At 53.7% G+C, this 105,112-nt stretch overlaps 6 protein-coding genes and 1 long non-coding RNA gene across 13 annotated transcripts; 4 read left to right on the top strand and 3 right to left on the bottom strand.

The window, feature by feature from the left end:
• Positions 1 to 364: 364 nt before the first annotated feature.
• On the top strand, positions 365 to 59,938 carry ARID1A (AT-rich interaction domain 1A). Of its 2 annotated transcripts, none has more exons than XM_062014695.1 (20): positions 365 to 1,883; positions 23,816 to 24,028; positions 24,708 to 25,169; positions 26,165 to 26,278; positions 40,572 to 40,812; positions 41,171 to 41,260; positions 41,952 to 42,119; positions 42,758 to 43,073; positions 44,740 to 44,873; positions 44,960 to 45,069; positions 47,179 to 47,385; positions 47,831 to 48,038; positions 51,711 to 51,843; positions 52,193 to 52,365; positions 52,542 to 52,692; positions 52,841 to 52,972; positions 53,076 to 53,172; positions 54,886 to 55,756; positions 56,028 to 56,158; positions 56,912 to 59,938. In XM_062014695.1, the coding sequence occupies exons 1-20, from the start codon at positions 735 to 737 to the stop codon at positions 58,637 to 58,639; spliced, it is 6,828 nt and encodes a 2,275-aa protein (XP_061870679.1). In that variant the 5' UTR covers positions 365 to 734; the 3' UTR covers positions 58,640 to 59,938. The 2 variants fall into 2 exon arrangements, with proteins under 2 accessions (XP_061870679.1, XP_061870678.1); XM_062014694.1 differs by having other exon boundaries at positions 47,176 to 47,385; positions 56,912 to 59,937.
• Positions 59,939 to 59,955: 17 nt separating this feature from the next.
• On the bottom strand, positions 59,956 to 62,475 carry LOC133627738 (uncharacterized). Its single transcript, XR_009820364.1, has 2 exons — positions 62,166 to 62,475; positions 59,956 to 61,044 (listed from the first exon to the last, which is right to left on the bottom strand). It is a non-coding gene; the product is annotated as an uncharacterized LOC133627738 (long non-coding RNA).
• Positions 62,476 to 62,568: 93 nt separating this feature from the next.
• PIGV (phosphatidylinositol glycan anchor biosynthesis class V) lies at positions 62,569 to 69,280 on the top strand. Of its 3 annotated transcripts, none has more exons than XM_062014698.1 (4): positions 62,569 to 62,610; positions 64,731 to 64,873; positions 66,645 to 67,802; positions 68,424 to 69,280. In XM_062014698.1, exons 2-4 carry the CDS (start codon positions 64,787 to 64,789, stop codon positions 68,733 to 68,735), a joined length of 1,557 nt encoding a protein of 518 aa, XP_061870682.1. In that variant the 5' UTR covers positions 62,569 to 62,610; positions 64,731 to 64,786; the 3' UTR covers positions 68,736 to 69,280. The 3 variants fall into 3 exon arrangements, with proteins under 3 accessions (XP_061870682.1, XP_061870680.1, XP_061870681.1); XM_062014696.1 differs by lacking the exon at positions 62,569 to 62,610 and adding an exon at positions 63,176 to 63,255; XM_062014697.1 differs by lacking the exon at positions 62,569 to 62,610 and adding an exon at positions 63,677 to 63,763.
• Positions 69,281 to 69,436: 156 nt separating this feature from the next.
• Positions 69,437 to 81,483, top strand: ZDHHC18 (zinc finger DHHC-type palmitoyltransferase 18). 3 transcript variants are annotated; one of them, XM_062014639.1, is made up of 11 exons: positions 69,437 to 69,744; positions 71,915 to 72,075; positions 73,836 to 73,985; positions 75,229 to 75,366; positions 75,780 to 75,828; positions 76,249 to 76,351; positions 77,742 to 77,851; positions 78,309 to 78,408; positions 80,036 to 80,128; positions 80,920 to 81,142; positions 81,247 to 81,483. In XM_062014639.1, exons 1-9 carry the CDS (start codon positions 69,491 to 69,493, stop codon positions 80,075 to 80,077), a joined length of 1,107 nt encoding a protein of 368 aa, XP_061870623.1. In that variant the 5' UTR covers positions 69,437 to 69,490; the 3' UTR covers positions 80,078 to 80,128; positions 80,920 to 81,142; positions 81,247 to 81,483. The 3 variants fall into 3 exon arrangements, with proteins under 3 accessions (XP_061870623.1, XP_061870622.1, XP_061870624.1); XM_062014638.1 differs by having other exon boundaries at positions 80,920 to 81,483; XM_062014640.1 differs by lacking the exons at positions 80,036 to 80,128; positions 80,920 to 81,142; positions 81,247 to 81,483 and having other exon boundaries at positions 78,309 to 79,809.
• Positions 81,484 to 85,337: 3,854 nt separating this feature from the next.
• Positions 85,338 to 86,500, top strand: SFN (stratifin). The gene has a single exon (XM_062014472.1). It carries the CDS (start codon positions 85,442 to 85,444, stop codon positions 86,180 to 86,182), a length of 741 nt encoding a protein of 246 aa, XP_061870456.1. The 5' UTR covers positions 85,338 to 85,441; the 3' UTR covers positions 86,183 to 86,500.
• A 4,585-nt stretch (positions 86,501 to 91,085) lies between these two features.
• On the bottom strand, positions 91,086 to 96,550 carry GPN2 (GPN-loop GTPase 2). Of its 2 annotated transcripts, none has more exons than XM_062014404.1 (6): positions 96,416 to 96,550; positions 95,007 to 95,442; positions 93,659 to 93,815; positions 93,240 to 93,400; positions 92,607 to 92,737; positions 91,086 to 91,585 (listed from the first exon to the last, which is right to left on the bottom strand). In XM_062014404.1, exons 2-6 carry the CDS (start codon positions 95,421 to 95,423, stop codon positions 91,513 to 91,515), a joined length of 939 nt encoding a protein of 312 aa, XP_061870388.1. In that variant the 5' UTR covers positions 95,424 to 95,442; positions 96,416 to 96,550; the 3' UTR covers positions 91,086 to 91,512. The 2 variants fall into 2 exon arrangements, with proteins under 2 accessions (XP_061870388.1, XP_061870389.1); XM_062014405.1 differs by lacking the exon at positions 96,416 to 96,550 and adding an exon at positions 95,888 to 96,067.
• Positions 96,551 to 96,682: 132 nt separating this feature from the next.
• GPATCH3 (G-patch domain containing 3) lies at positions 96,683 to 103,744 on the bottom strand. The gene is made up of 7 exons (XM_062014485.1): positions 103,400 to 103,744; positions 102,219 to 102,640; positions 99,426 to 99,600; positions 99,043 to 99,102; positions 98,438 to 98,556; positions 98,199 to 98,326; positions 96,683 to 97,846 (listed from the first exon to the last, which is right to left on the bottom strand). The coding sequence occupies exons 1-7, from the start codon at positions 103,737 to 103,739 to the stop codon at positions 97,639 to 97,641; spliced, it is 1,452 nt and encodes a 483-aa protein (XP_061870469.1). The 5' UTR covers positions 103,740 to 103,744; the 3' UTR covers positions 96,683 to 97,638.
• Between the last annotated feature and the right edge of the window lie 1,368 nt (positions 103,745 to 105,112).

Below are 105,112 nucleotides of genomic sequence, written 5' to 3'. Positions count from 1 at the left end.
TCGGGTTCCCGGCCCCGGGCCGCCGCCGCCCGTCCCGTCCCGTCCCAGCCCAGCCGCCCGCCTGGCGCAGCGCGGGGCTCGGCGGCCGGGCTCGGCTCCGCGGATCCGCCGCGGGTTTTGCGTGCGGCAGCCTCCGCCGCGCCGAGCCGCCAGCGGCCGGGGCCGGCCCGCTCCTCCTTTGTGACGGGGGGGAGGCTCCCGTCCGGGCCGCGCTCCGCTCCGCTCCGGGTTTGGCAGGCGGCCGCGGCGCTGGGTAAAATGGCAGTGCTGAGCCTCGTGTCGGAGTGAGCCCCACTCGGCGGACCAGAGTCGGGAGCTGCCGCGCGGCTCGCCCAGCCCGGCCCCGCCGCCGCTCGGCCCGGCTCCGGGGACGGCGCCCGCCCGCTCCGCCGTGTCCCCCCTCCCTCCCTCCCGCCTCTCCCGCACCGGGAGCCCCGTCCCGGGTCCCCCCCTCCTCCTCCTTCCCCCCCAATCCCTCCTCCTCCCCTTTCTCCGCCGGCTGCAACCGAGGAGGTACAGCGGGGCCAGGCCCCGGGAAGCCCAGCCCAGCGGAGCCCTCCCCGCCTCGCCAACCAGGCCGGGGGGGAATGAGCCCCCGCTGCCCTGAAGAGCCCGCCGCCGCCTGAGCGGGGAGCAGCAGAGCAGCGAGGCCTCACGCCGGCCGGCCAGGCAGGGAGCAGCTCGGGGGGGACCGGTCCGGGGGGGGGGTGGCTGGGTGGGGAGGGGGGGGGATCATGGCTGCTCAGGTCGCCCCCGCCGCCGCCAGCAGCCTGGGCGCCCCGGCTCCATCCGAGCTGAAGAAAGCGGAGGCGCAGCAGCGGGATTGTCCCCCGGAGGAGGCGGGGGGTGAGGCGGCGGCGGAGCGCGGCGGCGGCGAGAAGCAGGCGGAGAGCGAGGGCCCCACGGGGAAGGAGCTGCAGGACGGGGCCGAGAGCAACGGAGGGGGCGCAGGGGCCGAGTCCGACCTGAAGAGCTCGAACGGGAACCCGGGCCCCAGGCCCGCCGCTGCCGCCGCCACCCTGAACAATAACCTCCCGGAGCCGCCCGGTGGCGGCGGCAGCAGCGACGGGGTGGGGGCGCCGCAGCAGCAGCAGCCGCCGCAGCAGCCTCCCCCTTCCCACCCGGCCGCCTTGCCCCCGCCAGCCTACGGCTTCGGGCAGCCCTACGGCCGGGGCGCCCAGGCTGCTGCCGCCGCCGCCGCCGCTGCGGCCGCCGCCGCTGCCTTCCACCAACATGGCGGACAACAAAGCCCTGGCATGGCAGCGCTGCAGAGCGGGGGCCTGGAGCAGTCCTACCCGGGGCCGGCGGGAGCCCCCGCGGGGCCGCCCCCTCCACAGAACTCTCACGGCGGCGCCGAGCACGGCTTCCCCAACCACCAGTACAACTCCTACTATGCGGCCGGGGCCGGGCGCAGCGCCGGTTCCTACCCGCCTCCCCCCCAGGCCTACGCCCTGAGCTCCCCCCGGGGCAGCGCGCAGAGCTCCGCTCCGACGGCCGCCGGCGCCAAGTCCCCCGCCGCCGCCGCCTTCCAGCAGCAGCGCTTCGGGGTCATGGGGCCCTCGGCCGCCGGCGGCGCAGGAGGAGGGGGCGCCACCCCGCAGCCCACGGCCACCCCCACCCTCAACCAGCTCCTCACCTCCCCCAGCTCCGCCCGCGGCTACCAGGGGTACCCCGGGGGCGACTATAGCGGCGGGCCGCAGGACGGGGGAGCCGCCGCCAAGGGCTCGGCCGCAGCGGAGATGGTCTCGCAGTACGGCGGGGGCAACAGCCAGGGCTGGGCCGCGGCGTCCGGCGGGGCCCCGCCGAGGAGCCACCACGCGCCCATGAGCCCCGGGAGCAGCAGCGGCGCCGGCGGAGGACAGACCCTCGGCAGGAGCCAGCAGGTAACGAGCGCGGGACCGCGTGGGGCGGGCGGGCGGTGCGCCGGGGCTGGGGGGGGGGGGACCGGACGGGACCGGGACGGGACGGGGGCGGCGGGGGGCGAGGGGCCCGGGGCGGGGGGGGTGGACGGCGGCTCTCCCGTGGGTTCCCCCCGCCGGGCCGGCGCTGCCGGGGAGCTGCCATTGTCTCTGCCTGCTCGCTCTAAAATGGCTGCCTCGCCGCCTTCCCTTCCTCCCTCCCCAGCCTTTGTGCGAGGCTCCCGGCGAGCGGCCGCCGTCCTCCCCGCGGCCCGGGCCCGCTGCGGGGGGCTCCGGCCGGGGAGCAGGTCGGCTGGCCCCGGCGGAGGGCGGCCAGGGGCAGGCGAGGCCGGGCACGGGGGGCCAGGGCTGCGGGCAGGCCCGCCCGGGCCAACGCGTGGCCCCGGCAGCGCCCCCGCCATCCGCGCCGCCGCCCCGGCTCCGCCGCCCGGGCTCCCCTCGGCGGCCCCACCGCCCCCTCCGTCCCGGGGGGCCCGCACCCCTCGGCGGGGACCGGCCGGGTCCGCCCGGGTGGCCGCGGCTCGGCCGGGCCGGTCGGGGCCATCTTCCCCATCGGGCGGCCCGTGGGGCCGTGGGCCTGGGCCTGTGGCTGGTAGCGCTGGTAAACAGCTCGGCGATGGGAGCAGCGAGTGCAGATCGCTTTGGTTTGGGATTTGAATTATGGAGGTAAAATCCTTCTGTCAAAGCCAGGAGACAGTTGGTCTTAGGTTGACATCCTATCTGTGATCTGATTGGCTCCCCATCTCCTGCTCTTGGCCATTTATAATTGCCTCTGATGTAATGGTACAACAATCCTGATGAGCTCATAAACTTTTACACTCGCCTTTTCTGCCAGCCCCGGACCCGCGGCAGCCCAGCCGCTTCCCTCGCTGCCTCCTCGTTCACCCCTCGCCGGAACCGGCCGTGACCTTGAGGCGGTTGGGTGGCAGCCCCGCATCGGCGGGAGCGGAGCCCCAGACAGCCTGCCCTTGTTGCATTGTGCCTGAAACAAAAGAGGAGGCGATGGCATTTTGTTTGTACCTTGGGTTTATTTTGCTTGCGATGTTTTATGCGGCTTGGAATAGGGTCTGTGTTGTCGGAACAGTGGCAGGGCTGCTCTGCACAATGGGCTTGCTGTTTATTTTGGTTATGTGACTTTCCCTTCGGTATAAATGATTTCTTTGATGCATCTGAGGATGTGTTTGTTCCTGGCTGATTTTGGCCCTTTTCAAAATGGGGGGCTACTTGGATCCTTTATTAGATGGAGACTGTGGGGATCTGTGGGCTACAGTAAGGCCTCAAAGAAAAAAATACCCCAAAGAGCAAAACAGTCAAACCCAAACTTGTGGCAGCAAAAACGGTCAATTACCAGTTTACCTTCAATAGGGCTTTAATATAGGACAGGGCTGAGCCTCTAACTGTGTGTCTTAGGGCACATTCTGACTTATTTTGAGTAAGCACTGATACCTCTCCTTCCCACCCGTCAGTTATTGCAGGCATTCGGATGCTGATTGTGGTCAGACTCAACAGAGTCACAACTCTTTGCTTCTTGGAGGAGTGGAAATGGGAAAAACAGATCTGAGAATCATGTTTATTGTAGTATGTGTAGGATTATCTGTTTGCTGGAAATATGGATGGCTAGAAAAGACACAGAGGAGAAAGCAGTACTGTGTAGGCATCAGACATTTTAGATACACGGAAAAGAGGTGCTGGTGGCTAACAGCTGTAAACCTTGATTCAAACCATCTTTCTTTCTGTGTTTAGACATGTGTCTCCAAGGCCTCGTCCAGGACTGACAGACTTCCCTTTTCATTCTGGGTACTTTGCTCTAACTTCAGGCCCTGGGTCAGAGCCGTTTGATGCCGTGTGTGTGACATGCAGCCTGCAGATCTTCCCTTCCTGCTCTCCTTGCGCTTCTCTTGCATCCATCTGAAAACTGCTTAATTTTGGTTCCGTGATTACCGAAGGCAATGTCTCCAGCATCTTGAATTACTTAATTGTCTTTTCTGTCAGATTGAAATAGTACTCTCTAGGAGAGTGGATCTTTATCCACGCTGTGGTCATCAAACTGTCCAGCGGTAACTGGCAATGAGTATTTGGTTATCCTCGGGGAAGATTTCGGCTCCACAGGCACGTGTTCATGTTATACCCATGATAGATGCAGACACATGCCATGGATGGGAGAGTGTTTATTCAGAGGTACTTCTTGTATTCTGAAAAATTTCACTTTAGTTAAAGTATGCTAAATAAGGTGTCGGATTGGACTGTTGAAGCAGGTATTTTGCTACAGCACCTATCTGACCAAAGTGTGCTTCTGTCACTATTCTGATAGCAATTTGTCTTGGAAAATGAGTTTAACTTGATTCCATGAGCTGCTGGTATATAGTGTATTATTGATACCTGAGTAACTAGTCTCATCAACTGAAATTGTTAATGAATAGTTGTTCTGAGAAGCAGTTGAGCTTTAGGTACTGTAAACAGTGTATATAACAAGTAAAGCAACAACTCCCCTGTCCCAAAACCCAAACAGCCCTCCCTAAATACTTTTAGTGCCAAGGATTATTGGACTCAAATTGACAATTCCTATTTTTTTTACTTCTGCAAAAAGTAAAGAACAGGCTTGTCTAGCACGATGAAAAAAGCTTCCACATGTCATCTGTGCTGCCCACAAGAAATGGCTGATTAATAATAATACTCCAGTCCTAAATTACAGCCTCTTTTCACTCTGCATTCTGTTAAATTCCCTACATTGGGAGAATCTGAAGCTTTGTGTCTTGTCTTTGTGTTGTACAGTGATGAACAGAGAGAGTACTTGCCACTTAACTTCTGCAAAACTCTTAAGAGAGTGAAAGGAAAATGTAATTCATCTGACCAGACACTAGAAAGAGAAGAATCTTTTGGTGCAGGCTTGGAGAAGAAGATGTGGGAAGTGTTGGGGTTCCTCCGCTCAGGAATCTTTGGGACAGCAAACCTGGAGTTTTGGGAGCAGTAAGCAGGATGATGCAGAGAGAAATGCTGTTAGCTCTCAACACCTTTTAGGATTGATGAAAGATGCCGATAGGAGAGTTTCACTGCATTGCTCCTCAAGGAAGCCAGGATAGTTTCTGGTGTGACAGTTGTTTGGGTGGAATATCTGCTGTTGTAAAATGAGGTGCAGTCTCTTGCAGAGAGGCAGCCTCCAGTCAGTAGCCCCAATGGGCACCGGTGGTGTGGCCGTGGTGCTGAGCAGAGCCCTGTGAGGACTCCCTGCAGGGACCCGCTGCCACACAAGCCTGGGCGGATTTGCTCTGGTGGACCTTTATAGCTGGGAAAAGTGGAGTGGGATCAGGAGATCAGAATGGCTGTTTCACAGTGTGTGGGATGGGAAATCTGTGGTTTTCTGTGGGAATGACTTGTAAGAGACCAGGCCAAGGATCTTGGTTTTCATTTTTTCCAGCTCTACCGTGTATTTCTTTCCATCCCCTTTCACCTCCGAGCGTGTCGCAGTTCTCAATAATACACTGGACTTCCCAGTGTCTTGAGACTTAAAGGAAACTGCTTCAGAGAAAGGACTTTCCTCCCTTTAGTAGATGGGCATTCCTCATGGTACAGGCTTTCACTATGACAGTGTCTCTTGTAATGGGAGATGTCTTTGGATTGCATTAAACATTGACATCTTGGATAACCTCCCCGTAGGTGCCCTGACCCATCTTTAGGCCTCTGTTAGAGGTTCAGCAAAGGCAGTTTAAAAATCCTGTTAATTCCAAAAAAAAAGCAGCTTTTGGGCCTGTTGCCATCTAGTAGATATTTTTTGTTGACTTAGATCCCAACTTTAGAAGCGAGGCTTAAAAAAAACATTGTTGGAAATATGTTTTTTAAACTAAATTGGCACCAAGTGGCTTCGTGCTGCCAATGAGCTGCGATATCTTGGAATCGGAAATTGAGACCTGGCTCCTGTTGGCTTGTGTCGCAGGGTTTTTCCTTGCTTAGCATTGTAATGTTAGGAGCCCTGGAATTGCTCACATGTTAGATCTTTCCAACAGAGAGTGGGGCATATTCTCTTTTTCTGGGGTAGGATTCGGCTCCCAGTGAGGGATTTTTTTAGGCCTTGTCTGTTTTGGGAAAAGTAGAAGTGTACCAGTTTAGTTTTGTAGTTAAGATCTAGTGAATTCTGGTGTGGATACTGAGGGTTTTGCTTGCTTACCTTTTCGAATAGTCTGCACTGCTCAGCTGGAGTTTGTCTGATTCTCATAAAATCTCATTTCCTGTGTGTCTCCTTGGTGCTTGGCTTTGAGCTGACCGGTGTTTCCAGGCAGGCTATGTGTAGGATGTGGGACAGTAAACCTTAAATCTTACTCTCAGCTGAAGCTTTTTCCCCCTGTCCTTACCACCACCACTTTACTGGGAAACCTGGGACAAACCAGATGATTGTTCTGGGATATTTTTCTTTCCTTGGTGAAGCGGGTTTTGCAAAGCTTGCCTACCCGACTTTTACAAACTCTAAACAAAATGCTCTGTCAGTCCTTATTTATTACCCAGGCTTGGGGAGGCTTTCTGCACACGATGTCTCTCGTAATTGTTTTGTTGGTTGCAAGACAGAAATGTGATTTCTGGAAGGTTGTATGTTTGGCTTTTGGGCCTTTTCTTTTTTGCTGGAATGCTTAATAGTTTCTTAAAACTGTCTGTCCAGTTTAATTCCTTTTACCTACTGCAGCTTCTGTTTCCTGAAGCAACTACTCAAGAAACAGGCCAAACCTCTTCACTCTTCTTAAGTAGTACTAGAAACTGGAGTTGGGGAAGGATGAGAATCAGATATTCTATGGTATGCTGTGGCTCACTGTTCTTCTAAGCTTGCTGTGTTCTTAATACTTTTTCTGTAGTCATGTTTGAGAATACTGGTCAGTGAACATCATGTTATGGGAAATACTGTACAAACCCCTGTTTTAGTGGTGTTGCATGGAGACAGTATTGAAAATCCCAGCAGCTTTCCTTCAGAGAGAAACTAATGCCTAAAAGTAAGTTAAATAGTGCAGCTCTTCATTTTATCTGTTGCCTCATATGTGTCTTCTCTACCATTTGTCTGCCTACTCATTTCAAAGGAACACCACCAACTTGGAAATCCAGTTTTTACCCTATGAATCCGAATCTGTGATCTCAGTCATTAAAATATTAGAGGAGAAAGATGCCCTTTCCCATTTTTACTCTGTAGTTGAAATTCTTTGTCTAGTCAGTGTGATTTCTTCTTTTTTTTTTTGAATTGCTACTCCTGTGTGATGGATTGCTCTGGGGAAAAGCTCATCAGCATGCCATTGCCCAATTCCTGCCAAGAATGTTTGAAACTCTCAAAAGAGCAGCAGTAGCAAAGCAGAAACTGAAGGCAGGCGAGCGTGGTTGCAGGGTGGGGAGAGGAATGAAAAAGATAAGCACTGCTGGTACAGATGCTTGTGTTTTCTTCTGAAAGGGTCCTTAAACCATGACCAAGGATGCAAAAGTCTCTCCTCATTTGTTCTGGGGGAAAAATGTAAAGGAAACTTCTTTTTTTTCCTGGGGAAAAAGTGGTTTTGGGGAGAAATCCTGCAAAAGTTTTCCTGTCGTGTGCTGATTTCAAGAAGTTCAACCTTGAATTTATCTCGAGGTTATGCATGTGCAGCAGTAAAACTATACTGGATGTCCGTTAGCCAAAGCCATAAATCTCCAGCTAGAAGGGAATGACAGGTGGGATTGGAGGAAAAAAAAGCAGTTTTCTTTGGCACGCTGGACCAAAACTGACATGCATTCTGTCTGGGTCCCTGCTGCCCGCCTGCTGCTGGAGAGGAGTTAATGCCTTTTCATTTTAGTGCCTGGAAAAGCAGAGAAGTTGGTCACCTGAAGAGAGGCTGTGTGTACTTTTTGTGACCACGTTGTGTTTATAAATCTTTTCCAGTTAAATTACAATCATAAAATTGAATGTCATCCCTACCCTATATATGCTTAATCTTAAGGTTGAAATTCTGTAGAACTCAGGTTTCAGGCAGTCTTTTGTTTTGTCATGGTACGGACGGGAGGAATGTGAGGTCTTAAGTTCTTACAGTGACTGTTTTCCAGCAGAAGCAGCTGAGATGCTGATGTGGGAACTTGCCAAGGCGAGGCACTAGGGCTGGGACAGGGTGGAGTGTGGAATATAGGTCTTCTGAGTCTCATGCAGTGCTGTAAGTGTGAGACCATCTTTACTCTAAGGTGAATATATTGCTAAGACGCTTTTAATGGAGCTCTACGCTTAAAGCAGCAGCACCCAAGCCTGCCCTTGGAGGCTCGTAGATCGAAGGAAGCAGGGCTGGAACAGGAGGAGCCACTTCTTTCAGGACTGATCTCATGTACATATTTTACCAGTTCGTGTAGTGTGTTAATCAGATGATAATATGCATTAACATATGGATGAGGGAGGGGTTCCCATTTCTTACTCTCCTGTGCACCTGCACTCCCAGGGTTGTAACTCAGCAGCTCAGTTGTGCCATTTGAGCATTTTGGTGGTTTTTTTTTCGACTACATCGAAGAGCATTTCCAGGTTTGCCACAGTATTCTCTCTGGAGTATTTCTGAGTTTAAGTGACAGCTCAGTAAGTATTTACACAATGTGGGCACAAGCTTTTGGTACTGAAATATAAAGGATTCTACATAATGATAGGTAATAAAAGCCACTTTGAAATTCCACAGCAAATAATTTTTGCTTTCTGTGTTCAGAGTAAAATGATAACTAGAACTAGAATCTCATTTCTAATCCAGCTCAGGGTTTTTTCTTTTTTGGGGGGTAGAAAAGGGGCAGAAGTTGATAGGAGCAAATAAAGAAAGGGATTAGTTCATTCTGTAAATACTCCCAGTAAAGAAATTTCTTTGTGGAAGAGTGTGAGAGTGGAGGTGGAGAGTGGATGTGTTAATTCTGATGAAATTCCTGTGGAACAACAGTTTGTGGAAAGAACTGAAAAAGCTGCTGCTCATTACAGTCACTGATGTTTTGTGTGATAACCAGTATGTTGGTTTCCTTAAGTTAGCCATAGTTATTGAAAGTTTTTCAAGGACAAGGAACAGGGCTGCCCAGATGGGCTGTGGAGTCGTCTCTGAAGACATTCAAACCCAGCTGGATGAGTTCCTGTGTGACCTGCTCTAGGTGGTGCTGCTCTGGCAGAGGGGTTGCACTGGATGAGCTTTCGAGTCTCTTCCAACCCTTGAGATTCTGTGACAAATTCAATTGCTACTAATTTTGGAGGGTTTTTTAAGAACTTGAGTAACTTCCTCTTTCTCCTGGATAATTTGAGTTATGCCCAAACTGTCCCAAGAAGCTACAGGTTAGACATGGGGAGTAGCTTTTGGAGAAGCTGTGGAGGACCCTGATTGAGCCAACATCCCCTCTATGTGGAGTAGACCCCTGCTGTTCGTCCTGCTATGGCTTGCCCTGTGTCATTTGGGGTGCATTTGACCGTGGGGTGACCCAGAAGGAACTGAAGAACACTTTTATGTCTTTGGTGAGGTGTGATAGTGACATCCTGGCTGTGACTGGGAGTGTTTCGGTGGTCACCGATGTCAGACTGTGGCCTAAGGTAGCCACAGCTTTCCATCCTGAGAGATTCTATGTCTCTTCTCATAGAGAAATTCTTGAAGTTCAGAGGACTCTGGTATTTCCCCCCAGGGAGAATTACTGGGTTAAACAAGTACCTTCCCCCTGCTGCTCTCACTTGTGAAATTTCATTCAGCTTTGACTAAGAGAAATCCTGAAAATTACCATTTCCCTTCTGATGTCAGCACTGTCCTGGCACCCTGCCTGTGAATAACTGCACAGGAATGTTTGAAAACCTGCACTCAGGCCGCAGCTGCACCTCCAGACGCTGTGCTGGGAGATCTGCTCTGCCCCAGCCAGGGCTGACATTCAGGATACGCTCAGACTGATGCATGACACACACAGCAGGTCTTTACTCTCTTAACACTGTTAGTGTCCAGAGCAGTAGTTTCAGCACGTGAATATGTTCTGAGAAGCACGAGGCACAGAAGAGGAAGGATGCCTGCTCTGAAAACGGCCCATCTGGATTGGGTTTGTGACACTGAATTTGATCTTTTGGGTGAGGAGAAGGTGGAATGTCGTCTATGCTGCCTGCAGAACCTTGCTGTTGGTTCATTGCCTGCGTTGTCTTTGTAGGTGACTGTATTTTTCTTGTTGAACAGAGGTCTGGATCTGAATTTCAAAGGTCATCTAGCTGGCTGCCCTGCTTCAGGGCAGGATCAGCTATACTTGAGTACAGGGCAGAAAGCAACAAATGCAATGGAGCTGCCTCTGTTTCAGTGATTCGTTAGCACTGGACATCAGGAAAAATATTCCAACTCAAATCGTGTTAATTGAGTAACTCCTGTTGTCTGTCTAGGTATGGAGAGCAGAGGTAAAAGTGTACAATAGCCTGCTCTTAAATGTGTGGCTTTCTGCCTGTCCCTGATTTCCTTGAGATAAACTTGCTAGTTAAATTGCAATGTGTCTCCCTTTACTTCCAGATTACTGCCCTTGCTGGGGATTGTGTTGAAGGGATTGGACTGTCGAGCTTTGCCACCTGAACTTCTTCCAGGGTCCCTAAGCTTACAGGACTCACCCTCTGCCTCTCTGTGTGGGATCCTTTCTGTAGGCTTGTTTGGAGTTTTGTACTTAATAGCAATCTGATGATGGATTTAAAGTCCAAATGACTGTAGGACTATGCACCCTGTACAAGTTTAGGAGGAGAATCTGGTATTCATTAACTGTATGTAAATAATTAAACCAGTGCTAGGCTAGAGGTGGTCTTCCCTCCAACATACTCCTTGTGAAACAGTTTGAAGAAAAGTTCTTACCCCTGTGCAGAAGAGACATTAAAACAGTGGAAGTGCTAGAATTAGTGAAAACTTGAGTCTTTTTTTCCTTTCAATGCCATGTCTCTGCTGTTGGAACTGGCATGGCTGATCAAGGAAAAGACTTCCCATTCAAGGCCAGTTTACTGAGCGTGATCACGTGTTCCCAGAAGCTGCCTTTTTGCTGTGCTGTGGCTGGATGTGTCAGTGGTCTCGGGAGTGCCGAGTCCTGCCCCTGGGCTGGGACAGCTCTGTGCCTGTGGGATTTAGCTTGTATTAAAGAAACCCCCAAACCCATCTGCTTACTGTTGCATGGGAGAGCTTGTGGTGTTTGTAGTGCTTTGGATCCCCTGGAAAGGACTCGGGGCAGCTGTTGCTTGTTACCCATCGGAACATTGACACTGTGTGTGGATAATGGGACAGGATTGTGGTGGGGAGCATTTAAGCATCAAAGTACCTCCTGGTTTTTCAGTTTGTTGTGATATACCGTTGAGGCTAGTATGAGAAGTTCTCCACATCTCAGAAGCCTTTCCTTGCCTCCAGACCCTGCAGCAGGGCACATGGGGAATCTTCAGAGGTGCTTGAAGCCATAGCTCAAAATAAAGGTTAATGCTCTGAGATCATACATTTTCCCTGGAAATAGGGTTACTCCTGGAATGTTTTTATTTGGCTTTACAAAAAATGGTCTCGCTGGAGATGTTTCTGGCTGCCTGTGGGCTCAGAACATGGCTTCCCTGAAAGGGGACATTGGTGGGGAAGGGACTTCCAGGAGATGAATGTGCATAGAAAGCACTCTTACTCAGCTCATGCTCTGGAGGAAAACATCATACCTGGCTGTGTACTGTCTGCTCTTGGATGTGCACAAGAGACTGGCAGACCTATGCCAAACTATCCTGCTTGCCTCTACTTTTCTAAAAGCTCCTTCTGTGGCCTTCCTGTTCGGTTCACAGGGCATGACAGCATTGCAAAAGCTTGTTTCCACGTTAATTGTGATTGATTACCTTGCGATCTAGGACAAGATTTCCTTTGAAAAGCTATATGCTGATTTGTTCTCAGGAATTAAAATCAGGTGAAGTGGTTAGTGTTCTATGAAATATCCCAGAGCCACAGAGCGCTCCTCAGCTTTCAACTGTTCTGGCCCTTAACCTGCCTCTCCTCCCTCTCTAGAGCAAGGTGTTACATCTGTTGTCTGTGCGCTCAGGCGGGTGACTCGTTAGGCATATTGTATCAGAAGATCAGGGTATAATTTGCTGCTGAGCTTCAGAGTGTAGATTTACTGTCTTTAATGATGAAGGCAGTGTGGTGAAAGTGCACTGTGTCAAGGCAACAGTGCTGCTTGCACTGAGTGGCGAACATGTATTAAGGTTAGCTTTAAATCCGATCACTCTGTAAATGGCAATAAACTGTTCAGAGTTGTCACTGCTGTCAAGGTACAGTCATGTCTCATCTTCCTTTGCTCGTATGAGTTGTCTTACAGTTTCTTGTTATACCTGTTCCTGAAACCAGTGAAGGCTGTGCAGCGTTGGCTGTTCCTCCTCCCCCCATGGCATTGGCACGGTCATGAATTTTTCTATCTTCTCACCAGCTGCCAGCACACACTCCTTTTAACTTGCTGAGCAACTCCCCACGTTGTTCATTTTGCTTTAAAAGAAGAATGCATTTCTCTTTTTTTTTCTGGATGTAGAGGAAATAAAAGCCCAAGGACAGAAGTGAGCGTGAGGCAACGGACCCAGGCTTCAAAAATCACTGTAGCCAAGGGCTGGTGGGCTCTTTTGAATTGCTATTCTTGTAGAACCTCAGAATGCTTTGGGTTGGAAGGGACCATAAAGGTAATTTTGAACTAACAATGGCTTTGTGCCCCTGTGGGGCTGTTCAGGTTGGGCTCATCAAGTGTTGGAATCACAACAGTGTTGGCTTGATGAAGGCTTTAGTCGTGTGTCTTCGCTGCTGTCTGGGAGCTGGCTTGGCTGCAGCGCTTGAGTTTCTTGCCTACGTAGTCTTTTCATCTCCCCCAGCCTCCTCTCCTCTTCCCAAGCCAGGAATGACAGCAGCTCTGCTTTCTGGCTGCAAATAGATCGTTTGGGTCTAAGTACTGGAGCTTGCTTGTTGCTGGCTATGAAGGTACCGAGTGCATCCGTGGTAAATGCAGATGGTAACTCATCGTTACTGCAGTTCCACATATTTTTGGTTCCACGGAACCAAAGTGGAATCTTGAAGGCTGAGTTTTAAGGCTAAAATAAGAGAAGGCTCAATAAAATCCACAAAAATAGCATCTGAATTTGTCAGCTGCTGTAATGAGAAGGGAAGAAACTTTTCCTATTAGCAAAATGAAGCTTTGTTACCTTGTTTCATGTTGGATCCTTCCTAAAAATACTGTGGATGGACAGGATTTAAGGTGTACTACCGTCCATCCTAATGAGGTGACACCGGGGCCAATGCCAGTGCCATACAGGGAGCTGCCAGCCTGCAACTGAGGTATGTTTGAGATAGCCTTGAAGTAATTAGCAGATGATTACCCCAGGCTCCTGGCTGTGATAAGGGTGTGTCTTTGGGCAGTTAGAGCTGGCTGAGGTGTCTTACCCTATCACACAGGAGAGGTGATGTCCACCACTGAACGCTGAGTTTGAATAGAGGGTCTGAGACTGCTTACCTCTTCCCACAGATTCATTCAAAAACTCAGATTTCTTTGATTATTTTGATCTTTCTTTATCACAGAATCTTGGGACCTTGAAGGGCCATCCAGTCCAACCCCCCCTGCCAGAGCAGGACCACCTAGAATAGGTCACACAGGAACTCACCCACGTTGTGTTTGTTATACCTGCTTTTAAATAAATGATTCTGCAGAAGCGAAGGAGAGCCTGTGTGATTCTGAAACATGGCTTGTAGGAACTACAGGCCCCAACATGTAGCTCTTATTAAAGCAGGCAGCTGCTCCAGGTAAGATGGAGCCCCGCATGCTGAGATGAGGTAGTGCCGACAGCTGTACCTCTCTTGGGATGAGCGTGGCTGTGTCCTCCTCCATGTTTGTGGTGGGACCTCTGGAGACCTGTCATGTTGTAGATCCAGAGATGTCTCTTGGGTGTGCCCTGACCAGCCTGGCATAAGAGGTCGTGGGAGTTTGCCTGTCCAGTTGAGTCTGTTCAGCCACCATTTGTTCTGCTGTGAAATGAGGCAAATTTGCAAAGTGATGAGATATTCAAATATATATGGAGCTTTCAGACAGACACAAGTGGGTAGAAACCTGCAACACTGCATTTCATGGATGAAGAGCTAGCAAGAAATTGTTTTTAGAAAGCTAGAAGGCCGTGCTGGAGGTGCCTTTTCAGCTCTTGAGTGTGCACCAGGGCCCATTGAATTTCTGTGCAGAAAAGGCTTTTAATGAATTGATAAAACTAACTTTGTTCTGAAAAGTCACCTTCAGTGAGCCTCTCAAACTGGGTCTTTGCTTAGGCAAACCTTTTCTTAGGTTTTAGAAAGCATCCTGTGTTCATCTGCCCAGGAGATGGGTGTTGCTTGCTTGAAAGGAAATGAGGGTTATGGAGAGTTATCTGGATGACTGAAGGTTGCCACAGGTTGCAGTTTTCTGAATGTATTTATGGGGCTTTCAAGTTTTCAATGGTGCTTAGTGCACATATTTTGCATCTCGTGGGGGGATCTGGATCAGCTGCTCTCTTACTGATCAAGATTAGATCACTTCAGTAGTGGTGACACTTAACATAATTTTGCTCTTCCATCCTAACTCTTCGTTCTCATGCTTTTTTTAATGACTTGCTCTTGGCCTAGTCCCATTTCTGTGGTACAGCATGAGCTTGCTTGCTCCTTCCAGTGTTTGAGTAGGCCTGGAATGAAAATGCTGTAATGAGACACTTAACCGTCTTTTTGTTGACTTGCCTCCAGTTCATTAGAGCAGACGTAGGAGGTTGGCTAAACTTAAAGCCTGATTTAATATTCAGGAAGGAAGTTTCTTTCCATCTTAAAAGGAACACCACCTCATTACAACTATCACATGTTCCTGGGGATCATTTCCCAGGGAGCTGAGACACAGTTTTGTGTACGTCTTTGGTGTTACTGAGATTTTGGGAGGAGTTGTCAGTGTCAATTTGGAGACCTGGGGGCAAGTTGGCTGAATAATGTGCTTCTAAAGTGAGTTGATGCCTGAGAGTGAAGGGGGTAGCTAATCACCTACTTCTTTGCAGAGAAGGAAATTATATTTTTGTCCTTAAATCTAAGTTGAAATGATTAGAGGTGTCAAAGAGATGACACTGATGGTTTCTAATAGCAAACTGCTAGTCTGGCTCCAACCACCTGGGTAATGTCTGAAAATGTCACTATTGCAAATAACTGTTGATCTTTTGTTAATCTGGACAGCATTTAATTTGGTAAATAGTGTTTGTCAGAATCTCCTTCCATGTTGCATGTAAGTAGTCATCAGCTCTTGCTTCCACGTTGGTGTCTGTTTGATAAGGAAGCGGTTTGCCCAGCCAAGTCTGCTGGGCTGGGCTGTCAGATAGGGACAACGTGTATCGGCCAGCCGTGCCACGGGCAGGCTCAGCCTGGGCTTGGGCTGCTCCTCCCTGTCATTCAGAGCATTATATGCTGGTGTGTGTTCAGTCACATCATTGGTGTTGTGCTGGTAAAAGAGAGATGGAAGGAAAGGGAAATGAATCCTCTGGTTCTTGCCTGACTTTCAGGTGGTAGGAAGTCCCTTGTGCTCCTTCCAGGAGGATGTGCACTGAGCCTGCAGACAGGAGATTTGTGAGGAGCTTGCTGTCATGTTGCATGTGAGGATGAGGGTGCTGTGTGAGCCTGGCCATTGGCAAGGTTTGGCCAGGTGCTGACTTTGCATAAAACCAGAGGCAGTTTCCCCCTCTCACAGGTCAGCCCACCTCATTGCTTACAGAGTAAATCTTGCTTCAGGTTCTTTTGTACTGCAGCTTTTCACAGCTCCAGAAAAATGTCTCGTTAGTGTGAGCATGCATCTGCCTTTGAGGAGATCCTGAAGACAGAAAAAAACAGTTGCATGTCATCTTTGATATGACAGTAGTTGAAATATAGTGGCAGGGGTCCGGAGAGATACCTAAATGATGTGCTGTGATAAGCAGCATGGCCACGTGTCAGAGAGCAACTGACTGGGGAAAGGAACTGAAATCCTGAGCCTTGATAAACTGAATTTGTTGAATTTGTTAAGAAGGGCTTAAAGTTGGGCTGGGAAGGAAAGATGAGATCAGCAAATGCACTTTGTTTAAAAAAACACAGAGTTTTTAACATGGACACTTTCCTGCCCTCCACCTTCTAAAAAAACAGAGCAGGGCCATAACCTTGCATGCACTTGGGGACAAACACTGTACCTCTGTCAGGTTATTTCCAGTGAAGGTTAGAGGTGGGGCTGTCATTTCACTTCCCAACCAGATCATTTTCTTCTGATTGACTTCTTTCAGGAATAAAATGTTCTGTAACAATACATCCTGTAAGCAAAACTCGGGTCAATTTTAATCAATTTGGAGAATATTAGTAAGAGTGGTGCTTAGGAAGGGCCTCTGAGATGTGTGGACTGGCCTCTTGCTGAGAAATGTTAATAGGGTAATTACTGAATTGTGTTTAGCCAGAGTGTTGTAGTTCACAGTATAGCTGCTTGGAGGAAACTTAATCGTCTTTTTTCCATTGGTAAAACTTAGTATCCTGGATTTACTGAACATCTCCACAAAGGAACTAGTGTAATAAGTGTACGAGCAAGGAAAAGGGCAATATACTAACTGGGCTGATTTTAAGCTTACAGAGCCCCAAATAGTTAGAAGCAGGTGACGGAGGTAATTTAGAAATCATCCTGGTTTTCTTTTGTGTGTAGTGTTGATATATTAGTGTCTTCTGAGGTCTGTGTGTTAGCAAAGATTAGAGGAATAGAAAGTGTCTTCAGTCAAACTCTGACTTACTGGAAAAAGTCAGAAGAAAAACCAGGCTCCCTCTAGTTGCAGAACTGAAACTACTGAGGAGAGGTCAGTTATTGGAGCATGTTGGCAACCAATAATTTAATCTGTGTTGGCCATTGATAATGAGATGATAAAGATTCAAATTTAAGTTGGATTCTACGATTTGTGGGGGCAAAGAACAGAGTTGTATTTTTCCATTGCTTGCATACAAATAGATTTGTGTTGAAGCTTTTCAAAGAGTGAGCATTTGTAACCCTGGAACCAATCCTGTAATGTGTTCCAGAAGTCACAGTTGGTGCCCCAAGCTTATGGGTGTGAGGCAGAGAAACTCAGGCCACCTCATTTTGGGAGTCATTCTTTCCCAGAGTGATGAGTAGTGTCTTAGAGAGTGGGCAAGGAAAGTGACTGATGGGTGTTGCACGGGCTCGGCATGTTGTCCTTACGCTGAGGGGCTGAAGGAAGTTGGTGGATTTCTAAAGTTCAGTAAAGGGAGGGGAAAAGAAAAAAGGAAGTGTACGTTTGTGTGATGATGTTCTCAGTAGGACACACTAGTCATTGCGACTGTCCTGATGAGATGCTTGATACACTTCAGCATAGTGTTTACTGCATGTTTTTCTGGGTATTTTGTCTTTTAGGGGCATTTTAATCTACAGGAGGATTTTTCCTTTTATCTTAGCTTTAACTCCCACCCCCCCAGCCTCTTCCATCTCTCTTTAAAAGCCCAACTACCATAGGAAGAGAGGCAATGAAGCGTGACCCAGTGCACTCGCCCTTCAGAAGGCTATAAAAGGCAGCGAGTTCAGGCTGGGATATTGACCTTAGCACAGCCAGTTGCACCTTAAATAGATCAGATGAAAGTGTGCCTCACTGCAAGATGAACCATGTTTGCTCATAAATGAGGACGGTTGTTAGTTTGTGCTCGTTTCTCAGCTTAAACTCTCCAGACTGGTTACAGAGTCACTTTTGTGTGGAGTTTCAGGAGATGCAGACAGGCCTGAAAGTGTCTCAAGCGCAAACTTGAAGCATGAGAGTGTTGGACTAAAAGTAGGGTTTGCTGAAGCACTTTGTGGATGCTGTTGGAGCCTGTTTGCATCTTTCAGTTGGTGTGAATCGTCGCAGCGTGGCTGGTTTTGGTGGGTCTTTGAGAGGCTCCATGCCAGCTTGGGGCAATGCCTCCCAGGTGCACCATGCTTGTTTGTAACTATCTGTGCTCAATGTGTAGGCACCACCATCACATCCAGCGTAGCTTAATAGTGAGTATGCAGAAAACTCTGTGTTTTGATGAAGGCACTGGTACCTTGATACTGCAGGAAGCGCAACTCTTAATAGTGCTCTTTGAACTTCAAAATACAGCAGAAGTTTAGTCAAGGGGAGGGTTTAGAGGTGGGAGGTGAAAGACCTTCATCCCTGAAGGCAACGTGAGTGCAGTGTATTAATGGTTTTGGATGTTAGAAACTCCAAGACCTGACCCAGCCTTAGTGTCTCTTGGCAGCCTGAGCTCTTAGTAGCTCCAGAAGATGTGGAAGAGACTGGAAATGGCAAAGGTCAGTGCAGCCTCTCCACTTTGATCAGTGTTGCTTTTTCAAAACACTGATGCTTGGTTGATAAGGCTCCTGGCAACCTTGCCGTCCAGAAAAGTGTTTTTCCTGAGTGATTCTCCATTTGCCATGACTTCCCCCATGGAGGTTTTCACGCCTGCCTTGGTGTGGTTGGTGTTTCTCAATGTGATGGAAAACCAGGCAGGGAAAGGGTGCTGATTTTGAACCCTGGTCTAATTCATGAGCCACTGGAGATGTTACCAGCCTGTTAAGGTGATGCTGCTGTCACTGATTTCTCTGCTTCATACAGCTTGTTGATTTTGATACAAATGACACAGAAAGGTTGGGAGAGTATGGGTGGTTTTGCTCTCTTGCCTGGTTTCAATGATTAAGTCCGATATGACCATGGTCCCAGCTGACAAGTTCTTAGGGACTGTAAAACTCCCCTTTCCCAGCATTATCCATCACTAATACAACTTTTCTAGCCAACGTGGCAATCTGCTTTGTAACTTCACTGGCTGCAGGGACTTATACATTGGGGTAACAAGGGCTTGGAGACACGAGGAAAGAGCACGCTCCCATCAAGACCTAGTCTCTCACTTTGGTAAGCTCCCATCCGGCTCCAGCCTCAGGGAGGTGAGCAGTTCGTCCTGTGAGCCTGTGTGATGGTGTTACCCAGCACTGGCATTGGTCAGCATTGTCTTGGCAGCTTCCAGGCCTCTGGGCTGCGATGGTCCCTGTCCCACGGCCGGCCTGGCGACGGGTGGGCAGCAGCTGCCGCCTCTCGCCGGGCCCGGTCAGGTTTGTCTTTGTACCGGCGCTCAGCAGCCAGACAATAGTTGGTGCTCGCAGGGCCATGTGGCGAGTCACGTGGCGGGGCTGTTTCTGCCGGGGTCCTTGCCCATCTGTTGGCTCTTTCTGGGTTATCAGGCTCAGGTCCAAGTCCTCACAGGCAGCCAGCTCCGTGGCCAGAGATTATGAGCACTAACCTTCCTGGCAGGAGTGGCGTGGCTTTGCTTTTATGCAGATTAGCCATGTGCTTCTCACTTCAAGGCGTTCCACAGGAAAAGACGTTTCCTGTGTTTGGTTCTTGGTGGGCGGCTCCAGCACGTTGCCCCAGCCAGGGCCGGGCCTGTGTGCAGCGAGCGGGCCTGGGAGAGGGATTACAGCGGGCGGCCCCCCCTTCCCCTTCCACCTCCACTGCTACGTCACCACAACACAACCACACGCGCGCTCATACTGTTGGTGTCATTCATTCAGTGCCAAGATTGCTTTAAAAAATTCCCTTGGCCCCAGTTCAAACAGGAGTACAGCTGGGATGTGTTAGATTTTAGGCAGTCTGCCCTCAATTTGAGATGAGTTATAAATAGCAGTGCCGACTTCCTTAACTACCACTCTCCGAGGTAAAATGCAGGTTAATTACTGTGGGAATCAATTAGGGCTTCTCTCAGTTAAACAGCCAGTAGTGCTTTTTATTATTTTTTTATCACAAAAAATGGACAACAGATCTGATCAGGAAAATATTTCAAATCCAAAGTGAGAGCTTAGGGCTTTCTTATTATTTTTTTGGCCATTCTATTTTTGGAGGGGGCAACTGAGGAGACCAGTTGTGGCCAATACCCACGGTTGCCAATAATTGAATGACGCCGATGTGAAACCAGAGAGTTCAGTAAATGACTCTCCTCCCTTTTCTTCCTCTGGTGTAATAAAATTCAAATATGTAATAAAGTGATCGGGGAAAGTCAGAATTACATTTTTCTGCACAGCTGCAGAGGGTTTGACTCCTGCTTCCCGAGTGGGATTTGTCTCTTCCCTTTACTCATTTTCCTGCTGGGACCATCAAGTCCCCTCCGGTTTGACTAAACTATTTGGGTTTTTTTTTTTTCAAGAGGCCAAATTTCTCTTCTCCCAGACAAAATCCAAAGAGAATTGGTTGTGGGATTTTAGGGGGTCTGACTGGAGAGCATTTTAAGCTCTCCTTAGGCTTGCTGTTACAAGCTCCAAGTCTAGAAAGATCTTAAAGTTTCTCTAGAGCACGGGCTCACTGTTGCTTTTGTTACAAACAACTTGGCTTTTGAAAGTTTGACCGGTGACAGGACTATGTTTTGCCAAGTTTTGGTACTTAACAGTGTTACAAAACAGCAGAGATACCGAGACTGAGAGGAGAATAGAAGCAATTTCTATGAATGCAAGGAGGTGTAAGCAGGGGGTCTGGACTTCAGTGATCAAGGAGCAGCACTTTCTCTCAATTATGTCTCTCTGTGACAAGGCCTTTGCTTTTGAAGTGTAATCACAGTAATCTACTCCTGCGGTTTCCTATTGAAAGGATTTCCCATGTACCAGTCCAGAGAAGAATCTCCAGCCTTTTGCAGTCAGAGTTTGGTATTTCCTTATTTATCCTCAAGTGTTCCTGCAAGTGAGCAGGCGTTGCTTCCTCTTGGCTTCCCCACCTCACGTAACACTAGCTGACAAAGGAGCTGTGCTCCTGCGGCACCTCTGCTCCCCCCAAAGTCTTTGCATGAGCTCTCAGATCGATCCACACTTCCCTGTGTTTCCACTTTGACTGCTCTTTTCTCAAGGCACGTGTAGTTAAATTCCATAAAAGGACTGAGATAGCAGATTCAAGTAGACTTCCTGATGGTAAGCTCTTTTAAACCAGAGCCACGCTGCTAAGACAGAGCAGGAATCAGCCCGTTGGTTTGCCACGAGCCAGGAGTGCATGTGGATGAAATAGTTCCTTCATTAGAGATTAATTGGCGTTTACATTTCTCATAGAATTTACAGATAAGGCTGTAACTGAGAGTGATGCTCTTCATGTTTGTTTTTAGCCTACTCTGGGCACTAGGGCCTTGTGGAAGAGAGGCAGTTCAGCTCGGAAACGCGTCGCGTACTCCTACGCGGAGTGATCAAGGTGACGACTTGGTCACATCCTGGAAATATGGTTGGGGTTTGTGTTTTGGATGGGCTTTTTTCCCCTTTTCTCTCTCTTTTTATTTTTAATGCTGTGTAAACAGTTCCAAATGTTTCTTGAACTTTTTTAACAATTGTCGTGCTTCCTGTAGGAGTCATGGAAAAGTGAATCTTCACCTTGTTTCTGTCTTTCCTGATGATATGATTAGCTTTGTGGGTGACCACAGACAAGAAAATCTGTGCAGAGGAGGCAGTGTGTGGTGTGTGCATATTTAACAAACCCATTTTGAAAGAATCCCCCCAAAGAGGAATGTATTTGAGAAGCTGCCCTTGCTAGCCAGATGCAAAGGTGACGTAGCAACCGGGAGGAAAGAAGCAACAAATGGAAAAGATGCTGAAACAGTTTAGTCAGTAACCCTAAAGTTGCACTTGGTCAGGTAGAAGAAGAAAGGAGGTTTGTGTTTGGGGGGTGGTGAAAGAGAGGTGTGACTTGGCAAAAGCCTGGAGCTGGGAAACATTCCTATTGGTACTCTTTTTACATACCAAAGAAGGTACTGTGAGGAGAGAAAAGATGTCAGTAATCTGAGGTGATACCCACAAGGCAAGACTCAGGAAGCATTAGGGACAATTGCTTGAAAGATGTAAACACAATTTGCATAGGGTGTATGGAAGCTCCACATGGGTGCTGCCATTCAGGAGGTAAGTCCTGTAGCTCTGAGGATTCAAACTGCAGCCATCAAAGACCTCTCAAAAATTGTTTTTTTCTTTTTTTTCTGCCCCCCTGGATGGAAGCTTCCTTTTCAGAGCATGTGGGTGCATGGCATGGTCTGTTGGCTATGGCCATAGAGGAGGACAGGGATCTCTGATTTCTCTGGGCTTCCTCCTTTGAGGTCCTGCAGCCTCTGTTTGTTCCTCCTCAGCAGTCACATCTGTAATAGCTTGAACACAAAACATGAAACAACTTTTTCAGAACTGTTTTACTACTGCTGTGGATGAAAATGTCCACCACAGCCAAGCACGGCAGGGCATCCAAAATCTGCCTCAACAGAGAGAATCATACTGGTGCTGTGCATGTGGTTGGGTTGAATGGCTTCTGTAGCACAGCAAACAACGTATTTGGGGATGACTGGAGTAGAAGAGGAGACTTGGTCCTGGTTCTTAACTGATTTGTTCCATACTGGTGCAAATTTATTTAAAGGAGGCCAATTTCAGTTGAGTGGGTAGCTCCCCATTTACCAAAATGAGGGGCTTTTCCTGCCATCTCCATTACATTCCCTCCCATTGCCCAGCCTCTGTTACCCCACAAGAGCACCATTAACTCCCCGTTGTGCCCCTGCCTACTCGTCTTTGGCGTGGGCTCAGTGCTGTGTGGCTTGCCTGGCAGGCAAGACGGAGCAGACAGCTGGTCAAACAAATGTTTTCAGGGTCTGTGTGTTGGGACTTCAAGCTGTGCTGGCTGTTGGGATAGGTTTTTCTGAAGTGAAACATACTGCTTGAACTTTTTTTCCCTCAGAGGGTGGATTCTGCAAACATAACTGAAATCCTGTTCTAGTCTCCAGGATTCTCTTGGGTTTCCAGCAGGAGCTGGAAATATCGCTTTGTATGATATTTACTTGTGCAGGCCTGTAGTGCCACTCCTCAAGCACCTGATCTCACCAAGAGAGGGTGGATCTGTACAAATACCACCCTAGGGCTAGTTGCAGGAAGGAATGGTGTAATAGAGAGTCCATTGTCATGGTGATCTGGTGGAAAACATCTAATTGGTATTAGTTAGGTCATCAGGAGATCAGTGAACAATTCTTATTCAGTCCGAGTGATAGAGTTTAAAGACTGTGCCTGGGATTCATTTAGAGGTCACTACACCAAAACAGTCCTTACTGTAGTATGGGAATAGTACTGCCCAGGTAGAAAGATGTCTTTTAAGGTTTATAATCTTTTCAGGAAATTTGATTGACTAGTCTTGTGTCTTGGCTCCAGGCAGGGGTTGCACAGATGAAGATACCCTAGGAAAGTTGCATTTATTCACTCATGGTATCTGCTCTAAAACTCAGGCACCTGACTTTAAAGGCTAACAGTTTGGAGTTTCTTCATGCATCCAAAGGAACTAAATTTAGAAACCTTTACTCTACAAAAAGCAGCAAACACAAAGCATATGTAAAAAGAAACAGACAGAAATGAAACTGCAGCCTTGAACACTGTGAATGTCAGTAGCACTGCCCTGTATTACTACATCAATGTGGATTAATTGAAATGCATAACTGTAAATTACAGCCTCTAGTGTTTTGGGATACCTTGTTATATGGGAGAGAAGCAGTGTTTCTTGTGAATATTTAAATTTTCAGCCTAAATTTACCTTGTTGTGGAATATCTGGGCATTAAACTACTGTCTACTATAGGGAAAAGCCATTTACGCTGATAATTCATCTTCCTTAATGATCCTTCCCCCCCTTCTTTCTTGTCCTGCGGCCACAGGAGGCATGAAACGACTTCTTCTCGTTGGGCTTGTTCTTTGTGAAACGTCTGTAGGTTTGAAAGGGCAGCAGGAATCCTGCTGTAATTCCAAATGTAATGGTGGGGGAGGGGTTCAGTGCCTGACAAGAGACAGACAAGCTTCTGCTTCTCTGTGCCAACCTGCTGAAGTTTTCTTCTGGGGTGTTTGGGAAGTTGTGGATGATTCCTGTATGTAGCTGCATATACATTGTGTGTTGCTATTTGCTTTGCAGCCTTCAAGCCCAATGGATCAGATGGGGAAGATGAGGCCTCAGCCGTATGGAGGAAACAACCCATACACGCAGCAGCAGGGACCCCAGGCAGGGCCACAGCAAGGACATGGCTATCCAGGACAGCCATATGGGCCACAGACTCCTCAGAGATACCCCATGGGAATGCAAAGCAGGACGCAAAGTACAATGGGCAGCATCTCATATGCACAGCAGGTAAAGCACCCAGGCTCCAATCTCTGTGTACAGCAGGGACAGGCAGAAGAGACACAAAGTACTGTCTTCTGAAGGGGCTGCCTTCAGCCTGGACTGAGGTGAAATGATAGGTTTTTAGGCTGTGTGTTCACCACACCTGGATCCAGATGTGTCTGATTTTCAAGGAGGACCTGTGGAATCCTCTTTCCAAGAGAGGCAGTGACAGAGCAGTGAATCAAACAGGAGAAAAGCAAATAGCAAGGGAAATAAGATACTCTTTCTTTCCTCTGTGTTCTGTTAAAGACACAGCTGTTCTGCACAGAAAAAATGACTTCAGGTCAGTTTTGGCTCATTACATGATCTGAGTGGCTCCTGCTGGACTGTTGACAGGACTCAAAAGCTGTCTTTTTTGGTTTTTGAGCAAGCAGTCTTTCCTTTCAGCACTACTGTCTTTGAATGGTGGTCAGATCCTGAAGTCTTAGTTATGGTGCCTATTACAGTTCTGTTACTGGCAAGAATGGTGTCACACACAAGTGACTTTTGCTGTTGTCTGGGAAGCATCCAGGCAGTGGCATTTCCAGTACGTTTCCAGTTAGCTGCTCTGAACTAGTCCTGAATTGTTTTTTCTTGAGCATAATCTTACTCGGTGTGTGTATGTAAAATACCTTCTAACTGGTATAACTCTTATCTTCTTCTCTAGATTCCTCCTTATGGACAGCAGGGCCCCAGTGCATATGGGCAGCAAAGCCAGACTCCGTATTACAACCAGCAAAGCCCTCATCCCCAACAGCAACAGCCTCCTTATTCTCAGCAGCCTCCATCCCAGACCCCACACTCTCAGCCTTCTTATCAGCAGCAGCAACAGCCTCAGTCTCAACCTCCACAACTTCAGCCATCACAGTCTGCGTATTCTCAGCAGCAGTCCCAGCCGCCCCATCAGCAGTCCCCAACTCCATATCCTCAACAGCAGTCCACAGCCCAGCAACACCAACAGACTCAGCCTCCCTACTCACAGCAGCAGTCACAGTCACCCTACCAGCAGCAGCAACAAACTCAGCAGACAGCTTCCTCAGCTCTTTCTCAGCAGTCATCGTCGTACCCTCAGTCGCAGCCGCAGCAGCAGCAGTCTGCATACTCCCAGCAACGCTTCCCCCCTCCTCAGGTAAGCCGTCTCCTGCTTTCTTTCCTTCTGTAAGTCACTTTTAAAGAAACTGGAGCAAATCCTTTTCTTTGTGCATTAAAGTCGACTGAAGTGCACATCAGCAAAGTGGCAGGAGTGAAGATGATGACAGACCTGCCCCTTGCTCTGCTTTGTCCACGTCTCGTACAGAGAGATGTTGGTAACGGGCTAAGCCAAGCTAATACTGCAGTGTTGAAGAGTAGTGTCAAGTAAATGCCATTGATTGACAACACCAGTCAAAAGGATTTCCTCATGGAATGGTCTTCACACTCTGGGCTGCAGAAGTTCTCCAGGTGGTCCCCAGAGCTACATGGTTTAGCACAATAGCAGAACTCAGTTTGCAGAGTGACCCATAGATGGTGATGGAAGAGTTGATTCTGAAGTGCAGAACTTGACTTTAGGGAGGAGAAAGAAAGCAGATAGTGCCTGGGATAGAAAATAAAATCCTGAAGAAATACATGTTAAAAAACCCAAACAAACCAAGGTGTGTTTCTTTTCTGCAAGGCTTAACAGTGTTTTAAGAGTTGTATGAAAAGTTAGCTGGGACCTCTGAGCAAACACTGCAGTGCATCGAGGGCAGCTCTTGAAAAGCTGAAGATTTTAATTGACTTGCCTTGTTTATGTAATGAATGTACTTAGAACTACACTAAGATGTCAGGAGATCAAGAGCAAAGTGGGCAGCCTCCCAGGCCAGTCCCTACTGTTGTTCAGGATCTGTAATGAGAGAAAGCTGCAGATGTAGTGTTGAGTTCAGACCCTGCTCCCAGTGCTGCCCACAGCCACGAGGGCCTTTGTCGTCCTGCAGAGCCATGGGTGTTGCTGCCTCAGCTCTGCTGCCTTATTTCCCTCTTTGGGCAAACGTCACCAAGGGTCCATAATTCTTCCACAATGTGAGAATATACCAGAGTGATTCCAGCAGAACCTTTATTTATTCCCATTTGTGGGGGGTTTGTTTTTGGTGCTTCTTGATGTTTCAGGAGTTATCCCAAGACTCATTTGGGTCCCAGGCATCATCAGCTCCCTCAATGGCTTCCAGTAAAGGGCAAGAAGATATGAACTTGAGTCTTCAGTCCAGACCTTCTAGCCTGCCGGTGAGTGGTGAGCTGATCTCGAAGTGGATGGGGTGAGGGCAATCAGAAGCACAGCAGGATAAATTAGCACTGGTAGTATTCCACATGGAAATGGGAATGATGGAGGCTGCCTGTGCTTTTTACTAAGTCATTAGCTTCTGGCTTCCCACTGGAGATTAAATGTAATTTACAAAAGTAATGGATTTGAAAGTAAAGTTTAACCCTGACTACTCTGGTCTGCATGTTCTAGCTAAGAGATTTGGAGGGGTGGGGGCTTTCTGTTTGCAGTGTCTGAAGTACCTGACTGGTGTTAGAGCAGACCCTGACCCTCAGGGGAATGGGTCTCATTTTGATTGTATTTTCTTGTTCCTTCAGCCCACTGTTGCACTGGTGCTCAGCAGACTGGCAGCACAGTTCTCTTTGTGTCACTGAATCCTTATAATGCTGATTTGAGCATTTTTGGTCCAATCTGACTGAACAGTTGGTGAAAAAGACAAATTTATTAGTACTTGGAGTGAGGAAAATCAGTCCCAGATAGCTCCTTCCTTGATAGATGGAGAATTAACACTTTCTTTTGCATTCTCAATCTGTTTGCTTTGTGTACAGTGAGCATTTGGCATGGGATTAGTGCCTAGTGTTCCAGCAGAACAATTTAACTTTGGGTTAAAACTTCATCAAGAAAATGGAGAGGGATTAAAAGTTTGGATTAATTTGCACAAGTTGACCTGTGCCTCTGGCTTGAAGAAGAAGTTTAGAGCCGCTGAGTTCTGATTTTGCAGGTTACTTTCATTGTTAGGGTTAGGAAGTGAGAGAGCTTTCATTTTATTACATAGCCCCTGGCTAAGTCAGTCTTGTACCTTGCAGCTGGGTTGGTCAGGGGAGGGTGGGCTGTGTATACAGCAAAGTTATTTTTGCTCTCAGCAATGAGAAGGGCTTTGTTGTGAGCCCCTTGAAATAATTCCTTTAGATTGTGGGTACAAATTGTCACCCAAAACACAAAGTTCTTACCACCTGATGGGAGTAGTTGTGGGTTGATTCTCCCTTTTTTTTCCCTTCCCCCCCCTTTTTTTTTCCCTTTTGGACCCTGATTACAAAGATTTAATTTGTTCTGAGGCCTGGGGAAAAATCCTTTTAAATAGCATGTTTCTTTCCACTCTGCCTCTCCACAAGTTCTTCCATGTGACCCATCTTCTGGCACAGAATGTAGGAAAAGTGAAGCCACTGAAGTAATTGAAGAAATTGCTGTAGCTGGGAACGGTGGGAAGTCCTGCTCAGTAGCATTGTTGATGGAGCCTTCATGAATCTTACCAATCAGCGCCCTCTGACTCAGATTATAGGAATTAGTTGCTCTGCTTAGCAGAAGTGGCTCCTTCTAAACACTAAGTGGGAGTTTGTTTTATACCTTGTGGCTAAATGTATTTGGCCTTTTTTTGAGTTTTCCCTTTTTCCAAGCAGTTTAAGGAAAAAAATACCTGTCTCATGCTGTAAGAGGGGAAAAAACCCAGAGACAAGGGAGTTTGGTGCCATGTCAGAGCTTTAAATTTCCACCCATTTTGGATCAGGTACTTCAGAGGTGTGCTGAAGAGAAATCCAGGGTGCAGAAAGTAGATCCATCATTTAGAATTGGCCAGCTATAAAGCTTGCTTCTGTTCTAAATACTCCCTTGACTTTATCACCAAATAATTTGCACTGAAGAAGTGAAGCAGTCCTTTAGCTTACCCAGCCCTGGGGTATTTTGAGGCCTCACTTCCTTGGTAGGCAAAAATTAACAAAAGGAAGACCCTCTGCAGAAACTCACCCTAATTTTTGTATGTGTTTCATAATTCCTTCTCTCCTTGTTAGGATCTTGTAGGACAAGACCAGCACCCTCTGTCTGTGAACTGAGACATGCTTCAGACAGTTGGTGCTGTGGAATGGTTTGAGGTGTGTGGAAGCCAAACCTCTGTTTTGTTGATTAATCTCTTGCACAAAGTTTGGTCTGGGAATGCTTAGAAACAGAAGAGCTATGTGGAAAGGTGCTATCAATTTCTTTTTATCTTTCTTGTATTGCTCAGTCTGTCTGTTTCAGAAAGTTTTATCCTGCTCAGGAGGGTTCATAGATCCCTGTTTTGCCATTACATATGACTTACAGAAGCATAGTTAGTTTGTGGACTTGTAATTTTTGATGGAGTTCTGAGCCCTTTCCCCAGCCTCAGTGGGCACTGGGGAATAGCTCACTGGGTGGCTTGGAATCGGGGCAAATCATGCCATGCATCATCTTTAATTAAACACAGATCATCTCCAGTGGGAAAAGGAAGTTGCTGCTTTTTAGATTCTCAGGAAGTGTTAAATTTCTGTACCTGGTGCCTTTACAAATCTTTGGCCTTCACACACCACTATTGTGTGGCAACATTAATGCTGGAATTCTGAGCAACAGAGGGAAATATTTCCTCAGCTGATGCTGTCACCATTTGAAGAGGTGGTGAACTCCTGTCGTGTTGTCCAGCTCCTGTGACCTCTTGCTCTTAGAATCTGCCTGAGAAATGTCATGTTGATGGTTCTGGGAGGGAGTCTTTAGGATACCTTCCTGATAAGGATTTTTGTGTCCCTAACTAAACTTTTTGTCTGTCAGTGTTCCTGTGTTCAGACTTTTAACAGCAGAAGAGACAATTGAATGATTTCTCTAATGTTTTGCCCATCTGTAAGTAGCAATAACATCTCCTCTTGCATTTCTGCTTGTGTTCAGGCTGTTGTAGCTTGTCTTTCCCTTTCTGGAGATTATACTTGCTGTATTTTGAGGGAGAATGCTGCCACTGCCTTGAGCTCCCTGATGCTCTCAGATCCATGTGAGTGCCCTGCCTGGGAGCCTTTTCCTATAGCAGGCTAGGTGAAGAATTTCTCTGAAGAATTTGCTGCTTCCCTAGGGAGTCTCTTGTCAGGATTGCAGCTAAACTGAACTTAGATTGCTATTGTGTATGGGAGAAGTGAAGTGTAGTCTTTTGTGCCTGGGTGTAATAGAGGAATAGTAATCCTTGGTATAAATCTGTTTCTCCCAGGAGATTCCCTAGTCTCTTCTCCTTAGCAAAGAATTCTTCTTGGCAAGTCGTATCCAGTTTATCCAGTGTCTTTACCTTTTGAGGCTTGGATTCTGAGTCTGGAGGAGTCACATATTTCCAGCTGTTAATTCCCTCTGTTTAGATGTGGAAGGTGCTGGTAACAAGGCCAGGGGAAGCAGGTGGGGTGCTGGGACATTGGGGTTTAGAGTGGAAATCAGTTCTGCCGCAAAGTTCTCAGAACTTTGAGGTTTATTGGGAGGATTTTTTTTCTCTCGTTATGGAACATGCAACAGATTGTCTTCTTGCCCTCGTTTCTGCCTTAGAAGCTGCCTTGAAGGAGTTGAGTGCAGGTTCATGGTGTCTTTGAGATGGATGAGTGGAGCATTGAGACAGTGGCTGCCACATCAGGCTGTTTGTACCTTCCCAAGCACCCAAGTTGGTATTTGTGGTGTTAGAACTTCCAGGTTGGCCCCAAAACCCACTTATAAAGCAAAACTGATTTGATACCAGAATGTAGTGGCTTTTCACTGGACTTTCTGGGATTTCTTCAGTGAAGCTTTCCTATCTGTGGTAAGCAGTATTTTTGTGAGAGGTGTTGTTTCTGGCAATGTTTTGATTGGGAAGATGCTGCATGGGGCAGGGCTTCTGGGCTAACCAGGAGGACAGGCAGGGTTTTGGAGGTCCTGAAATAGAAAAGTGACACTTGAGTCTTCGTGCCAAAGCCATCTGGGGCAGTGTGGACACAAGTTTCAGTGTTCTTACCCCAGAATGTCCTTAGTTTGTTTTGTCAGTGTACTGCCTGAGGGAGAAACCTCATCCCTGTTCTAGGCAGCTTATTTCCATCTTGGTGTGGATTAGGAATTGTTTTAACCTCAGTATTTTGCACTGTTGGAAAACTATTTTGCTTATTCTTCTGTGTTTCACTTTGGTTCATCTCTTGATTTTAGATCTGAAAGGTTATGAATGGCAGAAAGGAATATAAGCAACTGAAAACAAATTCCTGACCCATGTTTAACTCTGAACCTGCATTCTGGTTTTTCAGCCTGGATTTAGCAGAATTAAGTTTAGGGAGGAAGCCAGAGGAATGAGGCTTGTGAAGAAAGAACCCGTGTGAGAATAACCCCAGCAGTTGTGGGGCATTTTTTGTTCGATTACCTCTTCCTTTCCTAAGTAGCTTCTGGATTTGGACACTGGAGATTGTCAGGGAAGCACTGTTTGGATTTCCCATTCTTACCACTTCAGCTTGTACTCTGCAGGTACTTGAAGTGGAATAAAGTTGAGCTCTGTCAGCTGTGTCCCCTGACCTGGAAATAATCAATGCAACAGGCTGAAATGCAGCAAAAAACTGTCTCAAAGCTGCCTGAGAAAGGGGAGGGAGATACAGCCCAGGAAATGCACATCTCCTCACAATTCTTTCAGCTTGAAATTAGTCATTTTGACAATTTTGGGGGGGGGGGGACAAAAGAATAAAAGAACCTTTTATAGTTGAATCTGCTGGCCACTTCAAACTCTTTTATTTCTTTTTCTCTTTTTCCTCTGGGACTTCCTGCTTCTGTTTGGTTTGTATTTGGCCTTTTGAGCTTGTCTTATTGCTTGCCTTAAGAGAGGGATTAGTGCTGTATGCATTTCAAAGCAGGGCAGTTGCATGCTGTGGTGCCTGGGCATCACAGTGGAACTGCAGCTGAACACAGCAGCACCCTGAGGCTTGCCCCGAGGAGCACACAGGACCTGAAACACTGACAGAGAGATCAGTGCATGCTCATAGAAAGGTTTCTGTCCCGAGTTGTGGCGACACAAGGAGTTGAAAATGGTTTTTGGTTGTTTGGGCAGCTTTTTGTTGGTTTTTTTTTTCATGTGTGGCTTTGTTTTGTTTTGTTTTTCCTGTCTGAGGCTCCTCCAAGTAAGTTTTGATCAGGGTAGGATTGTGACCATCATGTCTGTGTGTTTCCTTCAGAAGCCTGTGCCTTTTCAATTCACATTTTCATTTTTGCTGATAGTGGAGAGCTGCTCACCAAGCTCCCCCCATCCCCAGCCACCCCAGGAACGCGTCTCATGCCTGTGACCCGCTTCTCGGGGTTGCTGTCTGTCCATGTGGCAACTTTCTCTCCTCCCACCCCTTCCTCCTGCTCTCAACTTGAGCTAATTCCACCCTCTGCATGGCAGGAAACTCCCCTCAGGGTGCTGCGTGTCCTGCCCTGGTCCGTGTCCCCGGGAGGCGATGCGGCGCGGAGCCTGCGCGGGCTGCGCCGTGCTCGCTGCCGGGCTCGTTTCCTGTTTCTATTCTGAGCGAGCGGCTCAGCTCAGCTTCCTGCCTGCACAGCCCGCTCTGATTCCCCAGCCCCCGGCCGCTCCTCTGCTAACAGCAGTTTCAGTTACCGGCCCAACAGAGAGCGGAGGGTGGGCTTCGTGGGGAGGGGGGCAGGGGGTCGGCTGGCGGCTCGCTCAGGGACGGCCGCTCGTCCTTCAGGCCCAACTGCAGTGACGAGGCAGGTCAGGGTTTAGTCAGGAAATTGCTGTAGGATGACCAGTGCTGGTGTTGGATCCTGAACAATAGGCTGTGCTGTGCCGCACGCATCCCCTGCGCCGAGCCTGAGCCGCTCCGTGCGCCGGCACTGCCGAGGCGCAGGTGACCCTCCGCTGTTAAACACTCTCAACAGGCTCGTTGCTGTAGGGCAGGGAAGTTGGCTTCTCGCTTCCTTTCTGCTGCTGACTTGGTGTCATTGGAGACCCTTGAAAATATGCGGAAGCCTCGTGTCGCTCTGCTGTTGGAGGTTCTGTCCTCAGCCTCTTCACCCTTCCCGTCAGAACTTCACCCTGCCACAGGTCCCACACCGTGCAGGGCAGGGACAGTCCATGCTGCTGTGAGCTTCACCTGCGGTGTGGGGTGGTTGCAGGGGTAAATGAAGGTGTTCATCTTCGGCTGACAGCACTGCGTGCGTTTACACGCTGCCACACCTGAGCTTTCACTTTACAGGAGCTGTTTTCCTGTTAATGTCCTTTCAGCATGCTGGATTGACTTGTCTTGGAGACATGCACCATCATAAACACCACGGAGAAAGCTGTTTCCACACAGCACTGTGATGTGGGGCATGGCAGCAGCCCAGGGCTCGGCCGGCTGCACTGCTCAGGTGGGCTGTGCCTGTGCCCTCAGACACGGGGCTTGCGCTGGGATTTCAGACAGTCCTGGCAATTAGAGGAGGAGTTGTGTAACTTTTTATCATACTTTGGAATCCAGTCTTACCCAGGATAAACCTTTGGCTTAAAAAAAAAAAAGAGTGGAATTTCCTGAAATGACAAGAAGTGACATCTCTAGGAATTGGCTGTTCTGACACCCTGACCCCAGGGTAGCAGCCGCGTGCGCAGCGTCTGGCCTGGGCCAGGTTTCCATGGTTATGTCACCTCCTCCTGCACACACTCACTGTGCTCAGCCAGGGCCAGAGGAGAATTTCCTTGATTCTTTCCAAATGTGCTTCTCAGTCCCAAGCAGACACTGGTGCCTGGGTGTGGGATCGCACGTAGGTTCTTGACGGGATGTGGTTTCTCTCCAGTGCCCCAGCTGGCAGTGCCAGGGGCTTAGCTGTAGCCCCTCGTGTTGCTCCATTGCTGCCTCCCTGCAGGTGTGATGGGCTTTGGGAAGGAGCTGCCAGCTTTCAGCTGTGTCTTCAGCAGCTTTTTTTCCAGCAAGAAGATTGCCAGATTGATCAGGCTTGCAAATACCTGGTACCTCAGAAATGTTCTCTCCTAAAATCTTCCTTGCTTCTGCTTTTTAAGAAATGGATTTTAGCACTCTACAGTGTCTCACAGAGGCTGAGCACAATACTAAAAGCTGAGTTGCCTTAAAAATCTAGCTTGTTGGCCTGAACAAGGACCTTTTCAATCTTTGAATCATTCCAGACTCCTGCCTTTGCTGCATCTCTTTGCCCACCCCAACTCATGTGGTTGGCATGGTGGCATAGTCACATGCTGAGATGACTAAATGCTTTGGAGTCTTAAACGGAACACAGCAGAGACTGGAAGGAGTCTTCCAGAGGAAGCACTGCTGGGGCATTGGAAGGTCCTTACAGCTGGCAGTGAGAGGGCAGCTCCCTGCCCCTGATGTGACCAAGCATTTTGTATCATCTGGGCTTTGTCTTCAGGCTGAGGTAGAACACTTAAAAACCTCTGGAAGAACAAAAGCTCTTTCAATAAACAGGTTGTGGTCTGTCATCTGGGACCTGTACTAGTTTATTCCTTGGACTCACCTTCCCAAGGCCTGGCATTGACCACTGCTGCTTGGAATGCTTTATGTTGTACCAAAGTTCAGGTAAACCTGGGAGTACTTTTTAGAAGCTGAGTGACGTTCAAAGGGTTAAATGGCAACTCCCTTAGAGAGTGCTGCTGCATTTCCCAGGGTCCAGCAGAGCTCAGCACCCAGTGCTCCCCAGTGGGCATGGTGCCCTTCCACACAATGGGCTTCTCTTCAGCCATATCTTGTTCTGGGAATGAATCATGTTTCTCCTTCTCTACTTTGTGCTGCAACTACAGCTTGTGAATCTCTCCTCTCCAAAGACTGTGCAGATGAAATTCATTAGTCTGCTCAGTGTTTGGAGGGGGAGCAAAGCCCCCTTGTCCTCCTCCAGCTTTTTTCTTTTCTTAATTTTATTTGGAGGGGAAGAGAAGGAGGGGTGGCACAGGGCAGGAGCAGGAGATGTGATTAAAGCTCCTGCCTGGTAGATCTGTGGGAGTGGAGTATCGACCTCTGAAAAATCAATGGCTGCTGCAGTAGCAGGGCTGGCTGTTTTGCAAGGTCTCCCGTTGCAGGAATGTAGTAAAGCAGCAGCAGCACTTCCCTCTGTCATCCTCCCTCTTTATTTTGTACCTGCTTTCTGCCAAACAACCAGGCTCACCTACATTTACTGAGGTGGATTAGAACAGCGGCTTATTTTTGCCATCAGAGTAAAATTTCTTGTGTGACACCGAGCCCCTCCTCCTGACAGCCTCCTTTCCAAACGCTCTTTTTCCTGCAGTGCAGCTAGAGCCAGCAGCTTCTACCAGTTTGTGTAAAACCAGCCTGGAAGAATGAGCTTTTCAGCTTCTTTTTTTGAGCAAGGAAACTGCACGAATCTTTCTTGCACGTTCCAGTCCCCATCTTAGGTTTGTAATTGTCAGCGCTGATGCCTGAGAAGAGCTTAAACTCCTCATAAGGGAAGGGAATATGGACTCCATCTAGCAGAGGCTGCAGCTTTGATAGTGTTACCTTCCTGATATTTGTTTTAGTGGGCAGGTGTTTTTCCCTTGAAGTAGTAAAAGTCCATCAGAGATTTCCTTTACCTGAGCACTGCTTGGATGAGTTGAGTGGCAGTAACAGCACTCGAAGGTTTTTATGCATGCTTAGTTTTGTAACCAGGATCTTGGCTTTTTCTCTAGAAGAGCTCCCTGCAGAACCTGAGAACTGTCTCGTTTCTAGTTGCTCACACGTGGTTCTTGCTCAGATCAGAGGTTGAGCTTCCAGGGACATATCCAAGAGGCCCAAGCCAGTGATTTCCTTGGATGATTAAGATCCTTTTGTTCTTTCTAATTGCTGATCGTGTGCTGTCTTGAAGGGGGACAGAAGCAAAGAGGCAAGGCCATGAATTAAAAAGCTTTGATAAAACCCTGAAGTGTACTGTGCAGCTCGTGCTAGTGGGCCAGTAATCTTCCTTCTGGGCACTCCCTGCTTCGTACCCCCTTCTTGGAGGAAATAATCTTTCCCTGTTAAACTAAACCCAAACATTTCAGCACCTCAGAGGTGATGGGGTAAGAGCCATGTGGCAGGGAAGAGTGTTTGTCGGATGGTCAAGGGAGCACCAGCTCCCATTGCTCAGCTTTGGTTACATTTGATTAGTCTCTAGTCATCTTGGGTCATCTCAGTGGATTTGGTGTTTGTGATGGTATGTGCTGATGGACTTGTGTCAGAATTTGAAAGCATGGAGGCTGAGATGAAGCTGGTGATGCTGCAGGGCTTGGAGGAGAGTGGACCCTTCCCACAGCCTGTCTCTGGTAAGCTGGACCAGCTCAGAAACTTGACAGACTCTGCTCTGACTCTTCAGTTTGTCAGCAAGAGAAAACTTTGGAGATGGTAGACGTTAACCTCAACTGCATTTCTACTGTAGCTTACCTTGTGTTCCCCAGCTCCAGCTTCTGGTGTCTACTGGGGAAGCAAGTCTGTAAGAAGTGTCCAGTAAGTAGGAAGGTGGTGTCAGGCTGCAGAGCCCTTTCCAGGACCTTCCTTCCATCCCATCTGTGGAAATCTCAACTCAGCTTTGCAAAGTGTCTTCTTGTATGTGATGTGAATCTCAAAGTCTGGTGGAAATGGAGCACGGTGAGGTCTCCAGGCCACGTTGTGCTATGAGATAAAAGTGCTTTGTGAAGCGTAAGATGCAAGATTCAGTTGTCTGTACTGTAGAGGATGAATGAGTCTATCCCTGTCCCCAAAATAGCAGGGAGATCCTAGCTTGCCAGTCAGCTGTGTAATTTTTGTGATAGGATTGAGGTATTTTTGGGTGTGGAAGTAAAGGGGAAGGAAAGGACCAGCTTGTGATTTTGAAACGTTGATAGTTGTCGAATGAGTGGAAAAGAAAGTGCAGAGAAAATGGAATTGTAATAGAAAGTGAGTGTTTCAGTTAGAAGGAAGGAAGAGGCTTTTTCTCTTTCAAAAAGAATCAGGGAATAAATTTAGCTATTGTTCTCTCATCTTGCTTGTAAGCATCTTGATGGAAACTACTGGCCTTACAGAGTTTCTAAGCTCCACCACATGCTCGTCTCCAGATCATAATTTCCTTGAGTGCTATCTAGTGATCTGACAGTGCCTCCAGTCATTACAGTCTGACTGCATGCTGTCCCTCTTCCCCCACACTTTTCACAGGCACTTAGGCTGGGGATGGGCAAGGGAGTAGCAGAGGAAGGCTGCAGTCCCCAGTGAGGAGGTCAATTTGCTTTCTGGTCAGTCTTCCTGCTCTGCCAGATCAGTGGGATGGGCCGGAGCGGAGCGTTGAATCTCTTCTCTGGGGTTTTGTTACCTTGATCTTAAGCATTTCTTCTTGTTTCATCTTTGTGTTTGTTTAACAAATGAGCTTGTATCAGATAGTGAGATGGTGATTCCTCTTTTCATATAAAAGCAGCCTTACTGCTTCCAGCATAAACTAACCAGCTCCCTTGTGCTGGTCATGCCAGGACTTGCAGCCCTTTCCCCGAGACAGATGAACTCCCCTGCCCCCTCCTTTGGGTACCAGATTGCGTGATTTCAGGCATGGTTTTGTTGTGGTGTGAAAAGAAGGTGTTAGCTGCTGAGTCCTTGTTTGTCAGCAGTGCTGACAAACCCATGCTGGCATGAGCCAGGGCTGGGCAGCCAATCGCAGCTGGAACAGTTATCGTTTCAGGGTCCCCGTGGGCTTCCGCTATCAGGTCACATCCCAAAATAACACTGGGCAGTATTTCAAGTGAAGAAACTCAGGCTTTGGGGCTGCAGCCAGCCTGGAGTGTGAGATTCTGTGTGAAATAGTTGGATTCCCTCCAGTGTTTTTGATCTGCATGGCAGATGAGCAATAAAATGCATAAAAAACACATTGGAAACACGTGAGGAAATTCTCCAGACCCTGACGTTTCCTTCAAGTTGGCAGAGTTACTGCTGTGGAGCCTCACCTCCTGTCTCAGCTCCATTGGCTGTGCTGGCGGGAGGAGGGGAGGGGAGAGCCCTTCTCCTGCTGCTGCCAGGTCTTTCCAAGTCTCTTCCTGGTGCTCTGTGGGATGCAAATAAAACCCCACTGGCCTCCTCATGGGTTTGTCAGCGGGTTCTGGAACAGCAGCAGGTCTCTGTTATTTCTGTGAGGTTTTAGTTTTAAAGCTGACTACTTTGCCACAGCCATCCTTAAAAGCTTCTGTAGAGAGACTGGGAGATTTCTTTTTTCCCTAGTTTGTGGTGCACTCGAGGAAATGGAATCTCAGAGCTGGAGGCTGTCCCTGCAGCTTTAGTTAAAAAGATACTGCCCTGTGTCCTGATGGTTGGCATTCTGAGACAATGACTTGATAGGTGGAAAGCAGCTCCTCACTGGTCAGCAGCTTACACTTGGGCATTCCAGTCCCTGGTCTCTCCTTCCCCTTGCAGTGGGAAAACTTAGTCCTGATGAATAACACAGAGAGAAAATGCTGCTGGAGTTATTGTGAGTTATTGTTGGAATTATTAAAACTTAACTTTAGAGGTGAAAATCACTTGACTTGATTTCTGTGGTCCTGTTTCACTTCTTGCCCTAACATCCAAGAAAGGCTGACGTGTAATTAATGCACTTTTAACTTAAACTGTTGATCTCAGAGTCTGATCCCCAGCCCTGTAGCCAGAGGCTCGCTCTGCCTGGATGTGAGGTCCAGGATGGTATGCCAGCAATGCAGAGGGGCCTCGCTCTCATGTCTCAACCAACCCTGCATTAACCTCCTTAATTAAAACTGAATGTTTTTAAATGACTTGCAGGACTGAAGTGAAACTTGGATTCGTCGAGGTCGAAGACATCAGCTTTAAAAACTGTCCAAGTTACTTAATTGACAAACATTTTTTACATTGCTTCATTTTATATCTTGCAGACATCTTTGTGCCTGGCATTACCAAGTCTTGTCCCCTTAATCTGCCCTGTTCATGTGTGAATATTGCTCACACCATGTAGCAGGGACCTCCTGAGATCCAGGAGGCAAAGCTCTTCTGCCTCTGGAAGCATCACGTCATTCCTCCTGATAACAAAAGGAAACTTCCACATTTCACCTCATACTCTGACTCTGTTTCTGTCATTTCATGCTAGTATTTTGTACATTTATAATGTGTTTTAATTCCTTTGAGCCTAAAAAAATTCTCTCATGTGAGTAGCTGTAGGCTCTGGCCTGAGCCTGCCCTGCACCTGCCTAAGCTCGTGCCACGGGAGGATTTAAAGCTGCAAGGGGATTTCTCCTCCAACTTCTTGTCAGTGATGATGAAAACCAGTGTTTGGATGAGTTTGGTGATTCAGACTACAAGTACCTTAATGTATTTAAGGGAAATACCAGTGTTTCCATCCAATTTTAGGTTGGACTGAACTGGCTTCTGGACATTGTGATCTCTTCACTGACTTGGAGAGGAGTCTAGATGTGTATCTTAGACTGATGGCTGAGGTTAGATGCAGTGAGTCTGAGGGAGGGAGGGGGTTTGCTCTGCATTGTTTGTGTTGGCTGATGCTTTTTAATGCAAAATGTTGCAAATAACTGTCTCTTTACTTCCACTTCAGGTGGTTTCCACAGTAGGGATGTGGGGTTTGTCAAAATTGTCCAGGGGGAAAAGAAACCCCAAGAAGCTACATATAAAGGAGCAAGGCTTTTGATGTTACAAGAGGACAGTAGTTGAAAACTGCCAGAGCTCTTGGATGCTGGTTTTAGCCTTTTTCTGCAGTTTTTTAGCTTTTCATTGAAATGAAACAAAGCTGCTCTTCTTTTTTTTTTTTTCCTTGGGAAGATAATACTTCAGCAGTAAGCAAATATACCTCTCTTGTGCAGGAAATGCTCTCTCAAACAGAAGCAGTAATGGAAGGGGAGGAAGGACATGCTGTGCACTAAGTCATCCCACCAAGTGACTGGCACTTTCAGCTAAAATGTAGCATTTCCCAGCATTTGTTAGAAGTGTTTTGATCAAATTCCACTGTTAGAATGGAAAAGATTGCCCTCCTGTAGCAGACGACTGAATGTGGTGCAGCTGATGCCCAGCTCTCCCTTTGTCCTTCTGACTGTGCTGTCTATCCCAGAAGTGTGATGAGGTGGTTGGAGATATCCTGGGTCGTTCTTTATTCTTCCCTAACTCCAGTTTTCTGCTTCCTAGGATATGGTGACATACTGTTGTCCAGCTTAGATGATGGGGAAGTGCTGTCAGAGCCTTTTCACACATCACCTGGCAGACAGGTGTTGGAGAGTGATAGGGCTCCTCCTTGCTTCTGAAGGGTGATAAGTTTGCAGTATCTTGTGTCTGAGGTTCTTCTGCACTGCACAGAACTGTGAAAATGTTACCCAAAGTGCTGCTCAACAAGGCATCATCTGCTTGGTGTAAATGAGACCAGAGTGTCAGAGTTCTTTATCACTTGCCTCCACCTTTCTGCCCAGGGCTTTAAAGGAGGCTGCCTCTGTTCACACTGGTCAGCTGGATTCTGTGCAGAGGGAGGTGACTGGAAAGGCCTTCAGGGCACAGCCCAGGACAGCTCTGATCCAAGGCTGATTGGTCTAAAGGACTTAAAAAGGCTAGGTGAAGTTTTGGTAAGCTTTGGTCTGCCACTTCTTCACCTGCTGGGATCCTCTGAATATCTGGCAGAGATTTTACCTGGTCACTGGAGTAGTTACAGCTTCCCAGCTCTCTCTTGAGTGTGCTGCCTGTTACACTGGCTTGGACTGTTGTTTATTTATTTCAAGCCAAGCCTGAATAGCTGAATGCACCTTCTTAGCAAACAGCTGGTACAGTTGTGCCTGTTGGAGCTGCACATCATCTCCTTGGAAGTATCCCCATTGTTCAGACTTGCTGGCTGCTTTTTGGTGCTGTTGCTTTGCAGGTGCTATCATAGCAATTGGAAGTTTGAACTTTTGGGGGCTTTTTGTGCCTTTCTTCTTTAGGGTGGTTAAGTGCAGTGGGAAGGGAAGCTTGTAGCTTTGCCTTCAAGACAAGCTGAACTTTCCAGGCAGATACTGTAACTGCTGGTTTTTGCTGTCTTTGAAGAAAGGGAAGTGGGAACCCTGAAGAGTATTTTATGGTTTTCCTTTAAATCTCTGTTTAGTTTGTTTTTATCCATCTCCAGTGAGTAGTTTCCCAGCTCGTGTGAGGTTTATGAATTAATTATGGTGAGGCAGGAGTTTTCTGTCTTTCAGAGGCTGAGACACGTTTCTCTTCCAAGCCAGGATTTCATGGACTCTTGTCTCCTCTGTTTGCAGTTTTCTATGTATTGTTGATGCATTCTTTAATTTCTCACCACTAAACTGAATTAAAAGAAGCAAGTGGGAGAGTTAGCCCGTTGTTTGGGCCATCAGCAAGCACTCAGCAAACCAACTGGGGAACTGAAGTTGGTTCAGAGACAGGCAGCAGGATAAAACATGTTTGGCAGTTACCTCAGTCTGCAGCAGCCTTCGTTACTGACAATAACATGAACAGAGTTCATTGGTGTCTGTCTGTAGTATGCCTAAGGGAGAAATGCACTCTTTCTTAGTGGTATGAGAGAGAACAGTCCCATGTCTTTTTATTTTCACCTGATCTGTTTCTCTGTGTATTGCAGGACCTGTCTGGTTCAATAGATGATCTACCCATGGGTACAGAAGGAGCCCTGAGTCCTGGAGTAAGCACATCAGGGATTTCCAGCAGTCAAGGAGAGCAGAGTAACCCAGCTCAGTCTCCTTTCTCTCCACATACCTCTCCTCACCTGCCAGGCATCAGAGGACCCTCCCCATCCCCAGTTGGATCTCCAGCTAGTGTTGCTCAGTCCCGCTCTGGTCCCCTTTCACCTGCTGCAGTACCAGGTAACGTGTTGATCTTTTGGTGAGGCTGCCTCGTGCAGCTGGAGAGTGGGTTGAAATGGCCAATGGGGAGGAATTGGCCAGTGTCAGTGCTGTGTGGTTATTGAGGTCTCATCATCTCATTTGTTTGCTTCAAAATGCCTGTAACTTTTAAAGGATGCAGTGGGGTGGGTGGGATGGCTGGTAAACCAGCAGCGTCATTTTACTCAGTTAATGACTGATCTTACTCTTGTTTTCCTTCGCTGTGGTTAACATATCCTTCTCCTCAAGCTGTTTGGAGTTCTGGTATTTAATATTCTTGCCTCCTGGGTTTTGTGGTGTGCAGTTTTTGTGACGTGCCACTCTCCTTTCTGTGGTTCAGGCAATCAGATGCCGCCCCGACCGCCCAGCGGCCAGTCGGACAGTATCATGCATCCTTCCATGAACCAGTCGAGCATAGCGCAAGATCGAGGTGTGTGGCATCAGTTAAAAGGTTTCATTGTAGAGCTAGATATGTAACCCAAAACTACCTGGCCTGATGACATGGGTTTGATGGTGAGATAGCATTTAAAAGCTGCCTCAGCTTTATAGGCTGCAAGTGTTTAGGCACCTTGCAGTAAATCCAACTGCTGCTGGTTGTTTGGCCTCTTAATGCTCCAAGGTGATAGTTTGGCTTGGGAGATGTTTCCTCTGGCTTTTGACACACTTTACTGGGAATGTTGCTTGTCCAAGGTCCATGACTTTAAGCTTCTAAATGAGGGGTGCTTGCAACAATACTGTGTGCCTTTTCCTCCTGGGACAATAAGGTTGGTGTGGGTCGCATGTAACATTTCAGCTCTGGTGGCTGAAGGGATATAGTTGTCACCCTGGGAAAACAAGCAAACAAAAAGCAACAAGCAGCCCCTAGCAGTTCTAGAGTTCTTCTGTCTATTCCTGTGACACTAAGTTGTTTTCTTCTGGTTAAAACAGGAAATTGGATCTGTTATCTTAGCAGATAACACTGGCTCCTTAAGAGCAACCACCATAAAATTTGCCTAGGCTGTTGCTGAAAGGATTTTGTTAGTGGGTCCCAGGGGCTGCTGTTACCTAAGAATATGTGTATCCAGTGGCACCTCTGGATACTTTGCACTAATAATTGTCTGCTCTACTCACTGGGTGACCAGGTTACATGCAGAGGAATCCTCAGATGCCTCAGTACAGCTCACCCCAGCCTGGCTCAGCCTTATCTCCCCGTCAGTCTTCTGGAGGACAGATGCATGCTGGAATGGGGCCATACCAGCAGAACTCCATGGGAAGCTACGGACCCCAGGGTGGGCAGTACGGACCTCAAGGTGAGGCATGGGCAGCTCCTCAGGGTTGGAACAGAGCTCAGCAGACAAAAAAAAGGCCTCTCTGTTGTCATTGATAAACCATTTTGATGTGTCCTTTCTGAATATGTGGGTAACACAAGCGTGCTCCTCGGGAGCTGAAGGGAACTGTGTTTTGCTTGTGCTGAGGTGGATGGAATTTGCTGCTTTCAGGTCTAGTTGTGCTTCTAAATGCAAGATCCTTCCTCCTGTTTAAGAAGATGTAGGTTGTGTAGTGTAAGAGAACAGAAGTGCCAGTTGTCTTTGGAGAAGAAGAAAATTGAGTGCTGTGTGTTTTGAAAAGGATGAAGTGATTTCTCTTCTTTTCACATGTGTATTTTTTCCCCATCCTGGCCTGGGCCATTGAAGCTGACACTGCTCAGATGAGGTTCAGGATAGTTTCAGGCAGCTTTTGAATCAATGTTGTTACTTGACTGTGTCAAAACACATTTTATGTGGCTTATATCCAAGTACTTTGACTTTTAGTTGAGGTGTTAACACTCCCCCTCATCTCTGTTAGTGATCCTTAAATATTTGCTGATAGAAGACTTTTTTTTTCCTTACAGTGATTCATAAACTAACTAGTTGAATGATGTTGTATTCCCCTCTTTTTATCTCCTTAGGAGGTTATCCCAGGCAGCCAAACTACAACGCTATGTCCAATGCCAACTACCCCAGTCCAGGAATGGGAGGGAGCATGAACCCCATGGCAGCAGGGAGCCAGATGCACGGGCAGACCGGTGTGCCACCCTACAGCGGCCTTCCCCCGGGCAGGATGAGCCATGCAGCCATGGGCAACAGGCCCTACGGCCCCAACATGGCCAACATGCCCCCACAGGTGGGCTCGGGGATGTGCCCACCGCCGGGAGGGATGAACCGCAAGGCGCAGGAGGCAGCCGCTGCTGCCATGCACGCTGCTGCCAACTCCATCCAGAACAGGTGAGGAGACGTGCCCCTACCTCTGCAGTAGTGTGTGCAGTTCTGGGCCCCTCAGCTCCAGAAGGAGCTGCTGGAGAGAGTTCAAGGCAGGGTCACCAAGATGATGGAGTGGAGCATCTGCCTTGAGTGGAAAAGCTGAGGGAACTGGGGCTCTGCAGCTTGGAGGAGAAGAGACTGAGGGGTGACCTCATTCATGTTACAAACCCATCAAGGGTGGGTGTCAGGAGGCTGGAGCCAGGCTGTGCTCAGGGATGGCCAATGACAGGACAAGGGGCAACAGGCACAAGCTGGGACAGAAGAGGTTCCAAAGCAACACAAGGCAGAATTTGTTCCCTGTTGAGGTGAGGGAGCACTGGCAGGGGCTGCCCAGATGGGCTGTGGAGGCTTCTTCTCTGGAGACATTCCAACCCAGCTGGATGAGTCCCTTTGTGCCCTGCTCTAGGTGGTGCTGCTCTGGCAGGGGGTTGCACTGGATGAGCTTTGCAGGTCCCTTCCAACCCTTGAGATTCTGTGATTCTGTGAAAGGGCCCTTCCCTACCTCACATGGAGGTTTCAAAGCTATGGATAGAATAACCCAGGTCTGGGGTAATACTGAACAGGAAGATTTGCTCTTCTCAGAGGCTTTTTCATCAGTTTTGAGGCTTAAGAAAGGAAGAACATAGAGCTGGGACAGGCAGAGTGCTGGAGGACATCAGTGGAATTTGTAATATTCATAGGTGAAATCCATTTAACTCTGAGATCCCTTTAGTTTTGGCTGTTTGGTCATGTTACAAGTGGCTTCAAAGATGCTGTGTGTGGTAAAGCCCATAAACCCTGCAGCCAGCTGCATTTGTCTGAACCATGGCATTGCTTGCCCAGTGTAGTGAACTTGTTGCTTTTAGGGCCTTGAAAAGCAGCTGTGGGAAAGGGAGCTGGGATTCAGCGCTGACCTTTGCAACTGTTTTCTGTGGTTGGTTGTTGGGGTTTTACTGCACATTTCAGAGTAGGTGTATGTGGCCATGAGAGCCACCAACTCGCTTATAAATTGGGTTCCCTCAGTAAAGCTGTTCAATATATTTGTTGCCTGACTGGGCATTGTGCCCCAGATCCTGGCTCAAGGGCTGTTTCTGCATTCTGCTGTCTGATGTTACCTGTGACTGCCAAGAGGTCAAGTTACCAAGTGCCAATAAAGGCATCATGACCTGTCCCTTGTAGTAACAAGTTTGAGTGATAGTTGTGCGTGAGGTTTTCTCACAGCTGTAAAATAATGTGGCTTGTGGGGGTAACAGAAAGGAAAGGAAAATCTTTAAACGTGGCTGGGACACTGCACTGTTCTTCTATACAAAGAACCTGCTCTCATTTACATGCACAGGGCTGCAGTATTTGCAGATCTGTTCTGCAACATAACAAGTGAAGTTCAGTTTGGGAATGTAGTAGAACAAGATTAAAGGGGAGAGTGTTCAGAACTGACTTTCAGAATGGTTTCATCCCCTTTTGAGAAGGGGACCTGGGCTGTAGGGTAGCTGAACTTTAAAAGAGTGCCTCATCTTTTGGGCTTCTGCTGGAGAAAGTCACGTCTCTGCTTCCTTTGTAGAAGGTTTGTTTTAGCAAATCTGTTTCCTTAGAAGACAAGTTCTTAATGCTTAGTATTTGGAGTAAGTGTCTGTCTTTGCCTTGCCTTCTCTAGGCCTCCTGGTTATCCCAACATGAATCAAGGGGGAATGATGGGCACTGGACCACCTTATGGACAGGGAATTAACAGTATGCCTGGCATGATAAACCCCCAGGGCCCACCCTACCCCATGGCTAACAACTCTGCAGGTAAGCCAGTGGTGGCTGTTGGGCATTTCATCAATTCCTTTGTACTCAATTCAAAGTCAGTGTTAAAGATTCCTTTCACTTCCCAGGGATGGCAGCGAGCCCTGAGATGATGGGTCTCGGGGATGTCAAGTTAACACCCGCAACTAAAATGAACAATAAGGCAGATGGGACACCCAAAGCAGAGTCCAAGTCAAAGGTAAAATGTTTTGGGTTTTGTTTTTAATGACTCTCACCCTCTTCAGCATCTAGGGAGACAAAACTATTGCATGTTAACCTGGGCTGAACAGTGCATCTGTCTAGTAGTGAGTGTGATTCCCGAGAGAAACAGAACTCAGTTTGTCCTCCTTACCCTGGACAGGCTTCTCCTTAGTGTGGTTGTCCTTGCAGTGTATGATCAGACTGCTGCTTGTGACCACAGCTCTAACTCAAGAGTGGGGTGAGTGGGTGGGATATCCTCTTTGGGATGTTTGGGAGTGTAACTAAAGAAATACATGTCTTGACATGTGTATATGTGTATTTCAGAGTAGACTCTGTCTGTATTTGCAATAAAACACTAAATACCCAAGTCATTACTCTTGAGGAGCCTGAACTCTGCCATCCCCTACAGAGACCCCCAGCCCTCAGGAGAGGAAAGGGACTTGGTCAGAATTCACATGTCCTCCCCTAGTTGTGACTGGGGAGTTCAAGCCTCTATCTGGATGCTGGGCACACCTTACTCATACATCCTGCTTTCAATTGTGAGCTTGCCTTAACTGAGAAGAAGGTACCCACACAGATGTACCTTTTTAGATCAGCCTAAGCCCAGTCCCCAGATGCTATGAAGAGCTGATCAGGCTCTTGTTTGAATCAGAAGTGCAAAGCTAAAGGCTGTGGGGTTGAAGTGCTCAGTGGAAGGAGATTGAACATGAATTCAGCTTCACGTGTCCAGCCCTGGCTGTGCTTGAGCTGTGTGAGTGCTTCCAAGAAGTTCTTCAGGATTGATCTGGAAAATTCAAACAATTGAAGGTTTTACTTCTGGGGTTCATAAACTGTTAGAAATGAAGTGTTTCCTGTCCACTGGGAGTAATGGATATCACTTGCAAAACAGTCCAGTCTCAGGAATTATCACCTTCCACAGTGAAACTGCCAAAAGAAGTGAAACAAACCTGGGTTTGTTTCTGGTGTAGGCTTGGAGCTAGGCACCCATCACCTCTGAGCTGGGAGGTGGTCCACTAAAGTGTTAGAGTTGTTTCACAAACAAACCTCTATTACTAATCCTGTATTAAAGCCAGAAGAGGGAGGCAAACAAGTTCTTCAGGGAGTGTTTTCCTTTGCATTACTGCTGCCAATTTCAAAAGAACCACCAAACAGGAGTTTCTGAGCCTGTGTTCTGTTGCTACTTGAAAGAAAATAAGTGCTCTGAAGGTTTGATACCTGTACCACCAGCAGTCTGCAAGAAGATTCAGAAGATCTCTGGCTTCTGCTCATGTGTTCTGGCATCTGCCTTTCAATTTGTGACAAACAAGACCTTGAGTACTTATGGGATAGGAGATACCAGCAGAGTTGTTCTGTACTCCTGGTCTGTACTGTTCAGGGATTATCTCATGTGATAATGAGTGCAACCAGTCTTAAATGTAGGGGCTCATCATCAGGTTTGAAGTTCATTTTAAAGTAAGCATTTAGAAGGCCAGAACTGCTTCTGTCTTTCCTCTGAAGTGCCTGTGATCCAGGTGGTTAAAGACAAAATAACATGCTCTTGCATTGTATCAGTGGACTTGGGCAGAGCAAGGCAGGACACAGGGAGAGAGATGGTCTTTGGGGAGGACCCTTTGCACACATTGCTCAAACAGGAGCCTCTAATCTTTCTTTTTCTTTGAGATGTGTTTATTATTCCTCTGCAGTACTTGATGTCAGTTTAACCTGACACCCACCACTGGGGTGAGAGAAGAGACTACCCAGAGGGCAGCAGTCACCCTGGCAGTAGCCATAGGGAGTCTCATTTGCAGTTGAATTAGATGTTTTCTCATATATTTAGCAAATGAGCCCACAAAGGATGGCTCTCTTCAAGGTCTCCTTTGGTTGGTCTCTGTAGAGTTCCAGAAACCTTTCACTTCTTTAAAAAGACATATTCTGTGAATTCCCTGCATAGCAGCTGGTTTTTGTCATGCTTTTCTCTAGTAGCACTTGCCTGATGTTGTTCTGAGACAAGTGTAGGTATCATACAAAGCTGTTCTCAATGTAACAGTAGAACTCTGAACTCCAACCTGCTGTGAACCAGCTGCTTTTGTGCTGCTCAGTCCTGATATCTCTTTCCTTCTCCTAGAAGTCCAGTTCCTCTACTACAACCAATGAGAAGATCACCAAACTCTATGAGCTGGGTGGAGAGCCTGAGAGGAAGATCTGGGTAGACCGTTACCTGGCCTTTACTGAAGAGAAGGCCATGGGCATGACAAACCTGCCAGCAGTGGGCAGGAAGCCCTTGGACCTTTACCGGCTCTACATCTCCGTGAAGGAGATTGGAGGACTGACTCAGGTGAGTGTCCAGCAGCCAGGGTGCTGACTGGGTGTTTGTGCTGGGATCTGCCCACTCTCTGGCAGTCACAAGCCAAGGGGCTGCACAGCTCAAAGGCAGCTCTGTAGCTGGAAATAGGCCACAACTTTCCATTTAGCTCTGTGTTTTCTTTCTAAAAAGCAGTGCTTACAAAAGCCACCAGTGCAGAGATTGTTGACACTTGTCTTTGTCAGCATCTGGCTGTCAACAGACCTCATGGCTAATTTGATTTGCAGTCTGACTCTCAAAAGTTTTCTGTAGGTGAGGAGGAGAGTTTACTAGTTTGGGGTTTTGAACACAATTGTATCTGTGTTTGGCCCTTACTGCATCCTTTGTAATAGCTGGGAAGTGATTTCTCCCCAGAAAATGTCTTGGAGGGGGAAGTAGCTGGGATTTTTAGTTTAGAGCCTCTTGTTTGGTTGTGCAGGTCAACAAAAACAAGAAATGGCGGGAGTTAGCCACAAATCTCAATGTGGGCACGTCCAGCAGTGCAGCTAGTTCTTTGAAGAAGCAGTACATCCAGTGTCTCTATGCCTTTGAGTGCAAGATTGAGCGAGGTGAAGACCCCCCTCCAGATATCTTTGCAGCTGCTGATTCAAAGAAGTCTCAGACTAAGATCCAGCCTCCATCTCCAGGTGAGTGGTTTAAGGCATGCAGTGAGTGTTTGACCCAGGTCTCTGGCACCACACACCCAGCTCCACGTGCTGTGGGCCACAGCAGTTCCAAACTTCCACAAAGCCTCTGTGTCTGTTTCTAATTAGGTGCTCTCTGGTTGTGTAGATTGAATCCTTTTGTAATGTGGGAGTGAATGATGCTGGGAACAAGGCAGGCCTCTTGTGATAGCTCAGGTTTTTGTGTGTCCCACCTCTGTATTGAGCTTAAGAAAAAGGAAAACAGAAATACCTACTGGTATACACAGCCCTCTGTTCTTACTAGTACATCACTGCTGTGTGAGACTTTGGTGGGGAGGGAAGCCAGGAGGTACAAGGTGATGTTTGCATATTCTAACAGTAGCCCTTGTTACTGCTGAGCTTTGGGAACCTGCTGGATAAGTTGTGCTTATTTTGGCTACCCAAGTGCTACCTTCTGAGAGAAAATGCTTGATGTGAGTGTGCACTCATCTTCCTCGTGAATTACTTCCTTCTGTCTTCAGCAGGAGACAGCAAGGACTCTCTGTAGCCTCTCATTGTAAGCCTGTTACAAGTTGGATGCTCTAGAAGTCAGGCCCTTTAAATGAGCCTCTGCTCTTGTTTCAAATGTGATGGGGTGCTCCAGTTTCTGAACATTTAAGCAGTGTTCAATTCAGGTTTGTTAAAGAAAAGGGGAGAAGGTCTGGGCTAGCAGTGCATGCTGTGCTCTTCAATCTTAGGAAAGTCTGATCACTTCTGCCTCATTTGCATGGAGTTCATTGCTTGAATTGCTGCTGAACTTGCCAAACCCTTTAAGGGGCAGTTTTCCAGTTTCTCTTTGTAAGTACAACTTTCAGATGCTTTTTCTGGTCAGGAGCCTGTTGGTATAGGTGAAATTCAAACTGTGTCTGCTTTGAAGTTCTTGTAATGTCTGCAAAAAAAAAGTCTTTTTGGTTCTGAAATCTGGCTTCATCTTTGTCTAGCTCCTCAGGGGTGGAATAATGAACCCATTTTTGGTTGCAGTGCAGTTGTGTCTCAGCCCTGCTAAGCCCTGGATCGACAGTGTGCTTGTCCCACTGTTCTGTTGGCAACTACATTTATCTGTCCTCTCAGTTACAGTGGATTGGGTTTTTTAAAGGACTAAATCATGTCTTTTCACTAGTCAGGAAACATGTCCCAGTGTAGCTTCAACCTTGGTGGATTCTGCAAGATAAAGCAACTTTGGTGTCGTTAGACTAAACTTGTGTCTGAGTTCTGCTCCAACTCAACCACAAATCCATCCCTGCTTTCTTTCCAGAACCTCTTTCTTGCCCCCCTGAGACACCAGGTGGTGGAACAAAGATGTTAAGAGCATTTGGAGTTTATTTGAAGAAGGGCTGAGACTTTTAGGAAGCCACTTCAAACTTCTGTAGCGCTGGGTGCCTGTCAGAGTGTGTTCAGTGAGGCATCAGGTTTTGTTTCACTGACACGGTGCGTGTGAAGGTCGTGTGGCTGCCTGCTGCCTGTACACAGCTCCTCTTGCTTCAGCATGTCAGCAGTAGGAATTTGCAGGGCTGCTGCCCCAAGCTCTGCACACTGTGCAGCTCTGACTTAGTGGCAATCAGACCTCTGCACTAGAGGACAGTGCTAAATGTTTCCTGTTTAACCTGTTCACTCCATTTATCTTGTTCTGGACTCCTGCAGCCAGGAGTGTGCAGAGGCAGCTCGGAGCCATAGTTGGTTGCTCTGATCCTTTTAAGCTGTATCACTCAGCACATTCATGCTCCTCTTTCACTTTCCTTTTCTTCTGCTCTCACTCTCCTGGATCAGCAGGAGTGGAGGGTGTGGGGCATGATGCAGATCACGCTCTCAACCCCAGAGCTTCAGAGGAGTGTTGAGTCCCGTGGGCACTGCTGTTTGGGGGCTTGCTGAGGCAATTGTCCTCCAGACTTGCACACACACAGAGACCTTTCTCCCAGCAAATCACCCTTATGGAGAGTAACTTCAGCACTGAGGCATTTTGAAGTCCCATCTTTTGACTGAAGGGCTCTGTCATCCCACCCAGAGCCACACGCTTTGCTCTCCTTGCAGACTTTTATAACCCATTGACATTGGATTACACTTCATTTTAGGCTATTCTGTCGGATCAACTACTGCATAGCTGTGTGACTGATGAGGATTGTCCTGCACAGCTCTCTATTAACCACTTCTTGAGGCTGCAGAGCATCCAAAGGCTGTGTGGGACAGCAGTCAGGGTACAGCTCTTGGTGCTTGCAGCTGTTTTCCATGCAGTGAGTCTTTGTAATGCTCAGAGAAAGCCAAAGGGTTTCCAGAAGGGCCTGTGGCTGGTGTGGGCACTGGGCTCTGCCTCGTGGGCACTGGCCAGGCTTTTCCTGGGAGCCTTCCTGGGTTCCCGCTGGCGAGCTGCAGCGTGTCCCTGGGGAGGCGGGATCAGGCTGCTGTTGGGTTCTAATTCCCAGAGCATGGAACTGGCCCAACTCCAACTGTGTGTAAATTTGTGAGTGGGAGGGACAGCAGGGGGTGGGGACAAACAGCAAATGGCAGTGAAGCAGGGAATGTCTGGAGGCCTCCTCCTGCCCATGCCAGCATTGCACACAGAGAGCGGAGAATCCCTGGGGGAAGCGCGTGGAGCCCAGCGAGGGAAGGAGAGCTGCAGGGAGGGCCCATGAATGAAACTCCCTGCTGAGCCTGCCTCTGCCCTTCCTACTCCAGAGACCTCCCCAGGCTGGGAGGGAGTCACGGAGAAGAGGACAAGGTGCCAGGAAGGTGGGGTGTAAACAAACATGCCCTGGACGTGACCTCAGAGGATTTTAATGAATAGCTGAAATGACTCATCAAGCAGCAAGGCTGGAGCTGAGGGATCTCAGGTGCTGGGCATGGTAACTAATGGAAACGTTAATTAAGAGTTCAGCTCTTGCCAGCTGCGAGGAGCATCTGAACCTGAGAGCTGACAGTGTCACAGCCATCCAGGGGCAGAGGGGAGCTCCGAGGGCTCACGGCACAGCTGGATTGCACACGACAGCCTGGGGTTTGTGAGGAGAGCTCACAGCAGCGTAAGGCAGCACACGCAGGGAACTCGCTGGACGGGTTTTGTTGTTGAAAGATCCGGCATCTCCAGCATTCCCTGTTCCAGGAATCCTTGGGAGTGGTGCTTGAATTAACCTGCATGATTTAACCCCTCTGGAAGGGCAGAGCAGACACAGGAGACTTGTTCAGAGCTATTTGGTGACTTCGGCTCATGTCCTGGAGATCCCATCACTAGAAAGAGTGTGAGATTTCCAGGAGAGGGCTCAAACTCACCTTCTTTCTGGGAAGGAAGAGTGTGAAGGTGATGGGTCAGTGGTTGTCACTTGGGAAGAAGCACCATCTCCCCTGCTGTGTGGTGGGCTGCAGAGTGTCAGCGAGACAGTGGGGGCATGGTGTGGAGAGGGGAGTGTGGTCAGCAGCGAGGCTGTGATGAAGTTGAACGTGTCCTCTCAGCTTTAGCTTACTGTACCCAGTTGTTCTGGGGAGTCTGTCCAAGTATATCCTTGAAGTGTTCATCTGCTTGTACGTTTTTGTCCGTACTTCATCTGTCTGGTGAAGGACACTCTCTGCTCTTGAGACTGATGGTCTGGGAGGTTCTGGATCGCATCTGCAGGGTGCAAAGCTGCTGACACCACGTTTCTGTTCTTGCAGCGGGTTCAGGCTCAATGCAGGGTCCTCAGACACCTCAGTCCACCAGCAGCTCCATGGCAGAAGGAGGAGACTTGAAGCCACCAACTCCAGCGTCTACGCCACACAGCCAGATGCCCCCTTTGCCAGGCATCAGGTACGGTGGCTACCCTGGCTGTGAGCCTGGGGTCCCTTCTGGTCTGCTTCAAATGACTGAAGGCTTGAGAACCTGTTTTGGTGGGGCTCTGTGGCTTTGTTCCTTTGTTAATGGCTCACAGCAACATTGTTGACCCTACATCTGTGTGTGAATAATCACTAGTGCTGGGATTGGGGCTGAGGACAGTGATGTGCAAGGGCAGTTCTTTGTGCCTGTGTGGGAGGAGCGTGGCTGTGGCCCTTCTAGGGGACAACAGCGCCTGAGAGGGAACATGTGGGGGAACAGTATCCTGAGAGAGGCTGTGAACATCTCTAACCCTGTGTTTGTGTGGTGGTTTTTTTTGAACCAGGAGTAACTCAGTGGGCCTTCAGGATGCCTTTGCAGACGGCAGTGATCCCACGTTCCAGAAGCGGAACTCCATGACTCCAAACCCAGGGTACCAGCCCAGCATGAATACCTCTGACATGTTGGGTCGCATGTCTTACGAGCCAAATAAAGATCCTTACAGCAGTATGAGGAAAGGTGAGGAAGTCCTTGTGTGCTCCTCTCCCCTTCCTCCTTGAGTGCTAATCCCAGTATCTGGCTGTAGGCTGGAATATGCTGCAGGAGCCCTTCTGCTTGCCCTTCCCCAGGAGACGGGACGTGTGTCTCCAGGGCAGAGGCAGACACGTCCATTGATCTTTCCTTCAATGTTTCAGCTCCAGGAAGCGATCCCTTCATGTCCTCAGGGCAGGGCCCCAACAGTGGGATGGGTGACCCTTACAATCGTGCTGCAGGCCCAGGGATGGGGAACATGGCCATGGGACAGCGGCAGCACTATTCCTACGGCGGCCCTTACGACAGAGTGAGGTGGGTACTGGAACCTCCCGAGGGGCTCACGTGAAACAGTGACTTTGTGATCACTTCTGCACCATTGCTGTTCATCCTCCTCAGTTGGAGGGGCAAAGGTGAATTGAAGTGGACGTGTGGGGGATTCTTTTTCTTTGATGCCATGCAGGACAGAGCCTGGCATGGGACCTGAGGGCAACTTAGCAACTGGAACTGCGCAGCCCAACATCATGCCTTCCACCCCTGAGTCGGGGATGTACTCTCCCAGCCGCTACCCACAGCAGCAGCAGCAGCAGCAAAGGTCTGTGTGGGGTGTTGCCACGAGCAGCTCTGCCCCTTTAGAGAGCCCTGAGGCTGTGACCCTGAGGCTTGTTTCACAAGTAACACATCTGTTTCTTCTCCAGACATGATTCCTATGGCAATCAATTCTCCACTCAAGGCACGTCCTCGGGCAGCCCCTTCCCTAGCCAGCAAACCACCATGTATCAACAGCAGCAGCAGGTGAGCTGTCAGAAAGTTCCTGATTTGCTCTCCTGAGAGGAGTTTTACCTGTGAGATTGGTGACGAGGGGAGGATGAAGACCTGGGGCTGTGTGTTTGCTCCATGAACGGGTAGCACTGAGCACCTTACACAGGAGGTGGCTTTTTTTCCTCTGGTTTCTCAATAGTTCAAATAAGTTGTAACCAGCATTTGCAGCGTTGTGTTTGCAGAACAGTGCTGTGAGGAGGGGAGGCTGTGTGGTCTGCAGACACACGCTCTGGTCAGGCAGCAGCAGCAGATCAAGAAGCTCTTTGGGGCTTCTCTGCCCCTCAGGAGCCTCCCAGCTCCCGTCACGTTTCTGTAACGCTTTTGGTCTGAGTGATGGGCTGAGTTTGGAGGAAGTGCTTGGTCCTTCTGGGGAGCTGTTGCAGGTGGGTCATTGTGCACATCCCAGGGCTGTGTCTTTGCCTTACTGAGCCTGCAGACAAAGGCTCCAGACCTGCCTCCACTCCTCCCCTGCCTCCTCCTCGCTGGTCTCAAAAACACCAGGTTTGTTTCAGGACAGAGCTTCAATGAGCACAGATCTCTCTCCATAATCCTCACATATGACTTGCTGTTTGTAACAGTGCCAGGACCATAATGTTTTCCTGATAATTTTGAGCCCCCTGGTTTAGGAGAGTATGGAGAGGGCACTCACTGAGCTGTGCTAAGAATAATTCCAACTGCTCTGCAGTTTGGCTCTGCAACCAGAGCCACGGGGCTCTGAGCCAAGAGTTCGAGTTACTCTGGTACTTGTCATCTTTGAAGCCCTAGAGCTCCATCTGAAGCCAGTTGTGACCGTGGAGCTTCTGAGGAGACTTCAGCAGCCAGAGCACAGGCCCTTGGAGGCAAGAGGGATCTTGGGTTTTAATTTTGTCTTGGCAATTGACTCTGAAAATTGAAATGTTTTCTCCATTTGCACTTAAAAGAAGTAGAGGGGAGAGTAGTTCTTGTTGCTTTCAAGTGATGTGTTTTGAAATGCAGAGGAAAGGAAGAAGCAGGGAGTCGCAACAGTTTTTTGCTGCATCTTGTTGGATGCTTCAGCAGAAACCTTTTGTTTTCTGGGAAATACAAGAGAAACAAGTGCTGACAGAATTCCTGGATGCGAAAGGAAACAAGTTACCTGTGCAGGGTTTGGTTTGTGGTGAGCACACAGTCGAGCTGAGTCTTCTACAGAAAGCTCTGACTGGGGGCAGATTCCTGCCCCTGAGGCATCCTTGGAGAGTCCAGAAGGAAACTGCCCAGGCATTGGTTTTGGCTGGTGAAACTGAGAGGGATCCAGCTTTGTGTTGGCTACGGCTGGCTGGCAGAGAGATGTGCCCTGTGCCGTGTTCATTCCTTGGGCCATGCCATGGGGTTCATCCCTCAGGCCGTGCCAGGGGTTCATCCCTTGGGCTGTGCTGATTCATCCCTTGGGCCGTGCCGTGGGGTTTCCCCTCGGGCCATGCCGTGGGGTTTCTCCTCAGGCCGTGCTGTGAGGTTCATCCCTTGGGCTGTGCCGATTCATTCCTTGGGCCGTGCCGTGCTGTGGGGTTTCTCCTCAGGCCATGCTGTAGGGTTCATCCCTCAGGCCATGCCGATTCATCCCTCAGGCCATGCCGTGGGCTTTGCCCTCAGGCTCCAGGCAGCTCTGCCCACCAGGCTTCGTGTCGCTGCTTTCATCTCACGCCGTCGATGCCTTTGCTCTCTCCGCAGAACTACAAGCGGCCGATGGACGGCAGCTACGGGCCCCCCGCCAAGCGGCACGAGGGGGAGATGTACGGCGTGGGGTACGGCGCGGGGCAGGGCCAGGCGCAGCCCCCGCTGCCCCCCACTCAGAGCCAGCAGCCCCCGCAGCCCCCGGCGCAGGCCGCGCCGCAGCAGGACCTCTACAACCAGTACGGGAGCTCGTACCCCGCCGCCGAGCGCCGCGCCGCCGCGGGGCCGCAGAACCAGTTCCCCTTCCAGTTCGGCAGAGACAGGGTGTCGGCTCCGCCGGGCTCCAGCGCGCAGCAGAACCTGCCCCCGCAGATGATGGGGGGGCCCCTGCAGGCGGCCGCGGAGGGCCCGCAGCAAGGGGCCATGTGGCAGGGCCGCGGCGAGATGGGCTACAGCTACCCGAACCGGCAGAGCGCCGGCGCCGCGGCCCAGGGCCCGGCCTACCACGGAGTGACTCGAACAGATGAGATTCTGCACTCGGACCAGAGGGTCAACCACGAGGGACCGTGGCCTTCCCACGGGAACCGGCAACCTCCGTACGGCCCCTCTGCCCCCGTGCCCCCGATGACCAGGCCCCCCCAGTCCAACTACCAGACCCCCCCCAGCATGCAGAATCACATTCCTCAGGTATCCAGCCCGGCGCCTCTGCCCAGACCTCTGGAGAATCGCACTTCTCCCAGTAAATCTCCATTCCTGCACTCGGGGATGAAGATGCAGAAGGCAGGGCCGCCGGTCCCTGCCTCGCACATCACACCAGCAGCTGTGCAGCCCCCCATGATCCGGCGAGACATCACCTTCCCGCCGGGCTCCGTGGAGGCCACGCAGCCTGTGCTGAAGCAGAGGCGACGGCTGACGGCAAAAGATATCGGTAAGAGGAAGCTCCTGCTCTTGTGCTCGTGCCTGGCGAGGGGCTGGGTGCTGGAAGGGCTCTGCTGGCTCGGTGAGAGGTAGATTTTTGCAGGTTAGTTGTGATTTCGGAGGTCATTTTGGTATTGGCAGAGGAGGGGCTGCTGGTGCGTGGGGGCTGTACATCACTGCAAGCAGGCTCTGCTCTTTGTGGGCCCAGAAAAGCAGTATCGAGTATCTCCTTTTTGTTTTTAAACTCCAGGAGCTGGAAGTATCATGTATTTATGTTACAGGAACTCCTGAAGCCTGGAGAGTGATGATGTCTCTGAAGTCCGGGCTGCTAGCTGAAAGTACGTGGGCCTTAGATACCATAAACATCCTGCTCTATGATGACAACAGCATAATGACCTTCAACCTCAGCCAGGTGGGTGCAGATGCTCTCTCCTGCAGGTCTTTGAAGTGCTAATTGTGTAGGGTTTTCCGTCTGTGAGGTAGCACCAAGCAGCTCTTGCCCCTGTAGGGCCAGTACCCATGGAGCTGGCCAGGTCTGAAGAGAGCAGGGGCTCTGGGCAGCTGGGCACTGCCTGCTCCCTGCCCCAGGTAAGTTACAGGTTGGTTGGGGTGCAGGTCTGTGCCTGCTCCTCTCTAGTGAGACACGTTGCCTCTTTAACAGAGGAACTGAGTGACAGTGGGGAGGCCACAATGGACTTTGCAGTGAGAGTGCTGGGAAAGGCTCGAGGCTGCAGGGGTTGTGTGCCCTTTCAGGTGTCAGTGGTGGTTGTTCTCTGGCCCTGTCTTCCAGTGGGGCTGGGATGCTGGTCTGGGCAACAGCCCTTTGCAGTTCCTTGCCGCATAGCGCCGTGGCTGCTGTGAAAACTGCTCAGTGGTCCCAGAAAGGTGACTTTGCTCAGCGCTGAGCTTTAAGCAGAGGGGGGTGTGCATGTGGAGGGGATGCAGCTTCAATACTGACAGTGTCTGGATTTGTCTTTGTTCCTCCTCTCAGAGGAGGGAGACCTCTCTTCAGCAAGCAGTTTATTGCCAGAGTGAAAAGAACCCACTAGTTAACAGCCCTGCTTTAAATTCTCAGCCCTTTATGCCCCTCTCCCCCAGCTGCTTGCGTGGCCCAAGTTGTTTTCTGATGGCTGTTCCCTTCCTTCCCCTCCTGTTTTCCTCGTAGCTGCCAGGCTTGCTGGAGCTCTTGGTGGAGTATTTCCGGCGCTGCCTGATCGAGATCTTCGGAATCCTGAAGGAATACGAGGTGGGAGACCCAGGGCAAAGAACACTATTAGACCCCGAACGGTTCTGCAAATCTTCAGCTTCCTCTCCTGAAGAAGGGGAGGAGGAGGAGGACGAACCACGGAGCCTGAACTGTGAGGAGGAAGAAGAGGATGAGGAAGAGGAGGAGGCTGCCTTTTCAAGCAAGGACAAAGTACCTCTAGAGAGCAGCGAGGAGAAACTCGTCAGTAAGTTTGACAAGCTTCCAGTCAAGGTGGTGCAGAAGAACGACCCGTTTGTGGTGGATTACTCAGACAAGCTGGGCCGGGTGCAGGAGTTCGACAGCGGGCTGCTGCACTGGCGGATCGGCGGCGGAGACACCACCGAGCACATTCAGACCCACTTTGAGAGCAAGACAGAGCTCCCCTCGCCTCACAAACGAGCTTCCTGCAGCTCCGCCCTGAGGAAACGCGCGGCGGCCGAGAGCAACCCGGGCAGCAGGGAAGGAGAGAGCCCTCCGTCCGACAGCTCCTCCGAGAAGAGGATAACTGCCACCATGGACGACATGCTGTCGGCACGTCCGGGCTCCCTGGCAGGGGAGGAAGAAGAGGCCAAAGCTTTGGAAACGGCGAAGGAAAGCAGCAAGTTTCCCTTTGGCATCAGCCCGGCTCAGAGCCACAGAAACATCAAAATCTTGGAGGATGAACCTCACAGTAAAGACGAGACGCCGCTCTGCACCCTCCTGGACTGGCAGGACTCTCTGGCCAAGCGCTGCATCTGCGTCTCCAACATCATCAGGAGTTTATCGTTTGTGCCGGGCAATGACTTTGAGATGTCCAAACATCCCGGGCTGCTGCTGATTCTGGGGAAACTGATTCTCTTACACCACAAGCATCCGGAACGCAAACAGGCCCCCCTGACCTACGAGAAGGAGGAGGAGCAGGACCAAGGGGTGAGCTGCAACAAGGTGGAGTGGTGGTGGGACTGCTTGGAGATGCTGCGTGAAAACACACTGGTCACGTTGGCCAACATTTCTGGCCAGCTGGACCTCTCCCCTTACCCGGAAAGCATCTGTTTGCCTATCCTGGATGGACTCCTCCACTGGGCAGTGTGTCCGTCGGCGGAGGCCCAGGATCCCTTTCCAACCCTGGGGCCCAACGCGGTCCTCTCCCCTCAGAGACTGGTTTTGGAAACACTCAGCAAACTCAGCATCCAGGACAACAACGTGGATTTGATTCTGGCGACTCCCCCCTTCAGTCGCTTGGAGAAGCTGTACAGCACGATGGTGAGGTTCCTTAGTGACAGAAAGAACCCGGTGTGTCGAGAGATGGCTGTGGTACTACTGGCCAACTTGGCACAGGGGGACAGCCTGGCAGCGAGAGCCATCGCTGTACAGAAGGGCAGCATTGGCAACCTGCTGGGTTTCTTGGAGGACAGCCTGGCAGCCACGCAGTTCCAGCAGAGCCAGGCCGGCCTGATGCACATGCAGAACCCGCCCTTCGAGTCGACGAGCGTGGACATGATGCGCCGCGCGGCGCGGGCGCTGCTCGCCCTGGCCAAGGTGGACGAGAACCACTCGGAGTTCACGCTGTACGAGTCGCGGCTCTTGGACATCTCCGTGTCGCCTTTGATGAACTCTTTGGTTTCACAAGTGATTTGTGATGTACTGTTTTTAATTGGCCAGTCATGACAGCTGTGGGATCCGAGCCCCTGTGTGCGTGTGCGTGAGTGGAGAAACGTAGAAACTGACTGTTTGCCCTTTATTTATGCAAAACCACCTCAGAATCCACTGTCTGCCCTGCGCTGTCCTGCTTCTCCCTTGGGGAAAGACGTCTCCCTTCCCTTCCCCACCCCCCCTTTCCCCTCGCCCTTCAAATTTGTCCTGAATCGAGACAAAGTTCTGTCTACATAGAAGACTCTTTTTTATTTTAACCAAAGTTGCTGTCGTTTACAGTGAGTTTGGGGAAAACGACTCTGCCGTGTGATCACACTGACAGGCACCACTTTCATAACTGTTTTTAATGGTAAAAAAAAAAAAACCTCTTTGAAGGACAAAAGTGACTGCTGAACTCTTTTTGTGTGTGGTTTTATGGCTGTACACTCACAATCTTGCAGGAACCAAGGAGTTTAACCGGTTGTGAACAGACCTTGTCCGAGGGAGGCCTGTGCAGTAGCGTGTAGAACTTCATGTACTGTACAACCTTAAGCTGTAAACATACTGTAATAACGTCTCACATGGAAAAGGAAAAAAGGAGAAAAAAAAAGAGAAAAGGAAGCAAAGGCTGGCTCAGCAGCAAGCTGTAGTTTTTAAAAATGTTTTTAGTTAATGTTGAGGAGAAAAAAAAACAAAAAAAAAAAAGCTTTTCCCCCAAAGTATCATGTGTGGAACCTACAACACCCTGACCTCTTTCTTCTCTTCCTCCTTGATTGTATGAATAACCCTGAGATCACCTCTTAGAACTGGTTTTAACCTTTAGCTGCAGCCCGAGCGCTGCCACGTGTGTATATATCTCTGACGTTGTACATTGCACATACCCCCAGACTCCCGGCAGGTTTGTTCCCCCCTCTCCCCACCCCCTTTATAGTTAATGACGAGTTATCGAGTTGATGACCTGCGAAAGCGAGACACAATTATTTAATCTCTTGCCAGACATCCCTCCCTGGAGGATGCTGTACAGGTCTCTGTGTATAAAGTCATTGCTGTCTCAGCAGCCAATCAACTTATAGTTTTATTTTTTTTTCCTGGGTTTTTTGTTTTGTTTTTTGTTTTCTTTCTAATCGAGGTGTGAAAAAGTTCTAGGTTCAGTTGAAGTTCCTGATGAAGAAACACAATTGAGATTTTTTCAGTGATGAATTCTGCATATTTGTATTTCAGACGATGTAGCTAAAAAAAAACTTGATGTAAATTCCTCCCTTTTTTCCTTTTTTGGCTTAATGAATATCATTTATTCAGTATGAAATCTTTATACTATATGTTCCACGTGTTAAGAATAAATGTACATTAAATCTTGGTAAGATGTTTGTAAGGGTTTTTATTGTCATCAGAGAGTCACAGAGTGGTGGGGGGTTGGAAGGGACCTTTAGAGCTCATCCAGTCCAACCCCCTGCCAAAGCAGCTCCCACCTAGATCAGGTCACACAGGAACGTGTCCAGGTGGGTTTGAAGCCTTCCAAGAAGGAGCCTCCACACCCTCCCTGGGCAGCCTGGGCCAGGGCTCCCTCACCTCAGCACTCAAACAGTTTCTTCTTATGTTTCAATGGAACTTTTTGTGTTCCAGCTTCATCCCATTGCCCCTTGTCCTGTCACTGGATACAACAGAAGAAAAAGTGCTGCCCCAACCTCCTGACACCCACCAGTGAGATGTTTGTAACTATTGAGATCCCCCCTCAGTCTCCTCTTCTCCAGACTGAACAGCCCCAGGTCCCACAGCCTTTGCTCATAAGGAAGATGCTCCAGTCCCCTGATCATCTTGGTGGCCCAGCACTGGCCTCTCCCCAACAGTTCCCTGTCCCTCTGGAGCTGGGGAGCCCAGAACTGGACACAGGACTCCAGATGAGGCCTCAGCAGAGCACAGGGGGAGCAGAACCTCTCTTCACCTGCTGCCCACACTATTGATGCATCCCAAGCTGCCATTGGCCTTGGCCACAAGGGCACACTGCTGGCAGAACAGGGGCGTCCCGTGGCTGTGGTGCTGTGGCTCAGCTGCTCCTTCCCTTGCAGCAGAGGCTGGAAGGTCTGGGCCTGCCACAGCCCCCCGGAGCCCCTCTGGCTGTGTGGGCTGGCTCTGCTCTCTCCAGCTGTGGCTCAGGGCTGTTGCAGGGCAGGGAGAGCGGCCCTTTCAGCTCCCAGATGGAAAATGCTCATTCCTCTCCCATTTCCTCGGAGCCCTGGGCTCTGACTTCCTTCAGAGGATGAGGTTTTCCAGCAGCCTGAGCTCTGATGCCCTTCGGCAGGCGGCCAAAGTTGAGGCTCTTCATGTGAAGATCTGCACATTTCCATGGCTCAGGAACTGGGTATGTATGGAGCCTGAAGCTTTATCCTCAGACAGTGCTGGAAGCTACAACTGCACTCAGCTCATTTCAGCAAAGGGAAAAGCTATTTAGGAGAGAAAGGAGGGGTTTTTAAAGGCAAACATCATTATTCCTTACATAATCACCTCCTTTTGTCCCACTGGTCCTTTCCTAGGAAGCTCTCAGTTCCCAGAGCTCTGCCTTAGCTGTTGCTCACACAGCAGATTCCTGGTGCCAGAATCAGTCTGTTTATCAGCAGCAGGACTCGGCTCTTTGTCTCCAAATGAATTTCTTGGGAGACAGGAATGGTGCCCTTGGCTGCAGCAGATGCTGAATGGAAACCACGGTGTGAGTTAAGAATTGTGCTGGACTTTGTTCTGTGACAACAGCATCGATTTCAAACTGACCTGATAGTTCAGTTTTCCAGGAGCTTTGTTGAGTCTGATTGAATGAATGGGAAGATTTTACCACTGTTCAGAAAGGGCCTCAGCAGTGAGGATGAAGAAAGGAACATGATCTGCTTTTGTACAGCTCTGTGCTGGTGCTGTGGGAAGTTGAATCCAGCTACGGTGGGAGGGGAAGAGCAGCCACAAGTGGTTCCTCAGTTACCAATTTGACCAGCGTTTGTACCTGGGTTGAGCTGAGGGCACTGATTCCACTCCCCCAGCTCCATGCACACGCTGCTGCAGTGAAGGAGAAGGAGCAGCAGCGATGGGAAATGAGCAAAATGAGAACAAGTGTGGGCAGTTTGTAATTAGGGACTAATTCCACAGCCACACCTGAGCTCAGGCTCAACTCAGGTCACACAGAACGCAAATCCTTGATGCTTTGACCTGATTTGTACCCAGAGCTTTCTGTCTGCTGGTTTTCCTTCTCTCTGACCCCAACCCCTCTGCCAGGCCTTGTTCTCACCAGCAAGGGCGAGCGCTGGAGCTCTGCTTAAAGGCACGTGGGGAGCCTCCCTGAACAACTGAGCTGGCAAAGCCCCTTTCTCTCTGGTTGTGGCTCAGAAGGGCCCAGCATATGGGCACAGCACACACAGGGGCATGGCTCACACAGGGCACAGCACACACAGGACAACAGCACACACAGGACAACAGCACACACAGGGACATGGCTCACACAGGGCACGGTACACACAGGGACATGGCTCACATGGGGTATGGCACACACAGGAGAACAGCACACACGGGGCACAGCACACACCGGGGCCCTGGCACAGGCTCAGCAGCTGAAAGCAGAACCTGAGGCTTCCGTGGACGAACGTTGAGGGCCACCTGCCCCCTCTCTTGTAACAGCGAGTGATCAGTGTCCTGACACACACTGAGCTGCGGGACGGTGCTTCGTGTGCTCCGGGTTTGAGCTACCGGGCCCACCGGCCCCTGCTCTGCCGCACCGAGCCCTGCCGGGGGGCACAAAGCTGCCGCAACAAGCCCGTTCCGGGCGGGGGAGCCGGGAAGGGCCTCGGACGCCGCCGCCGCCGCCCGCCCGTAACAAAGATGGCGCCGCCCGCCCCTCCCCCCATCCCCAACGCGGCCGCCACGTGACCCGGCACGCGGCCCGGCGGCGCGCGCGCTGCCCGGAAGTGACGTGTGCGCGGGGGGGCGGCGGCAGGACGGAGCCGCGCGGGAGCCGCGCGCCGGGCGCTCAGGTGGGGGAGGGGCGGCGTCCGGGGCCACCCGCGGCACAAACGGGCCGAGCCCCCCCCGGCCCCGGCCCCGGCAGCTCCGGGGAGCCGCCCCCGCGGGACCTGCCCCGGGAGCTGCCCCGGCTCCGCCTCGGGCCCCGGCGCCGTCCCGCACGCGGCTCCCGGCCCTGCCTGGCCCTCGGCGCGGGGCCGGTTCTCATCCGCACACCCGAGGCTGTGAGCGGAGGCTGGGACGTTCCCGTTCGCCCCGAGCCGCGCCGGGCTGCCGAACGGCGGCCGGCCGGCAGCAGCCTCCCCCGCGGGGCCAACGCGGCTCCCGGAGGCCGGTCAGGACGGGGCTCTCGGCGCCAGCCCGGAGCTGCTCTGGGGCCGAACCAGCGCCGGGAGGGGCCCGCGCGGGATGCGCTGCCCGGCCCGGCCGCGGAGAGAGGAAAGCCGAGCTCCTGCTGCCCTCGGCCGGTGCCGCGGCCGCACTGCAGCGGGACAGCGCGGCCTCCAGGCGTTTTCATCTACGCGGTGATTTACCCCCGGCGTGTTTTGCCCCTGTTCCATCCTCTGGTTCTCTTAGCGCGCCTTCCAGAGCGAGCCCAACGCGGCTCCCAGCCGGGGGCAACGCAGACTGCGAGCGGAAAAGCCTCTTTAGTGAAGGTTTTACCTCTTTTTCTGCTGAAACGCTGCTCCCCCGCTTCTGCCTTGCCGTGTCCCTTCCCCGCCCGCGCCGCTGCTCCCTCCGCAGCACACAGCTCCCGCCCCCCGCCGCCACAGCCCTGCTCGCGGGCTGCGGCTTTCTGCAGGCTCCCTGACAAGCTGTGCTGTGTCCTGACAGGAGCAGCCTTTTGAAAGCTTCGAGGCTTTTTCCTCGTCAAAAAAAACCCCCCATGTTTAAAGTGCTGGGGTGATTTTTTTTGGCTGCTGTGCTTTAATGGGATTTGCAGCTGTGAATGTGCTGCTTTAATAGAATTTACAGCTGGGCTGAAGTATTCCCTCTCTTAAAATAACTTCACAGCTTCAGGATTGAGGAGAATGTGCCTCCTGCTAGTGGCTTTGTCTGGAGCTGTGAATGCTCTGGAGCAAGAGGAGAATGTGAGCAAAACCCCCAGAACTGCTGTATGTGGCTAAATAAGAAGCATTAATCCTGGGGCTGGGGACTGGAACTGTAAGTGCTGGAGTTTGGAGCTTGTTTTTTGTTGGGCTGATCACTTGCTCTCTTGCTGTCTCGTGCAGTTTTCAACTTGCCAGGTTGTGGGGTTGGTTTTTTTCTCTGTCAGTGAAGTGGGAACAGGAGAGTCTCAGCTTAGATGATGAGGTGATGGGTTTGGGGAGCTTTATGTATCGTGAGAGCGCTGGATCAGGAGGATGGCAGGTGGGAAACTGCAGGATGTTGGAGCTTAGTGTGAGCTGGGGATCTCCTGTGTCTCAAACTAAAAAGCAGTTTGGTGGCTGGGGAGCCAGTGGAAGAAAGGTGTTACCTTGACAAGCTGCAGAATGGACACTGCCTGCCTTTCAGAGACAGAATACACAGAAAAGACCAAGGAGACCCCACAGAGGGGTTTGAGTCTTGTAGGTGAGGTTTGCAGGGCAGAGGTGGCCCGCAGCCGCCTCAGCAGATGCAGTTTACTTCTCAAGGAGATCCCCTCCCTCTGGAGACCAGGCTCTGTGCCAAAGTCCTGAAGAAAGGCAGGTGGAATGGTGTGTGTCAGGTCTGGAGATGCTGGAAGGGGTGGGGGAAGCCTGAGAGGGCCCAAATGTTTGAATCCCACTCAGCACCTTGGAGCCTGCCCATATGTGTGAGTGCTGGGCTGAGTCCTGGCTGAGCTGCTGGTGTCTGCTGGGGCATCCAACCGGCCCAGCTGCTGCTGCTGTTTACACTGGCCCAGTAAGAAACATGCTGCCAGCTCATGTTAGAACCTCTCCTCCTCTCTTCCTCTGCCTCCTGGCCAAGGTTGAGAAGTCAGAGGTATTTTTAACCAGAGAGTCCTTCTGCATCATCTGCCAGGTCCTTCAGAAGTGACTTTCTTGTTCATAGAGACTTGCAGCCCTTTGAAGTGCCTAAAGGTGCATCATTCACAAGCACAGATGAAACCAGAAATACTTTTCTGTCTCTCTTCTCTCTATGAATTCAGGTTTCCAAAAACAGAGGGAGAATTTCCCAGCTCCTGAGGCAGCTTCCAAGCTCAGGATGGAGCTGGTGAGCTGGCAGGACCCCCAGCTCCGAGAGGTCGTGTGGTTCGCGGTGTGCTGCAGAGCCCTGGCACTTCTGCTGCAGGCAAGTCTGCCATCCCTGAGCCCAGGGGGTTGTTTGCTGCTCCCTGGTTCTGCCTGGCTGGGAAATGATCCTGTGATTGGAGAGCCAAGAGAGCAGCTGAGTCCAGGGGAGCAGGTTGCTGTTACATTCCACGTGTATCAGTGTAACTCACCATGATTTCACACTGCTGTGCAAGGGGCTGTTTTGGCAGCACGAGGGGCTGAGCTCTCTGTTTATCCACAGAACAGGAGTGATAATCTCCTCCTGCACTTTTCTCCCAAGTCTCATTTCCAGAGACACCCTCCTCTGAGGCTGCTCACTCCACTCTACCTGTGCACAGCAAGATGGGGAGCAAAGAGCCCAGCTGGAGCCGGGGCTGGGGCCCTCCTGAAGCAGCACCAGCCAGGGCAGGCTGTGGGCCACTGGCCAGCTGGCAACTGGGCCCCAGTCACCACGGGGCAGGGCTGAGGGAAACCAGCAGCTGGGATGAAAGACTCAGTGTTGGCAATGCCAGGGCCAGATGTGTGCTTCATGGCAAACAACAGCTTGTGTGGCTTTTAGCCCCAATTTGTTCAGCGTTGCCTTTTCCCTGCCAGCAGTGAGTTCATTGCAGGGGACTCATCCCAGACTGCATGTAAAGCAACAAAACCATCTGATGGCTGTGGGCTTTGGCTGTGAGGGCTTTTTAAACATATTTGTATTTGGAATGACAGCACAATGCATGAAGTTGCAGCCTTCCTGCCTCATGAGCTCTCTGGTTCTCTCACCTTTTAAAATGAGGTCAGCATCCCAAGCTCCTGGAGGTGTGTGATCCTGCTGCCTCCTCCAGACTGCAAACCCCTTAATGCCTGCTGAGCTGCAGAGGTGATGGAGATCTGGGGACTGACCAGTTCTGGGCTCCCCAGCTCAAGAGAGACAGGGAACTGCTGGAGAGGCCAGTGCAGGGACATCAAGATCATCAGGGCACTGGAACACCTGTGTGAGGAGGAAAGGCTGCAGGAACTGAGGCTGTTCAGTCTGGAGAAGAGAAGGCTGAGCTCAGGGGGATCTCAGAGAATCACAGAAGGGTGGGGGCTGGAAGGGACCTTTAGAGCTCATCCAGACCAACTCCCCTGCAGAAGCAGCTCCCACCTAGATCAGGTCACATAGGAACATGTCCTGATGGGTTTGGAAGCCCTCCTGAGAAGAAGCCTCCACACCCTCCCTAGGCAGCCTGGGCCAGGGCTCCCTCACCTCAGCACTGTTTTTCCTTACCTTTAAATGGAGCTGTTTGTGTTCCAGTTTCATCCCATCACCCCTTGTCCTGTCACTGGATACAGCAGAGAAAAGTGCTGCCCCAACCTCCTGACACCCACCAGTGAGATATTTGTAACTATTAGTGAGATTCCCCACTCAGTCTCCTCCAGACTGAACAGCCCCAGGTCCCACAGCCTTTGCTCATAAGGAAGATGCTCCAGTCCCCTGATCATCTTGGTGGCCCTGCACTGGCCTCTCTCATCATCAGCAACACTGATCAGCACCTAAAGGGTGGGTGTCAGGAGGATGAGGTGACACTTTGTTCTGTGGTGGCCAGTGCCAGGACAAGGGGGAACAGGCACAAGCTGGAACACTGAAGGTTCCAGGAGGAGAAAGTCCTTTGGTGCTGAGGTGAGGGAGCCGTGTCCCAGGCTGCCCGTGGAGGCTCCTTCTCGGCAGGTTTCCCCGTTGAACTCAGGAATCCTCCTCCTTTGTTGCTTTCCATACCCGAGGCTCTCAGCTGGATTTCCCCCCTCTCCCCCTTTTTGCTTTACAGGCCCTGTTTAACCTCCTGCTCCCAGACCACGCCGCAGACGCCTTCTCCCCGCCGCGCCTGCCGGAGCCGGGGGGCTGCGACGCGCTGCTGGAGCGGCTGCTGGGGGGCCTGTCGCGCTGGGACGCCGAGCACTTCCTCTTCATCGCCGAGCACGGCTACCTGTACGAGCACAGCTGCGCCTTCCTGCCGCTGTACCCGCTGAGCCTGCGCGCCCTGGCGCACGGGCCCCTGCGCCCGCTGGCACCCTGGCTGCGCCCGCGGAGCCGCCTCCTGCTCTCGGCCGCGCTGCTCAACTGGCTGCTGGCGCCGCTGGCGGCCGCTGCCCTGTACCGGCTGGGCCGCGCCGTGCTGAGCTGCCGCAGGCTGCCTTTCCTCGCCGCACTCCTCTTCTCCGTCAGCCCTGCCGGTGTGTTTCTGGCGGCCGCTTACTCGGAGAGCGTCTTTGCCTTCCTGGCCTTCGGCGCCATGTGGCAGCTGGAGCAGGGGCAGGGCTGGCTCAGCGGGCTGCTCTTCTCGCTGGCCGCCGGGGCGCGTGCCAACGGGCTGGTTAACGCCGGCTTCTTCCTCTACTCCCGCGCCAGACGCCTGGCCCTGCGGCTCCAGGCGGGTCCGGGCGCAGCGGAGGATCTCCCTCCGTTGTGGCAGCAGCTCCTCAGCCTGACATCCTCAGCGGTTCTGCTGTGTGCAGGGATTGCTCTGCCTTTTGCTTTGTTTCAGTACTATGCCTACGTGAGGTTCTGTGGCCCCGGCTGGGGCCCGGAGCAGCCCGTTCCCAGCCCGCTGCTGCAGCTGGCTCTGGACAAGGGCTATCGTCTGGCGGCCGTGGATGGGGTCAAACCCCCGTGGTGCTCCCAGCCCTTCCCTGTGGTCTATTCCTATGTTCAAGACTCCTACTGGAATGTGGGCTTTCTGAGGTATTTTGAGCTGAAGCAGATACCAAATTTCCTGCTCGCTTTGCCTGTCACGCTCCTGGGCTCGTGGGCCGCCTGGACCTACGCCGTCGCAGACCCCCGGCACTGCCTCACTCTTGGTCTGGAGAGAAGAAAGAGCGAAGAAGAGAGTAAACCAAGAGCTGGCTTTTGCTGCCCTGCTGCCTTTGTGTACGTGGTCCATGCCACAGCCCTGCTGCTGTTTGGATTCTTCTGCATGCACGTGCAGGTAGGACGATGAGAGCAACGCATGGGAGTGGTTTCTGAAGGGTGAGAGCTCAGAGGTGTCTGAGGGAGGGACAGCCACAGGGCAGCACAGCACAATGCAAACTGAGTGCTTTGCCCTTCCTCTCTCAGAGCTCTGGAAGGAGAGTTTCCAAAGGCAGTTCCTCTACTCAGCAGGAGGGTCCCTGATGAGCGCACCAGCTCTGGGCTCACAGGGTCCTGCTGTTGGGCTGAGCCAGCAAAAGGATCCAGAGCCTCTCACCGCTCCCTGGACAGTGTTTGGAGGGCTTTTGGTGCCACTAGCTGTGTGCTAAAAAGTTGAGAGTTCCAATAAAAAAAATATTTGAAGAGTGAGATTCAAATCTCCCCTGAAGCTGCTGCCCCTGAGCAGAGACAATCAGTTGCTGTGCTTGTCCAGAGCCTGGCCACCCCTCCTCTGCTGCCACAGATGTAATAAATGAAGAGGTTGAGCTGCAAGAGGCTTCATTTCAGTGTAATTAATCCCAGCACCGTGATGTGGGGCTGGATTTCAGTCCCCTTTAGCTGCAGTCTGTCAGAGACCCTCAGGATCAGAGCTGAGGGACCTGCAAGCTGTGTGATGTTTTGCTCTGCTTGTTGTGTTCAGGTGCTGACCCGGTTCCTCGGCTCCTCCTCTCCTGTCCTGTACTGGTTCTCTGCTCACCTGCTGCAAGAACACGAACCTTTACTCAGGACCGAAGGGACTGATGATGAAACCACAGCATCTCCTTCCAAGGACGAGTCTCTTCGAGGTGAATCTGCTGCTCCCTGTGGGAAGAGGACTTGTGAGAACCCTGTGTGGATGCTGCTGAGGAACTGGAGGTCCATTACCCCCCTCAGCAAATGCGTGCTGGGATTCTTCCTGTCCTACTGGCTGCTGGGACTCATTCTGCACTGCAACTTCTTGCCGTGGACATAGGGGAGGGACGTAGGGTAGGGCCCATGTTGGTGCGGGCGGGTCACGGGGCAGAACTGGAACTCGCGTTTCCTAACAGGCTGGACGTGTGTGAGCCGCTGCTGCCTGACAAAGGCGTTTCTGCCCCGTTCCTGCGTCCCTGCCGGGCTGAGCATGTGCTCGGTGCCGCGGTGCTGCACCATCCAGCCCTTCAACACCACGGAAAGGTGCCCGGGACGATGCAGGGAGCCTGTCCTGCCGCTCCCGGGGGGATGCTCTGACACGGGCACCCGCCTCTGTCCGCTCGCTACGCGTCGGGAAAGCCCCGGAGCTTGCCGAGGGGGCGAAGAGGTGGGGAGGGGGCGAATGGTCCCGACTGCTCCGGCGCGAACGGCGGCGGCTTGGGGACACCCCCCGGCACCGGTCACCGCGCGCGGCTCGGCGGGGGCGGGGCTTTGCGGAGGGGCGTGGCCTGGATGAGGGTCGGGATTGGACGCGTCTGTGAATGGGGCGTGGCTTATGAGAAAAGGGCGTGGCCTGTGAATGGCGCGTTCGTGTCTCTCATTGTCGGAGGCGTGGCTCTGTTTTTGGGGCGTGGTTTGCGTTTGGGGCGTGGCCTGATTGGGCCGTTGCGTGTCGGGGGCGTGGCCTGGGCGGGTCGCTGGCCAATGGGGCGTGGTTTGGGCGGGGCGGGGCCCGGCGCGGCCGGCAGGGGGCGCAGCGGGGCGGGCGGACGCGTCCCCGGGCGAGCGGCGGGGCCGGGCCGGGCCGGCGGGGCCATGAAGGACTGCGAGTACCGGCAGATCCCGCCCGGGGCAGCGGCTCCGGCTGCGCTCGTTTCGCCTCCTCCGGCTCCCGGAGGTTCGGAGAGATCCGGCGGCCCGGCCCGTCGTCCCCGGCGGAAGTGGGAAGTGTTCCCGGGCCGCAACCGCTTCTACTGCGGCGGGCGGCTGATGCTGGCGCGGCACAGCGGCGTCTTCGCGCTCACCCTCGGCCTCATCCTCAGCACCAGCGGCCTGTTCTTCGCCTTCGAGTGAGTGAGCGAGCGAGCGCGGGCGGGGCTCCGGCCGTCCCCGTCCCGCTGTGACCCCCCCCCGGGATCGGGCCCCTTCCCGCGGGGTCTGGCCCTCGGACCCTTCCCCACTGCGCTCTCTGTCCCCTCTCTTAAGCCCGTTCCTTGCGGGGGTTGGCAGGCGGCCCAGCCTCCAGGTGCGAGGGCACCCCGGTGCCCGTCCCTGCTCCCCAGTGCCCCCGGCCCCTGCCTCCCCTTTGCCTCCATGTGGGGGCAGAGGCAGCTCTGGAGCTTGTTTGCTCCGTGTGGCCCTGGGAAAGGGTTTAACATCCTTCCAGGGTGCTCCCCCGGTCTCTGTGTACCCCCCCCAAATCCTCCCTGCTGCTGCAGAGGAGAGAACTGGTCCCAAATTGCAGCCAAGAAGCCCCCAGGTCTGGTGGGCTTTGTCCATAGGTGCAGCAGGAACAGTGTTTCTATTAAAGGCACTTGAGAAATGAAACCCTTTGAGGTCTCACCTCGGAGGACTCCCCTGGAGCTCTGTCCCTGTGGTGCAGCAGTGTCTGGGGAAGAGGGAGCTGCATCCTCTCAGTCCCCTTTGCTTTTGGCTCCTGTGCCCCAAGGGAGGGGAGAGCCAGGAGCACCCTGCTCCATCCTGCACTGCCCACAGGAGCTGGGCAAGGAGCACCACTGGTTCTTGACACAGGCTTCTGCTGCCCTGCCTCCGTGTTTGTGTCTCAGGGAGGGAAGGGAGCTTGTTTTCCCTGTGCTGTGCGAAGCTGGGGGGGGCTGTGGCTGCTTTGGGATCACAGTGGTATCTCTGTGAGTCTGAGTAAAGCTGCCCAAGCCTGCCAGTGGGGACATGAAGGTATTTGATGGGATTAGAGGTTCTGATGAGCTGAAAGAGACAGACAGCTGTGGGAGGCAGTAACAGCATCCCAGCACGAAAACTCCTTCCTCAATGTGATCTGTGGCAGCTTTCTGTGCCGTGGCTGCAGCTCACAGGCAGCACTAGCACAGTAACTGCTTTGTACAGGGCTCAGCAGAGCACATCTGCTCTCCCCTCCCTTCTTGCCTTGTCACTCTTTCTCAGTTGAAGGTGCCCTGGGGCTTTCCCAGTCGTTATTTTAGCACTTGCATGGGTTATGGTTTGCTGGATACACAGCAGATACATCCTGCCTGGGTGGGCAGTTGGTGGGGTTTAGGTGATTTCTTGTTGCCTGACTGGGGAAAGTGGGGTCCAGAGATTCCTCTGGAAAGAGGTGGCAACAAAGCTCACATCTCTCAGTTTAGAGACTGTTCCTTCCCTCTGCCAGGGAGATGACTGAGGGGCTCAGCAGCCTTGGTCTCGCTCTGAAGGGGTTTTGTTGCTTGGTGGCTGCTTTGTTCTGGACCACTGAGCTTGGGAGTTGAAATAAAAGCTGCTTAATCCCCTCCAACTGCCTCCCAGAGCACTGCCCACAGACATGGGACTGAAGCAGCTCTCCAGCCTGCACCCTGCTCTGGGTGCTCAGCACTGCTCAGGATAGCAAATGCCCCCACAGAGCCAGGGGTGGGAGGGGGCTCAGGAGCTGCAGAGCTGTGCCCCTCGGCCCTCTGCCTGCTGGGCTGAGGCTGAGGGAGCTGCCCCAGTGCAGAGTGCAGTCCCCAGGCCCTGGCTGTGGAAAACCAGCCCCAGGTCACAGCACAGAGAGTGCAGGAGTGGGCATTGCCTGCTGAGGTGCCTGGTGGCTTGTGACAGCAGTGTCAGTGCTGGAAGGTGTCCCCAGCCAAACATCTGGCACGGCATGAAGGGCACACGAGGCAGCCAGAGGCAGCAAAGCTGCATTGAATCAAAGCCAGTTCCCTCTCAGCTTCACGTGTTGTTGGCCCTGGTGTTGATCTTTGCTTTGCTCAGGGTGTTCCTGATGTTGCCACTGTGGAAGGTGACCTGGCTTTGAGGCAGCTGGTGAGGTTTTGAGACACGATTCTGAGGCTTCAGAAGGGCAAAGAGGCTGTTTGCAGGGGCTTGTGCTGCTGTCTTTGTGGCAAAGCAAGCCCTCATCCTCCCAGTGCCACTCCAGTGTTGTCTGGGCTGTTGCAGAGATCTCTGCAGAGCAGCAGCACTTCAGCCCACTGCCCTGTGATGTGTCACAGCTGATGGCCAGTTCTGTAGCAATGGCTGACAGCAACACTTCTGTTTTTCTTTCAACAGCTGCCCCTTCCTTGCCAGCCACCTGACCCTGGCCATCCCCATCATTGCAGCCATCCTCTTCTTCTTTGTCATCAGCTGCCTGCTCCAGACAAGCTTCAGAGACCCTGGTATCCTGCCCAGAGCCACCCCAAGCGAGGCTGCAGACCTGGAGAAGCGGATTGGTGAGGCTTCTGCTCCCCTCCTGCGTGGGGCCCAGCCCATGCCTGTGTGTGCAGAGTCTCCTTCCAGTCTTGACTCCTCACCTTGTCCCTGGGAAGAAGTGGCAGAATGTCAGATTGTGAGGCTTGAAGGTGTCTTACCTGTCTGTGAGAGGTGTGGTGAGCTCTTCCAGCAGAGCAGGCTTCAGAGAGAGGATCTGCAGAGAAGCAGCAGTGGGTTCCATTTCAGGGCTGTTGCTTTCCTGGCAGAGCCCTGTGCTGTGGGGCTGGGCTCTTCCTGTTCCTGAGCAGCAGCCCTGAGCTGAGCTCAGGGGAAGGAGAGCTTGTGGCATCTGTGTTCTAAACACCAACACCCTCAGGGACAGTCTCCCTTCAGAATTGTGCTGCCAAGCTCGTGATTTCTGGCTGAGGGTGCCCATGCTGCTGTGGGGCAGTGCCTTGGTTACTCCAAACATTCCCCAGACCTGGAGGAGCCTCACCCTGTGCCTTCTGCCAACGAGGGGTGCTGAGGATGCAGAGTAATTCATTTAGGCATGAATGTCTGCCTTTTTAAGCCATCAAGCTGCTGTGCCTCTGGGTTTTCTTTATTACAACAGTTTCTAACAGTGTGCTGATGTTTGCCCCCATCTCAGAAGTGCCATGGGCTGCTTTGGTGGCAGCCCAGCAGGGGTGTGCAGCCAAGGGTCTGCCCACCTGGGGGATGTGACCCACAGTAACAAAGGCTGGAGCAAAGCTGCTGTGAGACAACTCCAGTCTGATCCCCTTGAAGTCAGCTGCAAGGCAATAATTCTCCATCTGCCTAAAAAAAGCAGCTTCTAAATCTCCTCAGCGTGGGTCTCTGTGTTCCTAAGTCCCTGGTGCAGTAATCTGGCTGCAGATGCTGCCTGATGTGCCAGCTGTCACTGTTAGTATAATCCACTTATTATCCTCTTCACATGCTCACTGTTCCAGCTCTGTTTTCAGAGGCTTCCTCAGAGCTGGAAAGAGGTTTTTTCAAGAGTGACTTAAAAGACTTTAACCTGCAAAATTCCAAAGGAGATGGAGTGTTTCCAGCTCATGCTTTTGCTGAGCAGAGAAGCAGCCTCCAGCTGCCAGCCCCCCACGAACAACACACACAGGTGTGACTTGTGCTGCCCCTAAAAATCCTCAGTGGGATGGGGAGGAGGAGGAGGAATCCTCTTGTGCTGATAACATCCCCATGTCAGGTGGCAATGAGATCTGCCTGGGGCACTTGAGACCCCTTCACTGTCTTCCCCCACCACGATGGAAGGAGCCTCTGGAGCCTGGCAGTGCTGCTGCCTCCAGCCCCAGGTCACTTTGTTGTGTGGGGAAGGGGCTGCTGCTGAGAGCACCCCCATTGCCATGACCTTGGTGCTTGTGGCACAGGAGGAGCTGCAGGTGCATGGACAGATGCTGTTGCCTCCCTGTGCTGGGTCCCTGCACAGGCAGAGGTGAGCTGCTATTATTGGTGCTGCTGCTTTAGTGCTCATTGTTTATAAACTGCTTTGAGTTCTCAAAGCACTGGGCAGATCTTGCTTCCTCTTGGCATCCCAGCAGTGCTGCCATCAGACAGACAAAGGACATAAATGAGGAGCTGAGTGGAGTTCCTGGCTCCAGCAGATCCTGCAGGCTGAGCTGCCTCTTGCTTAAAGCCAGGAGAGCACGTGCCAATCCTTTCCCCTGCCAGGAGGCAGCTTGGGGTGCTGGGGGGGAGCCTGGATTTCCCTTGCAGCAGTGTGACTGTCCCTCCCTTGTCCCTGCAGACAGCATGGGCACCTCCAGCTACCGCCCTCCAGCCCGTACCATGGAGGTTGTCATCAACCAGTACGTGGTGAAGCTCAAGTACTGTTACACCTGCAAAATGTTCCGGCCGCCGCGCACGTCCCACTGCAGCGTCTGCGACAACTGCGTCGGTGAGTCCGGGGGCTGCCTGGGACACAGGGGCTGTGCTGTGCTGCCTTTGCTTCTTCTAAAGGGTGATAAAGGTACTGAGTGAGGTTTCTTTCTGTTTCAAGGGAAAGCCACAGCAGTGCAGTGGCTCAGAGTGACAGCACATCCGAGACTCCGCGTCTCTGCTTTCCCTGGCGCTGGGAGGATGGTGCTGGGAAATGCAGCTGGGGCCTCCAGCAAACACAGGGTTTGACCCTTTGCTGTCACCAGACTGGCAGAGCCACCACCATAGATGCTGGTTGAGCTCTTCTTGTCCTTTCCCTGTGCCCTCAGAGAGTGGTGTGGGGTAGAAAGCAATAAACAAAGAGCTGAAGAAAAGCCTCTGGTGGCTCCACGTGGGCGTGGGGCAGCTGCAGGGGGAGGTTCCCAGCACAACCTGACTGCACTGGAGCAACCTGAACCAGCAGCAGGGTGCTGTGTGCTTTAGGGCTGTGCCCTGACAGTTCACTCCTTGTGCAGCTCCTCTGGGTGGTGCGTGGTGTGCATGTGGCCGCTGTGCTTTATGCTGAGCGAGCGGCCAACCCATCAGCAGTCACAGAACCCCAAGGCTCTGATGGAGGAAAGTTTGGGAGTTTCCAAGTGTTAGGAGTTTGGGGGTGGCTGGGACTCCTCTGTGGGCTGCAAAGTGTTTGAGGAGGAGCTGTGAGGGGCAGTGGGCAGGCGCCTGCAGTGAATCCCACAGCCAGTGTCACCTCCAGAGCTGCAGTCCCGTTGGTCTGAAACGCAGCCCTTGTCTGGAGGAGTGTTTCCAGACACCCTGCACCTGGACCCTGGCTTCCCAGGCAGTTTCTGTGGGTTTTGAGGCAGATCTTCATAGCTTTGAAAGTTGTTTTGTGCCCCGAAGAGGCGGCTGAGGCTGCTGGGGAAGCTGTGGGCACACACTCCCTGTGCTACTCGGGACTGGAAACGCTGCTGCACTTTCCCTCGCCTCTTTCAATTTGAGTAGTGGCTATTCCCAGTCACAAGGCTTGTAGTTGTAAAGGAGTTGAGGAAAGGGATGGGGTGGCCTTTGATGATGAAATAAAAGGGCCTGTGTGCAGGTGTCAGTGCTCTGGTGAGCCTTGTAACCAGCATGTGCTGTGGAGGGGGTTCTGCTCTCAGGGCCACGTGTGGAAGCTCGATTCACAGCCCCTGGTTTTCAGGGGCTCAGCAGAACTCTCTCTGTTGGAGGCTGTGAGGAGTCCTCACTGTGTGCTTTTGTTTCAGAGAGGTTTGATCACCACTGCCCCTGGGTGGGCAACTGCGTGGGCAAGCGCAACTACCGCTACTTCTACGCCTTCATCCTCTCCCTGTCCTTCCTCACAGCCTTCATCTTCGCTTGTGTCGTCACACACCTCACCCTGCGTAAGTCCAGAGTGGCCAGGGGTCACTGCTCCTGGCAGAGCCTGGGCAGGGGGGGTTTCACCAGCTTCCTCACTTGAGGTGGCCTGAATAAAGGGGGGTCTCAGACTGTGGGAAGCACAGACCCTGCACCTGGCTGCAGAGAGACCTGGAGGCTGGGTTATCCCCTCCAGAGCTAGCGAGCTGGTGGGTGCATCTGCCCTTAGGCTGGGGTTGGAAGGTGACTTGCCTTGTCAGCCCCAAATCTCCTGGAGCTGTGTCTGCTCTCTGGCATTTCTGCAGTTGCAACTGCAGGTGTTTCTCAGGCAGATCCATCTGGCTGGCAGGGGGTGGCTGTGTGCTCAGGAGCAATGCTTTGGCTGGAGATGCAAAGCTGCCTGGTGAAATGTCTTTCTTTGTCTTGTTTTGCTTTGCAGGCTCTCAGAGAGATGGATTCCTCATCACTCTGAAGACAACACCTGCAAGATATCCTTCTCTTGCCAGCAGCTGCTCAGGCTGTGGAGTGCTGGGGCAGCAGCACTGACTAACAGAGAGGTGCAATGGGCTCTTTGTAAGGTCACCCTGGGGTACTCCCCCCAACCTCATTTAGTCCCTTAACACCCAGGTTAGGGCAGGTGGGCATCTCTTCATCTGTAGACTGATAACTTCAGCAAATCTGGGAAGACCTTTAGTTCCTAAGAGTGGATGACAAAGAAGTTGAGTGGTGAGGCTGAGGCTGGAGGAGGAGGCCTTGGTGGATGCCTGCACAATGGCACAGGGAAGCTGGCAGGGAGGTTTTCGTGACCCCAGTGTGTGTGGTTGCACCATGCACCTCCCTAAACAACCCTCTGCCTCTCCTTGCAGGATGATTTTGTTCTCTTGAGCCTTCCTTGACTTTTGTTTCACTGTGCTGGAGCTGGTGATTTGTTTTTTCTCAGTCTGGTCTATTTTAGGCCTCTCAGGTTTTCACACTTACTTAGTCGCCTCCAACCTGACGACCAACGAAGATGTGAGTACAGGATGCCTGGCCTTGCATGGGGCCTGAGCAGAGGGGAGGTTTTGGGGGGGAGGGAAGGTTTTGGGGGACTCCTTAGCTCCTGCCTGGCAGCAGTGTGTTGGTGCTGTCTGTGCCTGGGGCGTTCTGGCCAGTGGCTGAGGCAGGGGGACCCTGTGACACCCCCCCAGCCTGACACAGCCACGTTACAACAGCCATGAGTGTGGTTATAACAGCCATGAGTGTGGTTACAACAGCCATGAGTGTTTTTATTCCAGTCTTTCTGTGGCCTTGTTTAAAGTGAGGAGTTCTGAGATGAAAGCAGGCAGGGTGGCCCCAGAGATGGGTTTGGGTGTTCACCTGGGACATGGGTGTTCTCAACCCAGCATCCCACACAGTCACAGGCTCCCTGTGACACCTTGGGCAAGTCCCTCTGTCAGTTCCTCGTGTCTAATAGGCAAATGTACAGACATGTGATGAGATTTCCCTCCCAGGCTGGGGTGGGTGCAGAGCCTGGGGGCCAGCTGAGCACCTGAGCCAGGCAGGTTGTATGGAAGAGCAGGATCTGTCTGATCCTTGGAATCAAAATTCACTCTCCTGGCCAGAAGTACCTGTAATCCTTGCTGGAAGCTCCCAGCACTACATGAAGCATGTTTGCATCCCTTTACATTTCCCCTCCCCTTTCCTCTCCACCCTCTGTGAGGTTCAGAGGCCTTGGCAGCTCTGCAGGGGGTGGGTGAAGCTGCTGGGGGTCACGCTGGTGCTGGGACACACGGCTCTGAAGCAGGTGGCTCTTTGCCTCTCTGGCTGCATTGCCCACGTTGGCAGCCTCGTGCTGCAACTGGGGAGAGGAAGTCAGAACAAAAGGAGGAAATGTCATGGTAAATGGTTGGCTGCAGCCAGGGGCTTGAGGCCAGGGATAGCATCTGCCCACTCCCACCTGCCCACGCTCCATGCAGCCGGGGTTTCGGTATCAGAGTCCCAGCGGCAGCTGCTCGGGGTGGGGAGGGTGAGATTGTTTCCTCCCTGGGAATCCCCTTGCTCTGTGTAGGGCCTGAGGAGCCCAGGAGGGACTGTGAGCCAGAGCCCTGCTCTGATGAGCTGTCAGCCTTGGGGAGGAGGAGGAGGAAGAGGCTGATGCTGAAGGGGGTGATGCTGACAAGCTGCTGTGCAGCATGGGGAGGGCTCAGCTCAGGAGCTCTCTAGCTGCCAGGCTCAGCCTTGGCAGTGTGGTGCCATCTCTGGCTGCCCTTCTGCAACTGCTCTCATTAGAGCAAGGAGAGGGAGGACACTGCAGCAAAACTTTCCACCTCTTGAGCAAGGATCCAAACCCAGGCCATGACAGTGTAACCATCTGTTGTCACATCCTTCCTGTTTTAATCTTCTCGTGTCCTTTTCCTTTCAGATCAAAGGGTCCTGGTCAAATAAGAGGGGCTCAGAGTTTGCCAATCCTTACAGCCATAAAAGCATCCTCACAAACTGCTGTGCTGTGCTGTGTGGACCATTCCATCCCAGGTAAGAGCCTCAGCTGGGAATCACATCTGGCTGGGTGAGAGGAGCCTTGGAAGGGACAGATTCAGCCCAGCTCAGGGGAGGTTGTGTCAGCACAAACACATCTGCTTCTGTGATGAGGAGGAACCAATTCCCAGTCCCTGCAGAGAAAGACAGGAGATCACAGAGTCACAGAATGGTGGGGGTTGGAAGGGACCTTCAGAGCTGATCCAGCCCAACCCCCTGCCAAAGCAGCTCCCACCTAGATCAGGTCACACAGGAACGTGTCCAGGGAGGTTTTGAAGTCCTCCACAGAAGGAGCCTCCACACCCTCCCTGGGCAGCCTGGGCCAGGGCTCCCTCACCTCAGCACTCAAACAGCTTCTCCTTATGTTCCAATGGAACTGTCACTTCTCCTGTGCTTGAGCCTGGAGAGTTCAACTCTTCATTTCCCCAACTCCCCTTCCCTTTCTCTTTTCCAGTTTGATAGACAGGAGAGGATTCATCCAGCCAGATGTCGGGACCCCATCCAGTCCCAAGAGTGAAATCCCCTCCTTTGGAGCCAAGGCTGACACCAGCATGGTAGGAGGCATTCCCTAGCAGTGCTCTGAGCAGCCCAGGGCCTGCTGTACCTGCTCCTCCTCCAGCCAGCACCTCCCCTCCTGCCATCCCTGGGCCTGGGGCAGGCCAGCCCTGTGCTGCAGAGCTCCCAAAGACTCGCTGAGCCGCCGTTGCCTTTGGTTTTATATCTCTATGTAATTTATTTATTGGTTGTTGATTTGTTTCACTGTGATGTGACCTGTCTGGGCTTTGGACTGGCAGAGCCCAACAGCATGCAAGACCCTCAGGCTGGTGCAGGAAGCAGGGTCTCCCTGCTGCACAAGGGGAGCAAAGAGCTCTGGGGGGGTTCTCCTGAGCTCCACGAGCAGCCTTGCCCTGTGCTGATGTGGGGAGGAGCAGGACAGGGAGCATCTGTCTCTTGACAGCCACCTTCTCACCTCAAGTGCTGCCAGAGCAGTTTCTGCTGCCCAGCAGCTGCTGTGCCTTGGTATTTTGGGGCTGTTCAGCTTTGGGGCTGTTCAGCTGCAAGGATTCTGGCTCCCAGCAGATGTAGAAGTTGATCCTGTTTCTGGCTGGTCACTGTGGGGTTGCTTGAGGAACCCTCTGTGTTTTGGCCCTGACAGTAAGACAAAGCCTTGCAGCCAGGAGTTGGGATGATCCTCCCTCTGCCAGGGAAGGAGGAACATGCAGCATCCTGTGGCTCTTCTCCAGAGATGCCAGATTTGGGAGCCTGAGTGGGCCAGGAAAGCTGGGTTATGCCCTGCTGTGGGAGACCAAAAGGCAACAGAGAGGTGTGTGAGTTCCTGGGGGCTGCAGCCTCCCTGGGCTCATCTGGCTGAGGAAGCAGAGAGGGGCCAGGGCCCCGATAACCCCTCGTGGGCACGCAGTGGGGGTCTGTCCCCAGCACCCAGAACCACCCTGAGCACTATCCCTGTGCAGAGAGGAGCCCCACACCCCCTCAGCAATACTTGAATTGTGTTCTTACAAGCTGCTGGATCTTTTTGCACAACTTGTAGGTATTTTGCTCTATGTAGGAGGTTCCCTGGTCAGTGCAGGGTGGCACCAGCCCCGCAGCCTTTGTTGCCAAGGGGCCTCGGTTGGGTTGCCATGGGTCTGACACGTCCCAGCCTCGGGCAGAGGCAGCCCCAGGGGCCAGGCTGAGGTGCATCCCCGCTGCCTGGCTGCTCAGGGAGCTCGGGGAGGGCACGGAGGCAGCTGAACTTCTGCCGGGTCCCAGCAGGTGGCCCTCGGTCCCCGCTCCGCAGCCGGGGATGCAGCGTCCGGAGGGACCCCCGGCCCTTCCCCGCCGGCCCTGCCTTTGAGGGGCTGGGGAGGGGGCAAATCAGGGGCCAAACTCCTTCCTGTTTTTATTTAAACCGGTTTCCTTTGTTACTCGACATAATAAAGTTCTATTTTTGAAGAGTGAAGTGCCTGGGTGCTGTTTCATTCCCTGCAGCCGGCTCAGGGCAGGGGGCTGGCTGCCAGGGCTCTTGCTGCATTTCCCTCCCCTGTCTCCAGTCTCACATCACTGCACAACCCATCACCTCCCTCACCCTTTCCACACCCTCCTGGCTGGGCCCAGGGTGGGACTGTGGCCCCTGTGCCTCGGCCCCAGGGTGTGAGGTGTAACCGCTGGTGTCTCCCGCAGGAGGATGCCTGCCAGGACTTTGCCATCTCCTGCACAGCCTGACGGGATGGGCCCCATCCCTGGACCTTAGCTCTGCTTTCTGAGGGTTACCTGGTAAGGAGCTGCTTTCTTCTCCCCTCAGCCACCCTTCTCACCCCCCATGTGCCATTGCTGCCAGACCCAGAGCCATCGTGTGCCCCTGGGCTGAGCCCGGGCTGGGATGGGGGACAGAGGGGTCACCCACAGCCTCAGCCAGACAAGGGGATGGTTCCCCTGTTTGGGGCTGGGGCTGGAGCTGCTCTGTGTGGGGCTGAGGGCTCCTGGAGCCTGGGACTGACACACTGTGGGCTGTGCCCAGTGGAGCTGCCCTGCTGGGTGTGGAGGAAACCCCTGGTTGAGGATTTGGAGCCAACTGGGGCCTGAACAGAGGAGCAGGAGCCCAAACGGGTCTCTGTGGTATCCAGTGACAGGACAAAGGGTGATGGGATGAAGCTGGAACACAAACAGTTCCACTGAGACATAAGGAGAAGCTGTTTGAGTGCTGAGGGGAGGGAGCCCTGGCCCAGGCTGCCCAGGGAGCGTGTGGAGGCTCCTTCTTGGAGGGCTTCAACCCCACCTGGACACGTTCCTGTGTGACCTTTGGCAGGGGGTTGGACTGAATGATCTCTAAAGGTCCCTCCCAAGCCCTGCCATTGTGTTTCCAATGCCAGCCCTGACTCTGTGCTTCAGGTGCTCCATCCCTCCCCCTCAGCCTGTTTTCCTCTCTAACACCAGATTCCTCCTCTGACACAGCCCTGCCTCCCCTCTCTGCCCCTGAGCCTGGGCTCTGCTCCTCACTCCTGGGTTTCTGGCACTAACACTCTGTTTTCCTCCTCTCTCCTGTCCCTGTGTGTGTGTTGCTGCAGTGTCCTGGCAGCCCACAGCCCTCAGCAGAGCCCCGTGGGGAGCCGAGACGCCGCGGGCAGCGCCGGAGCCCACAGCCATGAGCACCGCGAGTGCCTCGGCTGGCCGGGGCTGCCTGTGCCCCCTCCCTCCCTCCCTCCCTCTGCACGAGGAGGGGCTGTGCACCAGGAAAAGCTTTTCCCACCCCTGCCAGGAGCCCCAGGGGTGCAGAGCTCCAAGCCATAAGTGAGTGCAATAAGGTGGCTCCGGGTCCCCAGCAGCCTCACCCCGTGCGGGCTCTGCAAGGGGGCAGCTGCTGTTCCTGCGGCTTCTGAAACGAGTTTTTACAGGCAAGCCAGCGGCCCCACGGCCCCACGAGCCCCTCTGCAGCGTGGCTGGGGGCAGGAGGACTCTCCAGCCAGCACATGGTCAGAGTTTACCTTTGCAAACCGCCACCTCCCCCCATTCCTGTTTCATCCCAGCGTGGTTCTAGGTTTAGGGGAGGGGCTGCGGGACAGCCCCAGCCCCAGCCCCGCAGCACTCACCTTCTATTTATGCCTTTTACTTTTGTAACACAATAAAAGTGTCTCCTGTTTGCTGTAGGTCGGTGTGAGGCTGCTCTGTGCCGGCTGCCAGGGCACACCAGCGGGAGCCAGGGAGGGCTGGCACCCCTCTGCCCCCCCCCGGGCCAGCCAAGGGGGCACAAGCCTTGAGGAGCCTCAGCCTTCTGTGGCTCTGCACCCTCTGCAGAGGGAAGGGCACGAGCCTTAGGGCTGTGGAAGGACATGGGGTGCAGCGAGCTCCCCCCTGCAAAATCCATCCCCTCCAGAGCTGTGGGCAGGGGACTCTCAGCCCAGGGGGCACAGGGCTGGCCGGGGGGGACCAGGAGGGCTCTGACATCTGCCCAATACTGCTGGGAACAGCCATGAGCAGCCTCCTGAGCACCCTGAGCCTCTCAAGCACCTGCAGCAGCTTCAGCCCAGCTCAGTTCAGGGGGTGGGAAATGCTGTTGGTGTTGGGGCTGAGCCGGGTGCCCGTTTGTGGGGTGGGAGATGCTCACAGGGCTGGGGCTGAGCCGGGTGCCCGTTTGTGGGGTGGGAGATGCTCACAGGGCTGGGGCTGAGCCGGGTGCCCGTTTGTGGGGTGGGAGATGCTCAAGGGCTGGGGCTGAGCCGGGTGCCAGTTTGTGGGGTGGGAGATGCTCACAGGGCTGGGGCTGAGCCGGGTGCCCGTTTGTGGGGTGGGAGATGCTCAAGGGCTGGGGCTGAGCCGGGTGCCCGGTTGTGGGGTGCGAGATGCTCAAGGGCTGGGGCTGAGCTGGGTGCCCGTTTGTGGGGTGGGAGATGCTCAAGGGCTGGGGCTGAGCTGGGTGCCCGTTTGTGGGGTGGGAGATGCTCACAGGGCTGGGGCTGAGCCGGGTGCCCGTTTGTGGGGTGGGAGATGCTCACAGGGCTGGGGCTGAGCCGGGTGCCCGTTTGTGGGGTGGGAGATGCTCACAGGGCTGGGGCTGAGCCGGATGCCCGTTTGTGGGGTGGGAGATGCTCACAGGGCTGGGGCTGAGCCGGATGCCCGTTTGTGGGGTGGGAGATGCTCACAGGGCTGGGGCTGAGCCGGGTGCCCGTTTGTGGGGTGGGAGATGCTCACAGGGCTGGGGCTGAGCTGGGTGCCCGGTTGTGGGGTGGGAGATGCTCAAGGGCTGGGGCTGAGCTGGGTGCCCGTTTGTGGGGTGGGAGATGCTCACAGGGCTGGGGCTGAGCCGGGTGCCCGGTTGTGGGGTGGGAGATGCTCAAGGGCTGGGGCTGAGCCGGGTGCCCGGTTGTGGGGTGGGAGATGCTCAAGGGCTGGGGCTGAGCTGGGTGCCCGTTTGTGGGGTGGGAGATGCTCACAGGGCTGGGGCTGAGCCGGGTGCCCGGTTGTGGGGTGGGAGATGCTCAAGGGCTGGGGCTGAGCCGGGTGCCCGTTTGTGGGGTGGGAGATGCTCACAGGGCTGGGGCTGAGCCAGGTGCCCGTTTGTGGGGTGGGAGATGCTCAAGGGCTGGGGCTGAGCCAGGTGCCCGTTTGTGGGGTGGGAGATGCTCACAGGGCTGGGGCTGAGCCGGGTGCCCGGTTGTGGGGTGGGAGATGCTCAAGGGCTGGGGCTGAGCTGGGTGCCCGTTTGTGGGGTGGGAGATGCTCACAGGGCTGGGGCTGAGCCGGGTGCCCGGTTGTGGGGTGGGAGATGCTCAAGGGCTGGGGCTGAGCCGGGTGCCCGTTTGTGGGGTGGGAGATGCTCACAGGGCTGGGGCTGAGCCAGGTGCCCGTTTGTGGGGTGGGAGATGCTCACAGGGCTGGGGCTGAGCCGGGTGCCCGTTTGTGGGGTGGGAGATGCTCACAGGGCTGGGGCTGAGCCGGGTGCCCGGTTGTGGGGTGGGAGATGCTCACAGGGCTGGGGCTGAGCCGGGTGCCCGTTTGTGGGGTGCTGCACCTTGTGCTGCACCCGCGGGGTGCCGCTGCAGCCGAGCTCACCCGCAGCCGTCCGAGGCTCTTCCCTTCACCCACACGCTGCCTTTCACCAAACCGGTAGAGCAGAGTGTTTCTGCAGCCTCTTCTCAGCCAGTTGCAACCAAAGCTTGGCAGCAGCGCAGCGCCTGTGGCAGGGGCTGTCGGGCTGTCCCACACCCCGGCTGAGCTTCCCGGCCGGCTCAGGGGGGTCCTGCTGGGGGGTCTCCCCTCGGGACCGTCTCGGGGCTGGGCTGATGGGTTGAATCAGCCCAAATGCAGCCGGGTCAGTGCCGGATCCCGAGGTTTTGAAGGCATTTTGGGGGTGTTTTGCCGGGGCTGAGGGCTGCAGCCCCCCACCGTGCGCAGCTTTGCTGCTGAGCTCAGCCCGTGCCCGCCCCGGCAGCGCTGCCGCGGTGCTTTGCAGGGCGGGTTATAGAGGGTCGGGTACATTGTGCTTCCCGTTTGGCCCCCAACACCTCCTCTGGGGGGGTTCTGCTTGGTTGAAGCTCTCTGAGGGTCTCTACTGGTTCACCTGCCCCCCAGCAGAAGGTTTCCCGGCGCAGTGGCCGTTCCTTTGGTCACCAGCTCCCGCGCCGGATCGGGCCCATCCGGGGCAGCAGCTCCCACTGCCTCTGGAGGATGGGGCTCAGCCCCAGCTCCCCCCGCCTCTGCCAGGGTGGGGAGGGAGCGATCTGGGGGTGTTCTCCCGCACGTGATCGGGAAAAGCATCCCCAGGTGAGGTCCCGTCCTCAGCATCATCTGTGCGGGAGCTGCGGGGGGACGGGACGGGGCTCTCCCGGCCGCGGTGGCCCCGGGGCCCGTTTGTGGGGGTCACGGCGAGTCAGAAATAAACCTCCCAAACCCTTTCGTGGCTCGGTGCGGTGCCGGTGAGCACAGCTCCCGCACGGCTCCCGCACGGCTCCCGCACGGCTCCCGCACGGCTCAAACGGCTCCAGCACGGTTCCCGCACGGCTCGGCGAGCCCGGGGCTGCAGCCGCGCCAGGAGCCGCCGGCACCCGGCGTGTGGCAACAAGCCGGAGCAGGAGGCGAGTGAAACTGCAGCGCAACGCCAGGCGCAGATGCCAATCGCGGCTCAGCACCCGCACTCAGCTCCTGTCAAAGAAAACCTCGGGAGAACAAGAAAACCCCAACCCCGCCAAGCCCAGAAGTGTTCGGTTACACGCGGAGAGATGAGACAAGTCCCCGGAGAGCTGCTGGGTGGGGAAACGCGGCCCTGGGCTGGTGGAGGAGCCCGAGGCAGCGGGGCTGGGGGGGTCTCCAAGCTGCCCGGTGGGTCCCCGTCTGCGGGAGGTCTCGGGGGGTCCCGCTTGGGCTTTGCCGCGGGACGGCCCCTCCCGAGGCGCTGGGGACGGTTGCTGAGCCTCTGCCTCAGTTTCCCCACCTGTGGGAATAAATACCTGTCTGTCAAGCCCTTGCCATTACTAACGACTTAATCACCATACAAAAACGACGGTGATATGAGGGGTTTTTTGGGGGGGGGAGGGAGGAAACCGTTTTTATGAGCAGACACACCCCGTGGCCCATTTCTCCGGGGGGAGGTGGAGAGAGCTGCCACATCTCAGCCTCCCCCAAAACCATCACCCCGGTCCCGCTTTTAGCTGTGGGACGGGGAGTTCCCTCGGTCCCAGCGTTGATGGGGGGATGAACCCCCGGGGTGCTGCGCCCACCGCCGAACCCTCCCGGGGTCCCGTGGGGAGGGGAGAGGAGGGGATGGGAGCGGAGGGGATGGGAGGGGATGGGAGGGGAAGGCGTTGGCCACCCCTCTCGCCCCTTCCTCAGCTCCCGCCGCCCGCGGGCGATGATTCACGGCAATTTGCCTTTTAAGGTTGGGCTCGGTGGGGAGGAAACAGGGGAAGGAGGAGGAGGAGGAGGAGGAGGAGGAGGAGGACACTCCTTCGCCCTCGCTGGCTCCTCCCGCTCTCGCTCGAGGCTCCGACGCTCAGCCAAAAGCGAATCCCGTGGGCTGAGCTCTGCAGAGGCTCCGACGGCTCCCGGCCCCGCTGCTCGCCCCGAAGCGTCCGCCCCGCGCCCCGCGTCTCAGCCATGGCAAGAAACCAGCAAGTGCAGAAAGCCAAGCTGGCCGAGCAGGCCGAGCGCTACGAGGACATGGCAGACTTCATGAAGGCCGTGGTGGAACACGGGGACGAGCTGTCGAACGAGGAGCGCAACCTCCTGTCCGTCGCCTACAAGAACGTGGTGGGCTGCCAGCGCTCGGCCTGGAGGGTCATCTCCAGCATCGAGCACAAGACCGAGGAGGGAGATGACAAAGCACAGCTGGTCAATGAGTACCGGGAGAAGGTGGAAGGGGAGCTCAACTCCGTCTGCAACACCGTCCTGAGCTTGCTGGACAAGTATCTCATCAAGAAGGCGAGCGAATCCGAGAGCAAGGTCTTCTACCTGAAGATGAAAGGTGACTATTACCGATACCTGGCCGAAGTGGCCACGGGGAACGACCGCAAGAAGGCGATAGACAGCGCCCAGGAAGCCTACCAGGAGGCCATGGACATCAGCAAAAAGGAGATGCAGCCCACGAACCCCATCCGCCTGGGGCTGGCCCTCAACTTCTCCGTCTTCCACTACGAGATCGCCAACGCCCCCGAGCAGGCCATCTCCCTGGCCAAGACCACCTTCGACGAGGCCATGGGGGACCTGCACACGCTCAGTGAAGACTCCTACAAGGACAGCACCCTCATCATGCAGCTGCTCAGGGACAACCTCACGCTATGGACAGCCGAGTGCGCCGGAGAGGACGGCGGCGACGCTGGCGAAGAGCCCAAGAACTGAATGGCCCCCGAGGAGCCGGGGCCTGGGCCCCCACCTGTCCCCCACCTCCCTCCCTTCCCCCCAACCCCCTCAGTCTCTTTGGCATCTCTCTGTGGTTCATTTTGTCGTGGTCTTTTATTTTTGTGTGGTTTTGTTTCGGGGGGAGGTGTCTCAGCTCCTCCATGGTCCCCCCCCAGGATGCCGGGAGCTGGGGCCATGTGTGGTGTTTGCTGGGCGGCTTTGGGACGTGTCCCCCCTCCTCCTTCCCTCTCCTCTCTGCTCTTGCCTGGGGGGTGGGAAGGGAGGGAGAGGGGGTGCCTCTGGCCCTGAGGGCTGCTGGCCCCCCGCTATTTAACATTTTGCAGAGGAGGGGGGGACACAGCTCAGCACGTGGCAGCTCCAAAGCGCCCGTTCCCGAGGGCTGGAGCTGCAGCGGGAGGAGGTGAGGGGCTGAGATGGGCTGGGGGGGGTGTGGGGGTCTGGGCAGAACCCTCCCCATCCCAGGGGAGGGTGTCACATGTTGCTAAAGCCTCTGTGCCTCTCCAATAAACCATCTCCTGCACTCCTGCCTCTGGTTTTGCCTCGTCTCTCCCCCGCACACGTGTCGGGGCAGCTCCCGCCGCCGGGCACCGCTTCCCCTCCCGGCCCCGCGCCGAGCTCCCGGGTCTCCCCGCGTCTGCAGCACCGGTTCAGCTGCTCCCAACCCCCTCCAGCCCCGGGACGGGCTCTCAGGGTGCCCACGAACCCCCGTCCCTGCCCATGAGCCGTGTCCCACGGCGGCTGCAAAGCTGCAGCCCGGGGAAGGGCTCCCGGGGTGGGCTCAGCCGCGGGGGAGGAGGGTTTTGGCAGCCCTGCAGGGATGAGCTGAGGTGATTTCCAGCACTGGCTGCTCCGTGGGGTGCACCGAGGGCCCTGACTCTGCAGTGGGGTGTCCCATCCCCTTAGTGATACCCACAGAGTCCCCAAAGCCACCGGCAAAGCCCTTGTGCACTTCCACAGGTTCCCCCAGCAGCTCCCCTCTGTGTCTGAGGTGGGGGGTTCCCCACAGGGACAGCTTTGGGGGGTCATCATCGGGGTGGGGACACCCCTGCCGAGGTCTGGACGTGCCAGGGAGGGCGAAAGCTCAGCAGTTGTGGCCTTGGCGTGTGGCCACGGCGCCGGGCGCAGCTCACCCAGCGCAGCCCCCCCACACCCCCACCCCCACCCCCTTCCCCTGCTGCAGCACGAGTTCCAACATGAGAAACAATTACAATAAAATAGAGTCACGGCACCCTGGGCCATGAGCTCATCAGCTGAGGCACAGCAGGGCAGGGCAGGGCAGGAGCCCTTTGATGGGAAACGCCGCGATGCCGGGAGGAAACGCGCCGTGACTCAGGACACACCACCCGGGGGTCCCGGCCAGGACAGGGCAGGGGGGATACAACAGCCCTGAGACACCCCACAGGGCCTGACCCCAGCTCCTGGGGTGTCAGGAGCTCTTGGGCTTTGGGGAAACTGAGGCACGATGAAGGAAATGCCCCTGTTGTGTGCAGGGCTTGTGGGGCACAGGCTGGAGGGAGGGGTGCTGGGGGAAGGCTCCGGCTGCTCTGCGGAGTGGAGCTGCACAAAACCAGCCTGGAGGAGGCCCAGATGGGCTGTGGAGGCTCCTCTGGGGACATTCCAACCCAGCTGGATGAGTTGCTGTGTGCCCTGCTCTAGGTGGCCCTGCTCTAGCAGGGGGGTTGCACTGGATGAGCTTTCCAGGTCCCCTCCAGCCCTTGAGCTTCTGTGATTAACCCCTGCAAAGACCCCCAACCCCTGCAAAGACCCTCAACCCCTGCAAAGACCCCCAACCCCTGCAAAGACCCCCAGCCCCTGTAAAGCTCCTCAGCCTCTCCAAAGCCCCCCAGCCCCCAGCCTACCCCCCAGGCCCTCACCACATGTCCCAGCAGTGAGTGTGGGTGCCATGTGGCCCCCTGAGGCCGGGCTCCGTGGCCCCAGCCCCGGCAGTGCTGGGCAGTGCAGCCGGTTCCTGCAGCAGGGGCAGAGCAGGGAAAGGCCCAGACACTTGGCCTCTGCCTGGCCCCCAGCGCTCCCAGCCTGGGAACCAGCCCCAGCCCTGTAATTACCCTCAGCTGGGGCCGGCCGACGTGAAAAACGAGCCCAGGGCTCCTGCTGGCCCTTGACCTGGCAGTGCAGGGACATGAGCTGGTTCAGCTGGGGGGGTGGAGGTGGGAGCTGAGGGTGCTGGTGCTCAGGGAGGGGGTGGAGCAGGGTGATTGTCCATCTCTGCCTCTCAGGGCTCACAGGTAGGGGAGAACTCCAGGACCTCCCTGGTACTTCAGCAGCAGCCAGAAGTGCCGCCGTGGCTGAGCCCTGTGGGATGGGGCTCCCCGGCTCCCAGCCGGTTCAGCAGCTTTCTGGGGCTGGGAGGGAGGCCTTGGGCCTTCCAACACCTCCTGGGAGAGGGTTGTGCTGCTGAGGAGTGTTCCCCGGGGTCCCCCTGTTTCATGTAGGGTGGTGGGACACAGACAGAGGGGACCAGGGAGACACTGAGACCTCAGTCCCATGTCAGGGCCCACTGGAGGGTCTCGGAGTCCCCGGCAGCCCCCAGCCCACAGCAGAGAGCTCAGACACATGCAATTAGTGTCATTAACACCAGCAAAGGGCTGCAGGTGCCCCAGGGCCAGGGAGTATCTCCCATCCTGGAGCCACTCACCAGCACAGGGGCTGTCACTCGTGGCTGGTAGCCACATGGTTAAGGTTGCTGAAACAAGCCTCTGAGGGCAAGCAGGGGATGCTGTCCCTGGCTGCTGCCTGCAACAGGCTCTGCCAGTCCTGAGTGGGGCCAGAGGACCCACAGCCTGGCTTGTCCCTTGTCCCCAGCTCTCACACCCTCCCTGCAGGGCTTTGTGCCCAGGGCCAGGACTGGCTGGCTCCTGGTTGCCCAGTGGGGCCGGCTGAGGCAGCTCCCTGGCACTGTGGCACCCAGAGAGATGGTGCTGGGTGTGCCAGTCCTGCCCTGGCTGCCTGGGCTGGGGGCTTGGGAGGTTTTGGGCAGTTTTTGTTCTCCTCAGCAGGTACCACAGGATGGGACACTCACAGCCTTTGAGTGAGAGCACCAGGATGGAAGTGGCAGCCCCCAGCCTTTCCTGGGCCCCATCCTCAGGATCTGAGCCCAACTCCTCCACCCCACAGCCCTGCTGAGTCTCTCCTCACACAGGGCTGAGCCTGGACTCACATCAGTGACACGTGGCCACCCAGCTTGGCCTGACCCAGCCACAGGTTGGGCTACTGGGAGGGAGCTGTGGCTGTGGGGTGACCCAGCTCTGGGTGCTTCCCCCACAAGCAGCTGTGGATGGGCAGCCAGGGCCCTGCTGTGATGGTCTGGCTGTGAGACAGGACTTGGGGCTGGAAGCAATGGATGGGCTGTGGCAAAGCCCAGCTCAGCCCAAACCCCTCTGGCCCAAAGAACACGCCCAGGAGGTCCCACACGGGTGGGGGGTGGGATCAGCCCCTCCTGGCGCCGGGCTTGGAGGGGCTGGGGCAGGTAGGACCAGCTCTGCAGAAAGCCCAGCCCCCCCTAGGGATGTGCCTCAGCTGGGGTGACTAATCCTGGCCCTTGGCCACTGCTGATTGCTCAACGGGAGCGACAGGAGCCAAAGTGTCACCTCCCTCAGCCCCGGAGCCTTGTCCCCTCCCAGCGTGGGGGTGTGTGTGCAGGAGCAGGCTGGGATGGTTCCCACCAGCATCCCTGGCCCTTCCCGGGCTCTCTGATGGCTGCAGAGCCCCTTCTGCTTCCCCCCAGCAGCAGCAGCATGGTCCCAGTTCAGCTCCCACCTCACCAGCCCAGGCTGCAACGAGCCCCAGGGTCCCAAACCACTGCACTTGTCAGGTTGTGGCTCTTCCAGCTCTCAGCTCAGGCACAGCAGAGGTTCCCTGAGCTGAGCTTCCCATCCCTTTGCAGCTCCATTTTCTGGGGCAGCAGATACTGCCTGGGTCATTCCAATAGAAAAGCCAAACAGCCACAAAAGCTTTGATGGCTCTTGTAACTCCAGCTTGACCTGCCAGTAGCCTTTTAAGCCACCAAATCTCTCAAAGCCATGAAAAAACCCACTGCAAGTTCCCATTTTTGCAATCACAGGGCTGAGTCCACAAGGGCAGGATGGAAGAGCCTCAGCTCCAGGTACAGCCACATCAGCCTCAGACCTTCAGCCCCAGGGGACAGCCAAGTGCAGCCGCTGGGTTCCAGCCTGGGATGCTGAGGGAAGGCCCAGGGCCCTCAGGAGAGCCTCAGGCACTGACAGCAGGCAGGGATGGGATGTTTAGGTTTGAAGGGGTCTTTGTGACCTGGTTAAAGCACAAGAGTGTGTGTGTGTGTGGACATGTGTCCTTGCTTTCCTTCTCCCCTCTAAACTCCTCCTGGTCTCCTGCTCCTGGCCACAGAGCTGTGAGGTGCAGGAAGTTTAAGGCTGAACTCCCCACCTCGCTGCAGCCCCTGCTGAGGGACAGCCCCTGGCCTCAGAGACACTGAGCAGGGCACTGCCAGGCAGCCTGGGAAAGAGGGGAGGCTCCAGCCTTGGGAAGTGAGAAGGTGCTGGAGAATGTAAGGCCAGGAAGAGGAGAACAAGGTGGAGGAGGGCAGAGCAGGCGCCTCTGGGGAGACGCAAGCGCCGCGCTGCAGCCTCCTGCTGACTCACACAGGGGCTCTTCTGCAGCAGCAGCTGCCAAAAGCCAACCTTGCAGTTTGTGTCTCGCTGCCCCAGTGCAGCATTTGGCCCCCAGCCCCACGGGTGAGGAGGGATCTGTGGGCACAGCCCCTTCCAGCCCCAGCGACCCTCCTGCTGCCACCCACCTGACCTTCTCCCCAGAGGCTCTTTGGCCTCAGGCTTTGGGGCACTCTGGGTTTTATTTATTCAGGTTCAGCAAACTCTGGAGATGAAAATGAGACAAGGGTGTGTTTTATTCAGAAAGAGCCCAGTGTTGTTTTAAAAAAGCAAGAACCTGAGCAGCTTTCTGTCCTGCCTGAGGCAGAGCAGGGGCTCCTCAGCCTGGAGCCTCCTCTGAGCTCCAGCCCCATGCGCCACACAACACCCTGAGCTTTTGACTCCCTGCAGAAGAGACAGCTACAACTGATTTTCCTTTCTCTGGCTCTATCCTGGTCATCCTGGGGGAAAGGTCAGGCCCCCTGTGCCCTTTCTAACTGTGCCTTCACCTGGTGAAATCCCCCAGTTGCCAAGGAGAGGCCAAAGCTGCTGAGGGAGAACCCCTGAGGGAGAGGGAGCCCAGCAGCAGCCTCTCACCTGCTCTGATCCTTCAGCTCCTGGCAGCAGGAGAGGTGCCAAAACAGAGAGGTGGAAGAGGTGGGGGTGTTAGAGATCCATCACTTCTTCTTCCAGCGCTTTGTCCTGAGATTGCACATACTTCTCCTGCACTGCAAGTGTGCTGATAAGGCATTAATTAAGGAAAACAAGGGGCTGGGCTCAAACACTCCCTTGTGTGAGGAGCTCTGGGCGTTCTCAGGAGGAACCAGCCCCACGTTCCCCGGGGCCGGCGGCAGAGGCGGCGCTGGCAGCGGCTCCGGCGCTGAGCCCACACCCCACAGCAGCACAGCTCAGCGAGGGAAGCAGGCCCAGGGAGTGAGGGAGAGGGGAAAGTTGTCACAGGATTCCTCCCACATTCACAGGATCAATGAGTAACAACTGCAGACATCAGGTGGCCAAGAAGCCCAAGGGCACCCTGGCCTGGCTCAGGGACGGTGCTGTCAGCAGGAGCAGGGAGCTGAGGGGAGCATCGGCCTGTGCTTGGCTTCAGTGAGGCTGCACCTCCAATCCTGTGTCCAGTTCTGGGCCTCTCTCTACAAGGAGGTGCTGGAGAGGATCCAGAGGCTGGACTGCCAAGCTAGGAAAGGATTTGGAGCACATCTCAGATGAGGAAGGGCTGAGGGATCTGGGCATGTTGAGCCTGGAGAAGGCTCAGGGGAAACCTTCTCACTCTACCTGAAAGGAATCTGGAGCCAGGTGGGGTTGGTCTGTTCTCCCTGGTAACAAGCAACAGAACAAGAGGAAACGGCCTCAAGTTGCCCCAGGGGAGGTTCAGGCTGGATGTGAGGAGGAATCTCTGTGCTGCCAGGGCTGTCAGGCATTGGAACAGCTGCCCAGGGAGCTGCTGGAGTCACCATCCCGGGAGGGGTTTCAGAGCCGGGTGGGTGCTGCACTGAGGGCAACGGGCTGGTGGGTGACAGGGCTGGGACAGAGGCTGCACTCTGAAGACTCAAAGGACTCTTCCAGCCCAAACCATTTTATGATTCTCTAACTGTGAACTGAGGGCTGGGCTGAGCCCTCTCTGCTTATCTCAGCCCATCAGTGATGTTAGTCACAACCTGGGCCTGCAAACAGCCAGCCCCACCTGCAGCCTCCCCTCCCCAGGGAAGGGGGAAGCAAAGCTCAGGAGGGCAGAAGGATACGAAGTGAAGTGGAAATCGGCCCCAACTGCTGCTGACATCAGAGCTTCCAGGTTCCTGAGCTCGTGGTCCCCAAAGGAGCAGCCGTTGGCCTTGTCCACCGCCTGCAGCACCCGCCGCACACTCTCCTTGTCCTGGCACAGGGCAGGCGCTGCTCAGGGAACCTGCTCCTTCCCCAGGGACTTCCCCCAGGCACCCACACAGCACCCAGCACCCTGAGGACACCGTGACCTCCCTGAGGACCCACAGGACACACAGGAACAGGCGGATCCAGGATGGGCTGACACCCCCCCACCTCCTCCCTCAGCCCATTTGCCTTTGCTGACACTTCTGCAAACCTCCAGAGGAACATCTGCAGCTCTTCCTCCCAAATGGACTCCTCCCTGTGCTCCCTAACTTTAACAACATTTCAGGCAGAGCTTTGCCCAGATCTGAAAGGCCAACACAGGAGAGCTGAAGGAAGGGGGAACCTTGATTCCCACCCCCAGGGACACAAGGCCCAAGCTCATCGGCCTTTTCCTCTCCTTTGCCTGCCACATATCATCTACACATCTGGGGGTGTTTCACTGTCTCCCTCCAGACATGAGGCTCCTCAGGGCTCCAGGCAACCCCTCACTGCCCCTCCTGCTGCATCACCTGCACATTGAGGGGGAGGAAGGACACCAGGCTGTAGTCCTCGATCACTCCCACCAGCTTCTCGTTGAGGCGGCGGTAGTTTCTGAAGAAGGGGTCAGAAGCCAAATGATCAACCAAGTACGAGAGGTCCAGGACCTCAGTGTAATAGTCCAGGTTGAAAGCTGCAGGGAAACCCCAAGAACACACTGAGAGTCACATCAGCTCCCCAGCACCTTCCCAGCCCCCAGTGACAGCCACACCAGCTCCCCAGCACCTTCCCAGCCCCTAGTGAGAGTCACATCAGCTCCCCAGCACCTTCCCAGCCCCCAGTGACAGTCACACCAGCTCCCCAGCACCTTCCCAGCTCCCAGTGACAGCCACACCAGCTCCTCCAGCACTGTCCCAGCCCCCCAGCCAAACCCAAGCCCCTCAGCTCGTACCCAGCTTGCCATACTGCTCCATCAGGTCCATCTTGGAGAGGACATTGACGTGGGGCAGCTCCACGTGCAGCATGGTGCAGAGAGAGGTGCAGAGCACAGAGATGAACTTCCCAGGGTCTGTGCAGTAGTGTGAATCCACCAAGTGCACAGCAGCCAGCTGCAGGGCACAGAGGGACAGTATGGGCACAGCCTGACCAGCCCCTTCAGTTACCACCCACCTTCTGCCTCCTGCAGATAAAACATCCTCCTGTGTGAGTGCACACAGAGCAGTATCCACAGTCACATCCACACCCGTGGACTGGTGGGGGGCTCAGGACCTGTGGTGCTGGTGCACACAACAGGCTGTGGGGAGGCTCAGGGAGGTGCTGAGCTCCACCAGCAGCACTGAGATACTCAACCTGCTGCTGCTCCCCCTTTTCTCAGGGCTCCTCTCTTTGCAGATGAAGTTTCCAGGCTTGTCTGAACTCTGCAGGGTTTTTGGGGTGGGAGCTGGGGTTAATTCTCCCCCCAAACCACACAACTGCCAGTTCCCCCTTCCCCTAGAGATGTAACTTCCCCTCAGGGGCTGTAACCACCACTCTGCCAGGAGAACCAGCTGCCACTTGGCTTGAAAGTAACAATCAATGCTTCAATTAATGAGCAGTTGGGACTCCCTGGGTTTTGTGCAGCTGTAACAACGTGGTCTGAGACCTCTGTTACCTGCCTGATACCCAACGCTGCTCAGTCAGGGCCCTGCAGCCGCACGAGGCTGAGTCACAGCAGCAGGAAAACACCAGGCTGAGGCTCAGGGGCAGGTGTGGGCACTTCTGAGATGTAAAACAGCACTGCAGTGCCCCTTTTCTTTACTAACTGCCATTTCATGTACATTTATTTGAATTAAAAGCCACCTCCCAGTGACATTCCCAAGCAAATGAACGTGACAGCACTCAGGGTGTGCAGCACTGGGGGTTTGGCCCAGATGAAAACCAGGCACAGTGTAAAACCTGCCCTGAAATCCCACTTGGCCAAAAACCTGTCCTGAAATCCCACTGACCAAAACCTGCCCTGAAATCCCACCTGACTAAAATCTGCTCTGAAATCCACTTGGCCAAAACCTGCCCTGAAATCCCACCTGACCAAAATCTGCCCTGAAAGCTCAGCTGACCAAAACCTGCTCTGAAATCCCACTTGGCCAAAACCTGCCCTGAAAACTCAGCTGACCAAAACTTGCTCTGAAATCTACTTGGACAAAACCTGCTCTGAAATCCCACCTGACCAAAACCTGCCCTGAAAGCTCAGCTGACCAAAACTTGCTCTGAAATCTACTTGGCCAAAATCTGCCCTGAAATCCCACCTGGCCAAAACCTACCCTGAAATTCCACTTAGCCAACTGTGCAAAGACATTCTTCAGGGCACTGTGGTGAGTGTAGAGCTCAACCTGCCCTGGGCAGTCAAACAGACAGTAGTGCCCCTTGAACGCTGCCAGCTTCTCCTGCAGCCAGTCACAGTTGGCCTCCAGGTACTCCATGCAGTAGATCAAGCCCCCGTTGGGCCCCAGCTTCAAGCTCTCCATCACATCGGGCAGGGTGATGAGCTCAGCAATGTCCAGGGCACAGGGGTAGGGCAGCACCTCGTTGGCAGGGTCCAGGTTGATCACAGCCACGTCCCTGCCCAGCCTGCTCAGGAACTCCCTCATGCCCTGGCAGTACGTGGTCTTGCCGGAGCCTGGTGGCCCGATCACCACCTGGCCAAAGGCCAGAGAGTTTCTCTTGCTGCCCTCAGACATGGTGCCTCATCTCCTTCTCCTGTGGACCAAGGGAAAATGCCTGTTTGCCACTTTGTTGGTGTTACTGGAAGGAGCTGCTGCTGCTTCCCACTGCTCCTCCCCAGCAGAGCCTCAAGCAGGGCAGCCCGGTCCCCCTCACACCCTCCTGCTGGTGCTGTGGTTGAAATCAAGCCCACCCCCACCCCCAGCCTCCCATGAGGCAGATCCCCACTGCAACCCATGTGTGGGGTGAGTTATACCCTCCCTGCTGTGGCAGTGCCCACATGTTCCCTCCCTCACCCCACTGTGTCCTCCTCTGTGTTCCTTCACATCCCCACATCCCTTTTCTCCTTCATGTCCCCTCTCCTCCCCACATCACCCCACACACCCTCCTCCTTCCCATTCCAGCTCCAGCGAGGGAGCCCTGGCCCAGGCTGCCCAGGGAGGGTGTGGGGGCTCCTTCCGTGGAGCTCTTCAAGACCCACCTGGACACGTTCCTGTGTGACCTGATCTAGGTGGGAGCTGCTTCTGCAGGGGGTTGGGCTGGATGATCTCTAAAGGTCCCTTCCAACTCTACCATTCTGTGATCCTATGTCCCCTTCCCCATAGCCCTCACATCCCCCATCTCCCGTGTCTCCTTCCCTCAGTCTCTCGCTCCCGACATGTTCCACGGTTCCTCCATCCCCTTTCCCCCACATCCCCTCACCTCCCACGTCTCCCTCTAGGCCAATAGCCCCTCTCCTCCCTTTCCCACACCCCCTTTTCTCCTCACAACCCTTTTTCTCCTCACAACCCCTTTTCCTCCTCTCCTCCCCCCCTCACATTCCCCTTTCCCTCAGGGCCCTTCCCCCATATCCCCCTTCCCCTCACCCCCATTACCCCAGACCCTCCATCCCTTCTCTCCCCCTTTACCTCCCACATTCCCCTTTCCTTCCCCCATCTCCCCTTCTCTCGCCATTCCCCTCATCCCCCTCCCCAATGTCCCTCACGACCCCCCGGGCCCGTTCCCTCACCGCTTCCCGCCGCCGGGCACCGATGGCGGCGTTGCGGGTAAAGACAGGCCGCGGTACGTCACAGCACCGCCTGGCGGCTTGGAGGACGGCGCAAACCTTCCCGTGCTATTCCCATCACCAGGACTCGAACCAAGGACCGGGACTTGAACCCGGGACCGGGACTCGAACCAAGGACCGCGACTCGAACCCGGGACCGGGACTCGAACCCGGGACCCGGACGCCGGAATCGGCGTCCGGGTCCCGGGTTCGAGTCCCGGCCCAGGCCCTTTCCCCACCAGCACAACCCCCTACGGGGAAAATCCCTCTGGAGGCTGTCTTTCATCCCTGATGAGTTTCTCCAAGGAGTGTGGGATTGTCACACCCAAATGAGGTGAAGTTGCAGCGAGCTGCCAGCGGGACAGTTACCCTGTCATGGCTGGCCCTGCCTAGGCTTGTCCTGCCCTGGCTCTCAGCACCTACAGAGTTTTTGGTGGTTTGGGTTCTTTTAAGATTGGTTGGTCCAGGGATTATTATCAGCTTTAAATTGTCAGTTAGAAAAGCAACACTTTTCCCCTTTGGTGGCCAGCTCTGGGCTCCCCAGTTCAAGAGGGACAGGGGACTGGTGGAGAGAGGACAGTGCAGGGACACCAAGATGATCAGGGGATGGAACATGGGTGTGAGGAGGAAAGGCTGCAGGACCTGGGGCTGTTCAGCCTGGGGAAGAGAAGCCTGAGCTCAGGGGCACCTCAGCAACACTGATCAGCACCTAAAGGGTGGGTGTCAGGAGGATGAGGTGACACTTTGTTGTATGGTGGCCAGTGACAGGACAAGGGGGAACAAGCACAGGCTGGAACATGGGAAATGCCACTGGAACAGGAGGAGCAAGTCCTTTGGTGCTGAGGTGAGGGAGCCCTGGCCCAGGCTGCCCAGGGAGGGTGTGGAGGCTCCTTCTCAGTAGGTTTCCAAACCCACCTGGACATATTCCTGTGCCCCTGAGCCAGGGGAAGCTGCTTTAGCAGGGGCTGGGGCTGGAGCAGCTCTGCAGGGCCCTTCCAGCCCCCACCACTGTGGGATTCTGTGACTCACTGAACAGGACCCCTCATTTTCACACACTTTTTTTTGTGACAAGTCTGCACTTCTTCCAAAAATAAACATAGAAATATCCTGCTGCACAGCCAAGGCCAGGAGCCAGCCTGTGCTGGAGTGCAGCAGGAGCAGTGCAGAGGCCCCACTGCAGCCCCTGCTCAGTGTCCCTGTGTGCTGGAGCTGGGCAGCGCCCGCACAAACGCCATGTCCTGCCTGTACTTGATGGCTGTGGGGGGCTGGCTCCTGAGCAGCTGCTCCCCACTGTCCCTTGGGTCAGGGCTGTCATAGATGGTGGAGATGAGGATGGGAGAATCCTGACGGGGCTTCTTCACACGGCTGAATGTTGGCAGTTTCTCCCCGTGGTACCTAGAGGCAAGTGGCAAATGCTTGGTCCAAGACTGCTGGGGCAGCCAGGGCAGCTCAGAGCATCCCCCTCCTGCTGCAGGGGATAAGTCCAGGGCAGGAAGGAGCCTTTGGCATGTTCCTGCTGTGAGATTGTTCCAGAACAGGAGCCCTCACAGCACTGCACAGACACCCTGCAGAGGCAGGGCTGAGCCCACAGCTCACGTCACTTGGGCTTGTGCCATCTGAATAGTGCAGCAGATGTGACCCTCAGGCACAGCTCTGCTGCTGGGTCTGTGTGCTGCTGGGTCAGCCCAGAGCTCAGGCAGAGGCTCTGCACACAGGCTGGCAGGGCAGGACAGGGCTGGCTACTTACCCCAGACCCCTCTTGCATCTGGGGTTCTGGCCCTCGTTGTCCAGAGCCTCGGCCATTCCAGAGTTGCTGCTCCCCAGCCCCAGCCCCTCCGTCCAGCCCTGCTGCTCCAGCACCTTCCGGCCAAAGCCCTGCCACAGGGGCAAAAACCCATCAGAGTTACTGGATGAAGCCCATCCTCATTCTCACAGAGCATTCTGCCCCCTCCCCACACACAAGATCTCTCTTCCCCCAGAGCTCACCTTGGTGTGCCTCTCGAAGGTGCCGATCTGCTGCCCTGGGACAGAGCCCTGGGAGCCGGCCCAGCGCTGCCGCTCCAGCCGCATCTGCACCGAGTCCCGAGCGTCCTTGTCCCCTCCAGCTGGGGAGAAAGCAGCATGAGCAGAGAATCAGAGAACCACAGGACCATTTTGGTTGTTAAAGTCCTTGAAGCTGCTGCAGTCCCAGCCCTGCCCTCACCCTGCCCAGCCCAGCACTGACCCACAGCCCTCAGCACCTCAGCTCCACGGCTTTGGGATCCCTCCAGGGCTGGGCACTCCCCCAGCTCCCTGGGCAGCCTGGCACAGGGGCTGACACCCCTCTCAGGGAAACAGTTCTGCCTCAGCAGAAAAGCTCAGGGAAGCCACTTGCTCTCACTATTTGCCCCAGAGCACCACACAACGAGGAGGCAGAACCTGTTCTCTTTGGCAACTCTCACTGCCAGACAAGAAAAACGTTGTTCCAAGTACAATGACACATGGGGACTCTTTCAAAGGATGCCAGAGACAAGGAGCTCCCCACTGCAGAAGCTCTGCAGGGTCAGAGCTCCTCAGCCTGGTTTCCTGGGAGGGGGGATCAGCTCAGATACCTTCATCATAGTAGATGCTCATGTCCACGTCCCAGTCATCGGCTGTCTGCTCATCAAAGTCTGCCAAGAGAAGGAGAGCAGCGCTTCTGGTGATGGCTGTGGGAGTCTGACACAGAACAGACCTTTGCTGGTGGTCCAGGTCCCTACTTTCTCTAACAAAACAGGAAGGGAAGGGTCTCAGAGACCCTCCAGACCACAGTGCTTACAGCTGGACTGTCACCAGGACCACGGGAGCGACTGGATTGAGGTTCTGTGACCAGGGGAAGGTTTGGACAGGGGTGGTAAGATGTGTTAACCTGGGACAGTCCCATGGGGTTACTCTGGGCCCTCCCCAAGCTCAGGCTGCTCCAGTGGTGGCTCAGCCACAGGAGCACCAGCATTACCTCCATCCTGCTCCTGCCAGAACTGAGCATCTGTGTAGAAGACGAGGCCAGAGCCGCCCTTCTCCCACTTGAGCTCAATCTCCTCCTCGAAGAGCCGCTCCTGAGCGCGCTCCTGCCGCGTCACGTCCTCGTGCAGGGCCTCGTGCCGCTCCCACTCCTCACATGTGTCGTTGTCCTGCACAGGGGACAGGGAGGGGAGTGTCAGGGGTTTGTGTGGGGCTGTTTCTGGGCATAGGGAAAGGGTTGGAAAGATGGCTCCTGGAAGAAGTTGCTTAAAACTCTCCCCAGCTCTGAGTCGGAGCCGTTGCTGGGGCTGAGCCAACTGGGCACCTCCACCATCACTTTTTGAGACGCAGCAGCTGGAAGAGGAGGGTTCTTCCTCTTCCTTTCTCCTTCTTTTCTGGCTGGTGGTGGTGCAAGGAGTTGGGAGAGAGAGAAAAGAGACTGTGCATACCCTAAGGTGAGTGAGGGAAGAGAGGAGGAGCTGTGCTGGAGCAGAGACCCCCCTGCGTCCTGTGGAGAGGAGTGGGGAAGCTGAGATTTGTTTGCACTTCATTAAAGAGCCCACACCAGGGGCAGAGACTGTGACCAGAGGAGGTTGTGTCCTGTGGGAGGGACCCTGTAACACAGCAGGGGAAGAATGCCAGGAGTCATCCTCTTCTGAGAGGAGAGAAGCAGTAGAGCCCATCTGTGAGAGACTGACCACAACCCCCATTCCCTACCCCCCTGTACCATTGTGGGGGGAGGAGGTAGAACACAGGGAGCTGTGAGCTGGGAAGAAAGGAGGGATGGGGGAGGGAGATCTCAAAGTGTTGGTTGTAATTTTCTCATCATCCTGCCCTGTTTTTGCTTTTTGTTCTGTTTCTTGTAGAATAAACTTTCCTACTTTCCTAAGTCGAGCACTAGAGTCTGTTTTGCCCAGAACTGTACCTGGCAGGGAGCCCTCCCTGCCCTTGTCCCCATCCACAACATCCCTGCTTATCTTTTTCCCTTCCCATCTCACTGGGACCTCCACCATGCTAATGAGGGTTGGGGTAGATGGGGGACAGTGAGCAAGACACTGTCGTGCTGCTTCATTGCTGGCTGGGCAAAAACCACGACAGGATGACACCAACACACCTCCACCCCTCCTCTGCTGCCTCCCCCCAGCCTGTGCAGCTCTGCCTCAGCCTGCTCCTGCTGCTCCCAGGCACCCACAGGCCCAGCCCCGTGAGCTCACCCCTGACTAACAGCCTCTCCATCAGCAGACACCGGTGCTGCAAACACCACCCCACGCCCAGCCCGGGCTGGGCAGCGCCGTGATGCCCATGTAAGGAGCAGCTGGGAGCATGGAAAGGCAGCACCAGCAAATTAATTCCCTTCCAGATGATCCTTGAAGAGATTGTGTGGGTTGGAGGGAAGCAGCTGGCTGGCACAGCCATGGAGCTGACTGACAGCTTTACTGCTCTGGGCAGAGCCCGCCCAGGGAGGCACCAACCGGCACAGAAACTCACCAGGGATGCAGGAACAGAGCCTGGGAGAAAAGGCTGGGGGAGCCTGTTTAGTCTGAGGAAGAAAGGAGTGAATAAAGGGTTTGTAAAGAAGGGAATGAAGTGCTGTGTGTCTGCTGCAGCTCAGGGAACCTGATGGGATCAAACTGCAGTGAAGGTTTGGCATGGCAGCTAACTGTGGTGCAGCAAAGGGGAATGGCTTTGCCTCAGGACTGTGCTGGCTTTGTAATGACAGAGCTTTGGGAGAACAGGCCAGACAGGGGAGAGCAGGGTGTTCTCCAGCCAGCCTGACCAGCCCAGCTCTCTGACAGCCTTTGTCACAGAAGCCACTTCTCCCAGAACAACAAACTTCAATCACAGGAGCATTCAAGGGCAAACATTTGTGTGCTGCTGACTGCCCTGTCAGCTCCTTCCCATGTAGCAGCACAACAGGGCAGGGATCTGCTCCCAGAGCACACAGAGGGGCAGAGATCACAGGATCCCACAGTGGTGGGGGCTGGAAGGGCCCTGCAGAGCTTCTCTGGCCCAAGCCCCTGCTAAAGCAGGCTCCCCTGGCTCAGGGGGCACAGGAACGTGTCAAGGTGGGGTTAGAAATCTCCTAAGAAGGAGCCTCCACACCCTCCCTGGGCAGCCTGGGCCAGAGCTCCCTCACCTCAGCACCAAAGGACTTGCTCCTCCTGTTCCAGTGGCATTTCCTATGTTCCAGCCTGTGCCTGTTACCCCTTGTCCTGTCACTGGCCACCACACAACAAAGTGTCACCTCATCCTCCTGACACCCACCCTTTAGGTGCTGATCAGTGTTGCTGAGGTGCCCCTGAGCTCAGGCTTCTCTTCTCCAGGCTGAACAGCCCCAGGGCTGCAGCCTTTCCTCCTCACACACATGTTCCATCCCCTGATCATCTTGGTGGCCTTGCACCGGCCTCTCTCCAGCAGTTCCCTGCCCTCTTGAGCTGGGGAGCCTAGAACTGACCACAGGACTTCAGATGAGGCCTCAGCAGGGCAGAGCAGAGCTGTACCCCACAGCATCAGCCTCCACCTGTGCTCACTCCTCTGGAGCAAACCCCATGGGCTCAATCCCCCCAAGCCCTGTGGGTTCAGCCTCTCCAACTGGCCTGGTTTGGACAAGCAGCTCTGGGAGTCTCTCTGCCTACCCTGTTCCCATGCCTGGGGGACTCAGGGCCTGTTCAGGTGTCAATAGCCACATTCCAACACCACTTTCACACAAGAGATTTCTACAAACACAACCCAGAGATGACAAGGAGCCCTGAGGGACGGCACCAGCCCTCCCAGCGGCGACACTCACGTCATCCGAGTGCGACTGCTCTTCCTCCTCCTCCTGCTGCCCCTCCTCTTCCTCCTCAGCAGGGGCTGCAGGAGCCCCCTCAGGTTCTGTCAGGGGTCCCTCTCCCCCTGGGATCTCCTCTCCAGAGGCAGTGTACACTCTTTCTTCCTCTGTGACTGTCTCAGTGTCCTGGTACTGGAAGGGCACGTTGCCGTAGCGCCGGCAGGAGCCTGTCTTGGGGAAATCCAGCTGCAGCTTCTTGATGACCCAGGGAGGCAACCTGCAGGCCCTGATCAGCCCCAGGAACACGGCCAGGGGGGTGCCCACGTTCCCCTGGGGCATGAAGGAGGGTGGGTTGAGCTCAGGCAGACGCTTCAGGGCTTCTTCTGTGACACATTCAGCCACAGTCGTATTGTCCTCGCTGCTGGGAGCTGCCTCTGTGCCTGGAGAGGGGAGAAGAAAGGGGTTTGTGAGGGAACAAACACTGGGGAGGGGTAAATCAGGGCCCTCTGTGGTTGGAAGGGGGTGAGAAGACCCCCAAGTGACTCTGCTTGCTTCATAATGGGCTCCATGAGGGATTTTAACCCCCTAGGTTGGTGACAAGACCCACAGGGGAGGGAGCTGCTGCCCAGCAGTTACCAGAAATCTCCCCAAAGCCAGGGGTAGCTTGGACAGCTGCCAGGGCTTTACTCTGTGTGTGTGGGGGGATCTCTGCTCCTCCCACACACAGGGACAAAAGCACACTCATAGAATCCAGGGTGGTGGGGGTTGGAAGGGCCCTGCAGAGCTGCTCCAGCCCAACCCCCTGCTACAGCAGGTTCCCCTCGCTTAGGGGGCACAGGAATGTGTCCAGGTGGGTTTGGAAACCTCCCTCGGTCAGCAGAACCAGGACACCCAGCACTGCCTGGCACCCAGCTGCCCTTTAGCACCCTGACCTGCTTATGTGCTGCAGGCACAGCTTACACCAGGAGGTTTCCCTCCTGCTTGCCCATTAACTCCACAAAGGGGCCCGTTCCTCCCTCAGAACTGCTCAGCCCAGCTGCCAAAGGGGAGCTGTGCTTCCACTCCCTCTGTCTTTGCTATCCGCGAGGCCTCCTGACCCTTCCAGGCCCACGAAGGGGCCAGGCCCAGCCCATCAGGGCGGGTCTCATCCCGGTCCGTGAGGGGGTCCCGGCCCGCCCCTCCTCGCTGTCGCCTCGTACCTGCGGCGGGGCCCAGGCGGACCCTGCGGATGAGGCAGCGGCCGGGCAGCCAGGCGCCGGCGGGCCCGACCCAGCGCTTGCCCGAGTACATGCGGAGGAGGCGGCGGGCGCGGCCGGGCCGCACCGACACCGGGCAGCAGCAGGTGCGGGGCGCCGCGGGCTGCTCGGAGCCGCCGGCCGGCAGGCGCTCGGGGCGGTGGCGGTAGTGGAAGCAGAGGAAACCATCGGCTTCCAGGAACTGGCTGAAGTAGGCTCGGAGCTGTGCGGAGCGCAGCGCGGCCGGGATGCCGCTCACCAGGCAGTACTGGGCGCCGCCATCGCCGCCGCTGGGCGCCGCCATCTTGCCTCAGCGCGACGGCGCCGAGTGATGACGTCAGCGGGGCGGGCGCCGCCTGGTGGTGGAGAAGCGCTCTGCAGAGAGCTGGGGAGACGGGAGGGGTCACAGGCACTGGAGATGGCCGAGAGCTGGGGGGTCACAAACCCTTGGGGTGTCCATGAGATGGGGGGTCACAGGCACTGGAGATGGCCGAGAGCTGGGGGGTCACAAGCACTTGGGGTGTCCATGAGATGGGGGGTCACAGGCACTGGAGATGGCCGAGAGCTGGGGGGTCACAAACCCTTGGGGTGTCCCTGAGATGGAGGGGTCACAGGCACTGGAGATGGCCAAGACCCAGGGGTTGTCACAAGCCCCAGGGGGACTCATCCCGGGGATGCCCAAGAGCTGGGGGGGGCATCACAACCCCTGAGGTTGGCCAAGAGCTGTTGGGGGGGGGTCACAAGCTCTGGAGGGGATTCACAAGCCCTGGAGATGGCCAAGACCCGGGGGGGGTCACAAGCCCCATGGGGGTCACAAGCCCCAGGGGGACTCATCCTCGGGATGGCCAAGAGCTGAGGGGCATCACAAGCCCTGGGATGGCCTCCCAAGCCCTGGGGTGCATCACAAGCGCTGGGGGTGTCCCTGAGATGTGGGGAGTCACAAGCCCTGGAGATGGTCACGAGCCAGGAGGGGTCACAAGCCCTGGAGGATGTCACAAGCCCTGGGGGTACCACAGCACTGGGGGTGGGTGTTCAGGCCCCCTCCATGCCGTGTAGCCCCAGGTAGGGCGTCCTGTCCTGCCCTTCCTTTGCTGTGTCCCACAGCCCTCCCCCATGGCTGGGACGGAGCCTGGGAGCTGTGCCCCGCGCTGCTGTGTCCGTGTGCCCGCCTGTGTCCGTGTGCCCGGCTCTGGCACCGCGTGTGCCGTGACTCACCCCCGGCCTGCGTGGCTCCATGGGCCTGTGGCAGCCGCCCGGTGACTCAGGTGCTCCCTCCCCAAGGCAAAAGGGCCCGTCACGGGGTGAGCTCACGCCGGGAGCCGCCTGTCAGCAGCCGGCACCGCGCCTGACGTCGAGGTGTTGCCGTGGGCAGGAGGGTGACGGGGCACACGGAGCCTTGGTGAGGCTTCAGCCAGCAGCTCGGCTGGGCCTGAGTCAGAGCGGCTGCCCCTGGCACGGCTGCTGCGCCGGCAGCTGGGGCTGCGATTCCGCTGTGTCTGCAGCCCTCTGCCCGCTGGGCTCGGTGCCTGGCAGATGCCAGCCTGTGCCCTGTGGCTTTTGTGGAGAGCCTCTTTTCACTCAGCATGCAGCAGCTTTCACTGCAGCATCCTTTCCACTCTTACTAACCCTTCTCCCTCTGCCCAGATCCTCCCCTCTGCCCAGATCCTCCCCTCTGCC

The sequence above is a fragment of the Colius striatus genome, chromosome 24, assembly GCF_028858725.1.
Source record: "Colius striatus isolate bColStr4 chromosome 24, bColStr4.1.hap1, whole genome shotgun sequence".
Taxonomy (NCBI): Eukaryota; Metazoa; Chordata; class Aves; order Coliiformes; family Coliidae; genus Colius; species Colius striatus.
The sequence above is the reverse complement of the archived record's forward strand: the minus strand, read 5'-3'. Positions and strand labels throughout refer to the sequence as shown.

Coding starts and splice junctions, on each gene's coding strand:
- ARID1A (XM_062014694.1), top strand. CDS start 735: ATGGCTGCTCAGGTCGCCCCCGCCGCCGCCAGCAGCCTGGGCGCCCCG. Junction 25,170..26,164: donor AACGCTTCCCCCCTCCTCAG/GTAAGCCGTCTC, acceptor TTGATGTTTCAG/GAGTTATCCCAAGACTCATT. Junction 47,386..47,830: donor AGATTGGAGGACTGACTCAG/GTGAGTGTCCAG, acceptor TTGGTTGTGCAG/GTCAACAAAAACAAGAAATG.
- PIGV (XM_062014698.1), top strand. CDS start 64,787: ATGGAGCTGGTGAGCTGGCAGGACCCCCAGCTCCGAGAGGTCGTGTGG. Junction 64,874..66,644: donor CCCTGGCACTTCTGCTGCAG/GCAAGTCTGCCA, acceptor TTTGCTTTACAG/GCCCTGTTTAACCTCCTGCT. Junction 67,803..68,423: donor TCTTCTGCATGCACGTGCAG/GTAGGACGATGA, acceptor TGTTGTGTTCAG/GTGCTGACCCGGTTCCTCGG.
- ZDHHC18 (XM_062014639.1), top strand. CDS start 69,491: ATGAAGGACTGCGAGTACCGGCAGATCCCGCCCGGGGCAGCGGCTCCG. Junction 75,829..76,248: donor CTGAAGACAACACCTGCAAG/ATATCCTTCTCT, acceptor CTTTTGTTTCAC/TGTGCTGGAGCTGGTGATTT. Junction 78,409..80,035: donor CCAAGGCTGACACCAGCATG/GTAGGAGGCATT, acceptor TGTCTCCCGCAG/GAGGATGCCTGCCAGGACTT.
- SFN (XM_062014472.1), top strand. CDS start 85,442: ATGGCAAGAAACCAGCAAGTGCAGAAAGCCAAGCTGGCCGAGCAGGCC.
- GPN2 (XM_062014404.1), bottom strand. CDS start 95,423: ATGTCTGAGGGCAGCAAGAGAAACTCTCTGGCCTTTGGCCAGGTGGTG. Junction 93,401..93,658: donor GGAGCAGTATGGCAAGCTGG/GTACGAGCTGAG, acceptor GTTTCCCTGCAG/CTTTCAACCTGGACTATTAC. Junction 92,738..93,239: donor TCCTCCCCCTCAATGTGCAG/GTGATGCAGCAG, acceptor GCCCTGTGCCAG/GACAAGGAGAGTGTGCGGCG.
- GPATCH3 (XM_062014485.1), bottom strand. CDS start 103,739: ATGGCGGCGCCCAGCGGCGGCGATGGCGGCGCCCAGTACTGCCTGGTG. Junction 102,641..103,399: donor CCGCCTGGGCCCCGCCGCAG/GTACGAGGCGAC, acceptor TCCCCTCTCCAG/GCACAGAGGCAGCTCCCAGC. Junction 98,557..99,042: donor GAGCATCTACTATGATGAAG/GTATCTGAGCTG, acceptor CTTTCTCCCCAG/CTGGAGGGGACAAGGACGCT.